This window comes from Esox lucius, chromosome 2 (genome assembly GCF_011004845.1).
Source record: "Esox lucius isolate fEsoLuc1 chromosome 2, fEsoLuc1.pri, whole genome shotgun sequence".
Taxonomy (NCBI): Eukaryota; Metazoa; Chordata; class Actinopteri; order Esociformes; family Esocidae; genus Esox; species Esox lucius.
The window spans coordinates 18,591,346-18,735,524 of NC_047570.1; the positions used below are offsets into that span (position 1 = coordinate 18,591,346).

Consider the following 144,179-nt stretch of genomic DNA (forward strand, 5'->3'; position numbering starts at 1 on the left):
AACTGTAGAGTAACCACTACATCAAGGATGGTTAACTGCATTCAGCAAAATCAAGATTTTTGACTAAGCAGAACATTTACACAAATAATGTGTAAACTGTCAATTGTCCAAAAATATATTGTATTTGTAAAGAACCTTAATGTCATACTTTGAACACATTTTAGACCCGGTCATAATGTCTTGATCTCAGGACCATCTGCACCCTGCTCTACATGGTTGAGCATTCTACACAATATTCTATATACACTGTAGTATTTTCTTTTGTGGGCCACACCACCGGATGTTTTCAATGGCAAAGGCCCCTGTGCAGAGTCAGTTCAACTGTGTTATCAACAGGAACTATCCCAGACTGTGTGACTGATTAGCAGCAGAGGCTCGCTCACATTGGGCACATTTAGTTACTAAGTGGTAGTGGTTGGCAGACACTGAGGGGGAAGAGAGCATTAAAAACCCTTTTTGGAGGGGGTTAGCTTTGGTTTCTGCATCACACTGCTCTGTTCTAGGAGCAAAGTATCCTCAGCAGTTCTAGGTGATTCTACATTTGTTGGCATGTCAACATATCCCTTGGTTCTGTGAAACAAAAGCAGGCCCAGTCATCTAAGTGTACTGTAGCCCCCTCTGTTGCCTCGTCTAAACCAACCTTCTGTCAATGAAGAACACCACTTGAGAATCCCTTAGTGTGATACTGCTACCTGATTCAGCAATCAATACATATCATATGTCTCTAAGGAGGCAAGAGACTGCAGAGGCTTTAGATAGTCTGCATACAAAATATTCCTGATCTAGACTGCAATAGAGATTGCAGCGTTAGTAATAGTAATCAGGGATTCAGCAAGGGTTTGCTTGTTAGTGTAGCGTACATTGTGCAAGCTAGGTGTTCATTGTGTTCCATTCATGTTGTCACTGAGATAACAGTTACAGAACTGTTATAATAACACTATCGTGTATTTAACTATCAGACATATTTTTGAACCGTGGTTCGTATACATAGGGATGAGTGATCTCCAACCTTACAAAATACAATACAATGCCATAAGACTAGGTGCATGCAGAGCATGTTCATTTTTTCAACGTTTTTTCTCTCCTCACTCATCCCTCTGCCATCCTGCCATCTATACTAAAAACCCTGTTTTGTTCCACATTGACCTTAGATTGTTGGTGATTTGAATGAGTTTTAGTCTGTCTACAAGGATACTTGTCATTAACTTATCATTAACTACTTCTAGCCAAAATCAATTACTGCTTAACCCTTATGTTAACCCCAACCTTAACCTTGATTATAAAAAAAAACGATAAAATGTAATATGAGTTTGCTCATCAACCCACTTTTTTCCCTGACTCACTGAGATGCTGTGCCACAGGTGTCTGGCATTCGTCAGCGACGTTTCTCTCCAGGATATATGACGTAACCAAGTGGTGAACTCATGGTGCGTTCGTAACCAAGTGGGAATTTGATATATACAACTACATAATATTCACTTGAATGACCCTCCACTTGTTAATTCCTTATCACCCTATCTAAAGAAATGACCTATATACAAGCATTTTTTGCAAGCGATTTCGAAACGACCGTTTTTTTTCTGTCTCAGGCATAGGGTTGTTCTTATGTAGGTTTAAAACCCAGACTTTTTATATTCTGTTTTTAATTACGCTTAGAATAAAGTATAATATTAAACTATTTGATGCACCTGTTCAGTTTAACAGTCAAATAAATGAAAAAAAAAAATGTCTTCGTATTGTATTGTTTCACTCTGAAGAAAATAATTAAACGTGGGCTATGTTTTACATTTGTATATTTATATTTTATATATTTATCACATGAAGTCACCAAATGACTTGGTGAACATCCATTTTAAATTAAGTGTTTGACATTATATCGCCAACCTTCAAATTAAGTAAATTTGTATTAAGTTTGTATTATTTGTCATTACCACAACGGCTGTTACACTTTCAACCAGATTTTTTAAAAATATGAATCGTCAGAAGTTCCCGTAGTTGACAAATCCGACCATATTCTTATTTTTTCTTACACATTCTTATTTGTTTCTTAACTAGTTAAAAGCACGTCAAAAACATCCTGTTATTCCCGATTTTACAACTGGTAAAGTCATACTTCCTACTTGGTTTTGAATGCAGCAATAGCATCGGTTGGGCTACACAGCAGACCTGCGCGAGATAAAACCTCCTGACTCAGCACACGTCTCCCTTTGCTTCTGTGTGCGACTGGGACCAGCGCTTTCACCCCCTCGCCCTTAATCAGTTTCTCATCCGCAAGAAGACGCACACCGCCCACAGAGGACAGGATGAGAGAAATCGTTCACCTTCAAGCCGGACAGTGTGGCAACCAGATCGGAGCCAAGGTCCTGTATAAACAAAAATAATTTAAACAATTCAACAGTTTAATAGTGTTTATTGATAATGTATCATTTGTTTATCTTGTTATGTTTTAACGTATTGTCATGCCATGTTTTTGTCATGAACACAACCGTCATATTTTATGTCGTCTTATTGAAGTTATGGCGTAGTAGGTTTGTTTGCTTGAGCAATCCCATGGTGTGTCGCAGTCAAAGGCAAAATGTCTGCGTAGTTCGGATACATGGACGTAAACCGCACGTTTATTTGATAAACAAAGTGAAAAACGCTGAGACGCTATTGATACGCACCACGCCCTCGAGCGGACTGCAGGGGGCTAGACAATGGCTCGCACTATAGGAGTGGTCCCGCTGCGCAAACACACCCCAGAATTCCCGATCTAACCGGATCGAGACCATTTTCTAGACCACTGTCACGCCAAATGACTAACTGGCTCTTTCCCATGGCTGCTTGCTAGACTCCATTTGATTTGAGAGTAGATAGCCTTTATGATAATATAGATGTATATATTTAAAACTTTATAACGGTGAATCAGTTTATGAAAGTTGTGTTCATGAATGACTGGACGAAAGTTACCTGACCGTGTTACTGACTACTTGTTTGGTTTGCTGTCACATTGATTTCCATGGACAGTAGGTCTTCAGAAAAAAGATTCCCTAAAAGTTGAAAGCATATTTTTTAGGGTGTTTGAGTGTGACGTTGTTTTCTACTGGTCTAACCCTTTTAATGTTTCATAAAAGGCAAGAGGCACCAACGCCTGAACCCAAGCGCCTTCTGAATGTAAAGGACTGAGGTTTTGGAGTAATATAGAACTTAACCTTCATATTAGATCACAAACGTTGAACCTTTACTGTAAACTGTTTACCTGGCTTAATGACATTCTGTGGGTGGTCTGTTTCTATTAGACCTCGGGACATGCTGGATATCTTTGCATAAAGATATGGTCTTGTGGGAAAACTAACCAAAGATTATTTAATATGAAAATATATAAAAACTAGACAGCAATATTTTTTTTATCCTGTCATATGACTGTTGGCCTCTACCACACAGAAGTCTTACAGTGAGACATCTCACAGAAAAATATGATACAATGTGAAAGATCTGTTACTTCTGTTTTGAAAACCAGACATCAAGTGGCGAGCGTTAACATTTAGATCATATTGTTAATACCCAGTAAAATGTGTTGTCTAGGAATGGGCTAGCTTACCCGACAACTGCGGTTCAAGTATTTTCTTTTGTGATGACAGACAAAAGGGAAAAAATTAGAAATTAGAAAAGAGCATGCACAAGAATCAATTATAAAACAGCACACGCACAATACGCTTTCATTAGGTCAGCGTGGCTGTGGTCTTACCTACGCTTTTTCCTGTTCCTGCCCAATCTATTGGTTTCTGGGACCAATCATACAACAGTCACCATTAGATTGTTGCTGCACCTCCTGCAAATCATCTCGTTGGTACTCAGACCAAGACTCATTGTGCAGAAGAAACTAACGTCAGTGGGTGTGGTGTAGCATTCATCAGGTCAGAGATTGGGTTGCCAGGCAATGCGCTAACACCGGTCCGGACACCTTTGCACTTGGCTGCTACTCTGGTTTGGCTGATCTATATAATCAAATGGGCTAACTGGTCCTCCTTTTGTCTTAATCTGGGCCAAAGGGTTTTAATCATCTGGGGATACTCTAGATCTGAGCCGCCAGCTTTAATCAGTGCAGGAGATTATCATGGTTGTGTTCAGTATGGATCAGTAGTTGCCTATATGTAACTGTTTTCCAGTGAAAACCACCAGGCTGTAATGACGTCGTCCCGTCGGCCTGATGACAGCTTCTATTGTTCGTAAGGTTACAGGCTGTTTCTCCTGAGCCTTAGGAGTCTCTGAGGTGACGGAGGACAGCTATGGAATTGTTTCCTCATTATCATGGTCCTCAATATCCAGACAACAATTAAAACCACAGTGCCAGATTAACCAGGCTTGTTTGACCACAACTGAATCATGTCGGTATATTACCACGGTTGAACCAGGGAACGTGTCAACTATCCACCACCCTGCGCCTCGATTCTCCAGAGAATTACACCTGTGACTCAGCTCGTGTTTTTTCTTTTGTTTGGACCGACATTTATCTAATGGGACAGTTGTTGGGAAGAGGAGTTTTTCATAATACTCAGGTTTCTTCCAGTAAAGAAACTGCCAGAGGTGGGGGAGGAGAATTAGTTGGTAGCTGGGACCTTTGTCCTCTGACGTACTGCAATACTAGTGACAATGTGTTACCAGTGCTAATGCCGTACAGAATGAGGTCTGATGACACGGGAAGAAAACTCACTTTTCTAATGCTGTTTTTTTCATTTACCTCTAGGATGGGGACATCTGTTTCTGACCAAGATAAATAATTAGGAATCTAAGGAGCATCATCTTTAGGGGAGGGTTTCCCAGTGCCTGGGAGGAGGACACCATTGTTCGTAGCTCAGTCCAGTGGCGTCGTTAGGCCTGGGCGTCCGGGACTATAACCCTGGATCTTTTATGAACAGCCACGGATCTCAAATTGACCCCAAAAAGTAATAATAAAAAAAAAGCCCCTGATCTATTCCTCTATAATTCCAATCGCTCATTATGACACTGTAGACTTGTAGGCCGATAGCGTGTACATCGACATTTTCCTCATGTATATTCAAAACCCTGTACTTTCCGGGGGGTGAGCGGGCTAAGCCCTGAATGTATTGTGATCCTAGCAATGCCTCTGGTTCAGACCTATGGTAGTCTTCGGGTCGCTGGGTGTGGTGCCTTGATCACAGCCTGCTTGACAGATGGGTCGAAGAAGGGTTGTTTTCCTCCTCACTCTGACACGTGGGAGTAATGCTACTGTGTCTGGATGTTGGGAGATGCTAATATGGGATTAACACAGTGACATGAGAATGGGTTCAAATACGGTGCTTATGTTTAGACAGTTTGTTTGCTTGAAGGCAGTCTGCTTTGTGCAGATAAGGACACTCTTTAAAGAGAAACATATCTGCAGGGTTGTACAGTAGGATGGATGGTGTGTAATCTGTGACCTGATATGTCCTCTTGGCATCCTTCCTCCAGTGGGTCCCATGGTTGCCCTTAGTGATGACTGGGTAGATGGTGATGACTGTCTATGTATGACATTCCTGCTTCTGTTTTAGTCTTTCAATTCTCTCTCGCTCCTCTCTCTCTGTCTCTTTCTCCTCTCTCTGTCTCTTTCTCCTCTCTCTGTCTCTCGCTCCTCTCTCTGTCTCTCTCTCCTCTCTCTGTCTCTCTCTCCTCTCTCTGTCTCTCTCTCCTCTCTCTGTCTCTCTCTCCTCTCTCTCTGTCTCTCGCTCCTCTCTCTCTGTCTCTCGCTCCTCTCTCTCTGTCTCTCGCTCCTCTCTCTCTGTCTCTCGCTCCTCTCTCTCTGTCTCTCGCTCCTCTCTCTCTGTCTCTCGCTCCTCTCTCTCTGTCTCTCGCTCCTCTCTCTCTGTCTCTCGCTCCTCTGTCTGTCTCCTCTGTCTGTCTCCTCTGTTACACCAGGGATTTTCGAACTGGAGTATGCAGCAAACGGACATGAGGTTATTTTTTATAGATTTTTTTCATTACAGGCCTGTCTGTAGACTTGGGTATATAAACAATATTTGTCTGTCCCATCCACCCACACTTCTGTTATTTAATCGATTATTGTGTTGTGCTGTCCCAGTTCTCAGTTCTTTTATTTTCATGGCGTTGCGCTAGTCTGTCGCATTTGCAGCAGTAAAACACTGCAGTTATTATGAGTGTCGTTATTGAACATTGGCTTCGACTTTAATACACGGCTTTCCAGTACAATAGGATCCTGTTTTCTATAAACATGAGACTGAACAGCCGCCTGAACTGAATGCCAGGTTACAGTTAATACACGGTCCATGGACAAGAGCCTGATTTATAGGCTTGCCTCCGCAACCTATAGCAGTTGGCAAATCACCATGCGTGAAACCGTCTATTTCAGACAATGTCTGCATTAGTCTGACATATTTTAGTAATAAGTGATGCGCTTCATATTAATAAAGACCAAGTGCTTAATGTCATTGGGCAGGCCCTACATTGTTCTTAAAGTGGTAATACACAATTTAGCCTAACATTTCTGTGAAGTTTTTCTTCCCAAAGCTGAAAGTAGACAGTCCTGAGTGTATACTCTCTGAGAGGGCCTCTAACTCAGTATGACTCCAGTATCCCCCAAGGCCCTAAGGATGGGAAAGTGCTAGTGACCATCTGTCTACAGAGTGTGGGTTCATTGATCAATGGAGCAGAACCCAGCACGACCCGACTTGGATTGACCCCGATTCCTGACAGTGTTTACTACAGCCAGCACTCATTTCAACTCCAGTTCCCCAGTGATAGATTGTCCCGATTGTGAATCCGCTGAGAAGTCACATTCACTGTGCTTGTCTAGAACTGGGTTTGTTAATGTGTGTTTCTGTTTGCTTTGCAGTTCTGGGAGGTGATCAGTGATGAACATGGAATCAGCCCGACCGGGAGCTATGAGGGCGACTCCCCACTGCAGCTGGAGAGGATTAGTGTGTACTACAATGAGGCCTCATGTGAGTCTGACTCAATAACTTAGGACAAACCCATCTACACAATGCTGGATGGTTAGACTTGTAATCAGCTGTTCCAATTCATCACTCTTTGACATCTATGTAAACTTCCTCTCCAAAATTTGCCCTTAATATTACAAATACTTGACTTGAATGTGATAAACAATACTATGCGTAGTTTTTATTAAGGAATTGCAGTAAATCACAACCTCTTTCTCTCCAGCCTCTAAGTATGTTCCCAGAGCCATCCTTGTAGACCTGGAGCCTGGAACTATGGACAGTGTTCGCTCTGGGACATACGGACAACTCTTCAGACCTGACAACTTCATCTTCGGTTAGTATTTGCCTATTTCACATGGCTTAAATATGGCCACTGTGATTATGATGGCAGTATGTTACTGCTGCTGAAAATCTACTTCTCTCTAGAAAATTTTGTCTCTAGTTGTTGTCACACTAACATTTTCTTTTCCATTATATACATTTTAGCAATTACTCACAGTAAATTCTCCCAAATGTTATATCATAAATCATGATGGAGATGTGAGGATCATTTAATATGCACTGTTAAGCACTGCTACCTCAATGTGTCGCATGTTCCCCTGCAGGTCAGAGTGGAGCGGGTAACAACTGGGCTAAAGGTCACTACACAGAGGGGGCGGAGCTGGTGGACTCTGTGCTGGACGTAGTCAGGAAGGAGTGTGAGAACTGTGACTGCCTGCAGGGCTTTCAGCTGACCCACTCCCTGGGAGGGGGCACTGGTTCTGGCATGGGCACCCTGCTCATCAGCAAGATCCGCGAGGAGTACCCCGACCGCATCATGAACACGTTCAGCGTGGTGCCCTCGCCCAAGGTGTCCGACACGGTGGTGGAGCCCTACAACGCCACCCTCTCCATTCACCAGCTGCTGGAGAACACCGACGAGACCTACTGCATAGACAACGAGGCCCTCTACGACATCTGCTTCCGCACCCTGAAGCTCCCCACGCCCACCTACGGAGACCTCAACCACCTGGTGTCGGCCACCATGAGTGGGGTGACGACCTCCTTCCGCTTCCCCGGCCAGCTCAACGCCGACCTCCGCAAACTGGCCGTCAACATGGTGCCCTTCCCCCGCCTGCACTTCTTCATGCCCGGCTTCGCGCCCCTCACGGCGCGCGGCAGCGCGTGCTACAACGCTCTGTCCGTGCCTGAGCTCACCCAGCAGTTGTTTGACGCCAAGAACATGATGGCAGCCTGCGACCCACGTCACGGCCGCTACCTGACCGTCGCCATGGTGTTCCGCGGTCAGATGTCCATGAAGGAGGTGGACGAGCAGATGCTGGCCATTCAGAGTAAGAACAGCAGCTACTTCGTCGAGTGGATCCCCAACAACGTCAAAGTGGCCGTTTGTAACATCCCGCCACGTGGCCTCAAGATGTCCGCCACCTTCATCGGGAACAACACGGCCATCCAGGAGCTGTTCAAGCGCATCTCCGAGCAGTTCACCGCCATGTTCCGCCGCAAGGCCTTCCTGCACTGGTACACCGGGGAGGGCATGGACGAGATGGAGTTCACCGAGGCCGAGAGCAACATGAACGACCTGGTGTCTGAGTACCAGCAGTACCAGGACGCCACCACTGAGGAGGAGGGAGAGATGTATGAAGATGATGATGAGGAAGAGTCCGAGAGCCAGGCCAGGTGAACACCCTGGATGAGGAGCCAAGCTTATGTAAACCCAGCTGACAGAGCGCCGTCTGTTTGTCCATAGCAGGCTGAAGCAGGGTGATTATCTGCCTTACACACACTGTACTGTATGGCTCTACCTCCCTTCCTGCAGTATGCCCCCGCCCCCGCTCTGACCATGTCTGTGCTAACTGTTAGCCTGCTGTTGATTTATCCTGCTGGAAGTACCTCAGGTACATCCCAAACAGACCACTATGTCGAATGTGTGAGTGTCTCGGGCATAAACTGACGACGAGTTGTCTTTAATGTCTTAAAATTAAACTTGGTTGTGCCTACTTTGTACTGAGCTTTTTTTCCCCTGGCTTCAGACTTTGTCGGGGCACATTACTCATGAATAAAATGATTGCCTCTATTGAACATGATCATGTTTTGCTACATTGTTTCCTGAGTTTCTGAAGGGTTTTTAGTGGATAGGGGGATTGTGTATTTCATTACTCTGATTAGTGACTAGTGCCTATGTGGCAAGATGACCTAGTCCAAAAGGTCCTTTGTTCTAATCCCCCTAGTGCCAAATTGAAAGCCATGTCATTTTGTCCCTGAGCAAGAATAAGACTCAACTTGGCTTGGTAAAATATTTATTTCATGGAATACCATACTAGAGCTTTAAAAAGGCCTGAGTGAAGTCTGGATTGGAAAGGGCAGGGCAGAGTTAGAGGTGGACTATTGACAAGCTAGCCTTATGGCATCAGGTTACAGACAAGATATGTAAGAGCAGGGCTAATGTGGAGGCTGCAAATAATGAATTTTCAACAATGAATAATAAATTCCAAGAACTCCTGCCAAGAAACAAAAACCAATGACCTATTAAGTAAGGCCTCTTTGTGATTATAATTCTCTTGTCAGAGAGAGAAATGGAGGCTGTTTGTTCTCTTCTTTGCAATGTATAGGGCTAGATGGCTGAGTGGATCACATGCTGCTATAGCCTGTAGCGAGGGGCCCTGAATAAGGCAGCTCTTTATACAGTAGCACAGATCACATTAACCCTGTCATAACTTCTTCCATCTCAAACATGCATCCCCACATGAAAGCACAATTTGCCTGCCACCTTTGGTTTTCTCATACACTAAATCACTAGACAGAACACATTTTGTATTTCGTGGTGTATGCCTTAACTCTAGCGAAGTGTTTCTTGCTATTGGTAACTCACACCCACACTACACAAAGAAACATACATTTCATTCCTATAAACGACTCATTGGCCCTTAGGATTGTCAATATAAATTGCAGCAATACGGAAACAGATACTAAAAACTGTCATTGAGAACCCATGTAATCTATAATGGCCTCACTTCCTGTAATGAAACTACTGTATCATATTGAGCAGGAAGTGCTAATGAAAAAAAGAATGAAAGGCCTGTGGTCTGCAGGGAGCAGACAGTATATGGGGCTTACTGCACCAGTGTCTCACTGGCAGTTAAGACAGGGGAATGATACATCCCAAAGCAGACCTTCAGATTTATTTGTAACGGATCATCACACAAAACGTACGGATGGGGCCATTACAGAAGCAAGAATGGGAGAGAAAAGGTTCTGATGGACTACTACTTTGGACCACTAGTTCTGTTCAGTACACAGTTGAAATAACATGCTCCAAGCAACACTAACAATTGTGACACATTAGGCTTATAATACTTAAAAACACTAATCTCTTCCCATAATTGATTTTGGTTCTTCCATGTCTCAAGAAACAAGGAGGAACGTTTAGGACTGAGGGGCACAGAAGGAATCCCTTCACATCTAGCCTATACCTACTGTGGTTCTCTTAATAGATAGGAGATGAAAAGAGCTACTTCAGAGTTATGTCTTTCAAAATAACATATATGCCAATGTTGATGATACCCTTTTGAATTTATCCACAGCAATATAAACCAAATGCAACATAAAGTAGTGTGGCTCTCTTTGAGGCAATGAGGATCAAGACAGTGCAAGTGATTCTAATAGCAAAATGTAACGTTATCAAAGTTAAAGGGATATTTTACCATAAGTCTTTCATGTTGAATCAGGTCACACCAAAGTTTGATTGCTGACCTGTACGCCTTTTGGTGGTCTAATGAACAAAATACTTAATATAGTTCTGAGTAAAATATGTATTTACTTCTTGGAACGTTGTATCAAGAACCAGTAATGCCTGACCTGGAAAACACTAGTCATGTTTGTTGTTGCAAAAACCGCACACTAGGTGGCGGTAAGGACCGGTTTTCCCTTGGCGCTGACGTCCAGAGAAAAACACTGGAATTATTTTTTGTGATGCTGCTGATCACAGAGAACACTGGAAATACACAGTAATAACAGGCTGGATTTGATAGTAAAACTAAATGCATAGCTTTCAAAGTGTCAAACTAAAATAATCTACAGATGAAATAGGAATACATCTTGTGGTTTGGAGGTCGACAATGGGGTACGTCCGTCTTGCTAGGAATGTTAGCTCGAATAAAGCAGGTACTGTAGTAGTCAAGCAGTAGGCTAAACAGCTAGCCAAGCTAACGTAACGAGTGTTTTGCTAACGTCAGGTAGCTTATTTGCATTTAGTTTGCAAAACAATTAAACATTTTAGTTTACTGTCGCCGACTGACTGTCCCATCCAAATCTGCTAATACTTTATAGTTTGCAAGTCAGAGCACATGCAACCGTTTCGTATAGTTAACGTGGTAGTGTGCCTTAATAGTAAGTTAACTAGCTAAAAGCCTAGGTATGGCTTTGGCTATCAAGCTTGTTAATTGGTTGTCGACCAACGTCTTAGTACTTGCCCGGGTTCTCCGGTAGATTATGTGGTAGCCAACCAACTGTAACCATGAAATGCTGTGCTTTTATTTACTCAAAACAAAGCTCCAGCTGTGATAAACATCATGCGTGTACTAGTTAGATATTTTAATGTAAGTTGTTTTCCAACTGTGGCACATATGATCCTCCAGCGTCGTTTTTCCCAAGTTGTCTACATGGATCGATCTGGATCACGCCTGTCAGATAGGAATGAGGGCTGCAAATATTATTGCTAAATACAACTGTAGTCCACATTCAAGATAAAGATATGTCCATTCTATTATATGTCGATTTCTCGAATCCCAGGCACATGATGACTGCTCAGGTGTCTTTGATGCACACTAATAATGCATATCAATATCTGATTCTAACAAAGATATAATGTCAACCATGACCGGGTACCAAACAGCAAATCCATCTGTTCCCATATCCTAACAGGCATTGTAGTTCAGCTCTCAGTAAAACCATAAACGATCAACATAAAGTTTTAAATACAATAGAATAGCAATTAACAGGGTATTTCGTAGAAAATACCATGTTGTTCTTGAGTTGGTGTCAGGTTAGAGTGGATCTGAGCCACATCCCTCTTTTGTACTTGAGGCTGGCAAAATGTTGATCAATGCCCGTCTCGCGCTACTGTGCTTGAATGGGTTTGTGATTGCCTATGTGTTGTTTGATGGTCCACAGATGTAGCTCGTGAGATGGAGTATCATGAGAGACCTGCTTCTTTTCGCCAAGCTCGCCTCAACCCCTTTGACCGGGGCGAGGAGGAAGGTGGCCCCCTGGGGGATAAAACCCCCCCTCGACATGGTGAGTTTGACAGTTTGCCTGATGAATCTGAATGTAATACAGAATTTAACCTGAAATAGTGCCATATTATTTAATTATTCTTTACAATCCCTTATGTATATTACTTAAGTACCTGGACAAATTTTGATTTAAATACTTGATTGTTTTTCAATGTTACTTTGAGTTAACACTGCAATTGCTAGTGAAGAGGTATGCTTCAAGTTAGTGAGTGGCACCAAGATATTGTCCCACATAAACAACAGCATGGTTATTAAAAGTTTTGTCTTCGTTGTCGGTGCCTACAAACATACAAACACAATTAATATGGGAGAACATATACCTCAAGGGTTTAAGTTTTGCGCTTATTTGGTTTAATGCCAGACACCCCATTCTTGCATTGGTCCTATCCATTACCAGGGTTTTTCCTGGTTCAAAATTGGACAACGGTGGTACCCCAACTAATGCTACCCCATGCTGTGATATACATCATATAATATAACTATTATATTGTTAAATCTGCTGTGTTGTCCAAGTCCACTTGAACAGCTAATGCACACTACAATGACCTCCCCTAATATCAACCAAAATACAAGCAATATATTTTCTCTTTACATATTAACATTTTACATATTTTACCTTTTTATGTTGTTTTTATTTATTTTTAACATATGTAGATTTTTACCCTCATGTGTTTTTTTTGGTTCTCCTCTGCCTGTCCAGGACTAGTAGACATTTTATTGGATTTAAGTGCATCCAGCCTATAGTTTCTGCTTGGCTATTTTCCTAAGCCTGAAACACATCGACTCCACAATGCTTCTAGGGTACAGAGCATGTCTTTATGTCTGGTCCACCCGAAAACATTTAGCCACTGAGCATCAAAACTATGTTCATTAGAAGATTTATGAATCACATATAGAAATATGAAATCAAGCTTTATTAATAATCACAGTGATTATTATTGTTGTCTATTTTCATTGTTATACAATGTTCTTGTTCATTTGACTTGTATTAAAAAAGCATCAGAGCTGTTAGGTCTATATATTCCAGCCTTGTTGCGTTGTTTTTTTTCTGCATCCTTGCCTTGACACCACATCATTGAACTCCCTCTCTCGACTGCCTTCAGCTGTACTTGGCCTTGCTGCTCTTTCTGATCCAGCGTCTTCACGTTCATATATTTATATTGTTAGTGACTTAAATGTATTAATTGTGTATTTCTACACTGTATATTGCATAGCCTATATAGTGTTGTTGGGGACAGTGGCCTACATACCCTAATCTAATCGTCTTTTCACCAGTCATCTTCGTCTGTCTCGCAAACTCTAATGAAAATATCTGTGATTCTGCTAGAAGTTACCTGAAACGTTAACCAATGTTATGCCAATTGGATGTAGTTTAGATATATATGTAGTAGAAATATTTTTAGTTTTTCCAACTTTACTAATCTCTATGATGTCTGGACAAGTGTTCTTAATTTAAGTTGGCCGGTTTGTTTTGTTTTACGCTGTTGTAGTCTACGCGGTATGCAGGTTTGTTTTCCACCTCAACAGGGCGTGGAGATGAAAGCCTGCTCTTGATGACGTATGCAGGAAAATCCCTGATTATGACCTAATCAACAACAACTGACTCTGGATCTGTGGTTAGGGGCCAACAGTTGTCAGGGGAACTGAGACAGCAGCATTAAGCGGTGCTGTAGTTGAGGATGATTCTCTGTCCTCGCTGCTTGGCTCAGTTCACTAGATCTCAACAGACAGTCTGGGCTGCAGCTGCAGCTGAATTCTCTCCATCTCTGGCAGCCAGTGGCTCAGGAAATCCGGCCTTATAACCATGATGTCATCTGAGGTTTACGCAGGTAAAAATAAATGGCCTGTTTACTAGACATAGGCTAGCTTCAGACCTTTTCATTCTGCATGTTAGCTGTAGTTGATGGTAGTTGTCTGTTTTTAGATATTCTAGGGCTTCTGGCTTAAAGTAACCTTCTCTTTTTGATTCAGGCTTACTGCTGTAAAAGCTCCAGTGACAAAGCATTTTTGTATTTTTTGAATCTTGTCACACATGGCCTAATCAACCTGTTTTTTATGCTTTAACTACCGGTTCCTGCCAAAAGTAAAAGCTTTGGCAAGCAGCATTTTATAGGGAGATGTAGAAGCATAGAGCTTCAAAGAAGTTAGCACTTTGGGCTATATCTGACACCAAACCATACACAATGTCTTGAAGCTTCTTTCTGGTTCCTCTAATCCCTTAAATATTTGATCAGTTCACATGCTTTCAGGCCTACCAGCACTCCCTTTGATTTACTGGCTGAAGTGCTGAGTTGTGCTGGAGATAGAAGCTATGCTAAACCAATAATGTTCTGTGACAAATTGATTGTGTGATTAGTCTCATTATACAGGTTTGAGTTAGTATATAGACTCATTACTTATCTTTGTACTGTAATTTTCAAAGTTCCTTGTTGTCGTTTGAGCATTTTATTTTCGACTTTTGTGACACATGGGATGTACGTCATTAAGGATCCAAATGTGTCCACCAAAATGTAAACATTTCCTAAAACAAGTGTCACATTTGTGGCTTGTTTTCAGTACTTAAACACCGTCACCTGCAGGGATAACGGCACAGAGCCTTTTCATGTTTTGATATTTTTAAATTAGAAAACACTTTGGATGAGATCTTGGAATGTTTAAGATCACTGAGGTCCTTCAGTCAGTCCTTGTGGGCTGCTTCAATTCAAAGTACATACTGTGGGGTTCCAGAGACTGATGAAAATTCTAAATGTAACCATTTGTTTGTTTTGTATGTTTGGGGTTATTGACTTGTCCTGGTACTGGGTCAGGTTTATTATGCCGTTGACCTTAACCCAGGGCCAAAGGACCAGTGGAAGCCCCATGACATCAGAGATCCACCCACATAGTTTTCCGCAGTTGCAGTGTTATTTTCTGCTCTAAACAGTACAGTCAGTCACATTGACACCTCAGTACATTGGACCTGCTTGGTTAATCATTTCTGGCTGTATAATCAAGTCTTGAGGCTGTATAGCTTAAACCTATTACCTATCATCCTTTTTTTGATTGCCCCTTAATTGGCCCAGAGGCTAAAATATATTTTGTCCGACTAAGTGAGTTTGTCGAAGCTGTTCAGTGATCAGAGGACTTTGTGTTCCGTTCCTCAGAGATGAGACCTGACCTCTTCTCTGAGAGAAGAAGCCAGACTTCAGACCGAGCCATGGACTTAGGTCTAGCAGAAGACCACTTCTCTCGACCTGTCGTAAGTACCATCTTCAACACTGTCCATTAAGGTGTCCGTGAGCCATTGACAGGAATCTGTGGTTACCTGACAAGTAATTCTCACTGGAAACACAACCATGTTTGAGTATGTGCAGTTTGGTGAAATGTGGTGCCCATGTATTTTCTTAGGTGTGTTTGTGTCTTTCACTGTATATCCCTGTACAGGGCTCGTTTGTAGCGTCAGACATTGAGCAACTGAAGATGGCCATAGAGGAGTGTAAGAGACTGATCCTAGAGCTGCCTGAACACTCAGAGAGACAGAAGGACACTGTAGTCAAACTTATCCACCTACGCCTCAAACTACAAGAGCTCAAGGTGAGACTGGGGGGGATCGGAGCCCTACGGGTTTTATTTACCCACAAGTGATTTAGAGGATGGAAAGTAGATGGTAAGGGGATGTCAAAAGGCTTCTAAAGAGACAGTTTTTTTTAATGCACTTTTTTTTTTTTAACTCTGTCACTTTGGTTTTCATTGTTAACTCAAAAACATTGTGAAACCAGCTCTTACAGCTCTTACCACCTCTTCCTGTCCTCCTGTCTATTTTAGCTCTACGTTGTCTGAATACAGCTGTGGTTTTCAGAAATGTTTTCACCGTATAGTACATGTGTTGTTTTGGGTGATTCACGCAAAGGTAAAAATGTGTGGATTTGAAATGCAACAATGACTTTGTTCCGTTTGAATTTGATTATAACAGAGACTGTTGTGTGGGTCTCTGACCCAATGATGTGCTTTTGTTCTGCATTCTGATTGGCTCGGCTACTTGTCCCTCAACAGGACCCTGAGGAGGATGAGCCAAACCTGAGAGTGCTATTGGAGCACCGTTTTTCCAAGGAGAAGAGCAAGAGTGTGAAACAGAATTGTGACAAGTGCAGCACCATCATCTGGGGCCTCATCCAGACCTGGTACACCTGTACAGGTAACTCCTAACCCTGACTCTAACCCTGACTCTAACCCACCACAAATTACAAAAAAAACAATACTGAAAAAACATCTTACCTGTGTTATTCAGTTGAGCTTAGACTTACTTGTGTGTTATTACCAGTAGTATGAAGATGAACGAGGAATGCCATAGTAATCTATATTCCATAGTAACACCATTTATTCCAATTAGGTAATAAAGTTACAATACAAAACATAGTTACATACCAACATGATCCAATGTCGTCCCAACTATTCTACAAGTCTACTAAGTATACCATAAGTGTTTAAGACACTATAGAATGAAGGTATGCTAAGACCTTCTGTTTACAATAGACCCCAACTAAGTCAAGCTTCTGTATTTATCCCAACCAGACAGGCTGATTCCAAACTCACCCATTGCATCTATAATAGGATCACCTCACCTTGGCCAAAACAATGAAAACAAAGAAACAGGCATTCACACATTTACATATATTCAATTAGCACCATCCAAAGCTAGACACATGGTCTTGCAGGACTCTTCATCTGGTAAATATTTACCTGTAACAAATAATACATAACATGTACAGCATTGAAACCTATTGGAGAGTTCATCCCTTTATGGGACACACATTAAAAGACCAAACATCAGTGCAGTTAATCCAACGGAAGTCATACTTCTACTTTGTTGATTTGTCCATCCTCACACCTGGTTGGTCTGAGCAGATGGGGTTACCTTGGCCCACACCATGTATGTCAGTTCCTTTCAGGATGTAAGTAGGCCCATTGGTGTGAGATTAGGATGTCCCACTGAACTGAGACACCAGACAACACCTTCACAAACCTTCCAAAACACATCTTTCATTACACTACAATGTGACGCACAGCTTCTCTAGTAGTGCAGTATCCATTGAAGCAGCTGTAATTTTGTGTTAGTCTCTAATAATCACTGTGGAGGAATTTTGGACCAATCGTTCATGCTCTCGGTCTGGGTTGTTAAGCATTGAACTTCTAGTTTCAGCTCTGGTTGCATCTCCTCAATAGAGATTAGGTATGTTAAATGGATTCCTCCTCAGCCATTCTGACTTTGTTGTGTGTTTTGCAGTATTCTGTCCCTTCAGCTTATGGAAAGAGGTCTTGATGTTATTCTTCAGAATTCTCTGATAACCGAACCCATTCGGGGCGGCAGATTGCCAAAATCCAAACTTGGATCCAATTGAGAAGTTGTAGCACGACCTGAAACGAGCAGTTCACACTGGGGAAAAAAAACAACTAATGTTGCTAAGTGGAGACAGTAACAGGAGGAGTGTTAAGTTGCAGTCACTAACCTGTGTCCCCTTTACCCTCCGACAGGTTGTTACTACCGTTGTCATAGCAAATGCCTGAACCTCATCAATAAGCCGTGTGTGAGGTCAAAGGTCAGCCACCAGTCTGAGTACGAGCTCAGCATTTGCCCAGAAATCGGGCTGGACCGGCAGGACTACCGCTGTGCAGAGTGCCGCACGCCTGTGTCCCTGAGTGAGTGTTTGGTGACCCGCGGTTACCATGACAAAGGGCCAATAACACAGCATTCACTTACTGTGTTGACAACCTCTAGTGGCCTGTGGAACGCTGTGCTGTCGCAATCCTCATGTGGACTGTGACTCGACATAATGCAGTCGGATGGGATTGAGCTCTTGGTCATCCGTAGCCATTATCTATGCTCACAAAACCAATACGAAGCATACAGTCACATCTAGGTCGTGGAGTTAAATCAGCTTTGCTAGTGTGTGATCATTAAATGTTACAGCAGTCTACTTGCCAGCATTTCCCTCAACGGGAGGTTTATTGAGGATAAATAGCAAAAGGTCAGCTAAATTGTGGTGTCTCATTGAGTTGAATCGTATTGTGGTTCGGTGTTACTATGCAGTGTTTGTTGCATGGTTTGTGTTGTGTGAGTGAGTTGTGTCGGTGAGACTTCCATCAATGGCTTGTGTGGCAGGGAGACTTGGTCATGAAGAGTTGTTGCATGGCGTTACAGTGTCTCACCTGCCCCATGCGGAAACCGCTGTGTTGTCCTGTAGGGGGCGTGCCGAGCGAGGCCCGGCAGTGTGACTACACGGGCCAGTACTACTGCAGCACCTGTCACTGGAATGACACCGCGGTGATCCCGGCACGGGTCATCCACAACTGGGACTTTGAGCCACGCAAGGTACATAACTGAGACACGCTCAGGATTTGAGTTGATTTTTATACAGAATCAAGAAACCTGAACAAACATCAAATTTAATCTTATCTGACTTAGAGCATACATTTTAAAAAGCTAGGCAAAACAACTGTGATACAAGTTATAGTAAGTACATTCTACAAAATTAATTATCAGCAATAGTGCTGGAAAATAGACAAAACTGAGAAAAAACATAGCAAGCATTAAGCTAGTTCATGAAGCAGCCGACGTCTCGCACTGCTGCTGGATGACAAAGTGCTTGACATGCAAGAGCATGGGATATTCTGCCTGGGTGTTGGGCTCCTGAGATGCTTGTTTCTAGAGTGAGTAACATATAATTTGCAGTGGTAGTCACTATAATAATGTCGTGTTAATGTGACAAATCATAATGTTTCGATATTACAAACTATTTCTCCCTCACCCATTGATTTATTTGAAACATTTTAGAGCCTGGCTGAGTGTTATGAGCTAGCATTGGCTGTATCCCATAGCCGTTAAACTGCCCACCACTATGAGAGCGGGGAATCTTGGGAGTTGTAGTTATTTACTCATACGGGTATTTCGGAGCATCAGGATAATCAGAGATAGATATATGGACTTGCAAATGGAAATGGCCTAAAGCAACCAAACAACTGCAAAAAAAACACAGTGAAGTTGTACTTTAAACTCTATAAACCTCTGGTTTGAAAAGGAATACTGCTATGCCCAGTTGCTTCTTGCAATTTTCTAAGGAAGGTAAATTTGATTCTCTGGAAAATATTAAACCTAGTCCTGATTTGTTGATTTGTAAAGTGTGCATTGGTATTGGTGTATAGTAGGATCCTGTTCTATATCTGAACAAGGAAGTGAAAAGCAAACTTGAAACTGGGAAATGTTAACTGGCTGATCAGTAAAAAACTTGGGGGAAGCAGATGTGAAAGGCATTTGACTGTCTGGAACCATAAAGAGGTACTCCGCCTGGTCTCTTTGCAAGTGACAGGTGGAATGTCCCCTCCGTTAAAATAAATATAAGAAAATGCTAACAACTGCAGTTATATTTCCATAACTGGTGACAAATAAGCCAAAAAAACAGGCCGTCTCAATGTATTGACCATTCCTTCCAGTCAGATGATTCTATGATACCAGTTTAGTTTACGTTGATCAGTCTATACAACATATCTTAAGCACTGTGTTTTTGTACCTGTGTTTGACTTTATGTACTCTAGGCTCTGACGGTTTAACCTGCTCTCTGCTCAGGTATGTCGTTCTTCCATGCGTTACCTGGCACTGATGATTCCCCGGCCTGTACTAAAGCTTAGGGAGGTCAACCCACTGCTCTTCAACTTCGTGGAGGAACTAGTGGAGATCAGGGTGGGTGCCAATATACAGTACATCAGCAACATGAATTATGAATTAATTCACTGTTTTTGTCATGTAAAGGAATTCAAATGTGACTAGCCTTTAGTTTTTTTCCTTCTGTACTTCCACACAGTAGACCAGGCTTTTGTTTTTGAGTTTCCCCACGAGTCAGCAGTTCCATGTATATTCTATATATTCAGTGTGTCAGTGTGTTTTGTGGTTTTGTGGGATTTCATACTGACTCAGATAACCAGCTGTTTCTGTCAGTGGGAGATTGGAAGTGTCTGGAAGGAAAACAGTAGTTAGATGAGCTAGTTTAGTCAGCTACAGGAAATATAGACCTTAGAAATAGGGATCCACCTATATATGACTCAAATGGGTGATCAATTCTGACCAATTGTGCCTTTGTTTGCTTTTTTTTGTTGCTGGACTCCTATTTGAATTGTTTTTATTCAATCTTTGTTGCTGTTTTGTACATCCAGGCATTGTATAATATACAATTACAGAAAGAGAATGTATTTATTGTATTATATATAATTGAATTATACTTATGATTTCTCAACGTTTATAATTGGTTTTATTAGAACATACAGAGAGAGAACTTCTGCATGATTTAATTTGCATTTGTTGAAATTAGAAGCATCATCCGAATGTATATATCTTTTAGTGTCCGTAACAACATCCGTCAGTTGTGTTATCTGCAATTGGTATTTGCCACGAGTTTTCTTATCAATGCATTCCTACAGAAAGGTATAATTAGTTGTGTGATTGTCCCATGTTGTGGGGTGAGTGACTAGGTTGTGCGTAACGGTCTTCTACCCTGCAGAAGCTCCGTCAGGACATCCTACTGATGAAGCCTTACTTCATCACCTGTAAGGAGGCCATGGAGGCCCGTCTACTACTGCAGGTCAGGACATGGTTCAGATCTCCTCACAGCATGATCACAACACCCCACAAAGTGCATGGAACTGCAGAAGCTAGTCATTGCCTCAGTTGTTTTAAGAGAAAGGCAGAGTGTTATCCAGGTCATACCAAGCCCCCCCCCGAGCACAAGTAATATGTGCTTTGAATAGATGAGAACAGCTTCCTACATGTAACAGCTGTTGGAATTTGTAGTGACATATGTCATAATACTTGATTCAATTAACACTTTAAAAAAAAGTTTGCTTATTTAGGCAATATTGATATTTACGCATTCACACTTATCAACACTGCAAGGTGGGGTAAGTCTACATGAAACACAGATCTTCTTTAAAGTGGACCTAAAACTCCCCTATGGAGGAAATGAATGGTGTCAGAATGAGAAAAGAGAGAGTCTGCTTTTCCAGTTTTTCCACTAGGTTTTACGGTGGTTGTTTCACACTATTTCAGTCAGTTGGAAAGCATCTGGGAGGAACCTGTTTTTCATGAGGTCACAATGGAAGGTCTGTGCTGTGACAGCGCCACTCTCTGGGGTTTGATGAATAAACCATTCGGATATAACAATAGGCACGGTATTGCAAGGCGTCTGAAAAAAGAGAACAAAGGCCCCGCACTGAAGGCTTATGCAATTTAGCCATGTTTCTGTTTCTGTTTGCTTTTTGCCAGGATTGAGTGTTTTTCAAGGGTATTGTGTGACAGCTATCCACCCTCCGCAAACTATTGTAATCAGTAGGTTTAATATTAAGATAAGTAAAGAGAACATTTATCCTCACAATTTAGCAGAAGGTCAAGTAAACTAATGTGACGTATTTCAGATGTTAATATAAAAATTTAACAAAATAATGAATGTAACGTTTCCATTTGTTAATGTTCAACAAGAACCTTATTTTAGATGATAAATAAGGACCTGTTTTTCAATGTAGCTCACATACAAAATACTTAAATACTAATTTAGGCTGTGACATTAGTGTTCTGACTTTGGTTTCTGGGGTAATATGTTTCTTATTAATGGTATTGTCAAGTAGTTGTTATAGATACTGATTTACGTGATTTGTCCTGTCGATGAGCATCATCCACACATCCATGTCAGGAGGAGGGGTCAGGACTGAAGGCTTGGATACTGCATCCAGACAAAATGGGAGCTGGGAGCTCGCTGGGAGCTGAAAACTTCCCTTAACCGAAGGTTTATAAAGAACCTAAACGCATCTACAATAACTTTGATACTATCTCAGTTGTGTAGGTACAGCAAATAAAACTGTTAAGGAGACATGGGCTTAATAACCTCTAAATGAATAATTAACAAAGACATTCAGTCTTGTGGGTTCTGGGAGCATGTGAACTTGTGGGTTCTGGGAGCATGTGTCTTGTCTGCCTCTGTTAAACGTTTCTTCTTGCCCTTTCGTGTCTGGCATCCTGCAGTGCATGTGACCATGACCACTTGTCCATGTGCATGAGGCCAGTCTCTGTTTGGATAAACACAGCGGGTTTCGAAAGCAGATGGTCAGACTGGGGTAGGGAGAAGTGCCCCTCCCCCTGCGGCGGTCATGAGAAACGTTAACTCTTATGTCAGAATCTCTTCAGAAGTACACCTTGTCCCCTGTCTTGTCTTTTTAATGATTGCAGTTATGCCATTGGTCAGCAGCAGTAACACATTAAAAGGAGTGGCTTAAGATCAAACTCTCTCCATTAAAGGGACAATATGTCAAATGTTTTCATTGTACGTCTACTTCAACTGAACAATGGATGATGTTGGTTTGGATGTGAACGGTTCTTAGTGCCTTCCAGAATACGTTCTACATACTGATTCTTCACATGTCCTCTGACCTTGATGTTCTGGTGCATTGTGACATGCAGTACAGGTGTGAGAGAGGGCTGTTTCTGCATTCATTGGATGTACAATTTGATCTGGGGCCGTATTCACAAAACATTTGGTCTTACCACTAGGAGAACTCCTAAACAGCACTAAAAGATCCTAGCTAAGTTTCCTCCTAAAGCCTATTGACAAAGCTGCTATGACCAACTTTTACTAAAGAATGGGGAGAAATCTTTAGCTAGGAGAAAGGGTGGGACTGACCCTGTTGCTATGGATGATGTCGTGTTCCACGAAGCCTTCTTACTATGCACACAGTGATTGGCTGATAGGGGAGGGGTCTGTCAGTGAATTAATTATAGCAATACTGTCGAAGAATGCATCATGTTACCATATTGAAATAAGAAATTAAAATAAAAATGTAGGCTTATTGTCACTGATTAAACATGAAACCAACAATGATATAGTGACTAGTCAAGATATGTTCAGCTAATTGTCAGCCTCTTACATGTCTGGCAGCTTGAAAAGAAAGGCACATTCATCTTTTGATGGTGCAAGAATTTGTGCAAGAATTTGTCCTTCCTTTTGCACCAAATACACAGGGGGGTCCAGCTATGACCGTGAAGTCGGCTTTGTTTCTTTGTAATCGGCGAACATTATGAGGAGTCTGAATGATTTGTCACACAACATAATTGTTTGATGTAATATTCAAGTGACAGATGACTGTGATATTTATGCAGTTTATCTGTGCTGCATTTTCCCTGTGGCGAGGTAGTGTAGAGTTGTCACAACCTTGATGTCCAATGTTATTGGGTTGTTTCTGTTTGTTGGAGTGACTGCATCAATGACTAGCTCTACTATCATCATAAAACTCTTGTGATTAAGCGATCCCTTTTTAAAAGCACAGTTTCATTAAATCTGAAATGTTGACCTGATTATGAGGCGGTTTTCCGGCAGCAGCCCTTTTAGGATTGTTTGTGATTTGGTCTTAGTGACATAAGAGTCCTCTTGATTTCTAACTTTTCACAGATTTAGGATCTGGTTTTAGCACTAAAACGCTTTGTGAAATACACTTAGACCTCAAATTAGGACATGTCCATTGTTTTTAAGAGTTTCTCCTAAATTAGCAAGTTAAGAGCTACTTTTAGCCTTTGGGTGCTTTGGGAATACGGCTCCAGATCTTCATCTAAACCCTCATAACATAAGTGAAACTAATTCAATAAATAACAGAAAAATAACATTAAAACCTAATTTAATCCCCCCCCAAAAAAGGTATGCCATATTGATCAATCAGCGCAATAAACTGTATTCAAATAGTGAAAAGTTTGTCCTATGTTCTTTGCCTACACTTGGTTTTGTTTGTTTGTGTTCTGTTTTCCCCAATACTAACTGAATGGTTAGTGACATTGACAGCTGTATATTTAGTTAACTCAATCCCTCTGAACTTCCCTTTCCCTCTCAGCTTCATGATCGCCAACACTTTGTGGAGAACGATGACATGTACTCGCTTCAGGATTTGATTGACATCTCCAGTGGTAGACTCAGCTGCTCTCTCACAGAGATCCACACTATGTTTGCCAAGCACATTAAACTGGACTGTGATGTAAGCTTCATATACATTTCTTTACTCATGAACAATAAATATTGGAACATAGGAAGTGTTGCTGGGAAGAAGACTGAGCAGTAGCCTGTGTTACTGATCAGCCCCTTGTCTCCTGATCTATCCCTTTCTGCAGCGGTGCCAGGCCAAAGGCTTTGTATGTGAGCTGTGTAAGGAGGGAGACATCCTCTTTCCCTTCGACAGCCACACGTCCGTGTGCCACGAATGCTCTGCTGTCTTCCACAGGTCAGTCTGCAGCCACATCAGCGCAGCAGTGGCTTTTTGGATTATTTTCTATTTAATTCCATGTAGTGAATGTAAATTGCTTGGTAACAATAGTTATTTAGCCAGCCAACTAGCATAGCTATTCTATACCCACTATAGCATTACTATACTTACCCACTATGCTTAGAAAAACAGTAATGAACACAAAACAGAAGACCTTTGACATTAGAAACATAACAGCTTGACGTCTTTGACCAATCATGTTAGAGTATTTAAGGATTGATAGGGTAAATCCATGTCTGCAGGTACATTATGTTGTGTTAAAGGTGAACCCCAAAGCAGGAAGTTTGAAATTTTGCCTCCTAAAATCCTGGTCATGTCAGGAATGGTGGGGTGGGACTTCAGGTAAGGGGACAAGAATCATCTGGAAATAATTAGTTTAGCCATTAGAACAGTATGCTGTAGGCATAGCCTACTCTAGTTTATTCCCTCCTCTTTTTGGTATGCTAGAGCAGGGACTTCTAGAGCAATTTTCTAAATTGTTGAAGTGGAGTCTGTTGCAGCTTAGCACCTACTAGTCTTCCTTAAGTCCACCAAGTGCTGTTACCGGCAGCGAAGCTAGCAAGCCAGCCTGTCCAAATTAGGTACTGAATATTCCAAATCAACAAGTTTCTTTATGAATGTTTTCTCCACTAATAGTTCAGATAATTCTGTGGAAGTGTCAAAATGTGTTTGTGTGTGTGTATATATTTTAATCCTAGTTTGTATTGCAAAAAAGGGGGATGAAAACGTATTATGTGCAAAATAATAATTGGTTGACACTTGGCACATTTCCTTTGTGCTGTTTCTCTATAGGGACTGTTACTATGACAACTCCACAACTTGTCCAAAATGTACCCGGATGACAGAACGCAAGAACGACGATCCACCAGATCCGAAAGATGCATAGCCCTGGCGGTCCGACCCTGTCACTGTGAATGACACGGAGAAACAGAATGACTGACAACCTAGGAAGTAGCAGAGGCCTTGGGGTTTCAGACCACACCATCAAAGGATCCTTCTGACAGAAACATCACTAGCTTTTCCTCTCCGTCTCTTCTCTGCTCTTTCTGCCTCCGCTGTGTCTTCTGTTTTGTGGGGATGTTTTTAAGTGTCTTTGTTCCAGTTCAGAACACTACAGAAGAGGGTAGCATGAACCTAGTTTTTAATATGATCCGGGGATGAAGTGTTATACTCTGAGGCTGGCTATGTAACCTGCAGAAAGGACTCCCTGATCACAGCCTGTGTGGATACCGGTGTGAGTGACTGTACTGTATGGCTATCATGTTGCATGCAGGAATTGTAATGTGAGTCACATAATTGTCTTCAGCTTAAGATGTCACTACGCCTGAAGTAGAAGGTGTTTAAATTCCAGATTCATTCTTATGAAATAGGGTTGAAAATGTACCGTATGCTTGCTCTACAGTTAGAAGTGTTACGTACTACCAGTCTGTGGTAGTGGAAACAGAAAAAACGTGTTGCAGGACAGAGGACAACTGTTTTGAGTTTGGGGCAGTCAGAAGGGAGGGAGAGGTACTTGCTAAACAACAACATGATGTCCATTTCCCTAACAAATCAATTTAACAAGACTGCCATTCAACCTCAGGCCTCAACTGACCCATAACAAGAGTAAGCTGTTTAAGTTCTGTCGTATTAAATTCTCAATGACATTTGTGTTTTCTGTTTTAGATTGAAAACAAAATGATATGCCTGAAACACTTCAGGGTTGGGAAATGCACTTTATGTGCTGGGAAGATAAATGCAGTGCATTTTTCGAGTTACAATAATTTGGAAATAACAGGAGAGTGAAGTGAATGAGAGAATATTATGCACTGATTTACCAACCCATTGCTAGGTATTTTGTGCTGCATTTACCCAACATTTATCCAGGAATCTATTTACAGTATTTCTGTTTTCAGCCCACCTCAAAAGGATTGCACATATACTCAGTGGACAGTTTATTAGGTGCACAGCCTGAATTCCTCAGTACATGCATTCTACAATGTGTTGGAAACTTTCCACAGGGATGTTGGTCCATGCTGATGCAATAACATCACATAGTAGATGACTGTTAAACAGCCATACATTGATGTTGCGTACAGTCCATTCCATCTCAACAAAGATGCTCTAGTGGATTGTGGTCTGAGACCGTAGAACCAGGATTTATCAGACCAGGTGGTGTTTGTCCACTCGATGCTTCAGTGTTGATCATGTGTCTGCTGAAGCTGCTACTGTTTAGTTGATAGGAGAGGAAACTTGTGGTTGTCTACAGTAATGGGTCACCAGTGAAAAGGGCCGAACAGATTACCAGAGCACTTTTGTAAAATGGCATTATTATGTGGCCTGTCTGTTAGCTTGCAGGATTCTTGCCATTCCCCATTGACATATCTCATGTGCTGTTTTCACCTACAGGACTGCAACTGACTGAATTGTTGTCGCTCCAATCTGTGTGTTCCCTAGACAACCATACTCGTGTGAAACCCCAGGATGACGTTTGTTTCTGAGATACTCCTGCACTAATGACCGCTGCAAAATGTTGCTAATCCTGACACTTAATTGAACAGTACCAGAATGCCTTCGACCAGTATGCTTTACGGTACTTCAAGCCATTGTCCTTTGGCTCACAGCAGTGGAGCGACTCATTTCTGTCAATGGTCTTATGCACTTAAACTGGCCACTGAGTGTATTTATATCATGAGATAAGAAAGCTGATTAATGAGACCTTTGGGCAAATGAGTGTAAATATTGTCTGAAAGATATTTGTTTTTAAATAATGTGTTCGGCTGTTATCCTTCAGCATGTGTCAATTAAATGGTTTATTTGTATATACAAAAAGATAATCTGCATGATTGTCTTAACATGCAAGTGTAGTGTTTCTTGTATTCGTGTATATCCTAATGACATGAATTGTGGGATTATGTAAAGGTAAGCATTAATAAAGTATTAATACATTCTAAAGTGTGCAGTTTTCAGATGACACTGTGGCGGATATGCCAATGTAGGCTTGGCTGTAGGACTGACAGAAGCCATATTTCAAGACTGAATCAGAATGACCTTTATTCAGTAAATACATCTACACATACTCGGTAGTCTTTCTTGTAACTGTAATGGTGAAGCTAATGGGAGACAACATAAGGACCGAATACACAGTACATGCATACTTGACAATTACATAATATGGGTGGTGAGCATACTGTATAAAATCATGTGTTATGGCCCAGGCTATAATCTCAAATATTCCAATTTGGCTGGGTGGGAGTGACCTACAGAGTATGATTTCAGTTATCGTTCAAATTGACAACTTCTTTCCATGAATCTCATAGTAGTAGTACTAAGCAGTAACAACCCCTTCACCCAAATGTCCAAGCTTCACAAATGTTTATTCTAGAGTTAAGTGCATAAACTAAAGCTGTAGGTACGTTACTAGTAGTGCAAGAAGTTTCGCTGTGCCTGTAGCCAAAATGATCCTTAGATGCTGAGTCCAGGTAGTCTGTGCAGTGTGAACTTGTTGACAAGACTAGTAGGCAAATGCATTTAGGTCCCGGTCTCCAAATACCGACAAGTCTGATATGGAAGTCACGGATCTCGTCGTTCGACGCACATTGATCACAGCACTCATCTAAACATCGCTTGTTATGATATTTACCGATCGCAAAGCGGTAGCTGGTCCTTCGAAGGAACCGAGGAGGTCGTTGTTGTGCACGAACATAAAAACAATTAGGTTATAACATTTTCTTTAACTCGAGTTCGTTAAATGTCCTTATTAATCGATATTGCTTATGTATTTTAATAAATAATGATTAAGGTTGTTTGGGTAAATTGGTAATAATTTCACAAATGTTTTACTTCCGGCTTATAGATGGCTTGGATTATATTCCGTAGTAAATAAATGACGGCGCAATCTTCAGCAGGCATAGACTCAACTGTTGAGTCGGCTAAGGTCGGTTGGCTCGGAATCGAGCTACTTCATCAGCGGGGAACTCAACCTGCTGCATCGAAATATGGTTCGCATGATGGGGCTGCTTTTAGTGAGTGTTGGGCCCCTCCGAAACGTTGTCCAGGCAGGGGGCAAAGGCTATGCGACCCATCCTGCAACTTTTCGTCAAAGTAGCGCGTTTTCAAAGGTACGATTACTTTTGTTTTTCATTGTTCAAGTTACAGTCTAAAGTCTTGGTTAAAACACTTTTTACAAGGGAAGTGGACAAAGGATAGTAATATTTTCTAGAAATGTGAAATGTAATGACACCTCTCACTAATTAATTTAATGCAGACTTGTTGCGCTTTAGCCTCTGGAAGGGGGCGCGTGAGCTGCAGCACGTCTGTGGGAAACGTTTAGGCAAATTGATGCCTTATCCTCCATACATTCACCTCTTTATTACCAATTTCAGTAATTCATTGTATAACATGATATGTTGATATTTTATTATCAACATCTAATATATTTTCTATTTACTTTTCTATATTTTTTCTATTCTATATTTTTGGAGTAGGCCTCATAATTTGCAACAATAGCACCTAATACAGATCAATATAAATCTGAATCTTAATAGGCCTATATGACTTAAAAAGTAGACTGAGTTATTCCAATGCTGTGCTCCCTTTAGTGTTCCACATTGAGCAAAATCCAGACACTGGGATTTAATCACTGCACCTTCACACTGGCTCGATTACTAAGTTCCAAACCCCCAAGAGGTAAATCACTACTCCTTCAGGATATGTTGTTATTCAGGGAAATAGCTATTACATTTTCTCCAATGTCTGTGCTTCTTTGATATTTTAATTCCTTTAGGTTTTGAGAAGTTCTTCCCAAAAAGTGAGAACACTCCAGGAGTCAACCAGTCATCTGAAGAGACACAAGGTATGACTGATGAGTCAATATCCTGTCTGTTTCTACTGATCAAACCTGGGAATTCAATAATGGACAGGCAGTTGTCTTTTTGATTTAATTTCCTATGTCCTTTTCCTTGTTTAGATGAGAAGAACAAAGACACAGAATCTCAGTGCTGCAGAAAAGGGGGGCCAAGTGAAGGTGGTGACAGAGAGCAGGAAAGGAAGCGAGGGGGAAGGAAGGGCGAATCAGACTGGTGGACACGGTTCCAGGTCTGCTTCAAACTGTATATTTAGACATGAAAACAAAATATCAGTCATGTTTGATTTTCCTCCCTTGGCTTCCTGATATGGGCCAGATCCAGAGCCATAACATGTGTCAATAATACCGTAATAATGTTTGGCATACTGTTAGTGTTACTCCTATATTAATGTAGTGGCAGCGTACCACCACCTCCAAACAATTAGGATAAAAATATTAACGTAAAATCTGTTTGGACCTTGTATAACTGTCAACAAAAGTAATGTAAATCTTGATGTAGAAAAGATGATCGCACACTATTCAAAAACGATATATATATAGCTCTAACAGCTGCTAACTGTTGAGAACTGCACATGTTTTTTCTGTTGTTGTTGTTGCCATGAACCTTGCTTTGATGCAGCCCAGTGCTGAAGCACCATTGGATTTATCTATATCCAAAATTAGGAACAACAATTGAATTAATTTAAAACACTTGGTCAAAGATGAGAATCACTGTTCTAACCATGAAAGATACCTTTTTCACAAAATGTAAACATATAAAGTCCAAGAAATGATTGAAGTTAAGGCAAAATTACACATTTTAGAAGTAATGTTTTTAAATATTAAGTCCTTCTAGTATGAATCTGAAAAGAGAGGCATGTTTGAATGTATCTGTTGCCCCCTAGGTTTATGTGCCACTTATAAAGCATATTTTCAACTTTTATTATTCAAATATACAGTGGGGAGAACAAGTATTTGATACACTGCTGATTTTGCAGGTTTTCCCACTTACAGAGCATGTAGAAGTCTGTAATTTAAAAAGAAATCCAGAAAATCACATTGTATGATTTTTAAGTAATTAATTTGCATTTTATTGCATGACATAAGTATTTGATACATCAGAAAAGCAGAACTTAATATTTGGTACAGAAACCTTTGTTTGCAATTACAGAGATCATACGTTTCCTGTAGTTCTTGACCAGGTTTGCACACACTGCAGCAGGGATTTTGGCCCACTCCTCCATATACAGACCTTCTCCAGATCCTTCAGGTTTCGTTGCTGTCGCTGGGCAATATGGACTTTCAGCTCCCTACAAAGATTTTCTATTGGGTTCAGGTCTGGAGACTGGCTAGGCCGCTCCAGGACCTTGAGATGCTTCTTACGGAGCCACTCCTTAGTTGCCCTGGCTGTGTGGTTCGGGTCGTTGTCATGCTAGAATACCCAGCCACGACCCATCTTTAATGCTCTTACTGAGGGAAGGAGGTTGTTGGCCAAGATCTCACGATACATGGCCCCATCCATCCTCCCATCAATACGGTGCTGTTGTCCTGTCCCCTTTGCAGAAAAGCATCCCCAAAGAATGATGTTTCCACCTCCATGGGGTTGTACTCATCCTTCTTCTTCCTCCAAACAGACGAGAGGAGTTTAGACCAAAAAGCACTATTTTTGTCTCATAAGACCACATGACCTTCTCCCATTCCTCCTCTGGATCATCCAGATGGTCATTGGCAAACTTCAGATGGGCCTGGACATGCGCTGGCTTGAGGAGGGGGACCTTGCGTGCACTGCAGAATTTTTATGTTACTAATGGTTTTCTTTGAGACTGTGGTCCCAGCTCTCTTCAGGTCATTGACCAGGTCCTGCCGTGTAGTTCTGGGCTGATCCCTCACCTTCCTCATGATCATTGCAGTTAATACAGGTAATGAGTGGAGAACAGGAGGGCTTCTTAAATAAAAACTAACAGATCTGTGAGAGACAGAATTCTTACTGGTTGGTAGGTGATCAAATACTTGTCATGCAATAAAATGCAAATTAATTATAAAAAAATCATACAATTGATTTTCTGGATTTTTGTTTTAGATTCCGTCTCTCACAGTTGAAGTGTACCTATGATAAAAATTACAGACCTCTACATGCTTTGTAAGTCGGAAACACTGCCGATTTTGCAGGTTATTAAATACTTGTTCTCCCCACTGTATACAATGCCATATATTGTGAAAAATATTGTTTACTGGCTGTATCGCCCAATCCTGATAAGAACAAGTGATATATTGCTGTCACAATTATGACATATTAAGTTGACGATTAATGTGGCACACAGATTATTGCGATTCATGTTTTAATTGTCTATATTGTTCATTTTATGCCAGTATTATAGTGTAATATTACTGTAAGAGTACACGTGGTGGTTCTGGAGATGGTTCTTCAGATGTGTGGGGTTTGCGCTTTTGACCGCCATCTTTCTGGAGCAGATCCGACAATTCGGCTCCTCCAAATAATTACGCAACTTGGTTTAAAACTAAAATGCGCCCAGAGTGATCCAGTTGTGTTTGGCTTTGGAACTACCACTAAATCCATGTTGTTAACGATTGCTCTACACAAAATGCAACCGCAAAGCAACGACAATAACATTTTCCTACACCTCTCGCTGTGCTACAAAATATTATTATAGGCTTGTTATTTGAAACAGCTTATTCTAAAACTATTAATGTCGCAAACCATGATTGGATGCTTAGTTGATTAATTCAGTTAAACATGTACAAGGACTAATATATATTTTTTCCAAACATAGGCCTAAATATGCAATGGGACAACAGATATTTCTATATTTGCATTTTAATGTGCATTATCCAATTAAGAAAATAAGGATGGAAATTACAAAATTCAACTTACAATATTAGTACAAATATTTTACACACAGGTGTGTGGTCTTCTTTTGACAGTCCGAGTTTATACGACAAATAGGTGACTGAAACACATTGGATTATTAACTAATACTGTTGGGAAATTACATTACATTGCATTGCAAAACAATTCTGAACTGGGTTTAAACATACTGAAGCAAATTACTTCCTATACATTTTCTGTGTTTATAACTTACCGCAGAGCTGTCAAACGCTGCTGCACCCCTGGGCTAGACATCCTAACTGATCGAAACTGACATAATTCACATGATATTTGTTGAGACGTTTCTAACATTGGTGTAAAACTCCCTTATTAAGATAGGAAACCTCATTTTGGAATCTAAATATTGTGCAAGAAAATCGTTGTCATAAAAATCATTGCGATCTGGCTCAAATAATCGCCATCAGGCCATTATGTAATAATTGCGACAGCCCTAACAAGCAATAGATGTGTAGTGTGGCAGTAATGGTAAAAGGATAAGAAATATGAGGAGAAACTGGATTATGTAATAGATAGAAACACCTTTTAATTGACATTTCTAAAGTCAACAAAGGGTCTCTTTATCATACTGCTAAAAAGGTGTTGAAAGTTCACATGAGGAGAAGCAAGACAGCTGCCGGAGCCCAGCTGTACTACACCTCTTGTGTTGATGAGACAACCTTCATTTTACATTATGTCCAGCATGTCTCCCCTCTCATTGTGCTCTATGTCTGACAGAATGATTTCCCCTGGGATGAGACGACCATTCGCAATGTTGGAGTTGGACTGGCAGGCATGGCCTCCGCTTTTCTCTATTTCCATTTTCGAGAGATAGGGAAGGAAGTCTCCTGGAAGGAATTTGTGCATAGCTACCTGGCTGAAGGACTGGTGAGGGACAGGAGATGAACTATTTTGGGGTTACTGTTCTCAACTAGTTGCTATGTAACAATGTTTTAGAAGACCCATAAATAACTATTGCATGCCTGGAGCTGATGTCACTGTGTGATAAGAGTCTGAGGTCTTCATTCTTAAATGTGTGTTTTTGTGAACAGGTGAGCCGCCTGGAGGTAGTAAACAAGCAGTATGTTCGGGTCATGCCAGTGCATGGAGTCAACAGGTCAGAAGTGGTACGTTCCGAGTCATCTTGTGTTGACCCCATTTAGTCAACTGGTCAGAAGTGGTACATTCCGAGTCATCTTGTGCTGACCCCATTTAGTCAACTGGTCAGAAGTGGTACATTCCGAGTCATCTTGTGTTGACCCCATTTAGTCAACTGGTCAGAAGTGGTACATTCCGAGTCATCTTGTGCTGACCCCATTTAGTCAACTGGTTGTCTAGTCAATAGGTTGTTGGTCCCCAGATTTGTTTCTAGTTGTGGAGTCAATGTGAATAATGAACCCAAAACATTAATACTCTGGCAACAGCTCTAGTGGACATTCCTACAGTAAGCATGCTAATTACAAGCTCCCTTGACATGAAACTAAGACATGTGACATTGGGTTTGTATGACAGCGGTCTTGAACACTGAGAAAACAGAGGAGGAAGGGCAGCATAGGCCAAGATGAACTCAGCCTTGTTGACAGCAGTATAACAGTTTTAAACCCATGGTCAGGGGGTGCTCCATCAGAAGGGCTGTAGCCGCAGGGTGGGTAGCCTCGGTAAAATCTTCAGAGAGGAGCAAACATCGATTGAAAAGTCACACGGTTCACAAAGCTACAGAATATTAAAATCAAACCAGGTTTATTTATTTTTAATCATAATAAGCCAAGTTAAGTTAAGATGCTCAAGTGAGAGCGGCATGTTTTTCCTCTAACTCCACAGCACAACGTGCTGTCTTTGTTTCTGCAAGTGTTTGCTTTCGGCGGCAATACCGTCGCTTGACAAGAATGTGGCTTGCAGCTGTCACAAATGCATGACTGTGTAGCAGAAGCGCACTAATTTCCATTGCAATGACAAATGTGCCCCACAAACTTTTAAATATACTGTAAAAGTAGACAACTTTAATAATCTGCCTACCATAAATGTCTCTGTGCTTGTTCTGTAATAGCCAGGCTTTATTAGTAGTAGGCACATTGCCAAAAGATATTAAACAAAGCTGAATAACCCTTTAATATTCCCTAATGTGACTTTCATGGAGACATTTGCAGAGCACTGCAGAACACACGTTGGAAATCATTGGTACTTAGTAAGACGATGCATTTCAATGGAATGGATGTTTCTGTATTCTTTAGTCCTCGTTGTTATAGCTAGTGTATTGTTCTCTAATCTTTGAACCGAGAGTCATAATTGTTCTATGCTGTTCAATTGTCTTGTCTTTGTTCCAGAGCTACCTGTGGTTTAACATCGGCAGTGTCAACACATTTGAACACCACTTGGAGCAGGCACAGCAGGAGATGGGCCTAGACTCCACCCACAGAGTACCTGTGGTCTACAGCAGCGAGAGCGATGGGTGAGAGACTGTATTGGGTGGAGGCCAGGGGTGTGGTGGCGAGACGAGGGAGTAGGGAGGATGTTAGCTAATGCTAATGGTTCCCTTTGTCTTTTTCTAGTACTTTCCTCATGAGCCTTCTTCCAGGCTTGCTGCTGGTTGGGTTTCTACTCTTCACCATGCGCCAGGGACCCATTGCAGGAGCCCGTGGTGGTGGGCGGGGCAACCCTTTCAGCATGAGTGAATCCAAGGCCAAGATCATGAAAGACAATATTGAGGTGAGGTTTAAGGACGTGGCGGGCTGTGATGAGGCCAAGCTGGAGATCATGGAGTTCGTCAACTTTCTGAAGAACCCTCGGCAGTACCAAGACCTGGGGGCCAAGATCCCTAAGGTACATCTTTATTTATTCTTGTTTTTATCCAAAACTCTATTTGGTCTGTTGTACATGATGTCAAGTCGGTCTGATGTATATGATGCTCACTGAGAAAAGGCAATGTTATCTATTTCAAAATGCTTTATTTTTTCTGTTTGCATAGACATATCTTTGCTTGTCAGTCTCCACTCCACTCTACCTGGTAAATACTCACCAGTGGCCATATGTGTACCACACATATCCATGTTCTGCCCAGGGTGCATTGTTGTCAGGTCCGCCAGGCACAGGCAAGACACTGCTGGCCAAGGCCACAGCCGGAGAGGCCCAAGTCCCCTTCATCACTGTCAACGGCTCAGAGTTCCAAGAGATGTTTGTTGGCGTGGGTCCAGCCAGAGTGAGTACCGCCGTCGGGGGAGGAAGACAACTGACAGTTTGTGTGGATTACCCGGCAGATTGGTTTTCCTCTGTCAAAATATTTACTTTGAGATATGTGTCTCTGAATCACTACAATAAACTCATCTAGACAATAACCACCCAAAACGTTTGCTGAGGTTGTGGATATTTTGCTGTTGTATGACACAGGTCTTAAACCCTTTCATGTCTGTCTTTCAGGTGAGGGACATGTTTGCTATGGCACGTAAGAACGCTCCGTGCATCCTGTTTATTGATGAGATAGACGCTGTGGGCCGGAAAAGAGGCAGGGGGAACTTTGGGGAACAGAGTGAGCAGGAGAACACCCTGAACCAGCTGCTAGTGGAGCTGGATGGTAAGTCTGGCCTGGAACTAGAAATGAAGACTCCAGAGTTCTGTGACCATCCCCCACAGTCTCATCAGATGGTCCTGACTTCTCTTTGTGTTGACTGTAGGGTTCAACCCCAACACTAACGTGGTGGTCTTGGCCGGAACCAACCGGCCAGATATCCTGGACCCAGCGCTGATGAGACCTGGACGCTTCGACAGGCAGATTTACATAGGTACATGACAGTCTGCCTAGAAATACTCACTGAGTTCCTGCAAAATTATCTTAGTGGCATATAGCAATTTGCCTTTGAACTTTAATGTTCCCTTTTTCTAAATTCTATCATACACCTAAATTTTCCCTGACCTAAAGGTATGTATAGTTCATGGGCACTGTATCAAGGCTAATATTCAGAACACCTCAGTCAGAACCACACATATACATTCTATATATAGGTCACCTCAGTCAGAACCACACATATACATTCTATATATAGGTCACCTCAGTCAGAACCACACATATACATTCTATATATAGGTCACCTCAGACAGAACCACACATATACATTCTATATATAGGTCACCTCAGTCAGAACCACACATATACATTCTATATATAGGTCACCTCAGTCAGAACCACACATATACATTCTATATATAGGTCACCTCAGTCAGAACCACACATATACATTCTATATATAGGTCACCTCAGTCAGAACCACACATATACATTCTATATATAGGTCACCTCAGTCAGAACCACACATATACATTCTATATATAGGTCACCTCAGACAGAACCACACATATACATTCTATATATAGGTCACCTCAGGCAGAACCACACATTTACATTCTATATATAGGTCACCTCAGTCAGAACCACACATTTGCATTCTATATATAGGTCACCTCAGTCAGAACCACACATTTACATTCTATATATAGGTCACCTCAGGCAGAACCACACATTTACATTCTATATATAGGCCACCTCTATCAGAACCACACATACAGTGCCTTGCAATAGTTTTCCAGACCTCTGACCAATTTAAATTTTTTCTTGAATATTATTGGTACATTGACACTGTTATTCTGTTTGATATTTCAGTTGAAAAGACAGACACTTACAAAACATTATTGGTGACATTGGAACCATTTTTGAGGGGATGTTAAGGGTTCTTAAAACCTTTAAAATGTGTTCCTCACAGAATTTACAGGAGTTCTCCAAAAGGTTTTCATTTAAATAAACGTGTATCATGCTGACATAGTGCGTATTCATTACTGTTTATTTCGCAAGTATACTATAGGTGACTTCCACTACAACAGTGTTTTCATGTCCTGGATTAGCATGGCTTTAGGCTGACACTGCTTTGGTGTTCTGACCCTGCTCTCCTCCCCCATCCTCTCTCTGGCCAGCACAGCTCACAAAGACAATGATCTGCCCTGTCATTGGATTAGCCATCATCAGAGGGATTACCCAGCCCGGCACGGCAGGCACATCTCATGAAATATCACGCCATGCCTGTTCCGTGCCGTCCCGCCTTCCCTGACCTGACCCCCTTAGCATAGCAACGACCTAGCCTAGCTTTGACCGTGACTTCGGTAGGCCAGACTGTTCTGTTCCAGTTCCCAGTACCAGACATGCCTGGCTAAAATGAATAGGCTTAATACACAGTCTGTACTGGGGTTAAGAAGCTTTCCATGGGTAGTGAAATCACTGTGCACATTCTAATGTTTTTTAAACTAAAAGTAGCCAGCAGTAGCCTAAAATCGATGCTTCTATTTCAGTGCTTCTGCAACAGACAAAAGTAATGTACAGTTGTGGTTTTCTTAGAGGAACTCTCTGATCAACGCGGTAGTGTTGCCATTGTTTATTAATGTTTCTTAATAATGTCAAAACTAACTTGTCTCTAACCCTCATCATATCATTATACCGTATGTATGTACACACAATCAATTGGTAAAGACCTCCGTGAATCATGTACAGATTGAAAATGAATGTGTTGTTTGAGACCTCTGTGAATCATGTACAGAGTCAAAATGAATGTGATGTTTGAGACCTTTACTAATTGATTGTGTGTACTTGAGGTCTCAAACATCACATTCATTTGTACATGATTCACGGCAAACTCGGTTCTTGTTTCAGTCACATCTGTAGTCGCTTTTGCTTGAACCCTAATGAATGGTTGACCTGAGAATAAATAGGGGTTACATGGTGCAGTTGGAGAGGAGCCAAGGTGTGCTACAGTAGTGTCTTCCTGACCTTTGACCAGATGGTTTATTAGTGTAGGTTCATGTATTTTTTTAATCCTCATACTGCAGCAGACTTTGAAAGAAGGCAACCAATGTTAGCCAACGTCTTCACAAAAGTGGTGATTTAAATTTGACCTGACCCCAATTAACTAGTACAATACTTGCATCTTTGTTGTTTTCGTCCTTCTTATTACAGACCTCCAATCAAGGCATTTTTAGGGGAACTTCTAAGTGTAAGAAAAATGAATAGAACATGCGTTTGATCACATTCTTGGTATTTCAAAAGTGAAGGTGCAAAAGCCCTGTTGGTGGCAAATGTTTGTCATCATCACTGCCGTCATTGGGTGCGTGCGAGTGTGTGTGCATGGCTGTGTGTGTGCATGGCCGTGTGTGTGCATGGCCGTGTGTGTGCATGGCCGTGTGTGTGCATGGCCGTGTGTGTGCATGGCCGTGTGTGTGCATGGCCGTGTGTGTGCATGGTTGTGTGTGTGCATGGCTGTGTGTGTGTGTTCATGTGTGGCGCCTCACTAGCCAAAATTCCTCTCTCATGGAAAATGCAGTGAACTGTTGAAGCTTCTATAAACAGAAAGGTTATGTAACTGGGGACAGTTTGGGATAGGAGGCTGGTTGTTCCCTTGGGTACTGGTGGTCCTCCACTAAATGTAATTTGTTTGCTCCCTTACAGACCGGATCTCCTACCCCCCCCCCCCTTCTTTCCTTAGTTGTTGTTACATAATTACATTTAGATTCATATAGGGTGAGTTGCTAAATCATTTTCTCTCTTTCTCAGGTCCACCAGACATTAGGGGGAGAGCGTCCATCTTTAAAGTCCACCTGAAGCCTCTTAAGCTGGAATCTAACATGGACTCTGAAGCTTTGGCCAGGAAACTAGCTGCCCTCACACCTGGCTTCACTGGTGAGTGCAGTATGTTTGCATACACTTTGACAGCTAGCTGCTTGTCTAGTGTTTTAAAGTATTTGCAGGATGACATAAAAGGCATATGACATGTCGCCTGAAAGACTCAGAGGGAAAATAATCTCTTGTCTAATGAGACCGAAATCAAAACTATTAGACCTGAATGCCAAGTGCTACGTTAGATGAACACACAGTACTGCTCATGCCTATATCATCCCTACAGTGAAGCATGGTGGTGGAAACATCATGCAATGGGGTTGCTTCTAAGTGACTGGTCAGGATTTACCAGTGATCTACAGGATTTACAGTGATCTTCATAGAGCTCACAGAGTCATTTTGCAGCATGACAACAAATTGAAGTACAAAGCCAAGACAATGTGGAACTGGCTGTGAATGTCCTTGAGTGGCCCTGCCATAGCTTAGGCTTGAACCCCATTGAACATATTTGGGAGACCTGAAGATCGCAGTTCACCAATGCTCCCAATCTGACTGAGAGGATCTGATAGAGAGAATGGGAGAAACCTCTCAAATCCAGATGTGCAAAGCTGGCAGAAATGCTATCAGTACTGAGTAAAGGGTCTGAATACTAACGCACATGAAAGATTTCCGATTTCTTATTTAAATATATTGGCATAAATATCTGAATCTGTTTTTTGCTTTGTCATTATTGGGTATTGTGTGTACTGTAGATTGACAGGGAAAAAATGTAATGAATTATAAATTAAATCAACAACACGCGCAGAGGTCTGAATATTGTCCGAAGACACTGTTCCAAATCCTAGTGCCTCAAGGCAGTGACGGGGACGTTGCCAGGCACAGGGCCAAGTCTTCTGGATGGTACGTTACAGAAGGGGGGTTACCCCTGGAGTCATGATCAAAGGCCCCTTTACCTTCACCATCTTCCAGTTGACCTATAACTATTCCCAAGGTGTTTTCTTCAAACCGACCTGGATAAATAGTCAACTCAAAACTGTTTAGCTGTGTGGTAAATGTAATCTGTTCTCACCATGTTGTTACAGGAGCTGATATTGCCAATGTGTGTAATGAGGCAGCCCTAGTAGCAGCACGCTACCTCAACAGGTCGGTCAGTGCCATGCACTTTGACCAGGCCATCGAGAGGATCATCGGAGGTGAGCTACTGACACCCGCAGGGGATGGTGGGGAGAGCGGAGGGCAGGGGTTAGGAAGAGCTGGTGAAATGGGTCATTCTTGTTCAGAACCCAAGTCAGACAGGTGTTGACCTGTATTGAGCCCCGTCTGTCTCAGTCTAAGACACACAAGTGTAGCCTTAAGATGAAGGCACTAACTGAACTCTGGAATAAAGTTTCTGCTCTGGATTTCAGTTTCTGCTAAATCTCGAACTATGTAGCCTTCATCTTTTTAACATGCCCCCCTTTCCCGGCAGGTCTGGAGAAGAAGACCCAGTTGCTCCAGCCGTTAGAGAAGACCACTGTAGCATACCATGAGGCTGGTCATGCCGTGGTGGGCTGGTACCTGGAGCATGCTGACCCTCTGCTCAAGGTCTGGCTTCTCCCCTTCTGTCCCCAGTCTCCAAGCCTTCTCTTGCCTCAGTGTCTCTTCTTTTTTGCCGTTACTTCTCTGAACTGTAGACATACTGGTTGGTCTCCTCTCCTGCCCCAGGTGTCCATCATCCCCCGTGTAAAGGGTTTGGGCTACACTCAGTACCTCCCTAAGGAGCAGTACCTGTTCACCCAAGAACAGCTGTTTGACAGGATGTGTATGATGCTGGGAGGACGCGTGGCAGAGCAGATCTTCTTTGGGAAGATAACCACAGGGGCACATGATGACCTCCGAAAGGTCACGCAGTCTGCCTACGCACAGGTAAACAAAGAAACAAAAACGTACCCACAGTCCGTTAACTAACGTCCCTGCATCTCACCCAGCGTCCCTTCATCTCACCCAGCGTCCCTCCATCTCACCCAGCGTCCCTCCATCTCACCCAACGTCCCTCCATCTCACCCAGCGTCCCTCCATCTCACCCAACGTCCCTCCATCTCACCCAGCGTCCCTCCATCTCACCCAGCGTCCCTGCATCTCACCCAGCGTCCCTCCATCTCACCCAGCGTCCCTCCATCTCACCCAGCGTCCCTCCATCTCACCCAGCGTCCCTCCATCTCACCCAGCGTCCCTCCATCTCACCCAGTGTCCCTTCATCTCACCCAGCGTCCCTCCATCTCACCCAACGTCCCTCCATCTCACCCAGCGTCCCTGCATCTCACCCAGCGTCCCTGCATCTCACCCAGTGTCCCTCCATCTCACCCAACGTCCCTCCATCTCACCCAACGTCCCTCCATCTCACCCAGCGTCCCTCCATCTCACCCAGCGTCCCTGCATCTCACCCAGCGTCCCTCCATCTCACCCAGCGTCCCTGCATCTCACCCAGCGTCCCTCCATCTCACCCAGCGTCCCTGCATCTCACCCAGCGTCCCTCCATCTCACCCAGCGTCCCTCCATCTCACCCAGTGTCCCTCCATCTCACCCAGTGTCCCTTCATCTCACCCAGCGTCCCTTCATCTCACCCAGCGTCCCTCCATCTCACCCAGCGTCCCTCCATCTCACCCAGCGTCCCTCCATCTCACCCAACGTCCCTCCATCTCACCCAGCGTCCCTGCATCTCACCCAGCGTCCCTCCATCTCACCCAGCGTCCCTCCATCTCACCCAGCGTCCCTGCATCTCACCCAGCGTCCCTGCATCTCACCCAGCGTCCCTCCATCTCACCCAGCGTCCCTCCATCTCACCCAGCGTCCCTCCATCTCACCCAGCGTCCCTCCATCTCACCCAGCGTCCCTCCATCTCACCCAACGTCCCTCCATCTCACCCAGCGTCCCTCCATCTCACCCAGCGTCCCTCCATCTCACCCAGCGTCCCTGCATCTCACCCAGCGTCCCTGCATCTCACCCAGCGTCCCTCCATCTCACCCAGCGTCCCTGCATCTCACCCAGCGTCCCTGCATCTCACCCAGCGTCCCTCCATCTCACCCAGCGTCCCTCCATCTCACCAAACATCTCTCCATCTCCATCCATGTTTCAGGTGGTTGAGTTTGGGATGAGTGAGGCGTTGGGTCAGATGTCTTTTGACCTCCCCCGGCAGGGAGACATGGTCATGGAGAAGCCTTACAGTGAACCCACTGCCGAGCTTATAGACCAGGAGGTCCGCTCACTTATAGACGCTGCCGTCAAACGTACCCATCAGCTCATCAGTGACAACAGAGATATGGTGGAGAAGGTGAGGAGAACAGAGACGTGATGGGGAGATCCTAACCTCTTCAACTCTAGATGAGTAGATGGGATGATGGCAGTAGCATTGACAGTGTGTCAGTAGATGGGATGATGGCAGTAGCATTGCCAGTGTGTCAGTAGATGGGATGATGGCAGTAGCATTGACAGTGTGTCAGTAGATGGGATGATGGCAGTAGCATTGACAGTGTGTCAGTAGATGGGATGATGGCAGTAGCATTGACAGTGTGTCAGTAGATGGGATGATGGCAGTAACATTGACAGTGTGTCAGTAGATGGGATGATGGCAGTAGCATTGACAGTGTGTCAGTAGATGGGATGATGGCAGTAGCATTGACAGTGTGTCAGTAGATGGGATGATGGCAGTAACATTGACAGTGTGTCAGTAGATGGGATGATGGCAGTAGCATTGACAGTGTGTCAGTAGATGGGATGATGGCAGTAGCATTGACAGTGTGTCAGTAAATGGGATGATGGCAGTAGCATTGACAGTGTGTCAGTAAATGGGATGATGGCAGTAGCATTGACAGTGTGTCAGTAAATGGGATGATGGCAGTAGCATTGACGGTGTGTCAGTAGATAACTTACTCTGTGCTGAACTATATGCGTTTTCCTCCAGGTAGGGAAACGTCTCCTGGAGAAGGAGGTTTTGGACAAGGCTGATATGCTGGAACTGCTGGGGCCCCGGCCCTATAAGGAGAAATCCACTTATGAGGACTTTGTGGAGGAGACTGGGACCATAAAGGACACCTTCTTGCCCCATGGCCTCAAGAACTGGAACAAGGACCTGGGGACATAGCAACACCCAACCCAGGCCCCTGGACGGACATGTTGAGACGGCCTATAAAAAGACAGACCGATATCAGGGAAAGTTGTCAGGTGCAGATGCCAGAGCTTTTGTCATGTAGATCTATTTTAAATTCCTATGGGAACGGGCAAATGTGGTTCTGTAATTTTGTTTTGCTCTGCATAACATGAGACGAGGATACCCAGTCCACCGTGACCTTTTTACCTAGAAATACAACACTGTGCTCTGCTGACCCCTGACCACATCATGACTGCGCAGGGCCAGGAATGACCTTAGGCCTTAGAGACTGGTCTGTGGTCGTTACTTCCTGGTGCTCTTGAATGTCTTTGCCACGGCGCAAGGTAGCATTTTTATAATTGTATAGTATTCATAAAGCTGTTATTTAACATTTTCATTGTGTGTGGATGAATGTACAGGAGAGACATTTTTTATGAACATATGATAGTAGGTTACTTAAGTAGGTTACTGAAAGTAAATGAGAGATACAAAGTATATTGAAAGTGGGTGTGGTTCCTGAGTTAATTAACCAGTTAACATTCCATTGTGCTTAGGGTCATGTATTAAAATGTTGGGCAGGCAACCTGTGGTGAATCCCTGGCAGGATGCCCCAAATCCACAGGGGTACCTAAACGGGTTGAAGAGCATGAAAACCAAAGAAATCACATGCTGTAGACCAGGGCTATTCAAATCTGGCCCTTGAAGCCAGTTCCACTCCATTTTTTCCATTGAAACCCTATAATCAGGGACTTATTCAGACTTCAGACACCAGGTGGGTCCAATTAACGATGAGGTAGAACAGAAAACCAGCAGGCTCCGGCCCTCGTAGGGATTTGAATACCCCTACTGTAGACTGATGGGGAGATTTCATGTTTTTGCCACCTTATGACCTTATTGGATTTCAGTAAAAAGGTGTTTCATTTTCTAATTTGCTTGTGCAGGCATTGAAATCTGCCACCTTAAGCAGTCATTCATTCCAGTCAGTGTGTCATTCCAGTCAGTGTGTCTCAGACTAACATAGACAAACAATCCTTTCTGATTGTGAACCGTTACTAATTTTAGAAAACCACATGTACTCTCCTGAAAGAAGTCTTTGGAGGCTCTTTCGCAAAACAACAGCCACACCTCTACCTACCATCTTTATCCACAAGGATAGTGTCCAACAAGCAGCATTTCTTACTATGACAGGTTTGTCTCATGCTGTGTTAATGTCACTGCAGCTCAATGAGCAACAGATGATAATTTGGGCTCATCGACAAATTCTCATAATTCACCTAGTTTCATTAACAAATATTTTCACTCTCAGATTCTAGCAGTTTTCCCATTAAACTGTTTCATTTGTTTGATTTTAGTGGGATATTTTCTCTGGTAGAAAAAAATGCTTTCATCTGTGCAAGCAAATTGAAAATTCCATCCTTAGATTTTCACCACGCAGCTTAACTAACTTACCCAATAGAAGGGATCATTAGGGTCCTCTGTTTGATCTGATTTGTGCCAGCCCTGCCCAGAATAAATTAGTTTAACTTTGGCATGTCATGTTAGAGTAAAATTCTTGAAGGCCTTAAAATGTGATCTGACCCCTTTCTCATTAAGATTTGTCACATCTACTAAATAAAATGTGATCTGACCCCTTTCTCATTAAGATTTGTCACATCTACTAAATAAAATGTGATCTGACCCCTTTCTCATTAAGATTTGTTACATCTACTGAATAAAATGTCTCTTGTCACAATGCATTTGCATTATGACCAGAATGTCAGGTCTATCCCTTTATGCAAATGAAGCCAACCTTATTACAAATGCTGTGTTAATGTAATTTTTTAATTTTGTTTTTATCATTGCCAGATTTATACTCCGTTACTGCCAATGATTAAGACTTAAGTGTAATACTATTCCAATGCCTTACCTGTGGTAGAATTTCATCCATCCTTAAAGTCACTCCGCAAACAAGCTTGTCTGGATTTGGTTACATAATTCATGGAATGACCTGTATGAATACAAATGACATTAGTAGACCATAATGCTTAAGCCCAAAAAACAGAAACCGGTTGAATTTACATGTACAGCTGTTTTTAAAGACATGAGAATATCTTGGACAACCTGTAGTAGGAAACTTGACAACAAGCTACTAGCATGTATTCCCCACTACACATTTGTGCTCTCTCACATTTAGAAAGCAATAACTTACAGAGTTGATAGTGCCCATTGATTTTGGGCAAGTCTGACAAGACAGAATCAAAAATATTTATTGGAGCATTTAAACCTTATAGCTATTCAATCCTTCTCTATCCACTGTGAAATTAAATTTGTACTCTGAAGTATTTCTTTGTGGTTTCAGTTCAGTTGTGTTTTCATGCTGCATGTGCTGGTTGTCTTTCATGGTGTTCCTGGCAGAAATCCTAGAGTTCATTTATTTGGTCTGTTGAGCATAAATAATGGAAAGGCTGTGCTGTTCATGCTACCTTGTCAGACAAACTGTTGATTGGTGCTCTAATGCAAAATAAAACACAAAAAAATCTCTTTGTTTGCTTGAAATTCTTTATTTTTGTCAGCACCCATCCCCACTTCCCCTGGTTTGGCATAGGAGTAGATCCCGTTTTTTAAATGTGATGTTGGTAAGAAGGGGTGTTCGGCACTGCTCATCTGCAAATACATTTAGTATACTGGGGCCACACTGGTTTCCTCTTAGGCAGAGAGAAAGGGAAAGATGAGAGACAAGATGAAAAGAAACAATTATGACCGACCAAGAACTCAAACGTCAATCAGTGGAAAAGCAGATGGCCCTTGCCACTTTAAGGCAGAAAAATATGCAATAAATTCAGCTCAGACTCTTATTCTAATTACAAAAGACATTAACAAATTGCCTTATTTTCCCATATTGACCAACATGTTTCAGTCATCTGTTAGCATACTTAGTGGGTATTTTCCATAACCTGACCTCGCTATGTCATTATTTGTCGGCAAGGGTTCCATAGTTGTCAGGGTGTGTCCCACCCCTCCAAGCCCACTGTCCTACTCGAAGATGCTGCAGGCCTGGCCACTGGGTCAGCCTCATACCCTGCTGGTCCGACCAAACAAACACCCCAAGCACACTGGCCCTCCAGTTTGTGCCACAGGAACCCCTTGTGTGGAAAACACAATCAGTACGCGTGTGTGTGTGTGTGTGATTCTACAGATATGTGTCTGTAATTTGGTGTGTGTCTGCGAGTGTGTGTGTACTTCACTCACAGCCATCGTTTATGTTTCCTTTATAATACAGTGCACAGCGTTGACAGCTCAGTTCAGATTTCCTCCATGACCATGGATGTCTGAGTGCCAGGGCAGTTAGTGTGATCTCTGCACCCGCTCTCGGTGTGTTCATTCTGGGCTCCTCTTTCTCCAGACCCTGGGCCTCCCCTGAGACCTCCAGGCCCTCAGGGCTGCTTAGGCCTCTCCAGCTTCATTAAGGGCTCTGCGGTGGTGTCAGAGTCGCTGTGGTGCTTCCTCTCCCTTGGGGGCTCGGCCTTGCTGCAACGGGTCCATGAGGGCGAGCGCATGTATCCTCCCCTGGGCAGTGGTGGCTGGTGGTGGCCTGGGGGGGGGGGGTGATAAATGGAGAGTTAGTTAATGTGAGTTATTGATTACAGACATGAATAGAGCGGAGAAGCGGTTAGCTTTACACACAAAAGGTTGAGGTTTACACCACTCACGTATTCTAATACGTTATGTAACACCAATCTAGTGTGCATGTTTTAAAACAATAAACACAGCCGTTGTTTCTGGGTGTTTTATTATCTCTCTGCTTTTCCTCTACCATCATTGTTATTGCACTAAAACGGTCACGTGGTTAGCTCTCCTCCAATCGTCAGCTCCATTTAGCCTGCAGGCTGTTCTCCCTAGGCCGTTATAAAGAAAAAGGGTGCTGGCTTGGTTGTCAGAGATATTTCTTACACACATTTTTCAGTGCCCCGAGGCAACTCAACTTCCTGCTTGAGTTTTCAGAATCATTCCACTCTCTAACGTCTTTTAAACGTGACATCCGACAAATGTGTTTGGGAAAACCCTCTCTCCCCTCTCTCCCTCTCTCCCCTTGTCCCCCTACCACACCTCTTATTTCTCTTTGTGTCTGTCTTGGTCCCCTCTACCATCTTTTTTTGTGTCTGTCTACCCTCCACCTCTTCCTCTCTCTCTCCTCTTGCTGCATCAGCCCCCTCTACCCTCCCTTTTGTGTTTCTGGGCCTGGATGACCTTGAGTGGACAGCAGGAACCCAGTGTCAAGTAGGTTGGCCATTATCTCGGCTGCACAAAGGGGGCATGTGAAATAACCAGGCATTGCGTCCTCACACCTCTAGGTGGTGGTGTTCACTGTTCACAGTAACACAGAGATCACCAGATAAATGGGTGTAGCCTACTACTTTTTGAGCCTTTCCTGCACATATCAGTGTAATTACAGTCTGATAAGAATAATGCTCGTGCCATTCCAGCTCCCTGTAAGTGACACGCCCTTAATACAGATCATCCGCCAGTGGTGTAGGTTCTCAACCAACCCCCCTTCTTAGGTTCATAGCCACGTGCTAGTACACACACACACACACGCGCGCTCACACCCTTGCACATATGAGCACATTCATGCACACAAAGCATTGACGCCATTGATCCTTGAAGATTGATGCTGACTAGGTTGGATTTGAATGGGAGAGACTAGAGCATCCTCAGCATCTTAAAAGGCTATATGTGAGTGCTTGTTCAACGTGTGTATCAGCCTCCACTGGCCAACATGTATGTGCTCTTACTTTCATCATGTTTAAGTGTACTGTGTGTGTGTGTGTGTGTGTTGGACTAGAATGCTGCAGTAGCTGTGTTAGTTAGCCCCTCCCTAGTCTGTGTATTGTGATTGACAGCTCTATGAATATGGATGCAACAGGGAAGCCTCCTCATCTCTTACCGTCCGTGCTCCGTGTCAAGAGCACATTCACCCCCCTGCTCCAGATTTACTCATAACAAACTCCCACTTCAACATCCTCAAATATCAGGTACAATCTCAACACGATCCCCCATCCATCGACATGCTGACACAACCCCCAAATTACTCCCACACATTTTAAATCTCTGTCCCTCAGTCCCTCCCACCCATCACGAGTGCAATGTTCTCCATACTAAACCTCTCTGAGACGCCATTCTGTGATGTTGGCCCCTGTTCATCAGATTCCACAACCAGCGTGTTGCTGTGAAACCGTCCACAGCAATCTTTGGCTCCTGCTCTACAAAGGCTCTTTAACCACAGGGAAGCATAATGCTAGCATGGTGCCAACATGCTGTGTGTTATGTCTGGATACGGTCTGAGTGTGTGTGTCTAGATACGGCCTGTGTGTGTGTCCACGCCTTGCCCATCCGTCATGGAAAATTTCAACATGCTAAAAAGTTGTAAGCTACTATATAAGGCAGTACAGCCTGCTAACCTGTGACTGTCAATGAAATGCTACACAATCCTCCACCTACATTAAGCCACAGCTTGTCTCTTCATATATACAGTATACATGCTACACCGCCATCATCTTTTTCTGTGGTTGACCTTTTGTGCCACTTTCAAAAGAAGCTTGGTGCCCTGATACTCAGCTGGTGACACATTTCTGTATGCCTGGCATATATCTCTACTTGCAAGTCATCACGCAACCTCGAAGGTCAACCTTGACAAGACAGATCTCCTCTTTCCCGGGAGGGAAAGCTTGTCCACTTCAAAACCTCTACATCACAGCTGACAACGCCACGTTATCCCACATCATCCAGAACGCCACAGCCCGCCCGGTGTTCAGCCTTGCTCATTTCACCAACGTCACCCCGCTCCTTTGCATTCTCTACTGGCTTCATGTTGTTGCTTGAATCTGCTACAAGACAATGAGCTGGCGCAGGAAGAGAGGACAGCTACTACCTTTTTTAAAGAGACCTAAAGAAACTCCAGAGCTGTGAACTAATGCTTGCCACAAAAACGATAGTCCTTGTAGCGCAGACTGGTGGCTACTTAATTGAGTAAGGTGAACTGACTAATACTGGGTTGTATGGTTGTCCAACCAACTATCTTAAAATAAATGTAAGTCCCTCTGGTTAGGAAGATAGATGACAAAAAAATTATGCAAATGGGGAGGGAGACGTCATCTGTAAATGTGTATACAATCTATGTTAGCCCTAATGATGATAACAGCATTACGCTTAGGAGAGACCAGCTGAGAACATGCCTTGTACCCAGCTGAGAACAGTGAATAATTCAGGACCCTACATTTAGAGTGAACTCCCTCTCCCTGAGCTCTCCTAATGTCTTCCTCTCCTTTTCCCTCTCCAACACACGGCTCTCAATATCTCTCTTTCTCTCTCCGGGCATTCCCCTCCCACTCACTATCTTGCTACTCTTTTATCCTTAACTCCTCCATTCATTCTCTTTCCCTTAACCTTCCCTCTTCTCCCTTCATTTCCCCCCAGCCAATCTGCTCTTACCAACCAACGACCTCTCACTTTGTCTACCACATACATTTAGGTCCAGAATTATTTGGACACTGACACAATTCTCATGATTTTGTCTCGGTACGCCACCACAACGGATTCCGAAATGAAACAACCGAGTTGCAATTGAAGTGCAGACTTTCAGCTGGGGATTGAACAGAAATATTGTATGAAATGTTTAGGAATTGCAACCATTTTCATACGCATTTCCCTTGTAACGTCTGCTCCGTTTGGCACCGCAGCTCCCCTTCCTCTCCGGCGCTACATGTCACCGGTGTTCTAACCACTGGCAGCAGAGTGGTGGCAGCAGCGAGCCCCGAGGACGCACCGGTTTCCAATCCCTGTTTAGTTGTTTATATTCTGTTGCTCACCCATCGCACCTCACAGATTACTGTTTGTCTGTCTTGTCCGTGTCGGTGCGTTTTGTTAAACCTTTTTCGAGAAAGACTATGAAGGAAGACTATTTGATTGCTAATGTCCGTTTTGTTTCTTTTCCTTTTTAGCCTCACTTTACACACTCGTTACACTCGCACACCCTTTATTTCAGGGGCTCAAATGTAATAGGATAAATGAAATGTTAATTTTTAATACTTTGTCGAGACTCTTTTGTAGGCAATGACTGCTTGAAGTCTGGAACGCATCACCAAACGCTGGTTTTCCTCCTTTGTGATGCTTTGCCAGGCCTTTATTATAGCTGTGTTCAGTTGTTGTTTGTTCATGGATCTGTCTGCCTTAAGTTTTGTCTTCAGAAAGTAAAATGCAGGCTCGATCGGGTTGAGATCAGGTGATTGACTCGGTCATTGCCGAATATTCCAATTCTTTGCCTTAAAAACCTCCTGGGTTGCTTTCACAGGATATTTTGGCTCATTGTGTCCATTTGTAAAGTGAAGCGCAGTCCAATCAAGTCCAAGACAATATATCCCTATACACTTCAGAATTAATCCGTCTGCTTCTGTCTTCTGTCACATCATTAATAAACACTAGTGACCCAGTGCCTTTGGAAGCCATGCATGCCCATGCACATCACACTGCCTCCACTGTGTTTTACAGATGATGTGGTATGCTTCGGATCATGAGCCGTTCCAAGCCTTCTCCATGCTTTTTTCTTCCCATCATTCTGGTACAGGTTGGTCTTAGTTTCATCTATCCAAAGAATGCTGTTCCAGAACTGGGCTAGCTTTTTCAGATGTTTTATGGCACAGTCTTATCTAGCCTTTCTATTTTTGAGGCTTATGAATGGTTTGCACCTTGTGGTGAACCCTCTGTATTTGCTCTTGTGAAGTCTTCTCTTTATGGTAGACTTGAATAATGAAATGCCTACCTCCTGTAGAGTGTTCTTCACTTGGCTGGGCGATGTGAAGGGGTTTTTCTTTATCATGGAAAGTATCCTACGATCATCCACCACTGTTGTCTTCCGTGGAAGTCCAGGCCTTTTTGTGTTGCAGAGCTCACCAGTGTGTACTTTTTTTCTCAGAATGTACCAAACTGTTGATTTGGCCACTCCTAATGTTCCTGCTATCTCTCTGATGGATTTTTTTTGCAGCCTAAGGATGGCCGTTTCACTTGTATTGAGTGATCCTTTGACCGTATGTTGTGGGTTCATAGCAACAGCTTGAACCCACAAAATATGCAAATGCCACACCTGGAATCAACTCCAGACCTTTAACCAGCTTAATTGTTGAAGAAATAATGAAGGGATAGCCCACACCTGTCCAAGAAACAGCTTTTGACTCTATTGTCCAATTACTTTTGTCCTTTGAAAAAGATGGGCTACATACTGTATTAAAGTAATCCCAAACCCAAAATGGATGTGAATACCCTCAAATTAAAGCTGAGAGACTGCACTTTCAGCCCATATTCATTATTTAACTGTAAATTGAATATATTTTGGTAACCAGCCAAAATAACAAAACTTGTGTCAGTGTCCAAATATTTCCGGACCTAATTGTATGGTTTGAAAATGTAATAATAAAAAACACACACCATAGATACTATATTTTCATGTTTGTTTCCAGCTTAATAATCCCTTAAATGATGCGTAGGGGAATATTTTGGGAAAATGGCAACAGCAAGGAAATAATATCCCGTTGTCAGTGTGGCCCTCTTACCTTATTCAAGCCCGTATGATCCCCCGAGGCCAACATTAACATTTTTTAAAGTACAACTGATGAGATGTCCAGTCTACAGTATAGAGTCCCAGCTAAGCAGATTACTTGGTTGTGAGGTTTTGTTTACTTTCAGACAATATCATCTCACCAGCCAGATCTGATTACAATCTGGATTTATTATCTCACTCTGACTATACCCTTTACAGCCAGAGAGAGATATAGGGGCAAATAGAGATGCTGCCAGAGAAACATGTGGAGAGACAGTGGTCTGTTCTTTACTCTAGCTGTTCGAGCATCTGTGCAGGTCTGAACACAAGTGGTGCTTTGTCAGTGACTCTTCTACTATAAGTCATTAATTCATTGTCTGGCTGTATAACAATGAATGGCCTGATGAGTTTAGAGGCTTTTGCTTGTACTTTAGCAGGCAATATGTTTCTGTGCATTTTAGAATCCATTCTACTGCTGCCATCAGCCGTAAGTGAGCCAGTTCCAAGGGGCAGCCATACATGCCCAGGCCACCTCCTGTCCACCAGGGGATATGCTGTGGATCTTGGGCCTTTTTGTCTTCATACTTTCCTCATCACATCACTTTGGTTAATCGTTGTTTCATTTGTCAATAACCTTGCCAGTGTAGCCTCTGTAGTCCTGCTGGAGAGATCTTTTGCAGTTGGTAGTGGCTAACACATCCGCACCTACTTCCTGGAGAGTGATCCTGAACTGCCAGACAGTTGAATGCTTGTCAGACAGGTGAGCATTCTTCATTCTTCGGTCATCCACTATAGAAGTCTACCAGACTGTTGATTGCTGAGCTCACCACCATTTGTCTTCTTATTTTTTATTTTTTTCTCCTTAAACTTGTTTTTGGTAAGTAAAGGTTTTGGATGTTTCTGATATATATATATATATATATATATATATATATTTTTTTTTTTTTTTTTTTTTTTTTTTTTTGATTATAATCAAACATATGTATCAAATGTTTTGAATGTAAAATAGGGCCCCTGGTGGAAAAGGCTTGAAACCCCTGAGAGGCCCATTTTGAAAATGTTGTCTAGAGACCTGTTGGGTTCTTAGGCAAACTGCAGGACTAGACATTCAAATGTGTTAATGATGACCGAGGTCAGTGCCTTAAGGCCTGTAACTCTTTAGACACTTTTGATTGTTTGGGAACTGGAACAGTGTTGCAGGATCTGAAACATGGATTGTTCCAGTGACAAGCTGAATGTAATGCAAAAAGAGAACGAGGGGGTTGCAAATGATGAGAGGAGGATGAATCAAAGGCTGGCTGGCTGGGTGGGTGTGACGGCATGGACCGGTACACGTGTGTTTGCATGGGTAACTCTCTCCTCGCTACATCTCTTTAGGAGTACAAAGCCAACACCCCACTCTTATCTGAGGACAAGGTGCCGCTGCAGAAAACCCTGCTGTCGTTCTGCACTATGATGATTTACTAAGTCATAGGACATAGGATCTGAGCTCAATGGGAGTGTGATGTAGATGAGATATTTCAGTTTTTTGTCTTCAATATATTGGCTAAAATAGTTTTTTTTAATACATGAATACATTTTAAGTTAAGACCATAACACAACAAGAGAAAGTGAAGGTCTGAATATTTTCCAAAGGCAGAGTATATGATTTTGATTGTAGAGGGAGAACAGAAAGGCAGTGTGACTACTCTGACATACACCAAAGCATATATTAAGTTCAAGGAACCAAAGGAAATTGCATTAGATTATGGTTCCCTCAAAGTGAACAAACAGCATATTTTAGTCTGTCACAGTAGACATGTCTGGTTGAACATTGCCTTACCTGCTGGTGATTCGTTGTGGTTCTCCTCATCGGAGTCAGCGAACACCTCAGCCAGCTCCTGGTCAGACATATCAGTCAGCTCCGTAAGGTCCAGGAGGTCAAAGTGAACCTCCAGGGAGGAAACGCTGCTCAGAGGCTCTGCAATACCAAGGGGTCAGGGTACAGAGAGAAAGTGAATGTGTGAGGTCATACTTATGCACTAATAAGGAGAAGGTTTTATGGTAAGCCCAGGGACAACTCACTAGCCAGGTGTAATGTATCACTGGGGCTTAATGCTGCCCACATAACTCACTGAGAACAAGCCCTGTGCCACAGACCATCCTGACTTCACATGGTCAATCCACCCCATGGCAACTGTTCTTCATTTAAAAAAGTAACTGATACCATGCTTCAAAATCCGTCAGGCACGACTGTGCTGTTAACATGTTCTGTTTCTGTTCACATAGAAAAACAAGTGGAACAAAGCATGACAGTCCAAACATTCCACACGGACAGCATTAACACGGTATGGCAGTGAAATGTATATTTTGGTCACAGGCACTGTGGATCATGCGTATATCTTTTCACCACACCAGGCTGGTCTAACACGCCGCCTGCTGCTTGGCATTCCATAGCGATCGTTGGCATGGAATGCTGACTATGTATTCTGTACGGTGGTAGTAGTAAGGGAGTCTTTGCACGTTGCGTATGTGTGTAGGTGTCTGGGTCTTAACGTATGTGTCTATGTGAAAGCTTGTCCCAGTGAAAGCGAGGCCAGTTAGATTTTTTTTTACTTGCGGGTGAGTGTGTTAGGTTTGGGGGGAGACAGAGAGAGACAAAGAGAGAGACCGAGACACAAAAAGAGAGAGACAGAGACACAGAGAAACAAAGAGATGGAGACAGACAGAACATTTCTCTCTACCAGTCAGGCAGCAAAAAGCCCCAGGGTGGATCACAACCCTCTCCCCACACTGTTCTCCTGCTTTCACAGCTCCAAGCTGATTCTGTTCTCCTGCTTTCACAGCTCCAAGCTGATTCTGTTCTCCTGCTTTCACAGCTCCAAGCTGATTCTGTTCTCCTGCTGCACAGCTCCAAGCTGATTCTGTTCTCCTGCTGCACAGCTCCATTTTGATTCTGTTCTCTCACTAACCTGATACATTTTATTTATTTATTAATAAATTCATGTTTTTAGTTTTTTTGGTTTACAAGTCAAGAACCACCGCATCAAACTGAGCGTCAATAATCATGTCATAGAACTCAGCCTGACACTACTGTATTTACATCTCTGAAGGGATGAGTTGGACATTTTAATTGGCGCCATACGTTTTTAGACAACTGTTCTACAATCTAAATTGAAATACAGCCTAACAACATAACCAAATACTTGGCGGCAACGTAGATACATTTCAATGGGTGCCAAAAGTTTTCAGACAAGTGAATTCTACAGTTTAATCTGAAAACAACATTTCAACATATCTGAGCACTTAGTTCCAACCTGGATGACGGATTGTCTATAGTGTCTTGCGCAAATGTACCAACCAGACATGTTCATAGACATTAGAAGACTGATCCCATCTGCCTCGGGCTTCAGACACGAGCCCTCCCGGGAGAAGATGAGCGGAACAACAGAGAGGTTGAGTGGGAGACAGTAAAGATAAAAAGAACGCCAGTGACGAGACAGATTAGAGGTGATGAAGGTAAAGATATTCTGGATTGACAAGCTGCAGTTTTCTGAAGTCCGCTAATGAGTTGTCTGCAGCCGTAGGGGATCAGAGGCAAAAGGACTTAATGAGTCATTAAATGACGTGAGAGGCTCACGCTGGTCCACTGCACTTTCCTTTCTGCTTTCTTCCTCACTCAATTGAAGTTTCCACTATGCTGATCGTCATTGGTCTGCTGGCATTCTCTAACCTCATGATGAAGTTCAACTGCCTCATTGATCAGCATTGCATAGAAAATATCCTACATTGTACCTGTGAATGGAATTTAGAATAGTTGTACAAACTGAAAAGGGTGAGATTTATCAAATGAACTTACGACCGTTTTATGCACCGTTAGGAGATCACCGTTGATAAATGCCACTTGTTCTTAGTCTGAAGTCTCATGCATGACCATGGCTCTTTACAGGTGCTGGTCATATAATTAGGATATCATCAAAAAGTTGATTTATTTCAGTAATTCCATTCAAAAAGTGAAACGGGTATATTATATTCATTCATTGCACACAGACTGATATATTTCAAATGTTTATGATTAAAACTGACAACTAATGAACATCCCAAATTCAGTATCTCAGAAAATTAGAATATTACTTAAGACCAATACAGAAAAATTATTTTTAGAAATGTTGGCCAACTGAAAAGTATGAACATGAAAAGTATGAGCATGTACAGCACTCAATACTTAGTTGGGGCTCCTTTTGCCTGAATTACTACAGCAATGTGGCGTGGCATGGAGTCGATCAGTCTGTGGCACAGTTGTTATGAGAGCCCAGGTTGCTCTGATAGTGGCCTTCAGCTCTTCTGCATTGTTGGGTCTGGCGTATCGCATCTTCCTCTTTACAATACCCCATAGATTTTCTATAGGGTTAAGGTCAGGCGAGTTTGCTGGCCAATTAAGAACAGGGATACCATGGTCCTTAAACCAGGTACTGGTAGCTTTGGCACTGTGAGCAGGTGCCAAGTGGGTGCCAAGTGCTGTTGGAAAATGAAATCTGCATCGCCATAAAGTTGGTCAGCAGCAGGAAGCATGAAGTGCTCTAAAACTTCCTGGTAGACGACTGCGTTGACCTTGGACCTCAGAAAACACAGTGGACCAACACCAGCAGATGACATGGCACCCCAAACCATCACTGACTGTGGAAACTTTACACTGGACTTTAAGCAACCTGGATTCTGTGGCTCTCCTCTCTTCCTCCAGACTCAGGGACCTTGATTTCCAGAGGAAATGCAAAAAGCAGTCCAGTCCTTTTTGTCTTTAGCCCAGGCGAGACGCTTCTGAAGCTGTGTCTTGTTCAAGAATGGCTTGACACAAGGAATGCGACAGCTGCAGTCCACTCTTTGTGAATCTCCCCCACATTTTTGAATGGGATTTGTTTCACAATCCTCTCCAGGGTGCGGTTATCCCTATTGCTTGTACACTTTTTTCTACCACATCTTTTCCTTCCCTTCACCTCTCTATTAATGTGCTTGGACACAGAGCTCTGTGAACAGCCAGCCTCTTTAGCAATGACCTTTTGTGTCTTGCCCTCCTTGTGCAAGGTGTCAATGGTTGTCTTTTGGACAGCTGTCAAGTCAGCAGTCTTCCCCATAACTGTGTTGCCTACAGAACTAGACTGAGAGTCCATTTAAAGGCCTTTGCAGGTGTTTTGGGTTAATTAGCTGATTAGAGTGTTGCACCAGGTGTCTTCAATATTGAACCTTTTCACAATATTCAAATTTTCTGAGGTACTGAATTTGGGGTTTTCATTAGTTGTCAGTTATAATCATCAAAATTAAAAGAAATAAACACTTGAAATATATCAGTGTGAAATGAACGTATACATTATACAAGTTTCACTTTTTGAATGGAATTACTGAAATAAATCAACTTTTTGATGATATTCTATTTATATGACCAGCACCTGTACATTTCAACACGCCCCTATTTACCCATATACTGTACGGTCAAAATGCTCCATTTAGCTTTGAGGGAAACAACCTCAAAATCTAAAACTATCTTTCTGAGATTGACCCAACTATTGGTCACACAGTGTAACATGTCGAGTCTATGCCAAATTATCGCTCCATTGTTGCTTGCTTATTAAACAGGTTAACTTTGCAAAATGGAAGACATTTATTAGTTTTTTTATTTAGCATAGACACACTGCTTTTCTAAATAACCAAATAAATTCATCCCAACAAACCTGTTGAGGGGTAGCATATGGAAAATGGTTTGTTTTGCAGGCATTTATTGACTAGCTCATCCTGATAATGGTCCTATTGAAAAGTGCCAATTCCACTAGCCTGAGAGGGAGTACCACTTGGAATTACACCAAAATTAAATTTATTATCTTTGTTTGCCTCTCTAAAACACCTTCGTTTTCTTAAAGCCAAAACCGTATCTGCTGAGCCACTCATTTCTGCAAAAAGGTCCTATCTTTCTTGCACTCTCTGGAAAGCAGCCCATGGGTATCTGCTGAGCCACTCATTTCTGAAAAAGGTCCTATCTTTCTTGCACTCCCTGGAAAGCAGCCCATGGAAAATCTACCACTGGAGGACAAACCTCTCGTCTCTTATAATAACTCAACAATTGTTTTACACATCTACAATTTAACGTGACCGCATTTGGCATTATTATCATTCCAAAAATACTGACGTGGTCACGAGAGAAGCAGCACCCCAAGTCAGTTACCATGGCTATGAGGAATGGAAAGACCAAGGAAGAGTCTTGCAAAGGGGAGGATCCCCCAGTACGAGAACAAGGGGCCAAGACACCTGTCTTCCCACACCCAAGCAGTTATTGTCCTCATTCATGTGTTGATTAGCTTTTGTGTTATCGATTAATAATTAGCAGATCTTGGATGGACACACTGTCTCTTCAAGCACCTGGGCTTTGATGTCGTATGCTTCCCTAACCCTCTTGTTTCAGTCACAGATTTTCAGCTATTACAGTGGTCTATTCTGTTAGTCTTTGAAATTTTTGCACTTTGGATCAAGTTAGCCCTTTTATTGATTTTCCTTTGGTGATTGTGATTGTACTTTTCATTTTTGGGAGTCCTTATTCCAGTCATAAAGGCTATTGTGTTCACTGTACACCTTTGAAATGTTTCATGAATAAAAATGTCTTAGATGTTTTTGTCTTGTTGCCCCTACAGGCCTTTTTTTGGGTAATTAAATAGAATTTTCTCATTCAAAAAAGAATGTGGAAGGTTTTTTGAAGTGCAAGGAGCATTTGCCAAAGCAGACTCACTCCTCTGCTGTACACGGTGAAGCATCCCACCTTCCTCTCCTCTCTGTCATGGGTGGGCTTCTCAGGCTCTCCACCCCAGAGCCTTGGCATAACCCTGGACAACACCCTGTTGTTCTCTGCAAACATGCAGTGACTCGCTCCATTAGGGACCCAAGCTCTTTGTTCTGCCACCTCTGTTGTCTTGGCCGTCTCATCCCCACAGGCAGGCAGTTCCAACATAGCCCAATAGGGCAGCAGAGTCCTGGGCCATTTTCTATAATACTGTGTGGGTGTCTGTGTGTGTGTGTGTGTGTAAAGGTCAAAGGGCAGTTCTAAGATCAGGGTATGGAGAATAACTTTTTTAGATGAGTTCTCCACAGACAAAAAAAAAAGGACTTTCTGTTTGTTTCTAGAGTATCCAAGCAAAAGGAGAACTGCGAGAGAGTATGAGATGATCCCAAAAGGTTTAAGAAAAATGAAATGCCACACCTCCCTTTTTCTCTCTCTCTCTCTCTCTCTCTCTCTCTCTCTCTCAACTGGCTTCAGTCACTCCCCTTTGTTTATTTTGTGCCCCCACCCCATTCCACTCTCATCCCTCTCTCATCACCATTTTATCATGAATAATTGATAAGTAACACATTTTCCCTTTCTACTAGGTTGGTTAGAGAAAGAGGATGAAATGGGTGCTGCCTACTCTCAACTCATGACTGTTCCTCTGGGAGAGCCCATTGGAGAGACCAAAGCCATTGTGGATTCTCATTATTAAGAAGATACAGTGGTCTAATGAGGAAAAAAGCACACCCAGAAATAAATATTGTCCTTGTTCTGTACATTCACTGTCTGTCTGTTGGTTTGTCTGCCTGCTTCTTTCTTTCTGACTGTCTCCCTCTTTTCACGAATGCTGCCAGATGGAGAAAAATGGACAAACTCAAGTGTAGAGAGAAAATGAAAGACAACGACCGAGATTAAGATAGGAAATAGTGAAACCAAATGCAGGGGATGGATGATTACAAAAGGCGTATTTCCCCATAAAGACTAAGTATTGGTTAGTAAGTTGGTCTGTCAGTGGCAGTAGTCTGGTTGATGGGAGTCAAGGAACTCAGACAGAATACCTCTATTGTATACCTGACTCCCCTCCTAAGCCCTCCAGCCATCCACAGTTCATTGATCATCATTCTGGCCAGAGCACCCTATAATGAGGACCAAGTGAAGATGGGGGATATGGTCTCCGCTTTGCAAAATGAGCACGGTAGCACAGCTACAGTTAGGTCCGGAAATATTTGGACACTGACACAATTTTCATCATGTTGGCTCTGTACTCAACCACAATGGATTTGAAATGAAACAACCGAGATACAATTGAAGTGCAGACTTTCAGCTTTAATTCAAGAACAAAATATTGTATGAAACGTTTAGGAATTGCAACCATTTTCATACACAGTCCCCATTTTTCAGGGGCTCAAATGCAATTGGACAAATTAACACAATCATAAATAATATGTTCACTTAACACTTTGTCAAGAATCCTTTGCAGGCAATGACTGGTTGAAGTCTGCAACGCATGGACATCACCAAACACTGGGTTTCCTCCTTTGTGATGCTTTTTTTAGGTCTTTACTGCAGCTGTTTGTTTGTGGGTCTTTCTGCCTTAAGTTTTGTCTTCAGCAAGTGAAATGCATGCTGGATTGGGTTGAGATCAGGTGATTGACTCGGTCATTCCAGAATATTCCACTTCTTTGCCTTAAAAAGTTCTTAGGTTGCTTTCACAGTATGTTTTGGGTCATTGTCAATCTTGAAAGTGAACCGCAGTCCAATCAACTTTGTGTCTTGCCCAATCTGAGCAGACAATATATCCCTATATACTTCAGAATTAATCCGTCTGCTTCTGTCTTCTGTCACATCATCAATAAACACTAGTGAACCAGTGCCATTGGAAGCCATACTTGCCCATGCCATCACACTGCCTACACTGTGTTTTACAGATGATGTGGTATGCTTCGGATCATGAGCCGTTCCAAGCCTCCTCCATACTTTTTTCTTCCCATCATTCTGGTACAGGTTGATCTTAGTTTCATCTGTCCAAAGAATGCTGTTCCAAAACTGGGTTGGCTTTTTAGATGTTTTATGGCAAAGTCTAATCTGGTCTTTCTATTCTTGACACTTATGAATGGTCCAGGTCATAAAACATTTACAAAAATTACATCCAGGCCTTTTTGTGCTGCAGAGCTCACCAGTTTGTTCTTTTTTTCTCAGAATGTACCAAACTGTGTATTTGGCCACTCCTAATGTTCCTGCTATCTCTCTGGTGGATTTGTTATCTTTTGCAGCCTAAGGATGGCCTGTTCCACTTCCATTAAGAACTCATTTTATTGCATGTTGTGGGTTCACAGCAACAGCTTCCAAATGCAAATGCCACACCTGGAATCAACTCCAGAACTTTTACCTGCTTAACTGATGAATAAATAACAAAGGTATAGCCCACACCTGTCCATGAAACAGCTTTTTAGTCAATTGTCCAATTACTTTTGGTCCCTTGAAAAAGAGGGGGCTGCATATTAAAGAGCTGTAATTCCTAAACCCTTCCTCCAATTTGGATGTGAATACCCTCAAATAAAAGCTGAGAGACTGCACTTTAAGCCGATATTCATTATTTAACAGCCAAAATAACAAAACGTGTTTCAGTGTCCAATTATTTCCGGACCTGATACTATTACACACTCAGACTTTTACAGGGGCTTCCTGTTTCCGTTGAGTAGGATAGTTTAAAGAAATAATCAACTGGCATTCAGAAGCAACATAAGGTCATTGGTTCCTGTCAAATTCATCATGAGGGCAATACACAACGTTATCCAATGGTTATTCATTCCTCACAATACATAAACAGATACAGGAAATAAAAGTAAACATTTTTAATAATAAAAGGGTTGCTGGAAAAGAACACATGAGATTAGACAACGCCACCTTTCTCCCTCCCTCTCTCCCTCCCTCCCACTATCCCCTCTCTCTCTCCCTATTTTCTCTCTCTCCCTCTCTCTCCCCTTCTACCCCCTCTTTCCCCCTCTCTCCTTCCCTCTTTCTATTTCTCACTCTCCAGATCCCCTTCCCCCTCTCTCCAGCTGGTGCATCAAGGCTGGTTGCCACAAATGTTGGACTGTAGTAGCTGTTTCTCCCTGTCTCTGTCTCTCTGTCTAACTGTCTCTGTCTCACTGTCTCTGTCTCTCTGTCTAACTGTCTCTGTCTCACTGTCTCACTGTCTCTGTCTCACTGTCTCTGTCTCACTGTCTCTATCTCTCTGTCTAACTGTCTCTGTCTCACTGACTCTGTCTCACTGTCTCTGTCTCACTGTCTCTATCTCACTGTCTCACTGTCTCTGTCTCACTGTCTCTATCTCTCTGTCTAACTGTCTCACTGTCTCTTTCTCTCTGTCTCTGTCTCACTGTCTCTATCTCTCTGTCTAACTGTCTCACTGTCTCTTTCTCTCTGTCTAACTGTCTCTGTCTCTCTCTGTCTCTATCTCTCTGTCTAACTGTGTCTGTCTCACTCTCTCTGTCTCATTGTCATTCTGTATCTGACGGTCTATGTGTCTCTTTCACTGTTTCTCTGTCTCTCCCTGATAAAGACCTCCTTGTGAGGCATCTGTCCGTCTTTCTCTGTTTCACTGAGTGTTTCTCTATTTGTGTGTGTCTGTGTGTGTGGCCACTGCCTCAGCCTGGTGCAAAGAGCCACAGAGACACAGAGGGCTCCCTCTCTGGGGAAACAGACACATAATGATGCCTTTTAGTGTGAGGAGGGATGGGAGGGTGAGGTGCCCCATGGGAACAAGGCAGGGCCTATAAAGGAAGAGATGGACCATGGGTACAGGGCAGGGCCTATAAAGGAAAAGATGGGCTATGGGTACAGGGCAGGGCCTATAAAAGGAAAAGATGGACCATGGGTACAGGGCAGGGCCTATAAAAGGAAAAGATGGACCATGGGTACAGGGCAGGGCCTATAAAAGGAAAAGATGGACCATGGGTACAGGGCAGGGCCTATAAAAGAGAAAGATGAACTAAGGGTACAGGGAGGGGCCTAGAAAAGGGAGAATTGGACTACGGGTACAGGGCAGGGGCTATAAAAGGAAGAGATGGTTTGAGTTACATTCCTGGTCTCTTTGCTAATCTAGGAAAGAATCTGATACAAATATTTCCATTCTGTGGTCACTGATTTCATTTTGAGGTTTTTGCTCCACAGAGCCCAGCATCCACACAGTACATGAAAATGAAGTCCCCCTGACCAGGTCTGGGATGGCTGTCAGATGAATACAACTAACCTGAACCATGAAGAGCTATGTCCACCTTACTACCTAAAATGATCCCCTCATCCACCCCTTCATTCATACTCTCCTCATCCTCCCCAAATCCTTTCTTCACTCATCCACCCCACTCCCCTCCTCTGGGTACTCACGCCTCCTCTCTGTGACGTGCAGCAGGCCAGCAGTGTGTCCTGGGAGCCCCCCCTCCTCCTCCCCCAACTGGTGGTGGTACAACTCCTTGGACAGGTCCCCTGAGCTGGAAGGCTTCAGCAACTTTTGGATGTCTTTATTGGTTTCTGTTTTGACAAACACACACACACACAATTTAGTGAAATCCACCAATAACATCACATCAGTAAAAAGGTTCTCAACATCAAGACTTAGTTTCGGCCAGTGTTTCTAGATATATATTTTTTTAAATATATTTAGCATGTATTTGCTTTACTAGATAGAGACAGTGTGTAAAAACAGAGAGTTTTTATTGACAAAGCAGTGGGTTAAATTCGAACCACCTAGCCCACAATTTCTACAAGATTTCCCCTGTTATAACTTAAAATGTACAATATAGTTGTACTCCTATTTTCCAATTTTAAATAAGTTCAGCAGCTTTTCTGTGTATGAATGGGATGTGCGTACCCTGAAAACAAGATGATGTGTGTTCATTTGGTGAGTAGACCGCTGACAGGCAAACATATCCATCTGTAGACTACTGACTAACCAGCTCATCTGTTTGTAGACTGCTGATTGGCCAGCTCATCTGTTTGTAGACTGCTGATTGGCTAGTTTAAAAGCCTTTAAACATGTCATCTATTTGAAATAGTAGTTCAAGGTAGAATTTGGCCACAAATCGTGGTACAGGACAAGTCAGCAACATTAATTGGTCCTAGGCACCTCTGGAGAACACTCACTTAGGGGGGTCAAAACATAGGGGGGATGCTTGCCTTTCTATCCTTAATGTTCATTATGTCCTTTCATTCATGTTCGGCAGGTGCACTTCGACATGCATTAACTCTGTGTGCTACTAATCAGGTTTAGTCGCTGTATGTCTCGCTTCGGATAGCAGTGACTAGTGTGCTATTCTGGGTAGCCTATTAAACCAGGCCTAGAATGTTGCTAGGAGGCCAGATGAGATTGGAGGTGTGGCCTTAAGAGACTATATTCTGGGTGACCGTAACTCTCAATCTTCTCCTGAGGAAGTTTGGTGACATTTGTTTTGCACAATGCTTTTTGAGTCATGTATGCATACACACGCATATCTGGAAAAAGGCTAAATAAAAAACAAAAAGCATGCAAGCACACTCATCCATACAGTAAATGAAAACTCTGTGAAATACCAGGGCTGTTGGATTGAGATTTAGAAAGCTTACAAATCCAATCGTGTATGTCACATGCTTCATTAGCAACAGGTGTTGACTGACATTGAAATGTTTTATTCCGGGTTTGTTCCCAAAAATAAGAATAAATGTGAGCAAATAGAATAAAAATAGATGAATAGGAAATGAAGACAGAAGCTATTTCTGGGAGGTTCTATGTACGTGGGGGAGCAGCTGGTAATAAATAGTAACAGTTGCAGCTCATTCAAAGTCTGCAACGTTTATATACATGGTATGTTTTATATGAACATCATGTGTGTGCACACATTCAATTCTGGAGTGACTGTACAAAGACTGACAGTCGACGATGATAAATTCCTCCTGACATCCTATCATTTGTAAGTCTTGTTTAGCCATCTTATGGCCTTAAATGCTATGCAAAGTCCAGAGGCTCCAGACATACGGCACTTGTTCCACAGGTCAAATGAGGAGGTGTATGTAAAGGACTTTTGAAAAATGGTATATGGACATTTAAATGTTAAATATATTTGCCTACTCAAGAAAGACTAAGATCTAAGGATTGTGTGTGCCGGAAGGAAGGACACACCTGCGTGAATTTGGCCCCCCACCCAACGCAAAACTTCAGCAAAATAGGCTCAGCCGTTTGTGCTTTGAGAATTGGAACTAAACTTGTCATTCTAAGAACCTACACACCTTCACAATACAATTGGGATGAAAACTAAATTTTCTGTAACATTGTTTCTGTCCAACATAATGGTAAAAGGTGTCTTGCTTAAAGTATGAATAAAAATTCATATTTAAATATAAGTAAACATTAACATAATAATGTTGAGTAAGGCCTCTAAACAGTCTTTGAGCAAGACGGTTAACCCTAATTTCTCCTTTAAGTTGTGTTAAGACTGTCTGTTTAATGAGAGAAAGAAACATTTCTACAATATAACCCCTCAGTGCAATGTACGAAGTAAAAGCATTTTAATATGGCTTTCTATTTGTCAGATGTGAGCGTTTTCAGATTGTATGGGGCTCCCAGGCCCAGAGTCAGTTTGCCTGTCCTGTGCTACTGTCCTGTTCCCAGATAGAACTGTGTTGTTATGTAAAGGTTTTCTTGTTACTTACTGTTTCAGATTCACTGCATCCATCTCAATCAACCCTAACCACAGAGCCTCCCGACATTCACTTGCTTATGTTTTATTAAAAGCAACTCTGAAACTCCCATTTCATCCATCTAATCTCACTGTGTTTCTCTTACTCCTTTATTTCCCCTCTCACTTAACAGAGTTTAGATGTGTATGGCTTTGGACAAAATCACTACAGGGTCCTCTCACCGTGGCTTTTCAAACAAGATAAGAGAGATGAAATGGCACTAAAGATTTCTAATTACTTAGAGCCTGGTCTCTTTGTTCAAATTACACTTGCTGTACTCCAAGTCATGAGCCAAATGACGTACAATACTGGTCTTAGGCACATCCAGTACTAGTCATAGGCATATATAGTACTGGACTTAGGCACATACAGTACTGGTCTTAGGCACATACAGAACTGGTCTTAGGCACATACAGTACCAGTCTTAGGCATATACAATACTGGTCTTAGGCACAGACAGTATTGGTCTTAGGCATATACAGTACTGGTCTTAACCACATAGAGTACTGGTCTTAGGCACATACAATAGTGGACTTAGGCACATACAGTAATAGTCTTAGGCACATACAGTACTGGTCTTAGGCACATACAGAACTGGTCTTAGGCACATACAGTACCAGTCTTAGGCATATACAATACTGGTCTTAGGCACAGACAGTATTGGTCTTAGGCATATACAGTACTGGTCTTAACCACATAGAGTACTGGTCTTAACCACATAGAGTACTGGTCTTAAGCACATACAGTACTGGTCTTAGGCACATACAGTAATAGTCTTAGGCACAGACAGTACTGGTCTTAGGCACATACAATACTAGTCTTAGGCACATACAGTACTTGTTTTAGGCACATACAATACTAGTCTTAGGCACATACAGTACTTGTTTTAGGCACATACAATACTAGTCTTAGGCACATACAGTACTGGTCTTAGGCACATACAGTACTGGTCTTAGGCACATACAGTACTGGTCTTAGGCACATACAGTACTGGTCTTAGGCACATACAGTACTGGTCTTAGGCACATACAATACTAGTCTTAGGCACCATTTATTTGGGAAGTGTCAGTAGATCAAACAAGCATGGAGACACAGGAAACAAGTGCAGTTCTTGAACAAAACATTACTGGGCAAATAAAAGGGTGCGATACAAGCACTAAACAAGATACTATGTGCTAAACCAGAAACACAGACACAGCTCTGGCATCAAGCGATACAGGGTCAATAGGTACCAGGGGTGTGTGAAACAGAGGGCTAAATATACAGTGGGGAGAAGAAGTATTTGATACACTGACGAATTTTTGCAGGTTTTTCCACTTACAAAGCATGTAGAGGTCTGTAGTTTTTATCATAGGTAAACTTCAACTGTGAGAGACAGAATCTAAAACAAAAATCCAGAAAATCACATTGTATTATTTTCTTTATAATTAATTTGCATTTTATTGCATGACAAGTATTTGATCACCTACTAACTAGTAAGAAGTCCGTCTCTCACAGACCTGTTAGATTTTCTTTAAGAAGCCCTCCTGTTCTCCACTCATTACCTGTATTAACTGCACCTGTTTGAACTCGTTACCTGTATAAAAGACACCTGTCCACACACTCAATCAAACAGACTCCAACCACTCCACAATGGCCAATACCAGAGAGCTGTATAAGGACATCAGGGATAAAATTGTAGACATGCACAAGGCTGGGATGGGCTACAGGACAATAGGTAAGCAGCTTGGTGAGAAGGCAACAACTGTTGGCGCAATTATTAGAAAATGGAAGAAGTTCAAGATGATGGTCAATCTCCCTCGGTCTGGGGCTCCATGCAAGATCTCAATTCGTGGGGCATCAATGATCATGAGGAAGGTGAGGGATCAGCCCAGAACTACATGGCAGGACTTGGTTAATGACCTGAAGAGAGCTGGGACCACAGTCTCAAAGAAAACCATTAGTAACACACTACACCATCATGGATTAAAATGGTCCCCCTGCTCAAGCCAGCGCATGTCCAGGCCCATCTGAAGTTTGCCAATGACCATCTGGATGATCCAGAGGAGGAATGGGAGAAGGTCATTTGGTCTGATGAGACAAAAATAGAGCTTTTTGGTCTAAACTCCACTCGTCTGTAGGAAAAAGGAGGAGGAGGAAGGAGGAAGAAGAAGGATGAGTACAACCCCATCCAAACCATGAAGCATGGAGGTGGAAACATCATTCTTTGGGGATGCTTTTCTGCAAAGGGGACAGGACGACTGCACCGTATTGAGGGGAGGATGGATGGGGCCATGTATCGCAAGATCTTGGCCAACAACCTCCTTCCCTCAGTAAGAGCATTGAAGATGGATCGTGGCTGGGTCTTCCAGCATGACAATGACCAGAAACACACATCCAGGCCAACTAAGGACTGGCTCCGTAAGAAGCATCTCAAGGTCCCAGAGTGGCCTAGCCAGTCTCCAGACCTTAACCCAATAGACAACCCCGAAACCTGAAAGATCTGGAGAAGGTCTGTATGGAGGAGTGGGCCAAAATCCCTGCTGCAATGTGTGCAAACCTGGTCAAGAACTACAGGAAACGTTTGATCTCTGTAATTGCAAACAAAGGTTTCTGTAACAAATATTAAGTTCTGTTTTTCTGATGTATCAAATACTTATGTCATGCAATAAAATGCAAATTAATTATTTAAAAATCATACAATGTGATTTTCTGGATTTTTTTCCCAATTCCGTCACTTACAGTTGAAGTGTACATATGATAAAAATTACAGACCTCTACATGCTTTGTAAGTAGGAAAACCTGCAAAATCGGCAGTGTATCATATACTTGTTCTCCCCACTGTAGGTGGATGATGAGGGTTGATGAGGACCAGGTTTGTGCAGGTGAAGGGAGCTGATTCGTTACTGCGCTGAGGGCAAGTAAGGGCCAGTGTTCTAGAACATTGGCGAATCAGAGCGCGGCAGAGGGAGAGGAGATGGTGAAAGCGTGATAGGTAGTAAGTGTTTTAATAATATATATATACAGTATCTCACAAAAGTGAGTACACCCCTCACATTTTTGTAAATAATTGATTATATATCTTCATGTGACAACACTGAAGAAATGACACTTTGCAACAATGTAAAGTAGTGTGGGTACAGCTTATATAAAAGTGTACATTTGCTGTCCCCTCGAAATAACTCAACACACAGCCATTAATGTCTAAACCGCTGGCAACAAAAGGGAGTACACCCCTAAGTGAAATTAGCCAATTAGCTATTTTCCCTCCCCAGTGTCATGTGACTCATTAGTGTTACAAGGTCCCATGTTGAAATTCCCTCATACTGGTCACTGGAAGTTCAACATGGCACCTCATGGCAAAGAACTCTCTGAGGATCTGAATTTTTTTTATTGTTGCTCTACATAAAGATAGCCTAGACTAGGCTATAAGAAGTTTGCCAAGACCCTGAAACTGAGCTGCAGCACGGTGGCCAAGACCATACAGCGGTTTAACAGGACCGGTTCCACTCAGAACAGGCCTCGCCATGGTCGACCAAAGAAGTTGAGTGCACATGCTCAGCGTCATATCCAGAGGTTGTCTTTGGGAAATAGACGTATGAGTGCTGCCAGCATTGCTGCAGAGGTTGAAGGGGTGGGGGGTCAGCCAGTCAGGCTGCATCAAATGTGTCTGCATGGCTGTCGTCTCAGAAGGAAGCCTCTTCTAAAGATGATGCACAAGAAAGCCTGCAAACAGTTTGTTGAAGACAAGCAGACTAACGACATGGATTACTGGAACCATTTCATGTGTTCTGATGAGACCAAGATAAACATATTTTGTTCAGATGGTGTCAAGCGTGTGTGGCGGCAACCAGGTGAGGAATACAAAGATAAGTGTGTCTTTCCTAAAGTCAAGCATGGTGGTGGGAGTGTCATGGTCTGGGGCTGCATGAGTGCTGCCGGCACTGGGGAGCTACAGTTCATTGAGGGAATCATGAATGCCAAAATGTACTGTGACATACTGAAGCAGAGCATGATCCCCTCCCTTTGGAGACTGGGCCGCAGGGCAGTATTCCAACATGATAACGACCCCAAACACACCTCCAAGACAACCACTGCCTTGCTAAAGAAGCTAAAGGTGGGTAAAGGTGATGGACTGGCCAAGCATGTCTCCAGACCCAAACCTTATTGAGCATCTGTGGGGCATCCTCAAATGGAAGGTTATATATATACACTCACCTAAAGGATTATTAGGAGCACCATACTAATACTGTGTTTTACCCCCTTTCGCCTTCAGAACTTGAGATCTGGTGACTGTGGGGGCCATTTCAGTACAGTGAACTCATTGTCAGGTTCAAGAAACCAATTTGAAATGATTCGAGCTTTGTGACATGGTGCATTATCCTGCTGGAAGTAGCCATCAGAGGATGGGTACATGGTGGTCATAAAGGGATGGACATGGTCAGAAACAATGGTAGGCCGTGGCATTTAAACGATGCCCAATTGGCACTAAGGGGCCTAAAGTGTGCCAAGAAAACATCCCCCACACCATTACACCACCACCACCAGCCTGCACAGTGGTAACAAGGCATGATGGATCCATGTTCTCATTCTGTTTATGCCAAATTCTGACTCTACCATCTGAATGTCTCAACAGAAATCGAGACTCATCAGACCAGGCAACATTCTTCCAGTCTTCAACTGTCCAATTTTGGTAAGCTCGTTACTTAAGATCAATACAAAAAAATGATTTTTAGAAATGTTGGCCAACTGAAAAGTATGAACATGAAAAGTATGAGCATGTACAGCACTCAATACTTAGTTGGGGCTCCTTTTGCCTGAATTACTGCAGCAATGCAGCGTGGCATGGAGTCGATCAGTCTGTGGCACAGTTGTTATGAGAGCCCAGGTTGCTCTGATAGTGGCCTTCAGCTCTTCTGCATTGTTGGGTCTGGCGTATCGCATCTTCCTCTTCACAATACCCCATAAATTTTCTATAGGGTTAAGGTCATGCGAGTTTGCTGGCCAATTAAGAACAGGGATACCATGGTCCTTAAACCAGGTACTGGTAGCTTTGGCACTGGGAGCAGGTGCCAAGTGCTGTTGGAAAATGAAATCTGCATCTCCATAAAGTTGGTCAGCAGCAGGAAGCATGAAGTGCTCTAAAACTTCCTGGTAGACGACTGCGTTGACCTTGGACCTCAGAAAACACAGTGGACCAACACCAGCAGATGACATGGCACCCCAAACCATCACTGACTGTGGAAACTTTACACTGGACTTCAAGCAACCTGGATTCTGTGGCTCTCCTCTCTTCCTCCAGACTCAGGGACCTTGATTTCCAGAGGAAATGCAAAAAGCAGTCCAGTCCTTTTTGTCTTTAGCCCAGGCGAGACGCTTCTGAAGCTGTGTCTTGTTCAAGAATGGCTTGACACAAGGAATGCGACAGCTGAAACCCATGTCTGTGCGTGGTGGTTCTTGAAGCACTGACTCCAGCTGCAGTCCACTCTTTGTGAATCTCCCCCACATTTTTGAATGGGTTTTGTTTCACAATCCTCTCATGGGTGCGGTTATCCTTATTGTTTGTACACTTTTTTCTACCACATCTTTTCCTTCCCTTCGCCTCTCTATTAATGTGCTTGGACACAGAGCTCTGTGAACAGCCAGCCTCTTTAGCAATGACCTTTTGTGTCTTGCCCTCCTTGTGCAAGGTGTCAATGGTCGTCTTTTGGACAGCTGTCAAGTCAGCAGTCTTCCCCATGACTGTGTTGCCTACAGAACTAGATTGAGAGACCATTTAAAGGCCTTTGCAGGTGTTTTGGGTTAATTAGCTGATTAGAGTGTTGCACCAGGTGTCTTCAATATTGAACCTTTACAAAATATTCAAATTTTCTGAGATACTGAATTTGGGGTATTCATTAGTTGTCAGTTATAATCATCAAAATTAAAAGAAATAAACACTTGAAATATATCAGTCTGTGTATTATATATTACATTATACAAGTTTCACTTTTTGAATGGAATTACTGAAATAAATCAACTTTTTGATGATATTCTAATTTTATGACCAGCACCTGTATATACACACATTAATATAATATACATTACTATGTTGTTTTGTTTTACAGATGAACACTAAATATCCCAAAAATTAATTTAGCTCGACTTTCATGTGCCTAAGACTTTTGCACAGTACTGTTTTTGCCACTGACAAAGATTGGAAAGTTACACAAATGAGCCCACAAGGGTGTTTTTTGTATGTTAAGAAACTCACTCAGCTCATGGTAGAATTAACAGGTCTCTATGCCACTCTGTCCATTCCTTTATATTACAGGTCTAGCGATGAGCATACATTAGTGACTGCAGTCATGTTCTTTGTTTGAGGTGACCAGACAGGCGTTCTTCAAGTGACAGTTCCTGTGTTTGATGGCCTGTCCATCCCTGTCCTCTAAAGTGATGCCAAAACAGCCATGCCAATTACCAGAAACTATCACATTACATAACATTACCAACACAGCCATCACACTGTCTCCCAAGTGTAGGTTAATCAGAAATTAGGAAAGAAAAGGAACCAGGCAAGCCTAGTTCGGCCGGCCTGCGTTTAGAAAGAATGAATGATGATGCCCTTGCTGAATTCAAATCAGGGTCTCCTATGTGACAGACTGTGTCTTTAACCACTACGCCACTAAGCTATACATGTCCAGAGTGTTTTGCATTGTTAGACCAATTAGTTGAAACTCCACGGTTCTCGAAACTAGTTCCTTTCATTAACGAAAATCCAAACCAACAACATGTATAACAGGGTTGATACACTATATTCAATGTGTTAAATTAGAAAGAGATTACTGTAGGGACCAATTGGGACATATTACCTCGTAAAAAGATTGCGTCTTGACATTCAGTAATTTTGTCACTCCAAGTTTTAATATTTAGCTAGACACCATTAAGCGTTGTGTTAAACTGACAAACATTTCTTATTAAGTTGACTTCAACCACAAATAGCATCTGTGAACTGTATGGCTTTTGCCACTGGCCGTTTTAACAGCTTATTAGCCAATAACAGGCTTACTAGTATCTACTTATTATTAAAAGCGATTTCATTTCATGGCACAACAGCGTTCTTCTTTCATTCGTGAATAACATTGATACAATAACTATCCATATAGGTGATGATAACTGACATTGTCATCAAATGTAAAGATGTAAATCGTGATCGTGGACCAAACCTATTTTACTGTGCAAGGGGTTGTGATCTATATCATCCCGAAATGCATGCATGGATGTGCACCTTGAAACTCCAGCAGAAATAGTCACAATATACAGTCATGGCCAAGTGTTTTTCCAGAAAATCAAGTATTTCTCACAGAAAAGTATTGCATTAACACGTTTTGCTATACACATGTTTATTCCCTTTGTGTGTATTGGAACAAAACAAAAGAAAGAAGGAAAAAAAGCAAATTGGACATTGCACACAAAACCCCAAAAATGGGCTGGACAAAATTATTGGCACCCTTTCGAAATTGTGGATAAATAAGATTGTTTCAAGCATGTGATGCTCCTTTAAACTCACCTGGGGCAAGTAACAGGTGTGGGCAATATAAAAATCACACCTGAAAGCAGATAAAAAGGAGAGAAGTTGACTTAGACATAAAAAAGCAATACTACATTTTGCCAAATATACTTGAGTAAGCCAAAATCCTTCTGGGAAAACGTCTTGTGGACAGATGAGACCAAGATAGAGCTTTTTGGTAAAGCACATCATTCTACTGTTTACCGAAAATGGAATGAGGCCTACAAAGATAAGAACACAGTACCTACAGCCAAATATGGTGGAGGTTCAAAGATGTTTTGGGGTTGTTTTGCTGCCTCTGGCACTGGGTGCCTTGACTGTGTGCAAGGCATCATGAAATCTGAGGATTACCAAAGGATTTTGGGTCGCAATGTAGGGCCCAGTGTCAAAATGCTGGGTTTGCGTCCGAGATCGTGGGTCTTCCAGCAGGACAATGACCCCAAACATACTTCAAAAAGCACACAGAAATGGATGGCAACAAAGTGCTGGAGAGTTCTGAAGTGGCCAGCAATGAGTCCAGATCTAAATCCCATTGAACACCTGTGGAGAGTTCTTAAAATTGCTGTTGGGAAAAGGCGCCCTTCCAATATGAGAGACCTGGAGCAGTTTGCAAAGGAAGAGTGGTCCAGAATTCCGGGTGAGAGGTGTAAGAAGCTTATTGATGGTTATAGGAAGCGATTGATTTCAGTTACTTTTTCCAAAGGGTGTGCAACCAAATATTAAGTTAAGGGTGCCAATAATTTTGTCCAGCCCAGTTTTTTCCTTCTTTCTTTTGTTTTGTTCCAATACACACAAAGGGAATAAACCTGTGTATAGCAAAACATGTGTTAATGCAATACTTTTCTGTGAGAAATACTTGATTTTCTGGAAACATTTCTGGGGTGCCAACACTTTTGACCATGACTGTAATCATTAACAGTTTTATTTTAGGCTTACTATATAATGTTTCTACTGAAGCTTGAAGCCAGTGAGATTTCATGGCACAATAACGTTCGTTTTTCTTTCATTCGTGAATGACATTGATACAATAACTATCAATATAGGTGACAATAACTGACTTTTGCGTCTAGTGAAAAGACGAAAGAATCATGGAAACCCTTGCCCTTTTACTGTGCAAGAGGGTTGAGGTCTATAAAACCGTAAACAGTTTTATTTTAGGCTTACTATAACATAGCTACTGAAGCTTGTAGCCAGTGAAGTTTTAGTCTATCCTGAACTAACCCTAAGGCATACTTAGTTCTGTTCGAGGTCGAACACCGGTCGCCCATGTGGCAGTCTGAGTCTCTAACCGCTACACTATTTAACAACAGTCAGTAAGTCAGAGACATTCACTCTTCTTGGCCGGCTCAACTTAAGCAGTCCGGCAAAAAGCAAAAAATTACATCAGAGATGTGGTCACATTTATTATCTCTAAGTACCCTTATTCACACTGTGGTAGAAAGCACTATCTCGAAAGGTAGTGACTTGAGAGTGAGATTTCCGAAAGGTTTTACTACAAAACAATCTATCAGTTAGATTATTCTTCAGTACATTACAGGGAAATACTACATCATACTGAAAAAATACCCAATGTTCCTGGCTGTCACCCCCCCCAGTGAAGAACTAATGATAATCTAGGGGCAAACTGACTCCAGGGCCACATCAGACTTAGAAATTCAACAGAGGGCCGCCCATTTTCATTTCCCTCTGATATATTTGTAAAAATGTATTTGCGGGCCAGAAAACATCAGTAATTAAAAAGTTAATGCACTCACACACATCCTCTCGCATACAACACTCTCTTTCACTCATATACAGTGGGGAGAACAAGTATTTGATACACTGACGATTTTGCAGGTTTTCCCACTTACAATGCATGCAGTCTGTAATTTTATCATAGGTACTCTTCAACTGTGAGTGACGGAATCTAAAACAAAAATCCAGAAAATCCCATTGTATGATTTTTAAGTAATTCATTTGCATTTTATTGCATGACATAAGTATTTCATACATCAGAAAAGCAGAACTTAATATTTGGTACAGAAACCTTTGTTTGCAGTTACAGAGATCATACGTTTCTTTGAGACTGTGGTCCCAGCTCTCTTCAGGTCATTGACCAGGTCCTGCCGTGTAGTTCTGGGCTGATCCCTCACCTTCCTCATGATCATTGATGCCCCACAAGGTGAGATCTTGCATGGAGCTCCAGACCGAGGGAGATTGACCGTCATCTTGAACTTCTTCCATTTTCTAATAATTGCACCAACAGTTGTTGCCTTCTCACCAAGCTGCGTGCCTATTGTCCAAGGCTGGCCCATCCCAGCCTTGTGCAGGTCTACAATTTTATCTCTGATGTCCTTACACAGCTCTCTGGTCTTGGCCATTGTGGAGAGGTTGGAGTCTGTTTGATTGAGTGTGTGGACAGGTGTCTTTTATACAAGTAACTAGTTCAAACAGGTGGAGTTAATACAGGTAATGAGTGGAGAACAGGAGGGCTTCTTAAAGAAAAACTAACAGGTCTGTGAGAGCCGGAATTCTTACTGGTTGGTAGGTGATCAAATACTTATGTCATGCAATAAAATGCAAATTAATAATTTCAAAATCATACAATGTGATTTTTGTTTTAGATTCCGTCTCTCACAGTTGAAGAGTACCTATGATAAAAATTACAGACCTCTACATGTAGGAAGTAGGAAAACCTGATAAATCGGCAGTGTATCAAATACTTGTTCAGTCCAGGTTGACACACCACTCTCTCTCTATCACTCTCCAAAACATATTTTCTTTAGCTTTACACAATTCACCTTGGTGAACTATTTTGTGATAAAACTTTTGTTCAATTTGCAAAAACAGCTTGGACTGTGGATTAAACCTCTGGAAAGACAGCGATGGAAAGAGACGGACATGTGATTACAAATCCACGGTGGACCTTCTTTGCATAGATGGAATTGTTCTAATATACTGTAAGACATTCCTTTCAGGAAGACTACATTGCACAAGTCACCTAAATCATTGATAGATATTCTCCAGGGTGCGGGGGTGCCCCTTTGAAGATAAACCAACATCCACAGAAACCCTCTGTTTTCTCCCAGTAGTACACACCAGAACATTCTATAGACACATACATTCTTTCCCAGTCATCTACATTGCATACTTCCTTACTCTAATAGAAATACATCATCAAACATACACAAATGTACACTTAATCAAACAAGCAGAAACACACGCACACACACTGGTCTTAGGGAGGAGTCCTATACAAACTTCTAACTCCACCCAATCTCCAGGTGGCCCATGAGTAACATCCTCCCATGTCATTGACTCTGCAGTAAGAGCAGAACACAGCAGAAAGGAAGGAAAGGAGAAAGGGATGGAGATAAGTGAAAAAGAAGAGCGTGAGATCAGGATGAGAGTGGGAAAAGAGAAAGAGAGCGAGAGAGAGAGATGAGAGCATAGCAGGATCCCCACAGGGTCACTACAGGGCTTCCCTCCCTGGCCATCTGACATCGTCGTGGTGTCTCTTCTCATAATGCACAGTCATGGTGGAAACATCACCGTCTCTGTGGGCCCAGCAGGATTGGCCAAGCATGTGCGCGTGTGTGCGTATGTGCGTCTTTGTGTGTGTGACATTACAAAAAGCTGGAGAAAGACATGGCACAGTCCGTGTGGATCTGGGACGTGTGTTTGTTTGTCTGTGGATGTGTCTTTGTGTGCCTGGGTCTGTGTGCATGTGTCATATATGTGTCTCTCAGCGTGTTTTATGCGAGTGTGTTTTGTATGTTCTTATGGCCTGTAAGTGCGTTCTAATTTGTCTCTGTGTGTCTCGCCGTTTCATACTGGGAGAAGGATGTGGCATTTCAGAGGGCTGGGAGGAGAATCACAGATTAAACATAATGGATGCCTATTTCACCCTGGAGTCACGCTTGCTGTTGGCTATCGATTTATTTCAGCTTTGAGATTCCAAACAAGCCGAAAGAGGGCTCCACTTTCCCTTCTCGATATTATTGTGTTGACACTATCTATTGTCTGCTCCTTGATCTTGTCTGTTAACTCCACTGTCTGTCTGCCCCTCCGCCGCGCAGTTACGCACAATTCATGTTTACGCCATATCAGTAGCCTGATGTAGTGGAAATGTTTTTAGGCACATCAAAATATCACTTATTTTAGTGTAATTAATGGCATGTAACAAACTGCCTTGCTTATTTTAATTGGTACGCCAGCCAGTACCGTTCATAATAATGTGTACTGTAAAGAGTGCTCTAGCACTATGGGTCCATTGCACTGAAGGAACAAAACTATAGCAGTTGTGCAAGTATGAACTCGCTTTCATGGTGCTTGTTTGTTTTTCCATGGAGTTGGAAACAGGGCTTGGTTTAATTCACAATAAAAACCACTACACATAATTTAATGACAGAGACCAATGGCGCGATAAGACATGGAAACTGTTGCTGTGGGACAGGATGGAGGTTTGCTGGTGTAGTTTGCAGAGCAATTGTTTGCCCATCCTTTTGAATTTGGTTTGTGGGCAGCATCAGAGACCACACAGAAAACAGGAGACAGCTTAGAAGGATGGCAATGCTTATGGAAGCACTTTCCATACAACAAGAGGATCGAAAAAAGAAACGCTCACGAGTACTAACTTAATGGGTATCTGTTCTCAACATTCTCTTTAAATCAGCACAAAATGGTGTGCAGTATGGTCAGCTATTCAGCAAATGCTTACACTTGACCCTCCTGACGTCCAAAACTACGGCCCGATCCATTCTGCCTTGCCTTTCCAAAAGACTTGAGCGTTGTGCCACTCACCAACCCTTCTGTAACCAGTCAGGCCTCAAGATAGATCACACAACTGGGAACGCTGTCCTCTGTGTCACAGAGGCTTTTCGTACGGCCCAAGCGTCCTCTCTCATGTTCCCAGCCGCTGCCTATGACAATGTGAGTCATATCTGCTTGGCAGATATCTTTCTTGACCCACCACCTCAAGCTCACCCTTGACAAGATGGAGCTGGCCTTCATCCAAGAGAAAGCATGTCCACTCCAAGATCTCTCCATACAGGTTAGCAACACCAAGGTGTTCATCACCGAGAGTGAAAAGACCCTTGGCATGACCCTAGACAACAGTGACTCGCTACTGCAGGTTCAAACTCTACAACATTCGTAGAGTACAACTTTACTTCACCAAGGAAGCAGCACAGGTTCTAATCCAGACACTTGTCATCTGGTCTACTCACTGTTGGTAGGTCTTCAGACATGTGCCACCTAACCCCTGCAGCTGATCCAAAATCTTTTGGTGTTCAGCCTTCCCAAGGTCTCCCATGTTACCCTGCCCCTTCACTCACTCCACTGGCTTCTTGTTAAAGCTTGCATTTACTATGGAGCAGCAATGGAATGAGTTCCTTCCTAACTTCAGGTAATGCTCAAACCCTACATCGGCATCCAAGCTCTTCATTCTGACCTGTCAAAACACTTCTCAGTCCGTGCAACCCAATGGTAGAACCAGCTATCTTTTGAGACCAGAACCACAGAGTCCTTGCTCATTTAGAAAACATCATATACCCTACATTTTTAAAGAGTATCACCGCACCGTTGCCTTTGTAAACTAATGCTTGCTATATTATTTATATTGTCTTCCATCATTCACAGATGTTCCTGATAGTTACTTCACTGAATAGGGCGTACTGAGTTCCACAAAGCTTTCATAAGATTTCTGCTATGAAAATTGTGTTATTGCCTACAGTCTGGTTCCAGGACCAAGTGGGCCATGGAGATGAAATAGTAACTGTGATAGACAGCCTAGCACAGCACAGCCCTACAGGGGCAAAACACTTAAAGATGCTGCATAGTGTCAGGAGACTTACTGAAATGCTTGATTGAACCAGGTATTGTAGTTAATGTATGTGGTAGAGCACTGTGTATAGATGTGTTATACTGTAAAGGCCTAGTGGTAGAGCACTTTGTGTAGATGTGTCATACTGTAAAGGCCTAGTGGTAGAGCACTGTGTATAGATGTGTCATACTGTAAAGGCCTAGTGGTAGAGCACTTTGTGTAGATGTGTCATACTGTAAAGGCCTAGTGGTAGAGCACTGTGTATAGATGTGTCATACTGTAAAGGCCTAGTGGTACAGCACTGTGTATAGATGTGTCATACTGTAAAGGCCTAGTGGTAGAGCACTTTGTGTAGATGTGTCATACTGTAAAGGCCTAGTGGTAGAGCACTGTGTATAGATGTGTCATACTGTAAAGGCCTAGTGGTAGAGCACTGTGTATAGATGTGACATATGCTGACCACCAGTCTGTTAAATGGCACATGTCAACACCAACAGTGAAAGACGTGTGTTGTTTGAAAGCAAGCTCTTTTAGGTTTGGGCATTCACTACTCCTAGCAATCACGTGAATCAGCTCCCCCTAGAGTGGTTTAAACGCACATACTCACACACAAAAACCTACTGAGATTGAATCCACCATCGTAGTTTAATCAAACTGTTGAAAGGCAGAATACATTTAAGTGGCAACTATCTTCCACCAGACTTAAAATATCCCTGTAATACGGAACAATCCACCCAAAAGACAATACTAAGATATGTTACACCAGTATCATTAATGGTATAATGATGAAGTCTAATTGACTGCATATTATCTGATTTACTAACTGGTCAACTAGATGGAGGTATGACTTACCTCAACATAGGTACAGGTCATTAAAACAGTTTTGTACATAACAACATCATCTAAAACCGAAGCTCAAATGTGTTTATATTATTTTCCTAACCATGTCTTTAACATTCACTATATATATCTAGTATACATTTCCTGCACAAAAAAATAGCAAGGTTCATTAATCTTATCTACCCTCCAATTCCGACCTGTAAAAACACTATTTAATGAATGTTGGGTACTGTACAACACACTGCAATATAATTTGCAGTCAATTCTGCTGGTAGGTATCAAAGGAACATAACCCTCTGATATGAGAATAAACTAGGCTATGGTAATGTATTAACCTGGTAGACAAAGGTGTTAATGGCTGAGCTAACGAAACAATCTCGGGTACAGGCGTCTGGGGTAAAACAGAGTACCTATGCTCAATAACCAATTCAGGGCTAGCAAAATTATAAACGTGACAATTCTAAAAGCTGGTATGAAAAACTAACATGGAGTAGACATAACACAATTGCCAACCGCGAACAAAACTCCATAGAAGACAACACAAAGTCAGTGTGGAAAGGCAGGGCTAAGGGTAGTCTGGGCTAATAGACTAACAGCCTGGACAGCTGCAGTAACAGCTGCAGGTCTATGATGGATGGATTCTATGCCAACATTGAATAACTGCGTTATTAAAGAACGCAAAGCTGCACCTACCTGGGCTACCTGCCCCTCCTTGTGCCTCCATGCAGCTGAGCCGAGAGTGCTGTGCTATCTACCACGGGAGCATGGAAGTGGTGAGAGTGACAGCGAGAGAGATGGAAGGAAGGAGAGAGAGATTTGTGTCGACTCTTGCTCTCCACAGCATCCGTATAGGTATTTGGTCCTTTATACCTCTACCGTTCTTTTCCTTACTGCCGGGTACTCATCCCTGCTCAAACCAATCTCAAGACCCCAGCCTGCTCAATACACTGCGTGCCGCTCTGGTGCGCTGCCTGCCTCACAGAGAGAGGGAGGGACTGAAATGAGGACAGAGCGAGATCACAGCAAAACGCAGAACCACTTTGTTCTGTTCTGTAACCACATTGTGAACAAACTCGGCAAATGCAGAATACAGAGAGATCCAGAGAGAGGGCGGGAGAATAAGGGGGAATAGAAAGTGAGAGAGCCGGGAACGCTGGCAGACTGCCAAAATTGAACTGCGGAGTGGTATTAGTGAAGCATTGGATAAAGTGAAAGAGGAGGGTACACCAAATTAGATGGTTGAGATCAAGGGATCACAGATTTGCAGTGTGTATGCGTACAAACCGCTTAATCCTCAATGTTTCAACTATTTCCAAGAGCAGTTTAACAATAATATGATAAGCATAAGATGAGTTTACTGTCGATATGTTTCCTGAACAGTTGCTATTTTCTCTAAAAAATGTTTTAAACAAAGCCATTTCCAGTGTCTAGCAACAATAATCGACAGGTTCAATAAGTCCCTTGTTATAAAAATCACCTTTTTATCCAGGGTCTCCAATTTTCTGCATGTAGATATTGGGATAATATTAGGTTTACTAATAGTCTCGTGTGACTGCTAGACTTCAGAGCGAGGGACACCTGCCGGTTGACACGTATTTTCCGGAGACATATGCTTCTGTCAATAGCAAACCTTTTATACTGAAACTTTATCGTATTATGGATTTCATGAACCAATCAGAACAAGCCACTGGCGTAAACAGGATAAGTCAAAGTCCAAATTAGTAACATAATATAGTATACGTTATAATACACTGAAAAAATATATAAACGTAACATTAAGTGTTAGTCTCATGTTTGAACTGAAATTAAATAGCCCAGAAATGTTCAAAAGACATGAAAACTTGATTTCTCTAATTGTGTGCACAAATGTGTTAACATAGTTTTCGTAAGCATCTCCTTTGCCAAAATTTTTAATCCACCTGAAAGGTGAGGCATATCAAGAACCTGATTATTGAGCAGCATGATCATTACACAGGTGCAACTTGTGTTTGGAAAGCATTGTGTACTCTTAAATGTGGCTGTGAAGTTATGGTATGGGCAGGCATAAGCTACTAACGAACAACAAACACAATTCCACATTTTAACAATTCCTGGGATCTGATAATATCCCAGTTCTTCCAAGGCTTGATACTCATCACTACTTGACTTTCTTTGTGCTGCTCTGGATCCACATGTACAGCATCACCCTTTAGTTCTCACCAATATCAAGCAACTTTGCAGAGTAATTTAAAGAGGAATAGGACAATATTCCACAATTAACAGCCTAATCAACTCTGTGGAGGAAGTGTTTTGGGCTGCCTGAGGCAAATGGTGGTCAAACCAGATATTGACTGGATTTTGAATCCACATCCATGCCTTTTTAAGGTATATGTGAACATCAGCTGCATTTCATTATTCAGAGGCATGTGAAATCCATAGGTAAGGGATTAATGAATTTATGTAAATTTAATGGTTTCCTTATATGAACTGCAACTCCGTAAAATCTTCAAAATTATTGAATGATGCAATTATATTTTTCTTCAGTGTAAATGGCAAAGATGCAGGATTAAGCTTGGCCAGGGTTAGGGAGCATAGAGGCTAAAATACTTCTAGTTGTTTCCTAAAGGAGTTGGAGCACTCTGATAAAAGGCACAGATTTAGTAATCTTTGTTCACATTAATACATTGTTCAGGATAAGAACAGGTGACTGACATTTTGATGCAAACTCTGAAGACGTCAATATGACATTGAGGTGTCAATCACCCATAATTCAACCTGTGTTTCCCTGGACTGGAGTGACCAGACAATATAGATGCATGTGATGTACTGTATGTTTGCCAATAAGTAAGATAATCAGCTACAGTAGATCCTAATTTTACAGCACTGAAGAAAAGGAATAGTGAAAGGTAAGGAGTAAGAGAGATTTGTTGTAGATTGTGACATGTTTTAGCTGAGATGGCCCTCTAGTGGGAAATACTGAAATCTCAGAGTTCAATACGAAAACATAAAAACATTCCAGCATGTATGGATTCCAGTCTGAACAGTTTGAGTGAGCAGCATAATAAAAACCAGAATGGCACCAATATGGTTTAGCACACACTTACACCAATCAGCCATAACAATATGACCACTGACAGGTGACGCGAATAACACTGATACACCGATCAGCCATAACAATATGACCACTGACAGGTGAAGTGAATAACACTGATAACCTTGTTATCATGGCACCTGTCAGTGGGTGGGATATATTAGGCAGCAAGTGAACATTCTGTCCTCAAAGTTGATGTGTAAGAAGCAGGAAAAATAGCCAAGCATAAGGATCTCAGCGACTTTGACAAAGGCCAAATTGTGATGGCTAGATGACTGGGTCAGAGCATCTCCAAAACTGCAGCCCTTGTGGGGTGTTCCTGGTCTGCAGTGGTCAGTACCTACTGTATCAAAAGTGGTCCAAGAAAGGAAAAGCGGTGAACCGGCAACAGGGTCATGGGCGGCCAAGGCACATTGATGCACGTGAGGAGTGAAGGCTGGCCTGTGTGGTCCGATCCAACAGACAAGCTACTGTAGCTCAAATTGCTGAAAATGTTCATGCTGGTACTGATAGAAAGGTGTCAGAACACACAGTGCATTGCAGTTGCATATGGGGCTGTGTAGCCGCAGACCAGTTAGGGTGAACATGCTGACCCCTGTCCACTGTGGAAAGTGCCTACAATGGGCACCTGAACATCAGAACTGGACCACTGAGCAAAGGAAGAAGATGGCCTGGTCTGATGGTCTGATCACGTTTTCTTTTACATCACGCGAATGGCCAGGTGCATGTGCGTCGCTTACCTGGAGAACACACTGCACCAGGATGCACTATGGGAAGGAGGCAAGCTGGCGAAGGCACTGTGATGCTTTGGGCAATGTTCTGCTGGGAAACCTTAGGTGCTGACATTCATGTGGATGTTACTTTGACATGTACCACCTACCTAAGCAATGTTTCAGACAATGTGCACCCTTTCATGGCAACGGAATTCCCTGATGGCATTGGCCAATTTCAGCAGGATAATGCACCCTGTCACAAAGCAAAAGTGGTTCAGGAATGGTCTGAGGAACACAACAACGAGTTCAAGGCATTGACTTGGCCTCCAAATTCCACAGATCTCAATCCAATCGAGCATCTATGGGATGTGTTGGACAAACAGGTCCAAACCATGGAGGCCCCACCTTGCAAGTTACAGGACTTAAAGGATCTGCTGTTAACGTCTTGGTGCCAGATACCACAGCACACCTTCAGAGGTCTAGTGGAGTCCATGTCTCGACAGGTCAGGGCTGTTTTGGCAGCAGAAGGGGGATCAACTCAATATTAGGCAGGTTGTCATGATGTTAAGACTCATCGGTTTATATAGTCAACTGCCCCGCATCTACTGCTGTGGAGAAAACGTTATTAAAATATATAACATCAACAATTGAAAATGTAATTCTTTTTGTTTTGTTAGGTGCATTCTGAAAGTATTCATAACCCTTCACTTTTACATTTTTTTTAATGTTTCAGCCTTATTCTAAAAGGGATTAAATAGATTTTTTACTCATCAATCTACACACTATACTCTCTACTGACCAAACAAAAACAGCCAAACCTTTTGCCTCCCTGTAGTGCAGGGCCTGGTTCTCGCATCCCCACACAGGAACTGTGATGCTCTGTCAGTGAGACCACCGGGTTCTTGGTCACCTCCCTGACCATGTCCCTTCTCTCCTGATTACTCGGTTTAGCCAGGCAGCCAGCTGTAGGAAGAGCGTTGGTGATCCCAAACGTCTTCCATGTATGAATAATGGCGGCCAATGTATTCATGGGGACCTTTGTGGAAGAATAATGTGGTATAGATGTATTAATATTAGTGAATAAATGTATAATGATTAAAAAAAACAGCATTGAATGCATGTATTATTTTGAGTAAAGAGAAACTGAGAAAGTATGTGCGAAATGTTTTGGAGAGTTGAAGTTAGACGAGGCTCAGTTGTTAGAGCAGCAAGGAAAGACCTGATAGATGGGCCTTTCCAAGGACAGACTGGAAACACACACTGCATTTATGTGCATGAGTCAAAGGTTAATAGAACAGAGCGCGGAGGAGTAGCAAGCTAGGTCGGCCCATGATAGTGAATGGAGAAATACAGACAGTGTTGGAGTTAGGTAAGCTTTACTTTTACGAGTTTCCCAGATGCAGAAGTCCAGCTGCCTAGGAATGACGAAGCCCCTAAGGTCATGGGATAACGTCATAGCCTAGTAGAATCTCACAGAATATGTTGGAGGCATGAAAGAGAGGAACAGTAGGAGGGGATGGGTTGTTTTAGGTTTTTACTTCATATAAGATACATGTTTTTTTCTTTGCAATCCTTCTATATTTGCTTACCTTCTGTATTTCAGTATGAACTATTGCCTGCAAGCTTGTTTTAAATAATAATTAATACTAGGTTCTGTTAAGTTATTGTGTGTTCCAGTGTTCTGACCTGACGCTTGAAATCTAGCCAAAAACAAACTTCACACCTTCACATCTACAGAAAGTTAATGGCACCCTTCCTCAGATATATGCCTCCACACAACTGAATTAACCACAGGTGGACTCCAGTCAAGTTGGAGAAACATCTCAACCACGATCAATGGAAACAGGATGCACTTGAGCTCAGTTTTGAATGTCATAGCAAAGGGTCAGAATACTAATGTTAATGTGATTTCAAAAGACAGTTGTTGCTTTTTCATTTTGTGGTAGATGGTCAGGGGAAAATTAGATTAAGGCTGGAACAAAAATTTGAAAAAGTGATGGAATTTAAATACTGTCCGAATTCACTGTCTGAATCAAGTCTACAAATCAGACATAAACAAATGCAGTTTAGTATGATTTGGGACGAATATCCATTATTTTGTGAGAAATTGCCCAAACTAAAATGTGGCGCCTTTATATTCCACTTCGCTCGTGTAGGCTGCATTGTTGCACACTTACACCCTGGATTATAGTGAGGTGCACGTGAACGCCCAAATGTAGGGCCGAGGGTGGATGAAAAGGAATGAGGATTCAAAAAAGGTTTCACCACCGTTTCACTGCCACTGTTCCCATAAAAAACTTTACTGAATATACAACTATTATTCTCGCGAGATTGAATGCAACGTTACCATGACGATGCCTTGTTGCTGTTGATAATATTACAGTTGGATCTGTTTAGCTAGCCAGCTTGCTACATAGGGATTGCTAAATCTTAAGTTCTTGTTCGTCCTTTTTCAAAATACAGCGATATCTGTGACGGGTGGCAATACTTCAGAATGGTAACGTTAATGTTGCGTGTTGTATTTTCAATATTATATATCTAATAGATTTTTAACGTCAGACTCGTACTGTTGTCTGATTCGTGGAAACCGTATGAGGTGGTACAACAATAGTAGTGTAGATAGCTACATGCAATGTCTCTCTTGTCGCTAGTTAGCTACATGTTTTATTTTGTTGTATTTCAGCCACCCAAAAAGAAGGCTGCAGCTAAGTCGGCCAAAGGGAAGACGCCCACAGTAGTTGATGGACTTTCCACAGAGGAGATGTCAAAGGAACAGGTAACTTGTTAGTTCACGATACTGGGTGTTCTTTCGTAAAACTAACGTTAACTTCAGCTAACTTAATAGAGGGGCACTGTGGAGAATGCTGCCTGTAAACAATTACACTAAACAAATACACTGCTTCTCGTCTTTCCTTACTGAACGAGACCGGTATAGTACTAGCACTGAATCCAGGGTGGTTTAGGGTTGGAAGGGTAGTGCTGCTAGTGTCTAAATCAAGTAGATTGCGATTACAAATCATTGTAAACGGATAGAGCGGCGAGAAAATTTAAACGGGGAAAAAACATTATTTGAAACATTAACTTGAAACCAGGACCGTAGTACAGTACTGCTCCAGAAATATAGCCGATCGTTACAGCAATCTAGCTAATGTTACATGACAATGTTGTCTGTCAGCTGGAAGAGCACATTGTGCGGCTGCGGGAGGAGCTGGACAGGGAGAGGGAGGAAAGGAACTACTTCCAGCTGGAGCGGGACAAGATCCACACTTTCTGGGAGATCACCAAGAGACAACTGGAGGAGAAAAAGGCTGATCTGAGGAATAGAGAACGAGAAATGGAGGAGGCAGAAGAGCGCCACCAAGTGGAGATCAAGGTATAACACACACAGTTATTAGAATGCACAAAAAATGGGCCCTATGGACACAACATCTTAAGGCTAAAAGTAGCTCTTAACTTGCTGATTTAGGAGTAACTCTTTTTAAATAATGGGCGTGTCAGGCCTAACTTTAGGACACATAAATGTTTGGTCTAAGAGTGTTTCACAAAGCGTTTAGTGCTAAAACCAGCTCCTAAATCTGTGAAAATTTTGAAATCAAGAAGACTCCTAAGTAAGACCAAGTCACAAACAATCCTAAAACCTCGTAATCAGGTCAACGTTTTAGAAAAATGTATTGGTACTGAGGTTTTAACAAGGTGAGTCCTCCTAGTGGTAAGATCAAATGTTTTGTTAATACAGCCCCAGGATCCTTACAGTTATTGTTCTGCCCCTCAGGTGTACAAGCAGAAGGTGAAGCATCTGCTGTACGAGCATCAGAACAGCATTTCAGAGCTGAAGGCAGAAGGTGTGGTCTCCAACAAACTGATGCAGAACGAGCACAATGAGTTGGAGAAAGAGCTGTGCAAGGGCATGCGTACCCTCAAAGTTGACCTTAAGGAGCAGGAGCTTGCCAATGAGAACCTTATTAAGGGACTCAAACTGGTGTGTGGTCTGGCCTTCCTTTTTCAGTATCTTTTCAGCACCCAGATCAGTATTCTACCATGTTATCATATTGGCTAACTACTCAACTATTGTGATTTTGCATTGACTGTAAATTATTTCAATTTTTATTGCAACAGAAGCATGATGAGGAAATAACCAAAATGAGAAATGACTTTGAGAGACAAGTGAGAGGTGATCATTACTGTTCCTTTCGCCTTTAAGCTGCACATATATACCCAAAACTTGCAACATATTGCCTCTTACTATCTTCATTGGACTGACCTGTAGAATTTGAGGCCAAGTTTGAGAAGAAAATGCAGGTGCTTCGTCAAGAGCAAGACCTGAGGAGGAAGACAGAGATCCATGAGATTGAGGAGAGGAAAAACAGCCACATCAACATACTGATGAAGAACCATGAGAAGGCCTTCAGTGACATCAAAAACTACTACAATGACATCACTCTCAACAGCCTTACCCTCATCAACACTCTTAAGGTTAGCAATACCAAATAATTTGATCCAACCAACCAATGTATTTAGGTCCCATCAACCGTGGTATCATAGCATGGTGAGGCCAAACCTCCAAATCTCATCACGCCTTTAACATAGTTTGGCCTGGTAAAAGCATAAATCACTGAGGTTTATTACAAACCCCTCTTAATCTGTGTGGATTGGGCCTTCCTGGCATCTTCGGAGGCTGGGGTTACACAACACAACTTTCACACAATGTCAGCTGCAGTTGCAGGTCGCTAGTGACATCTTTCATGCAACTTTGATGATATGAACTGAACTGAAATTGCTTTCAACTGCCAGTCATATTGTTGCCATTTTGTATGTTGAGAAAGAAAAAAAGAAAAGAAAATAACCCTTGTTTTACCAGACAAGTAGCCGAGAACACATTCTTATAGCAATTACCTGGGTGCAATTAGGGTTAATAGCTCAGGGACAATAACGAGCTAACCAGGCTAGCAACAATCAAATGATGTTAAACATTTTCATATAAAATATAAGTAATTCACAGCCAAACCAAAAATTATAATAATACTAGCCCTGGTGCCAATATTTAATTATTCAGCACGTTTTGACAACAGTCTTTCTCCATGATCATGGCTCCCTCAGTTCTGACAGCTGTGTTGACTTGACAACTGGGCTAGTGTTTGAGGCAAATCATGTGACAAAACATTTTGTTTTGAATGGCTGTTACTTGCAGGTAGTTTCAAAATTGGTGCAAAAGGTGCAATTGATCAGTTATTTATAAGTTGCACGATGATACATGAAACAATCAAAATGTCATGAAAGTTGCATAGTGTAAGTCGCGTTGATTATCACCAGCCTAAGAATTAGGTATGTTTACACTTATAAGCCCATACTGAGATAGCTCCTGTTTTTATCTGTTTACTGTACCTATTTTGTCCAGCAGACAAATGACAACTATTGCCAACAATCAGCACTATATTTTTTTGAATGCCTAAAACACCTAAAGAGTGTTACATTTCGGGAACCACTCTCTCTTTAGGATAGAATAAACAATGTGTTTTATGTTTAAAATACCTTTTTAATATTTTAATCATGTTTTAATGTTTTGAAGCTGCTATTTGTGTCAGGTTTTTCTTGGAAAATCGATTTTAAAAGTTGTTTGTATCAGGAACAAGTGGAGGATTTTAAGAAGAAAGAAGAACGTCAGGAGAAAGAGATGGCTAAGGTACTGCTGCAGAACAAGCGCCTTACGGAGCCCCTGCAGAAGGCCAAGGAGGAGCTTGCTGAGCTGCAGAAACAACTGGCTAACTATGGGAAGGACAAAGTGTCATTGGCGGTTGGTGAACACACTTGACATACTATGTACTGTACTATGGCTGTTAATGTCATTTTCAATATTCTTATGATATTATAAGCTAAAAAACCCAATTTGGGTTAAGCAGAATTCAGTGTTTGATTAGGATTTGCGTCTGTGACATTTTGTGTGTAACTGTTCTAAACAGGTTAGCCTGTGCTAAATTTGTAAATGTTATTTATACTGCCATCAACTGGCTGAGTTTTTTGTTCAGCGTTTTGTGAGCTGATATTAACACAGCTGATTAATGTCAATTAAACGTGCATATGAAGAGCCAACCGGTGCTTCGTTTTAACAGCATAAACTGTTTTGAGAAGTGCAAAGAGCAGCAGAGCATCATCTACATCTGAAAGTCAGATGACATCCATGGAACATAGAAATTATTTGGTTTCCAGGCAGTGGATGTGGTCATAGAAAATAAAGCCACATCAGTTTGTATGCTATGTAATCTGATCATCCAACAGTAGCCTACAGAGCTCAGTTCATCAATGTGTCAAAAGAGTTTGAGTCTGCATCTGACGGAACACTACATTCCATAGCCAGGGCCTAGCCCCAAACCCTGAAACACAGCCCCAGACCATTATCCCTCCTCCCCCAAACTTTACAGTAGGGACTGTGCATTCTGGTAAGAAGCATTCTCCTGGCATTTCGCCCCACCCAGATTCACCCATTAGACTGCTAGATAATGAAGTGTGATTCATCACTCCAGAGAACACGTAGCCACTGTTCCAGAGTCCAGTGACGGCGTGCTTTACACCAATGCAGCCAATATTTGGCATTGCACATGTTGATGTGAAGCTTGTGTACAGCTGCTCGGGCTTGGAAACACATTTTGTGAAGCTCCTCATGCACAGTTATTGCGCTGATGTTGCTTCCGGAGGCAGTTTGGAACCCTGGTCAGTGATGCAACAGATGATATGTGCTTCAGCACTCGGCCACCCCGCTCTGTGAGTTTGTGTGGTTTACCACTTTGTGGCTAGGCTGTTGTTGCTCATAAACGCTTCCACTTCACAATTATAGCACTTACAGTTGACCGGGGCAGATCAAGTAGGGTAGAAATGTCATGAGCTGACTTGTCGCAAAAGTGGCATCCTATGACACGTTTAAAATCACTGACCTCTTCAGTATGACCCATTGTACTGCCAATGTTTGTCTATGGAGATTTCATGGCTATGTGCTAGATTGTATGCACCTGTGAGCAATGGGTGTAACTGAAACACCTAAACTCAATAATAAGTGGGGGTGTCCACATACTTTTGGCCGTATAGTGTATGTGTGTCTGAGAGTACAAATGCATTGGGGTACATTGCCAAACTGGAGTTATGATTACTGGCTGTTTTGACAGGGGACCAAAGCACGTTTGAAGGTTGCAGATAAGGAAATGAAAGACCTGAAGTGGGAACACGAAGTGCTGGAACAGAGGTTTAGTAAGGTGAGAAGCTGCAATTACCTATACATGCTGGCACACAATTTCACACACAACTGACACAATAGAATTTGGCACACAATTTCAATCACATCAACAGCTTTTGTCCTCACGTGATCAGTAATATGCTGTCATTAAAGAAATGCAGAGAAAATCTAATGAACATAGTGCAGACTAGCTTGAAATCTGTGTTCCTTTTTTATTACAATAACTAAACATTGTGTGGCCTGGGATGTGATTTAAAGGGGAGTTCAAAGCTGGGTGATTTGGAACTTTTTCTGGTTAACACAACCATATCAAACTACAGTGAGTTTATTAGGTTATTAACTAAAGGCTTCATAGTCACAAGGCACTTTACACCGATATAATGACTACTCTTAAAAGATCTTCTCATGCATTCTCTCACCAAACATTTTTATTTAATAGAATCAAACTTAATCAGTTGTAAACTGGTCCATATTTTTTAACAGAGCTGCACAAAACCATGTGTTTGTGTGGTGTAGGTCCAAGTGGAGCGTGATGACCTGTATAAGAAGTTTACTCAGGCCATCTTGGAGGTTCAGCAGAAGAGTGGCTTTAAGAACCTTCTGCTGGAAAGGAAACTGGGGGCTTTGACTGACACCTTGGAGAAGAAGGAGGCCCAGCTCAACGAGATTCTGTCTGCCTCCAACCTGGACCAAACAGCCCTCAGCATGGTTACAGGCAAACTGGAGGTACGCTGCTCTCTCTGCTGACTTTCCTCATAAACCCTTTAGTGACTCCTTATGGTAGGTTGCACACCTGAAAGCTCAATTGCTGGCTAAGAAATGTGCTCTCCTACCTGCATGTATGTGCTGTCAAACACTACCTGGGTGAGCAAGAAGTGTGATGAGAGGCAGAACAGCTTGGGAAGATCAGACGACATGTCTCAACACGTTGAATGGCAAACTGTGGATGATGTTCAGAATCTTCTCTTTATTTCTTGAAAGATGAATCTGTTAGAAATGTCCTTGCTTATCAATCAGCCTTTACTTCGGTGATTTAGAATTCACTTCTTTTTGTCTCTATCAATCTGCATTTACTCATCTTTTATCTGAACTAACATAACAAGGGCAGTAATGTTCATAAATCAGTAACAGCCTTAGCTAGCGGATCTATTTTTAGCCAGCTAATAAAACAGATTCTAGATAGCAAGTGGGACAATGTTATGTGGATGGGCAAATAATAATAATAATAATTTATTATTATTGTTTTTTGTGGCTATTGATAGATTTATCTAACAAGATATGTCAGCAAGTGCCTGGTAGTTATTACCAGACACTGACAGGTAGTATTTTGAGCCACAATCTCATCCCCATACCAGTCTCATTTTGCTCAAGCAGAATTTGATAGAAGAGAGCTGCTTGCTTAATGAGTGTACATAATATAGAGGTATCCAACATTTCCAGGCATGAGAGCTCAATTAAAACGTTGCCAACTACTCTTTCAATTAGGCATCATTTTCTCTCCCGTCCTTCTTTCCCTGGGTCCTTAGTGTATAAAGGAAAGTACTGCACATGTTTTCTGTGAATATACCTGCTCAAATAGGGGTTGATAAACTACTCTAAATGCGGTGTGGTTCTATTTTTTCTCAGTTGTTTTTACTCCATTTAAATGATTCTACATTTATACAATACACATCTGCAATTACACTGAACAAAATTATAAACACTTGTTTTTGCCCCCATTTATCATGAATTGAATGTTCTACCATAAGCCGTCTCCAAAGGCGTTTCAGAGAATTTGTCAGTACATCCAACTGGCCTCACAACCACAGACCACGTGTAACCACACCAGCCCAGGACCTCCACATCCAGCATCTTCACCTCCATGATCGTCTGAAACCAGCCACCTGGACAGCTGCTGCAACAATCGGTTTGCATAACCAAAGAATTTCTTTCAGAAACCGTCTCAGGGAAGCTCATCTGCATGCTTGTCATCCTCATCGGGGTCTCGACCTGACTGCAGTTTGTCTTCGTAAACGACTTAAACCAGGCAAATGCTCACATTCGATGGCGTCTGGCACTTTGGAGAGGTGTTCTCTTCACGGAGGAATCCCGGTTTTCACTGTACAGGGCAGATGGCAGACAGCGTGTATGGCGTGGGTGAGCGGTTTGCTGATGTCAACGTTGTGGATCGAGTGGCCCATGGTGGCGGTGGGGTTATGGTGTGGGCAGGCGTGTGTTATGGACAACGAACACAGGTGCATTTTATGGATGGCATTTTGAATACAGAGATACCGTGACGAGATCCTGTGGCCCATAGTTGTACCATTCATCCATGACCATCACCTCATGTTGCAGCATGAAAATGCACGGCCCCATGTTGCAAGGATCTGTACACAATTCCTGGAAGCTGAAAACACCCCAGTTCTTGCATGGCCAGCATACTCACCGGACATCTCACCCATTGAGCATCGGCGTATACGACAGCGTGTTCCAGGTCCTGCCAATATCCAGCAGCTTCACACAGCCATTGAAGAGGAGTGGACCAACATTCCACAGGCCACAATCAACAACCTGATCAACTCTATGCGAAGGAGATGTGTTGCACTCGAGTGGCCTTTTTTTGTGTCTAAGGCACACCTGTGCAATAATCATGCTGTCTAATCAGCATCTTGATATGCCACACCTGTGAGGTGGATGGATTATCTCGGCAAAGGAGAAGTTCTCACTAACACAGATTTAGACAGATTTGTGAACAATATTTAGGAGGAATAGGCCTTTTGTGTACATAGAGAAAGTCTTAGATCTTTGAGTTCAGCTCATGATAAATGGGGGCAAAAACAAAAGTGTTGCGTTTATAATTTTGTTCAGTGTAAGACCAGTTAGGAAGAACAGCTGGAACCACACAGTCACCTGTACTTCTTTGTGAAGAAAACTGCATAAAGTTGTTTACCATTTTCAGAAAATGTCTTAACAGAAGGATCTAACACCTTCATTATGTTTGCTGATCTACTCTAGTGACCTAGAGAACCTGATAATTAAGTTTCTTCAAATACATGAAGTTGTGCACTTTGCTTATGAACTTTACTAAAGGAAGGTTACATTAGACTCCAGTTGAAAAATGTCTCAACACTTTTTATTTTATATCCTACAGGAAGTTTTGGACTCCAAAAACATTGCAATCAAAGACTTGCAGTATGACTTGGCACGGGTTTGTAAGGTGAGGGAATTAGATGAAAATGTTGCCTTTTGGGTCAGAACCCTTTTTATATTTATACATTAAAAGAATAGCAAGTATTTCAACTAATGTGTAATGGAATAACTGTTTCATATATAGGAACAAAGTGATTTGTAGCTGTCTGTCTACATAATGTAGCGCTAACTCTATAAAGTAAGGGTTAATGTCTGTCTGATTGGCAGGCCCATAATGATCTTCTGAGGACCTATGAGGCCAAGCTGCAGGCATTTGGGATCCCTGTGGAGGAGCTGGGCTTCAAGCCCCTGGAGTGCAGCGTGGCGGGACACTCCCTGGGCCAAGGCCCTGCAGGCTTGGTCTCTGCACCCACATGAGGCCCCAAGTCTGGACTCAGAGACACAGACACTTCCCTGAACCAGATTCTGATCTCAGCTCTGAGCCAAACTATTACCTTATGCGCTGCTAATTTTACTCTTCTCCCTACCTCTTTTCTTTTTCTTCTTCTAGTGTTTAATAGAAATCTAGCTGAAGATGAACAGCATCTCTTTATTTACAAAGATAAACTTGATACATCATGCTGTTTTTTTCTCTACACAGTAAGCATTTCCAGATTAAAGTATTTCAGTCTCTGCCGCTGTATTTGTGTATAGACTCAGAGTTGTGAAAAAAAAAAAAAACATATATTTCAGAAAACATGAAGGCCAACCCAGCAGCGGATGATCAAGACCATTTAACACTAATTTGTCATCAACAGTATATCACAAACCTCTGTTGTTATTTTGACCAAAAACAATACATATCTCTGTGATTGCAGCACTACATTGTAATACCCATTACAGTATCTCCAAAAGGAGTGACTGAACATTCCCTGGTTAGAAGAAATCCCAGTTCTTTTTTTGTGATGCTGCAGGCAGAGTCAGTACTTGGGGTAAGCAGCATGAGTAAACAGATCCTTCCTGTCTGGTGACTACAGTACACGCTGCTGACGTCAGTGTAATAGAGTTGGGAATGATTTCCTGGCACACGCTGGGTCCCTTGATACAACGGAGTAATGTTCAAGTGCTACAGCACATCAGAACATTGCTGCAAACCCCAGGTGCATCTCTTCATATCTACAGTTGATATTTTGTCACGTAGATACTTCCAGTAGGATAATGCACCACGTCTCAAAGCATGTCATTTTTCAGTGGTTCCAGGAATATGACAGCAGGTTCAGTTTAGCATCCCCAGGCCGCAAACCAATACAACATATTTGGGATGAAACGTAGTGGGCATGATGTTGACTCTGCAGTAACTATGTGAAGCCATAGTTTCAGCGTGGATCAATGTCCCTGTGAAAAATTTCTGCCACCTTATGCATTCCCTGCCCACCAAACTTTGTGGAGGCCAAGGGGTTCTGACCTGGTATATGTGTACGTAACAAACTGGGAATTGGAATGTGGAAGTGGAGTGGAATTAATAAACTGATTTGCCCAAGCCAGGAATATTTGGTTTATGATCATGAGAATGTACTAATACAGGAATTCCTGACCTTTGTTGGCCTGTCACTTGATTTTGATATATAATAAAGTGACCCCACAATGTAAGAAAATGATTTCAACAAGAAATATTTACTTTCTTTATTGGAGCAAGAACCATGTGCCAGAAATATTTCTGAACTGATTTGCAATAATATTTCAATCAGAAGGATGTAAGGTTGAAAATGTATCATTGAAGATCAGGCAACAATTTAGTATGTTCTTCTCTGGTCTCTTTCAACAACTATGACCTAAATGTATATTTGTCTTACAACCCCATTTCTAAAACAGTTGGGATGCTGTGTAAAATGCAATGATGAAATGTTGCAGCTGTTTTACAGTCTTTTTCGGGAGTCCAGTTAAGAGGCCATTACAGTAGTCAACCCTACTAGAGATAAAAGCATGGATGAACTTCTCTTGGTCTTTTTGGGACACAAAGCCTTTGATTCTGGCTATATTTTTTAGATGATATAATGGTGTTTTGGTGACCTCTTTGATATGACTGTTAAATGTGAGGTCTGAGTCTATCAGAACACCAAGATTACACACTTGATCCCTGGTTTTAAGTGCCAGAGAGTCCAGCTCTTTACTAATACTTGTTCTTTTATTTTGGTTGCCAAACACAATCTCAGTTTTATCTTGGTTTAATTGTAGACAATTTTGGTTCATCCAGGTATTTATGTGCTCTATAAGGTGACACAGAGAGTTCATTGAGCTGTTGTCATACGGTTTGAGAGCCATTGAAGCTTTAAGATGTCAAACTTTTTCTTCTAGGGGTTTTTGATCAATTGTATTAAAATGCGACATTATAACCAAGTTATGTCTTGGTGGTCGTGGTGACGGTACAGTGTCCTTGTTAGACTGTGTAGTTCTGATGGTCCGTCTAATACTTATAATTTTTTCACTAAAGAAACAAATTCATTACATTTCACAGTGGACATGAGTTCTGATGCTATCTGCTTTATTGAGTTTGTAAGCTTGTCAACCATGACAAATAAACTGCTGACCGTGAGATTTTGACAGTAGCAGGGGCACAAAGGCCATGGTGCCCTTAGGGCGTACATAGATTTGCTCCCATTGAGCATTTGACTGCAAAGGATTAAATAAATACGAAAAACAACTAAGCTACAACAAATTCCCATAACCCTAAACTGATTTTTCTAACTCAAAGACAATCAAGTTTTGGCACTTCTAAACATTTCAGTGCACTTATCAGCAGTATAGTGACTTTCAATTTGGAAGCCAAGATCTTGATTTTTCTTCTTTTTCTTTGCAAAAGATTCTAAGCATAAGCCTCTGGTGATTGTTGAACATTTCTGTCCAGGCTATCTCATGGTATATAGTCCATTCTTGTCTTGTATTTAATTTACTTAATTTACATAGTTAATTTCCAGACACAATATCGTTATTGATGTTCTGCACACTGAACTAAAAGTGTAAACCAAGACAGTGGAGTAGAATTGGTAGCATGACAACATGGAATCATAGTGTAGGCCCATGCTGCCATAGCATATTAAAACATATTAAAATGTTCTTTCAGAGCCCTCCGCTTTCAAACTGCTCTTTGACATTTGAAGGGGAGCCAAACTGAATCAAGTCGACTGGCTTCTTAGAAAATCCATAACAGGTTGAATAGGAGTTCAGATGCACTCATGTTGCCAGCCTGCTAAAGAAAGAGCAGCATAGTCTTCTGGCTCCCACAGATCAACTGAAGGCATTTAACTGAATTGGGGCATCATGCGTTCATATTCCTTTAGCTGGAAGGCATGCTTTTCTCTCAGATTTATTGATATTTGGTTACCCACTACATATGGCTACAATTGCATCAATGTATAGAGATTATGGAAATGGGTGACTGCTGAAATGGATATTCGTGTGGTTTGATATTTAACAGATGTTTATTGATAATCTCTCTATGCTTGCTCAGGATGGAAGAGTCCTGCTCACATGGAAAGGTTTGAGCCTTTTGTGTAAGTTTACATTCAGTACAATGACAGGTACCAAATGTACATGCATGTTTATAGTGTGACAACTACACAGTGTAGTTAATAGATTTACAGCCATAATATCTGTAGTCGTTTTGTCAACTTACGAATGTGTGTGTGTGTGTGTACAAGATTGCTTCTTTCCTAATGAAGGGATTCTTTGACAGACTACATTGCCCTTTTCATTCTGTTTTCAAGGGGACAGAAAGAGCTACCTCAGGCTCTATCCAGGTTATGGCCAGCTGGCAGGCAAGCTTGTCACAGTGATAGAGAGCCAGAGGCTGGTGGCTGGCTACCTTGGGAGCCTTTCACTGAGCCCACTGTTAGGCCTCTGAGGTACTTGGTCCGTTAGGCTCCCCAAGCATAGCAGGGACTGACAGACCCCGAGACATACCCAGCTCTGTTCTAAGCCTTCAGACAGGAGCCCGTTAGTGGCAGGCAGGCCCGGGAACAAAAAACAGCCTATTGTCCTATTGGGAACTCTGAATAATTCACATCCAGATTATCTAAATTAAACTATTCATGTTTTTAGAAGATGATGTCACCTCTCTTGTCCCCCTGAAAAGGGTTCTGTGTGGCGGTTGATTCCATCTCCTAACTGACTCAGAGAATGGCATTTGCCAGAACATCTACACACCAGTCAAACCTCAAGGACTGTGGGAAACCATTGATGAGAGGGTTGAGCTCAGTGCAAACAGGGAAACATATGTGGACAATGCAAGTCTTGGTCCGAAATAAAGTGTGAATGTGGATACTTGGGAACGGGTGTGGGCCCTGAGCTGCGCTACACCATCAGAAGCATGGATGGAGACTCGGGATGAGTCTGCTGGTGCTGTCAGCATCTTTTTCAGTGCGTGTAATATCTGTTGTGTAATTGTATTGTATTGTTCCCTGATTCTTTGTTCAGTCCAGATGTTCAGTCCAATCCCATTCGTTATCAGAGCTGTTCCATGAGGCCATCAGTCAGTGGAGCATGTCTCTTCCAGAGTGACTTACAAGAGGAATCAGGCTCAAGGGCTTTGCTCAAGTGCACAATTCTATGCCAGCATGTTTGTGGTTAACGTTTTAACACAGTAATCACTAGGTTATCCAAGGGAGAAATCGTTCTGTCGCTGCATAGTGCTAGCACAGTCATCCCTGCCAACCGGAAGTCATACAGACCAAGATCTTTCTGTACTTCCCCATGTGGATCATTAACTATGAGTATGAATGCATGCTCCCAACTGTATATAGTCCAGTATGTACCTGCAAAAAGATATGAAAACAGTGTCACAATTTGCCATTAAATGTACTTTTATTATTATTTCTCATAATACCACCTTATATTGTGTCAATGTTATAAGACCCCTTTGTGTGTTTTTCTTTGTGTAACCTTTTATGTTATTATGATCAATATTTGATTTCCACAATACATTATATTTCCACAATCTAGTTCGACACAACAGTTAAAGAGCCCAGTGATGGACCAATGACTGTTGCTCTGGGTTGGTGACTGGTCTCCCAACCATCCTTAGATCAAATCTGGTCTATGTATGTTCATATCTTCAAAGTTGGTTCCAAGCCCACACAATCAAAACAAGTTTATAAAAAAAGAGATAATTTAACACTTTTTAAAATTATTGAGATATGTTGAGGACAGTCGGGCTGAGTTAGTATACAAACATGTCTCTGTGTCTTAGCAAGATTCTCCATAGTTGCTTTGTTTTACTACAGAGATCAAGCTGCACCCCTCAGTGTTTTCACCCAGCAGGCTTGGCTTTGTGAAAGCAAACTATTTTGATGAGGATGGCTTTGTGTTTGGAGCCCCCTTCTGGACAGATAATATAGTGACATCAGGTAGAAATATCTGTATTATACTGTAGAAATGTGGGCAGGAATTTTCACATTTTTATATCAAATTTAGGGTGAACTTACTACTACAATAATAGTAAACAGTTATTGAGAAATAAAACATATATTGAGAAATAAAAATACATGTTGAAAAAGATCTGGTACTTCTCATTCTGCCAAGCCTGTACTTCATCTCTGGAGCTTGTCTTAGAAATAGATAATGTGACAGTGGAGAAACGACAGGTTAGCAGGGCAATGATGAAATACTGGACTAGATTTGCCAGAACAGAGTGTGAGATCCTTTTCTTATCTTCTTTCTTTCTCTTTCTCCCTCTCCTTTAGGAGGCGTTTAATTGGAGAATCTTTAACACAGACAAGACTAACAAGAACCAGATTTCTGTCATGATGTAATCAAGTGTTCATAAACCCAGAATTCTCTAAATATGTTCTATAAATAAGCGTCTTAACTTCATTTTGACAAAAGACAGTGCTCCTGACTCCCTGCTCTATGCAATATAATTGACTACTGTGTACCAACAATGTTTATTACAGTGGATATAAAAGGTCTACACACCCCCGTTAAAATACCAGGTTCTTGTGATGTAAAATAATGAGACAAAGATAAATCAACTTTTTCCACCTTTAATGTGACCTATAATGTGAACAATTAAATTAAAAAACAAACTGAAATCTTTGAGAAAAAAAGAAGAAAAACTCACAATAAACTGGTTGCATAAGTATGCACACCCTTAAACTAATACGTAGTTGAAGCACATTTAGATTTTATTACAGCACTCAGTGTTTTGGGGTAGGAGTCTATTAGCATGGCACATCTAGACATGGCAATATTTCCCACTTTTCTTTGCAAAAGTGCTCCAAATCTGTCAGATTGTGAAGACATCTACTGTGCACAGCCCTCTTCAGATCACCCCACATATGTTCAATTGGATTCAGGTCTGGGCTCTGGCTGGGCCATTCCAAAAAGTGAATCTTCTTCTGGTGAAGCCATGCTTTTGTGGATTTGGTTGTGTGCTTTGGGTCATTGTTGTGCTGAAAGGTGAACTTCCTTTACCTCTTCAGCTTTTTAATGGACGCCTGAAGGTTTTGTGCCAAAATTGGCTGGTATTTGGAACTGTTCATAATTGCCTCCACCCTGACATAGGCCCCGGTTCCAGCTGAAGAAAAACAGCCCCAAAGCATGATGCTGCCACCACCATGTTTCAATGTGGGTATGGTGTTCTTTGGGTGCAGTGTTATTTTGCGCCAAAACATACCTTTTGGAATTATGTCCAAAAATTTCAACCTAGGTTTCATCAGACCATAACACATTTTCCCACGCGTTTTTGGGGGACTTGATGTTTGTTTTTGCAAACTTCAGCTGGGCTTGGATGTCTTTTTTCTTTGTAAGAAAAGGCTTCCGTCTTGCCACCCTACCCCATAGCCCATTCATATGAAGAATACGGAATATTGTTGTCACATGTAGCACACAGCCAGTACTGGCCAGAAATTCCTGCAGTTCCTTTAATGTTGCTGTAAGCCTCTTGGAACACTCCCTGACCAGTTTTCTTCTAGTCTTTTCCTACATTTTGGAGGGACGTCCAGTTCTTTGTAAATGTCTCTGTTGTGCCATATTTTCTCCACTTGATGATGACTGTCTTCACTGTGTTCCATGGTATACAGTGGGGAGAACACTGTTACACTGCCGATTTTGCAGGTTTTCCCACTTACAAAGCATGTAGAAGTCTGATTTTTAAGTAATTAATGATTACATGATCACATGATTTTTAAGTAATTAATTTGCATTTTATTGCATGACATATGTATTTGATACATCAGAAAAACAGAACTTAATATTTGGTACAGAAACCTTTGTTTGCTATTAAAGAGATCATACGTTACCTGTAGTTCTTGACCAGGTTTGCACACACTGCAGCAGGGATTTTGGCCCACTCCTCCATACAGACCTTCTCCAGGTCCTTCAGGTTTCGGGGCTGTTGCTGGGCAATACAGACTTTCAGCTCCCTCCAAAGATTTTCTATTGGGTTCAGGTCTGGAGACTGGCTAGGCCACTCCAGGACCTTGAGATGCTTCTTACGGAGCCACTCCTTAGTTGCCCTGGCTGTATGTTTCAGGTTGTTGTCATTCTGGAAGACCCAGCCACGACCCATCTTCAATGCTCTTACTGAGGGAAGGAGGTTGTTGGCCAAGATCTTGCGATACATGGCCCCATCCATCCTCCGCTCAATACGGTGCAGTCGTCCTGTCCCCTTTGCAGAAAAGCATCCCCAAAGAATGATGTTTCCATCTCCATGCTTCACGGTTGGGATGGTATTCTTGGAGTTTGAATCCAGACCTCAATCGGTTGGTGATTTTGGTTTCCATTGAACGTTGTTACATTATTTTGTTTTCAACAAATTACGCAATGTACAGTAAGGATTTTGATCTTTAATATATTTCCTTCATCGAGACCTGATGTATGATTTAAGTGTTCCCTTATTTTTTTTGAGCAGTTTATATATTGTAGATAACCATCAATTGCATTGGGTCAGCCCAAGGATGGATCTACATTCTATGAGGCCCAGGGGCACAAGTGTCTTTTGAGACCTCCCACCCCCATGAAACACCAAACAGCTCTTAATCTTCTTCCATCTTCATGTTGAAAGGGTTTTCTAATAACCAATAAGCCTTTTAAAATGATAAACTTGGATTAGCCATCACAACGTGCCATTGGAACACAGGAGTGGTGGTTGCTAATAGTTGGCCTCTGTAAGCCTATGTCGATATTCAATAGACAATTCCAGCTAAAATAATCATCTACAACATTAACAACGTCTATGCTATATTTCTGATCAATTTTATGTTATTTTAAGTGGCCAAAAATGTTGCTTTTCTTTCAAAAACATGACATTTCTAAGTGATCCCAAATTTTTGAATGGTACTTTATATAAAATATAATATTGAAATTGTAATAGTTAATATATCAAATATCTGGTAGTTAGAGGCCCGGGTAAGAGATGAGGTGGAGCTGGGGGGTCCTGGTTGAGATGGAGCCGAGGGACCCTGTTCTGGTATGGGTTGAGATGCAGCTGGGGGGCCCTGGTCTGGTTTGGGTGGAGATGGAGCCAGGGGGCCCTGGTCTGGTATGGGTTGAGATGGAGCTGAGGGGGCCTTGTATAGGTTGTGGAAGGGTCCTGGTATGGGTTGAGTTGGAGCCTTGGTAGTCGGGGGCACTTGATGGGCTGAAGTGTCCACATTGGCCAGTGTGGTGCCTTGTAAGCTGGCCCAGGCTCATTTGCCTGGTCCAATATAAAGCCCTTGGTCAGCCTACATTACTTATAAATGCATCAGCTCAAATTATGCTAATGTGTTGTTTTATGGTCAGTCTTCTCTCCTACGATCTTCCTGTTGTTACCATAATGGAAAGGTTTGTTTGCCACAGAGGAAGAGTGTCTGCACTGCAAAGTCAACCTCTGTCTTGGCCGTGCTTAAGAGAACAAGAAATTCCAGACTACAGACAGCAGGACATAAAGACACACAAAGACCTGTGGGCTAGACCTAAACTGACTGTGTCCATTCCTCTTCTAGGACTGTTTAGTGATGCTAAACAGCTATGATGTTATATGGCTGTGTTTACACAGACAACAACATTCTGATAATATATTAAATAATAATATATCAAAAGACTGTATTGGCTAAACAGAAGAGATTACATTCAGTACATTTCTTGGGTTCTGCAATCTTCAGATAGAATCTTGTCTTCTCAAAGTTGTGCCATTGAATGTGGCCCAGAGTTGTGCTAAATGTTTACACACAACCAGCATTCTTTGTAAAATGCTGGCACACTTCTTTGTTGCCTTTAAAAAATATAATTTATAGTAATAGTTTGCTCTTCTACTTTCTTTTATATATGATGTATTTCTTTTATATGTTATTTTTATTATGTATGGTGTAAAAAAGAGATCTTGTGAGATCCAGATCACTGCTGGTTTTCTATTATTTTTCTTTATAAGTAATTGCTCACAAATTGTATCTCAGGTCTGAAACTGTCTCTGATGAAAGGGAAATACTTTTTTAAACAGTAGAATTGACTGTCGATGTCCAAAATCTAATTTGAAACAAAATGTGCATACGTGTATAAAAGCCATACATTAATAAAATAATTTTGTGTGTAGTTAGTTTGACAATGTTGTACTGTTTTGTAATAAAACATTTTATTAGACACCTGCTTCAATATAGCCTGGTAATGTACAGTGGGCGATTTGTTACGATATTGAACATTCGCTTTTTACCGTGTGAGGTTTGTTGTCTGCGAGGCACCATACAGCAAAAAAACAACCCTACAAGCAGCTGTTGCTACAATGTTACAGAACTCCCACGTGCGCAAATCAATCTGTGCTTTTTTGTGTGATAGTTTGACTAATCTCCAGTGATTTGTGAAAATATTCTACATCTTCGACGAGAGGAAAATGGAGGCCGTTATTACGATTAATCCCGGTAAATGATTACTGCGTGTTTAGCATTAAGTCTCTAATGCTAACGCATGCCAATGGATGGTAGCCTGGTAGCAGTTTACGAAATTAAGTTCCATTTACATAACCTATTCTTTCAAAGTTGTGTTTTTTAAAGCATGTGATTTGTTTTATGTGTAGGGGCCACGAAATGGGACATCCGAGAGAAAGTTTGGGATTACATCGAAGCTAAAAATCTTGCAAACTATCCAAGGCCTGTGCACAACAGAATCCCCAATTTTAAGGTAGGAATGTTAAGTGTAATGCAATTTTCTTTCCTATAACGAGCGCTCTAAGTAATTCACTATGTAATATGAAGTTGCACCCTTTTTTGTTTAAATTGTCTTCGGTCTGGTAAGGACCCATTAATTACAACTAGTAATTTTTATTAAGTCCTGTCTTAAATTGAATTTGTATTTTAAACTGCCCACAGCCATTTAACTGTACTAGAAAATACATTTAGCTAGCCTTACTGTTTTAAAAAAAACCCCACTACAATACGATTGATCATATATATGGGCTAGCCATACTTGCAATTAAGCTTATTTGTTAGGTCGTATTGAAAGCTAGTGTATTTTTCTATTTGACCTGTGGTGTAAAATATCTATTTTAGGAAAACCTATTTGCGACCAGTAGGCTAACAGCGACACCCATACATTTGAACCCTGTGTTTTTGGGCTGTGTTGCTAAGCTGTTTGTCATGACTGTCGGTGCATACCTGTTTAGCTATATGTGGTTGTCTTTGTGGTCAGGGTGCAGTCCCAGCCTGTGACCGTATCTCAACCCTGCAGGAGTTCAAATCCAGCAGCACAGTCAAAGTGAACCCGGATCGTCCTGCGCAGCGCGCACGTTACATTACCATGGATGTAAGTGTCCCCTCACAGCCAATCTCCTTACGCTCTCTGTCCCCAGGGTGCCCACACAGCCTGCGCCAAGGTGTCCGAGCTCCAGGTGTTCAGTGAGACTGACCAGGTGAAGGTGGACCCTGACAAGCCTCTGGAGGGGGCGCGGCTCGCTGTGCTGCAGGTAGCCTGCGGTTACAAGTCACAATTCACCGTCACTGCATCGTAACCATGGAGGGGCTAGAGTCCCATTGTGTGCAATTAAAAACCCTTTGCTCGTTGACATTCTAGTTAAAATGATATTTGCTTACTGAACTTGTCTCTTGCTTCAAGGCTAGGAAAACCCTGCTGGTGCCCACCCCTCGCCTTCGCACGGGACTCTTCAATAAGATTGTCCCGCCTGAGGGAGCAAGCAAAGAAGAACTGCGAGTGTGTTCTACCTCCCAGGTGAGTTGACTGGAATAGATCCCAGCATTATCCTTTATTCACCCATTTGCCTATTAATGTGCTGATCCATTTATTCCCACTAATTCAATTTGCCTTCATTGCACATCTAGAATTGCCATCGTACTGGCATTTTTCAGTTGTTATATATACACACACGTCTACCTCTGGGACTTCGTTGCTGATTCTCGGCATTCCGGTTGCGCCTGCTACTTTACTCCTTCAATTTGCCGGGATTGAACATTAGAATGCCATTTAGAATTGGTATTTTTACTCTTGTAACACACTATGCTTGTACATTTTAGAGCCCTCCTCTGTTTGCCTTAATTCCACATTTAGTATTACCATTTGTACTGCATTTGCCTCCATTGAACATCTATACATTCCACTTGTAATATACTTGTACATTTCTGCCCTATTCTATTTGCACTTCTGGTTAGATGCTAACTGCATTTCGTTGTACTGCACTTGTACTTGTTCAATGACAATAATGTTTAATCTAATGTGCTGGTCCTCTTATTATACAACTTGATTAAGACAACATGAACAACGTCATACTTTGTTCACAGATTTGGTTTGAGTGTGGGATTTCAAAAATAGTGACTTTCTTCACATCCATACCAACTGGATTTATCCTCTCTTCATGCAGGGAGTGAAGGAGTTCAGTGTCCCTGTAGGTCTGGATACCAAGGTTCAGGTGGATCTACTGGTGGTTGGCTCTGTGGCAGTGTCTGAGAAAGGTAATCTATCTAGTCAGGGTCTGAGGGAATCTCACTTGCTGACTGTAAACATTGCTCTTAGGCGTCAAATCAGAGGTTTTGTGGGGCAAAATATCACCTAAAGTGTCATACTGTAAATATGATTCTCATTTGTCCTCTCTGCCCAGGTTACCGGATAGGTAAAGGCGAGGGCTTTGCGGACATGGAGTACGCCATGATGCTCTCCATGGGGGCTGTGAAAGAGACCACGGTTGTGGTCACCATCGTCCATGACTGCCAGGTTAGTCACACATTGTTGGGTCTTTATGACGTGCTGCGTCGTGCACTAGATATATTATGCCATGTTTTCTCATGCCTATGTGTCTCAACAGGTTTTGGACATCCCGGAAGAGCTGATTGAGAGCCATGACCTCACTGTAGACTACATCCTCACCCCGACCAGAGTCATCAAGACAGACTGCCAACACCCCAAGCCTCTGGGCATCATCTGGACGAAGGTACAACACTTCACCTTCGCTGCGTAGGAAGATGTTGTTTTTCTTTTAACAGTTTTTTAGTTCCAGCTGCTGATATTACTATTAGTGGCTGTATGTTGCTGAATGGCTGAAATGTCCATGACAACCTAGAAATAAGTGCTCAGGATGAACCAACGTTGGGACTTGCTTCCATGTTTTGTAGTGACTTGGCAGCACGTTTTGTCTCGTAATACACTGCCCTCCAGACATATTGGGACTGTAAAGTCAACATTGCTGTTTTGTTGGGCACTCATAGCATATAGCAAAATATGAGTAAAAGATTAACATTAGGAGGAAGTACACACTATCACCTTTTACTTGTGTCAGTTTTTCACGTATGTTTTACCAACTAAGAATATCAGCACTGTCAGAGCGTTTGTATGCAAGAAGAAAAGAGGAGCTCTATTAGAACCACAGCACGAAAGTTGGGCATAGCTAAATCAACAGTTTGGATTGTCCTGAAAAAGAAAGAAACCACTGGTGTCTTCAGCAAGTGGCAACGGCCCAGGTCAGCCAAGGAAAACAAGAGCATTTGATGACAGAAAAATGACCAGAGCTGTAAACAACAACCCTAAAATAAGTGTCGGTGCAATCACCAACAACCTCCGGAATGCTGGGGTGATAGGGTCACAATCGCAGAAGGCTTTGGCAGCAGAGTTACGAGGCCGCTCTGTAAAATAGTAACCTCTGATCAGCACCAAAGGTGGAGAAAACGTTTCGAATCTATTCTCCGGATTTAAAGCTGATTGAAAATGCAAATAATAGCTTTTATACTTTTGACGTTTGCTTTAAGTTGAATTGTCCCAATACTTATGTTCATATTAAATGGGAGTATGGAACTCAGGAAGTGCCGTTATTATTAGTTGGTAAGGGAGCCAGACGCAAAAGGTGTTAGTGTGGATGTTCGCTTCATATTCATATTTTAATTGTATTTTCATTTTCCTTGAGTATACCGCAATAATAGCCATTTAGTCCTAGTTGTTCCAGTACTTATGGAGGGCACTGTATGTCTGTTCACCTTCCTGTGGCTCTATGCCCATTACCTCGAGTGTACACACACACACACACACACACACACACACACACACACAGCCTTTAGGGTGCCTTAAGACAACCGTAGCGTCCAGAGGGTCCAGGGCGATCCTGTAGACAGGAAAGCTGTGTGTGATCATCAAAGGCCTCCCCACTGGGCCAGTCAGGCTGTGTTGTCCATAGAGAATGACAGGGCACCGGGGCCAAGGTAAAAACAATAGCCCAGTATTTCCTGTACACCAGCAACTGCCATCAAAGCCTTCTGCAGACACTCTGCCCTGGGAAATCAGAGGGCTGTCTTTATATAACTTACATGGGAAGTGAAATATCCCTCCACAATAAAGATGAGTCAGATGACGCGTTTCCTTTGTGTTCATGTACTTACAGTATTGCAAGCCGGGATGTGTTTTGCACTGTTACATTGGTGTTTGTGCAAACCTCTGTGATTCCTATGAGACTCATGTATGAGTGTTGCATTTGCTGAGGTTTATGCCATTCTAGCATGCACAAAACCTTTCCATGTCCAGCTACCACTGCGTGATATTTGAGTGTTCAGTAACAAACATCCACCGTGTTGGCATTTACCGATTTGCCTTACTAGTTAACAAACCTGGTTCTTCTTTGCTTTACCCAGATCTGGGCTGTCCTTAAACCTGGTCCCTGCTAACTTATGTGGTGATACTAGCAGTCCTAAGCCTTTCCTGTTGTGTACCTGCAGCTGAATGTTGAGATGCTGGAGAAGATTCCTGTGCTGAAGAAACTCTGGACCCTGGAGGAGGAGGCAGGGAAGGACGTGACCCTGGGTACCCACCCTCCCCCAGAGCCCAGGGAGAGGATGAGGCGAGAGCCCCGGAGGGACCGGGAGCCCCGGTCAGAGGGTGACAGGCCCAAACGTGAGCCCAGGCGCCGGCCTAGAAGGAACACTCAAGATGACTCTGAGAGGGATCCCAACGGGGAGTCCAGAGAGGATACTGAGCAGAAACCCAGAAGACGCCCGCCAAGGGTGAGGCGGGAGGGGGACCGAGATGGGGGGAGGGACGGTGAAAGGGAGGGTGGCCGGGAGCAGGGCCAGGAAGGAGGCAGAGAGGGGGGTAGGAGGGTGAGGGGCTACCGTGATGGGGGCTTCCGTGAGGGAGGAAGGGGGGAAGGCCGAGACGGAGGTAGGGGACGAGGTGGAGGAGGAGGCCGTGAGGGGGGCAGGGCCAGGGACGGGGTCAGGGAGGATGGTGGTGAGCCCCGTGAGAGCAGGCCCCCCCTGGCTGTGACCACAGTGTATCTGGGGGGCATCCCTACCGGTCTGCGTGTCAGTGAGCTGAAGACTGCTCTCCGGGAGAGGGAAGCTGCCCCCCTTCGACTCACCTGGCAAGGTGCTCAGCATCGGGCCTTCCTGGACTACATGGACCCCCAGGCTGCAGACCGGGCCCTGGCTGCCCTGGAAGGGCTCTCTTTGAATGGCCACGACCTTCAGGCCGAGCTGGCTAAGAGCCAGAGGGGTGGCAGGAGACCGGGTCCAAGCAACCGGAGGCCCAGACCAAATACCGGCCCCAAAAATACAGCTAGAGAGAGTAGAGAGAGTACTAGTGAAGCCGAGGCAGACTCCCCCAAGCAGGAGCTTAACCAAAACAAGTAACTGCCTTGTCTCCCTGTCCATTGTGGTAACAAGCGAACCTAGCAAAAAGAAAAGGCTGGCTTTTATGGAAGGGAATGATGCTACCTTCACTGTACCAATGTGAAGTGAAATGTGAAAGTGTAATGCCTTAAGCAGTGTTTGGTTTATGAATTATTATTTTTTTGTGTTGGTATTGTTAATACGTAACCCCATTTGCTTTGGAAGCTGTCTTACACACAAGTTGGATTTATACTGGCAGGCCTGTCTGCCAGTCCCAATAGACAGCTTGATATTTTCCCTGTTAGTCTCCTCTTTGTAGAGGTAATGTTTAAGGCCCTACATGTAATGGCGGCAGAATTCACAGGATATTTTGTGTACTAAATAAACCATACTTATTGAATTTTACCCCTTTTGTCCTTTTTATTACTCTAATCTCAGTTGCTGCCAGATTATTTCTGAAAATTAGCATGTGTCCTTAGTCACCCATCATAAAAAAAAACAAGATCAAGCCTTCTCATCCATTTGTCTGTCCAATGATTTACTTACACAAACAAGATCAAGCCTTCTCATCCATTTGTCTGTCCAATGATTTACTTTATCTGAGGAAGATACATCCCTGAAGTGGATGAGGACAATATACCATGAGGGACTGTGCACAGCTGTGTTAGGACACTGCTGTCGTAAGACGCTGGTATTATGGCACAAATATTGGAAACATTTGCAGACTAGGAGATCTACTGCAAGTGTTTTTCAGCCTGGCCACTGTTTCAGAGGCTGTTGTATATGCAGCCCCATAACCCTGGGATGACCTGCGTGCATCTGGTGGGCCGAGCTAAGTCACAAAGATTTTTTTTGTTAGACTCTGCGCTGAAAAGGGAAATGTTATTTTGTAAATGTTTTATGACATTTCCAAAATAACAAATTGAAAGACTGCATCGACAAGTTTAATGGAGCCTAGTATTTATGTTGAAGCCTGTTTTTAAGTCATTCCATGCCTCATCTGCTGTTCAGGAGTCCATTTATATTCTTACAATTGATGGAAAACCATGGTGTCCTATAAAGTACCAGAAATGATATACTATTTTAATTTCTAACTTCATATTTTCATGTTAATATTGAAGAAATATGCACAATAACAATATGCAAATTTCTCCACAAGTAACTAACTTTCAACAGAGTTTTTATGCAAATGTAGCTGTTGTGTTAGGCCTGTGTTTGATGGTGTGCTGTAATGTTTTCTAGTGCTTAGAAGAGCTGTGCTGAAGGTCACATTTATATTCTGTAATCTCGTACACTGGGCCAAAAGAAAAATATGAGATGCTCCTTGATCAATTGGAAAAGAGAACACACTGAACAATACTATAAATGCAACATCAAATAATATGAAAGATTTTAGTAAATCACAGTTCAAATGAGGAAATAAATTGGAAGTGGCAATTAAGATTAATAGCTAATAAACAACTGAAAAACACCAATGTGCAGTAGAATAAAATGTAGAGGTGAAAGAGGAATGAATAGTCATAATAGAATATGAAAGTGCAAATGGTTACTTACAAAAAACAAAGCATATCACTATAGATTAAATGGCCCACAATAATTACAAATATATGAAATTGCAGATACAAATATAAATCATGTTCTTAATATAATGCATACAACATAACATATACATACTGTATCTTAAAAAGCATGTTCATTGAAAATCTTCAACTAGGCTCAGTAAATAGCCGACTAGCCAAATGGCTGTTGAATCTGACACCAGAGACCACCTACACTCATATTTCATATAGAATATTCAAACCTGGTTTCAATAAAAAAAAACATCAGGGCTGTGCACCACCTGAGTTGCAGTGGACCTTATGGGTATTACTGATATTCCCTGCACAAATACAACTGACTGTTAAAGACACTAGGATTTTTTAATCCTCCAATTTTCGATGGGAGGCTGGACATGTTATATACTGTTTAACTTTGCATGTTATATTAGTACAATCACTAAATTACAAGTTTCTGGTTTTGATGACATGTGCAAATATGGGCACATATGTCATGGTACACAGTTCATCCTTAACAGCACCACTTTTACCACCAGTGGCCAAAACCCCTGCAATGGATATTTAACTAGCTTCAAATAAAATGTTTTATAAAGCCCTTTTCACGTCGACAGTTGTTGGAAACATATAACGTAGGTTGGTCACTGAGCAACTGTAATATTTATTGCTGGTAAGCAAAATCATAAAATTTTAAAATATATCTACTTTTTTGTTGTTGATATTTCTGGCTTTCTCAAAACCCATTGGAGAGTTTCAGATGGGAGGTGCCTGCCGCTTTCTCCTAAAATGGGGTTTCTGAAGGAAACATGTAGAGATGAAGGAATATCTTTTGGTATTTCCAGGCAATGCATATTTTAGATTGCAAAGTCACGTAATGGTCGGTTCTGTTGATACTTCATGAGAAAATAAGTCAAAAACACTGCCCTCTAACGCTCAAGTACTGAGGTAGTGCCTCCCCATTCAGCAGATAAAAACGGTAGAAACTGCGTCGAACATTGCTATGGGGGCGATACTCTACCGTTTAGCCTACTGTTAGCTAGCTTCCTCTGTTACCTCTGGAAAATAAACATAGAAATTGAAACTACGTTTTCTGAGGTTAAAAACTAAATTTAGTAACTTTTTTATACATTTTATAAGCCTACTTTGCAAACCTTTCAGACACTAGATTAGATTGTAGAAACTCAGAAATAACTTATGTTTAGGCCTGGCATTAGGCTACAGCCCAAATAAATGCAAGGAAATTCAACCCAGAACAAAATAGAATTGGGTTATTTTGAGAATATTCATTACAGTTAACTAACCCGTGATGCTTTATAAAACAAGATGCGATGAAAAGTGTAGCTAAAATGTTCTCTGAAAATGTGTTCCTTCCAAATGGCGGGATCTGTTTCTGTCTTCAGAATAAATGCGAGAATTAGTCTTGGAAATGCAATAGCAGGCACATTCTTAAAGAATAAAAAATTCTAAGTAGCCTACGCTTGGAATACGTGATTGTTATACAGATTAAATACATTATGAACATGAGAGGTGAAAATTGGCTGGTATTTCCAATAAGTGTTACTTTTAGGATATTATTATGTTGTAATGATTTATGCGTGTCTGTCGACCAAAAAGAATATCGTTTACCTTCATAGCCTAAAGATTCATTCCTATGGTACCCTGTAGGCCTACCTACACTGTTGACCTATTTCAAATATATTCGCCAGAACGTTCATGTCAAGACCAGAGTGAGCACAATATATATATATAATTTATTTTTACTATAAACGATTAGTAGACATGGAAATGCAATAAAATACCTGCCATTTTATCGTTTTTTCCTCTTTTTTAGTACTTTGCTGATACAGTCTATGTACTAGGCCTACAACTGGGTTATGAAGTTGTCCAACCTAGCCAGTTAAGATGAATGAACCAAGTACTGTACGAGTCTGCCAAATTACTGATTGTTTTGTCACATAATGGTTGTTTAAAAAGGCATTCGGTCTTGGCATGTGTGAACTTGCCAGCAGCTCGCATAATGATTGCCTGCAGGTACATTATCTGATTATTAAGAATGATATTATTTGAATTTCTCAATCATATATATCGTGATGTCGTCAGAATGTAGCATCACACTCATCACTGTGCGCTTTCATCGCGTTTTCTTTAACGTTTACTGACTCATTTAATTTAATCAGGATTGTAGTGGATTTTTTTCCTTCAAAATCTGTTTAACCAATAACCTGTGTTAAAAGCTAATTGTTAAGAGTTAATCAATGAAGTCCATTAATTCATCCACCACTTTAATTTTCTAGTATAAGGGTATATGCTCATTTAAAACTTCCAATCATTTGTTTATATTTTTATAAAATAATAAAATAAAATTGAACATTAGACAGTGCCTAAATGTGTATTGTATTCCTGATCGTCAGTTAATATTGTACAACTTTTGTCCCCCCCTCCCGCCTGCTCTGTACGATAACTAACCCCAGACTAACACCCAAGATAGTCCTAGTCATGCCTTGTAGTCTAAATATGGTAGCCTTCAGGCATCTGCTGCATCATCTAGCCAAAGCTATTTAGATAAGGCAATTTGTATAATTTGCAAACCAGACGGTAACAAGCATATCTAAATATGCCGATAACCTACTCTTCAGCTAGAAGAAATTGCCCACAAAACTCACACTTCCAAATAATCCAAACTCCACTTTAAATATAAGGACTACCTATTTAGCAACATATATCTTTTGACTGACAAGTAAACCGACTGCCAGTCACAAAATATTGCCATATTCAAGTCAACTCCATAATGCCATATTGAAGAAAATGCTGTCTCTTTCACCGTGTGCCTTTACAAGAAAATGAAAAAATGGTTGTCGGCGGTGGCCACGCGTTTAGCCTCCTCCCTCTCTGAAAAAGAATCCGAAGCGAATTTGCCCGTCCCGCATCACGACTGGTTTTGATTTGTTACGGATTAATTGCAACATACACCCGATTACACAGTTACACATTGGATAACATTTTTAATTTTCGACCTCCAACACAATAGTCTATATTTTTGCATAAAACGATTTTACCCTGCAGTGTAAAACTAAATCCGTTCATAAGTATGTATGGGCTATTATCACCGTAAAATATGTTCATTTGATAACCAGAACGTCTAATTATTATGTGTTATGAAGAAGAGTTTTGAGATGGAAAAACTAAATAGATCCCAAAATGTCCAAGACCCTGCGCCACTGAATTGTATCAGCAAAATGCTTAGGATATAGGTCTAATAATCCAACGATTTACAACAAAGTCAGAAAAAAAAAATGTAAAAAAGCGGAAACATAAATAATTGTATAGGTGTTTAAGCCAGTTAAACAAACTGCATGCCAATACCTTTATTTTTTTTTAATACAAATCGTGTGTAGTAATACAGACTAATCTAAAGACACTCAAGTATGCCAATACTCAGCATAACATCATGTACAGTTTATACAGTGCTGAAAAATAACTGGTGTCTACATGGATATATGTACACCTAAATAGACACGGACAATGTAGCCTAACTAACAGTGCTTACATCTTTATCTTCAATTTCCTTTTTAAAACAAGTAAGAAAGCGTCATGGCAAATATTGCCAATAAAGCATACTTCAATATGGTGGCTATAATTGTACAATTAAAATATACACAGAATAAATAAGAAGTTGCGTTTTGTTATTAAAAAAAAGTGCCTTCATCTTTCCTTAATTAAGATCATGTCTTATTGTTAATTAAAAAAAATCAACGCATGGTGATAGTTCACTTCTCAGAAAATATAATAAAAATCGAAATAATTTGATAGTGCCGAGTAGCCTAACCCGGATATAGGAGCACTGAAAATTTCCCCAGTAGCCTATCTCAATGCATAACAATAATAATACACATTGTACATTTTAGAAAGTTAAATGTTCTCAAGTGGTAGTCATCCGCCCGCAGAACTAGTACCAAGCGGCAGCTGGGGTTGAGATGCTCGAGGTGATTTTCAACCAGGTCTCGGCTTTACCTCTTGTATTACACGCAGATATTTCTTGAACGGTGCCCACAGTTTCGGGCTTAATCACATGATTGTTTTGTGATATCTCCATTTATTTATACGTATTTCTGTCTCTGTACCAAATCCCTTTTTTTACGTTTATGGGTTCTCTGGCGTTACTGATGCTTCTCTTACAGCGCGTTCCAGGGCCTGCCTTCTCCTATACCTCCAAGGGTTGGGTTACTCCCTCATCTCAGCCCTGTAGCTGATTTTGGTTTTAGTGGCTCAAGTCAGTGATGTCCGTTATTCACCGTAAGTGCTGTCACATGACACAGGGCTTGATGTCCTGGTAGGCGACCTGTTGGTGATGATAGTAGGAGCTGCTGCTGGGCGAATGCATCGTTGAAGACGTCATCGCATTGAAGGAGAAGACGAACTCCTTCCTGTCACACATACTGGGAGACTGGGAATGGTACCGTGGAATACCTAAAAAGGTGCAGAATGTGTTATTTAACCTTTTGCCATGTAGCAAGAACACCCAAATAAGTATTTGCTAGTCAATTTGCAAAAACGTAAGTGTTTTTGAACTACAACCCCAGAAGGATAATGCTTTAAAGAAATTGTACTAGCAAGTTAGACCTTTTAATTTGTGTAAGCATACTATGGGTTTTCTTAGGTAGTCTATAATAGGCCTGCCAAATATAATAACTTTGTCTATATTTTTTGTCATACACATATTGCATTTAATATATTTAGCACACCAGCATATCCAGATGGATTTAAAGGTGGGAGTGCATGGATTTTTATTTTTTTGTTTTGACACCTCCGTGCAAATCAGACTCACTAACCTGGCGTTGTAAGAACCATGCTCTACCAACTGTCCTACTTCATAGAGGTTATGTGCTATTATTTAAAAAAGAGAGACTTATGAGCTTTTTAATGTTACCTTAATGAATTCATTAAATCATAAACAGTAATTTTGGGCATTTTATTATTTTGCCTTAACCATTTCTATTTTAGGATGATGTTATCGTATGCGTTTCAAATAATATTTACAATGGTTAGTGTCGACTGAATATTTTAATAACCTTTTAGATTATTGTTGAAAATGCTATATTTTTGTCTATTTTGTCTTTCACTTAACTGGGGAAAACCCCGGTTTGATTTCCCTTCTGATTGGAACAGTTGAGGGGAATGGTTAGGGCTGAGAACGGTCTGGGACGCTCGAGGGCGGGATAGTTTTAATTGACAGTGGCCTACTCTCACGCAAATCCCGGAGGACATGGTGCCTCCGGGCGCGAGCTGGCTGGCTCCGGCTGGGGCTTGTTCTTGACTTGGCAACATTCTAAACACGTGTCCCAGTAGACGTGCCCTCCGCGTGCCTCCAGAAACCACCTCTAGGAATTTACTAGGAAAAGAGAGTGAGGCTTAAACCCGCTGTTTGTTGGCTGGCCCGATCTTTAGCCAGTTAAAAGAAGACTAGAAAAATAAATCCTTGCTAAAAGGATGTTAGACCATAGTTTATTAGGCCCATTACCTAATTTCAAATAGGCCATAACAGAATCGTACCAATATCACCCGTGAATAGTGGTTGGTTGTGAAAATAAATGCACTGACCATGCCAAAAGCCCAGGTCTTATCATTCCCTACAGCAGTAGACTATGGTTGTCTAAAGGACTTTAACTATACACTGTAGACATGTATTGAAATCTCAAATGGGTTAAGTTAGCATCTGCCTTTTTCTAAGTATAGTGTTTATTTTGCCCATATTTTAAACGATTGCTATAATTTTAATTCTTACGCATGCAAAAATGCTAATTTACCTTGTAAATCCGTGTTACTGTGTGCGTTCTGGTGCAGGTTATACTGGTCAAGAGAGTGCGTGGGTAAACTGGGCTGCAGCGGGTTCGCTCCGGGATTGCAGGGAGACAGTGGCTGCTGTTTGATGTAGGAACCTCCGTTATTCAGGGAGGATGAAGGTGCTTGAGCCCAGGCCGAGGCTGAGCTTGAGTAAACTGGATGCGGCTCCATCACCCCGCCGCTGGTGAGCAGGGGCGATCCCGAATTGTCGTGGTGGGGGTACTCGCTCCCCGTGGATCCTGTGCAACTCCCCATGTAGGAATGTCCGCTGTTGGCCGATAAGTGGGACATGGAGTGTCCAGACAGACCCATTCCCTCCATGTTGCCTGCCAAGTGTCCATTCATCATCCCAATCCCGCTGTCCAGAGACAAGCCGTTGGGTGGACAGGACAGCCCCCCTCCGCTCCCCTGGAAGTTGTAAGACTCGGGGAGGTGGTTGAATCCCAGGCCATTCATCATGCTGTACATGGGCTTCAACGCCTGGCATTTACGCCTAAAGCCCCGGGGCCTCCTGCGAAAGGATCCCTCTTCGAACATGAACTCGCTGGCCGGGTCGATAGTCCAGTAGTGGCCCTTTCCGGGCCGACCAAGCCCCTTGGGAAGCTTTATGAAGCACTCGTTTAGGGACAAGTTATGACGAACGGAGTTCTTCCATCCTTGGTAGGAGCCTCTGAAGAACGGGAAACGGCTTTGGAGGAACTGGTAAATCTCACTGAGCGTCAAACGTTTGGTAGGAGAGCTCTGGATAGCCATCACTATCAGCGCTATGTAGGAGTAGGGGGGTTTCTCTGGGCGGCGGATCCCTGCGTTGGTCTTCTTGGTTTTGGTGGTGGAAGAGGCGGTCTCCATCACCGTGGTCTGTCCGTGGGGCTTCTCCGGAGCAGACATGGGGCTGCTCTGAGCAGGAGTCTGCGCTGGAGGCTGCTGAACCTCTGCCGTCATTAGTTAGCCTATCTGCGCAATGGCAAAGGTTTGACAGAAATATCCACGTCCTCGTTTTGAAGTAGGCGAGTAAACCTCCTATAAATAATCAAAGAAAAGTTTGATAAAGATGATTGTCAATAATGTCGATGCTGTGGAACTAAGCACGGTAAAAAAAACAAATCTCACTTTCTTTTAAACAGGCGTTTTTGCGCTTTCCCTTTTGATGCCTAAATTCCTTTGCCAGTGTAAACCCTAAAATCTGTAGCTAGTGTCCAAAGTTAAACGGAGCAGAAACGGGAGCTGCTTTCAACTTGAGTCCGTGTGTTCTCGTGCCTCTGGAGGAGCTCGCCTTTTACTTATCTGTTGCCATCAGCGTCTCGCTAGCTCGAGCTCTTGACCATCAGGACGTCATTGGCGCGCGGGGTCCGCCCAGTCCCCTCCCACTACATCGTAGTGGGCTGCGGTGCGCTCACATCTGCCTGCCTTTGGTTTCTCTAGGATCAGCAGGCCTAGATCTCTGTAAAATTCAAAATATAATTTTATGTAACAAATATTTTTTAATAATGACATGGTTTCCAACATAAATTATTTTACAAAATTAATTGATTAGGCTGCTTTATTTTTTTAAATTGTTTTTTTTGGAATAGCGGTAGCCTAAGCAATAGGCCAATAATCTATAGGACTTTTTAAAGATTAATATTATTTATTTTTGCATCACCAATATTTCTTCAGAAACCGACTTGAATAAGCATGCTTTAGTTAATTGAACATTATATACAGAACACGTTTTCCAATTAGCTGATAAGCAGACAGCAAATTGCACTACAATGAGTTATTAAAATGTGGAATATGTTTAAAATTCTTAAAATTTACGTATTTGAAGCAAAATTGCTCTTTATTCAAAACCAAGCTGCTGATTTCTTTAAAAAGATAGACAGGAACATGGGCAGGATGTTTATACAGCAAAACGTAAACATTTTCCCTGGCCTTCTTTAAATAAAAAAAATCAAGCAAAAAGCCCCGCTAGATCAGCTAATACTCAATCTGATGCATTATGTCCGTTTTAGACAGCGCCTTGTGTGTGAATATGACTTTACAACAGAAAGCAAGTAAGCTTTTTCAATTATGTATAGTGATTATATTATATTCACACAGAAGAACTGGAGGAAGAGTGCCCTGTGCCTATTCCAGAACTCCAAGCACTGAAATTCAGATGAGGACTTCAGATCGTCTTCCACCAAACTATTTCAGAATGCTGCTCAAATCAAGGTAAGTCACTTTCAACATAAGTCAGTTAAAACAAAGACATGCTACGTAGCGATTTGGCTGCGGGCCGTATTCTCGGTTTAGTCCTATCGAGGTTTGCCAGACCTGTTGAAAATGGGAATTAGATAGCAACATAAGCGGTTATACGCTGGCATCATAGGAAATTGTTACCCGGAATTTGGTTGTAATGTGGTGTGTAACTTATAGCCAGACTACAGTGTCACAAAAAAAGAGAACATGTAATCAGATTAAAAAAGTTAGCTCAATGATGTAACAATTGAATTTTTTGTTTGAACATTTCTAATGGCATTCCTTGTTAACAAAGAACTTTGGTAATATAATAAACATACTTACATTCACAAGACAACGCCTAACAGTTAGTAAGCTGGAATATACAAAATATGTAACCTATATAGGCTTTACATTTGAAAATATATTTGTTTAATAATTTAGCCTTTTTAACTAGGTCTCTTTTCGACTCATTGCACCTGATTCACCATTCTAAATGTAACCAGTTTTAGTCTATTCGTTTGAACTGTACTTATGTGTATGTGGCTGAGAGCCGCCGGTCCATAGCCAAACTATGTTGAAAGCAGACTGCTCATTGTTCCCGGGAGAGTGCATACAGCTCCCAGCCTCTCAACCCTCTCACTCAGGCGCTCATGGGGCGCGGGTTGACTCAGGGATGGCGGTGGTTGCTGTTTTGGATATACATACATTTTTTTATGTATTGCCCCATTACAAACATGCAATTAATTGATGCGAGGTATAAAATAACAACACATTGTCACTTTCTTTTGCTAATTGAAAATATTAAACTTCTTATTGCATGGATGTTTCTGTGAATTAAGGTGTAGCCTATAGGGGCCTACTGTACTTTTACATGAAGGATATATTTATGCTTTATAAGTAATTTTGAATAAAAATAGTCTTGAAATACATGTTTGTCTAGCAAATATGCATTTGATGTTTCTGGTCTTTTAACCTGCTCATCTAATCAAAATCCACTAACTGTTTATGTAGGCCCTATCTATTTGAAAAAATACATTATTGTGAAGCTTGTATAGACCTGCAAATTTTGAATAGGGGACAGCCTGTGTGTTCCAACAAACCCATTACATTTCGTTGTTGGCTCATTCGTGACGTTTTTTGCCGCAGGGGAAACAAATACTAAAATATACAAATCTCCGTTGTCAGCTACATGGAGTATACGAGGGTAGAAGTTTGGGATTTGCTGTTGGAGGAGTTTGAAACCCAAGTAATGTATATAGGTAGTAGTATTGTTTTAACCGGTCCCTTCACCGGGCGCTTGCTTGGAATGTGGCCCATGCATTTATCAGGAGAGTGGACCACCCAGTGCGCATGAGGGGGCAGGCGCGCTCGCGTCCTCTCTTTCCCCTGCATTTAATTACTGTTGATGACTTCATTCCGAGAAGTACGCATTGGTTTCAACACGCTGTGCCCGTCCACATGCCGAATTGCCCTCTAACACGTTTTAACCCTGCCACTCGTCTTTTTGACATGCCCTCTGAAAAACTAATGTCCACGGCTAATTGATCCCTAAATGTTTACCCAAACCAGTGGGACGCGAGTTGCTCCATTGATCGGCAGAGGGGGACGCGTCGATGACTGGCATGTTGTTAAACTCCTCCGCAAAAAATGTGTTGACAGGCAGGCGTAACTATAAATGGTCCCTCTGGACATTCAGTGGATATTTTAGAGTTATTTTCGCTTGTCAAATTATTGTTACAGTGGGATTTTAAAGTAGTTATGGTGTCTCAAATTATTTTATTTCTTTATACGATTTAATATTGCCAAAGTAAGTTATTCTGTAACTTCGGATGAAGTCACCTTTGTGTCATTTGACTTAAATTGATTTAAAATATTGATTTAGTAGATGCTATTATCCAGAGCAACTCATTTTTAGAGAACATTTTATAACATAGATTTTTTAGGCAGCCTTGCTACATTTTGAAATGTGAGATAAGGGTTCACTCGAAAGTGTTAGTTATAGCTTTATGCTCGTAATGCTATCTCGAATTATCGTAGGCTATTTGTCGTCATTTACGCAGTCATGTTAGGTGGTTCCAATGTCACCACTCAATAGCTGCCCCTCATAGTTATTTTCATGTACTTTTTCCATGACGTCCTTTAATTAAATAGGAAAGCGTCACATCCTAAAGAATGTTCAACCACTTAGGTATAGAGGTCCCACATTCGGATAGTTTAGTAGATTGTCTCAGAATTTCTGGACATTTTCTTGTCATCCAATCCATGACCTAAATAGGCCCACTCAAACAGCAACGTTTTATATGGATGTGGTGATGCGCTACATTGCTGAGGTTGAAAGTAAACATAGACCTTATTAGTACAGAAGACACCAGGATATAATATCGTAATGTTCTATTTTTCTGTCTTATTAGGCATGCACGCACCAAAAATGAGTGTTCATTTCAGTAACTTTCTTTTGCCACTCCAGCACAGTGCTGCGCCTGGCTCTTTCAATCCTCTGTTATTATAGGGTACTACGGAAGCTCTGCGAGCAACAGGGATCCATAATCGAAGTCCATACTTTATCTTTATTTTTGTGTATTCACTGCGCAGAAGATACAACTGTTTAATTTAAATGCAATTCAGCCTTTACCTTGAATTTGCTTACATAATCTGATATATGGTCCAAGACTCCCCCCAATTAACTCTAATGGTCATTAATTAGTTTGTGGTGTCTCAGCAAAAAGACAAACACCTCAGCATGTCACACATATGGTTTTACACAGCACACACGTTTTATACCAAACCTGATACCATTTATTTTGCCATTACTATACAGAAATCTTGGTTTAAAAAAAACAAGGAACGGCCTTTGATGAAGAAGATTTTTTTTTATTTCAAAAAACGCAGTTGCAATGAATCCTATTGGCCATTTGGGAACATATTATAAACACAATTTGAACTGGGTTTGTTTAGGAAATGAAATGACGGTCTTGACACTGAGAAATCAGCGTTACCCACTTCTATTGTGGAGTGTAGCCGGGGAAGGTCACCAAAAGGCTGCAGCAGACTTGTTTGGAGAGCCATGTGACAGATTGATTGATCAAATGGATAACTGTACCTTTGGGCCGCAAGGGCATTAGACAAAGATTGCACTTGAAGTCGCGTCTTTGCATGCCTTCCGTATTTAAAAATTTAACCTTCAGTGCACGATTTGGAATGTGCTTTGTTTAAAGCATGCATAGCTAAAAGGCAAGAGATGTATCTTACACAGTTTTTTTTCTCTAACTAGGCCTATAGGATCATCTTCGTTATGTCTGGTTATTCCATGCCATAATATAATTACATTTTGTATTTACTTCAGAAAATAATTAGCAATTTTGGGGGCTTTGCTCTGGATGGCTATGTGACCTATTATCAATATAATATCAATATTCATAACTTGATAGGCAAAATAAAGCTCCCATTGGTCGAAACACACAGACTGTATTGCCACCAGGGTAATGTAACCTACTATGTAAACATACACGAGACCTATCACTATCACAATTTTTCTTACTTACCTGGCTAAATAAAGGATGAACAAACAAATAATAATCTGAAACATTTCAATTCGATTTGGAATCTAAATAATAGACTCAGTAAATTACATTTAAAATCCTTAAAACAATGTTAAAATACGTCACACAAATATTTATGTATGTGTAGGATATAATGCTAATAATCCAATACAATATAATAGTAGGTTTACACAGATTGTGCAAGTTATGTAACTGATAACTGGTATAAATATGTTGTTATGCTTGGCTTTCTGCATTGTCTAAATTACCTCCGCTGTAGATACATTTAAGCTATTTTTGTGCTATTATGCTATTTTCATTAAGAGGGGGATACTTAATTGGAAACACTGTAACAACGAGAAGGAACAAACAGTTGAAAATTTGAAGGGCTAAAAAACATCCACATTATCATATTGTAATGCACTGTATTTAAAACAGTTCAACCTTGTAAAATATTGATTTGCTTTAAAATGCATGTGCTGTGAACAACAAATGTATGTATCGTTTCTATTTCGTAGACAGCCACCCAATGAAGCCCTATCGAATATTGTTATATTTCGGAAAATCAATTGGATCGTTCTGTAATGTTCTTATTTGCGTTCACTGTGTAAAACATACATATATAGCAGTTTTGGCGCATTTTCACCTGTCGTTTTCCCAAGAATACACAAATGTGTTTACTTTGTACACTGTCTTGGCTACATTCCTAAATATCGCTGGATCAATAGTAAATACAGTATTTCAATTCAAATGGACTGAAACTAAATATCTCTGTTTGTCTCATGCGTCGCTTAGTCCATCTAGCGTTGTCGTTTTAATTGAAAACAGTATAATGTCAAAGTGGGAACCCCCTCATCCTGCATCACTTTCTCTGGCGCAGTAGGTGGCCGTGTATATTTTTGTTCAAAGTGGTGTTTATGTGAATGAGAAAGCACGGGATTGCTAGCAGACCGCTGATTGCGCTCATTGGGCCGCTACATTGATCTGAACTGTATAGTTTAGGGGCCCCACCCTTTCATGCAATCAACAGCACCAGAGTCGCGTTTTACGACTTTTAAATGTTCTTGGCGAGATGTCGCCACTAGACCTCCAAGACGCATCGGTGTGCGTAAAAGCGCAGCAGAGGGGATTCAATTTGTTAGTGTAATTCTACTGTCCAACAATGCAGAGTACACCACCCAGGGAAAAGAGTATACAGCAGCACGCCCACTCGTCTACAATCAGTACCAATGTGTTTCACCCTATTTCAAATTTCTGCAGTCAGTGAAGTTGTTGGCGACACCTTTCTGTTTAAAAGGATTCAGATAATGTTGCTGGTATGGCTACTTTAATTGGTAGTGTATGCAAGAGTAAGATGTTCTGGCAGATAGGATTGATTGATAAGGCCCTTCACGTTTTTGTTGATAGATGTTAGGGAGACAATGAGCACATGGCACACAATTAACCGTTCTGTTCAATGATCAATTTCTGGTCTGGGGCACATACTAATCGCGTATCTGACACAAACACTTCAATAACGGCCTTATCGCCCGGTCTTACTCTCTGTCTCTTTGTTTACGTACAAAAAGAGTCCAAGACGTGGATTCTCCAGGGTGGCCTTCAGCGCTTGACACGTCCATTGATCATTCATTTCTCATATGAAAACATAGGAATTTAATGTTGCACTGTATTTTGTGTTTGTGTGTGTGTGTGTGTATATATATGTGTGTGTGTGTTTGTATAAATAATGTATGTCTATTTAAAGTTTTTGCGTGGTTGCGCGTGGGCAAATCCTCCATACATTTAGGCTAGACCTTTGAATGCTCTATATTTTTTTTATGAAGTTGGACTGTTGAGTGGTTTTATTTGGATTCCTGGGGATATTTCAGTGGTTTATATATTATTTTATTGGTACTGTAACCATCGTTTTGCTCACGCTGCATAGGCTTCTGTCATGGAGTTCATTTCATCTTTGAATATGGAATATGGGATTTCTTTATTCCCATAGAAAACTGTTGACAGCAGAGTTGCGTGTGTGTGTGTGTGGGCGGGAGGGGGGGGGTCTCACAGAGTGACGGGGGGGGTTGAAAACAACTGCACTTCAGATATGCATTGCACTTCAGTGCTTCCTCAATGACACAGCGCAGCACAGCTAGCTGAGCGAAATAAACTAAATAGTGCAATGCATTTTCTTAGGAACTTTTCATATTTGGATAGATGTTTAGCCACTTGGGGACAGAAATCATAGTTATACTATAATTTTTTTTTTGTCTAATGATTTACCTACCTCACAATTCTAATTATATTCTCATCATGTTTCTAAATGTATCCTTAGTATTTTCACATTTAATTGTTAACAAACACAGCAAAAAATATAGCAAAAGTGAAATTCACATGAATTCAAGGCACAAGTCGACGTAATGTTTAGATCATATATTTTCAGTAGAATTGTTGTGTCCTCACATTTAGTCAAATATTTTTTCCCATCATCTCTGACTGTTCTTTTTTAATTGGTTGCGAATTTGCTTTTATTTTTTGTATTTAAGAAATACGGCTAAACATTTCAGTTTAGCCGTATTCTTTTGATGCTAATTCACATGAAAGACCCGAGTTAATTAACTGATTAGTAAATTAAATTGGTTGTTTTAATATTTTTATCTGCTATGAAATTCAACATGTATGACCCATTTTCAAAAGTCAAAATATATGCAATAAGTATTTGACCTATTAGTCCGGGTTTAAACACAGGCAGACCAATTAGGATATTTCTACTTAATTACTGCGTAGATGTCGCGTGCCATGTCACAAGAATTTCATTGTTCAGAATGACGCATGTTATTCTGTGCACTTGACAAATAAAATACATTTGTCTTGGTATTGGTAACAATCGCATTTGATATTTTTACATCATCTCTTTATCAGAGCTGATCTGATTGTATTAGTTTTTTTGGGGGGAATTGGGATATTTAAAAATGTAATGTATTTTTTGACCCTCAGCGGAAAACAACATATTCCTTATATAGTAATTTCATTTAGCGAATTTTAATTTGTATCCGGGAGCAATGAGACACCTGTCTAATGACAACTGAATCAGTGATTTTTTATCAGATAGACAGATCATCTGAAGAGATTATTACTCCCCATGTACTCAACAAAGATTGTCCTATTGTATACAATATATCGTATGACTGTGTACATAACCAAACTTATTTTTTCGGCATTTAAGGATCGTTTTCTCTAGAGACATATTAAGTCATTATCCTCAAAAGATGGAGGGGCGCCTTTTAGAGTGATCAGCGTATCACCTGCACATGGAGCTCCTCATATACTCACTTAGTTTTACTCAAGTATGACTGTGTACAAAATCCAAATTATCTTAGATATTTGCTTAGTTGCAATCAAAACAGCTCATAAAGATATGTCAATGGTAAAAAATACTTAATAGAAATGTCATGCAGAAACCATGCACCCTGAATGTACACAGAATATTGATATTCTGAGGAAGTTTGGAATGTTCCACAGAAAAAGAGTTATACTAAGGAAAATGTATATAAATACCTAAATTCCTGTAATACATTTCAGTGTTCTATATGCACAACCTTTTATGGTATTTAGGTTGTTATAACATTTGGTTTGAAGTAACTTAAAGGATTTGCGCATGCTTTTTTTGGCGTTCTGCCACCGGACCCACCTCTCACTCTTTCACCTGCAGCGATGCTAATGCTGTGGACGAAGTTAATAAACACAACCAAGCCATGTTTTTGATGATTGTGTCACAGTACCAGACAATTCATCTTTTAATGAAACAAAGTCAATTTCATTTTTTGGTGTACTGCCTTTTTGCAGTCATGTTAACCACATAAAGGTAAAAAAAAGAATAATATGTATTAACTTTACAATTAAGAAAAACGAAATTAATGCATGATGGAGGCCCAGAGATCTCTGGATCATCTACGGTCTCACAGAGTTAAAGACTTCCAGTGAGGTGTGTGTGCGTGTGTGTATATATTCTGTATATATATGTATATATATACGCACGCACACACACACACAACTTTTACAAGCCAAAATGTATTACCATTTAAAATCCAATTTTGCCTAACACATAACACTTGCTCTGACCCTAAACCCAATGCCTAAAATAGATTTTTTTGTAAAGCCCAGCAAAACGTCATCATATAATTTCTGTTGGTTTATTAAACATGCAAGGACTTCTGTCATTCTACTTCGCCGGAGAGATGCTGTAATATATTTTACAGAAATAAATGTAATACTGTAAAATATTTAAGCAGTTCTGCTGCAAAGAAAAAATACAAAATTAAAGATGTAGTTTGGGACTTCTGCGATAAACAAAAATAATTATTGAAACATCCCATTTTGGATGCGTAAAGTGTTGTTATTATGTGCATAATCTATAAGTAGAATTTCTATCATTGCCCAGTTAGCTATGAAATCCGAAGTTTCTAAGCAAGTGGCTTTGATAAGGTTGAGCACCGATAAGCACATTCGTGACAGTTTTTGGCTAGACAGCGCCATTTTTACAACCAGTGGTCAAAAATCGCGGACTGCTTCTTCAAGCTGGCATAACTGCACATCTACAGGAAAGCGTTTTACAGTTTACAATAAAATTGTTAATCTATTTTTGAACACATTGGAATTACACTATTGACATTTAATTGCACGTTATTTAAACCATGTATTTATATTTTCGAAGAATAAGCAAATCATTCTACTTAAAAAACATTATTAAAATGGCAAATTATGTTTGTATTAATTGATTATATATGTTTATATTTTGATATGATTGTTGCATGAATGCCTATTTACAATACACGACTTCTAAGTAACAATGACACCTATTACAAAATGTAAATGCCTACTGTAATAGGCTCTATCTATGCGTTCTTAAAATAGCCCCTTAAACTCCCAGTCATGCAGTTTGTTTTTATCCGTAATGTTTTGGTTAATTTGATATGGCAGTGTATTTCCCTTTTATGCTTGTTAAACATAGACTCTCTGTTGTTCAGCTTAAATAAAGAGAACCCACAAACCCCAAATACGAGATGAGTCATTTTGTGCGCGCAGCGATTATTCTGTGTGAGAACCCCGTGCTTCCCATGAAAACTTGGCGCACCAACCAAACAACCATCACCCAGCCGTCCCTGAGGTATTGTTGAAACGAAAGACACTCAAAACAATCTCTCACTTATTTTTGTGTGCAGACTGCAACTGTGTTTTTTATTGGTAAAATGTTTACTGAAATAAAATATATTAAATTTTTTATGAACTTGGAATCCTTTTTCCAAAACGTATTTTAAGAGAGAAACATCCAGGAAATGAAAATCTGAATGAAATACTTTTGAAAAATGCATACATTCTGACTTTAATTGTGGGGTAGTGAAGTAAATACAGTTCACCTATCTTCATTTGGCGGTAGGTGGTACTCATTTAAAATATATTTTTTTCAGTAGTAAATACATTTTTAGTGCAATGTTGTGTTGTCCCTATCTGCAAGTACATAGTAGGGCCTAATGTTGTTGCAAATATACAATAATTACATTTTTGCATCAGACCAGATTCATTCCTACTCACAAATTCTTCTGTTGGATTTCTGCATATTATATTTTTCAGTAATGATTTTATTGAACTAGCCTACTTTTTCAAAGTAACCTTTGTTAAGTAAACTATATTTTTAAGGGTAACTTTACTTTAGCTTAACTTCGTCGAGTGTGAAGTAAATTGCTAGCTTGGTAAACTATGTTTTCAGAGTAGTTTCCCCAACACTGCTGGCTTATTTTGTGATCACACAAGCTCGGCTTACACTACCGCAACATGATTTGACATGACTGAAGGACACCAGTGGTGAAGAGTTGGCAGCACCAGAAGTTGTACAAACTTAAAACTGTCTAAATGTGGTCAGTGCAAGCAAGAAGGAAAATGTTCCATTATTTGAAATGCCTGTGATTGACGTTTAAGCCGCAGACTGACAGCTGGTTTACAGGACAAAACAAGAGAAACAACGAATATCAACATCATAAAGAGGAGGCTCACGAAAACAACAACATAGTCCTGTCTACGTAATCCTTTTTTCATTTGAGATTTTTTAAGGCTTCTACTAATAAACAAAAAGATAACTCAAGAAACGTTTCATTTTTGTGACTGTGCTGGGGTCTTGTGATAGGACTACATATATTTTCAAATCCGTATGTCAACCATTAACTCCGGTTTCATTCATCTATAAAATACACCTGCACGCTTGTACAATATACCCTTAATATTTTATAAATGTTTAAATAGGACCCAGTAATGACATCAGCTGGTTTAAATTAGATTGGTTAACAGTGAGATATCCGATATGGTATTTATTTTTATTATTTGCGCACAATTAATAACTTGTGCCATTCCTGGCACTACATGAGGCAGAAACAAATAACAATACTGCCTAATGACTATTCTTCCCTGACATAATCATCTGCTATTGATGCCTAAGTATTTTCAGTCAAAGCTGCATCTGTTGAGTGATCCACCAAAAGTCATATTTTCTGAACCTTTTGAATCAGTCTAAACTAAATACCATAATAACTCTCAGTGAATCAGATGTACCATAAACATTTGTTTTCTTGACCAGAGGACATCTCTTGAACTTTATCAAACTACACCGGGGGTTATCCCATTTATTGATGAATGTTAATAGAGCTGTAAGTGAAATCTTACTCTGAAACATATCATAAAAGCTTGAAGTGTAAAAGCAGAAAGTTCATGTCATGCTCAGCTGTTCTTTTTAGTTTGCTTGTATAATCAGTATGACTTGTCGTTTTCTAATCCAGACCTGTTGGATGAAGCAGAGGAGACCCAATTCCTTTGACCTGTAAATCTCTAAAAGGATTCCATCTCTTAGTCAGTGCTAATGAAAATGAAAAGGTATGGATAAAAAATACTGAGTATCACTGCAATCTTGCATCCAGCTGTGGGCCACAGAAACTGCTATGAGATTACTATTTACTCCTCTCACACTCCACCCTGCCCTTCTTAGCTATGCCGTGACCTGCTTTGCCCAGCCCTGCCATGCTATGGTTTGCCCTGCCCTGCCATACTTAGCCCTGCCATGCTAATCCCTGTCCTGCTGTGCCTATACCCACCCTATTTATTCCTGTCCTGCCATGCTTAGCGCCGCACAACCTAACAATGCATGCTTCTTCTCCGCTCGATGCAGCTTCCTCTGCTGGAAGCGACCCAGCCTGCCCCACACCGAGCAGTCAAGAGAGAAGTCAGTGGTCGCGTGCAACCTCCTTTGGTGACACCCACACACACACCCACACACACACATGCACAAACACACACTCCCACCCACACACAAATACAGACACTAAACACAGGATCGGTCCATGGCAGCTTGTCACAGATGGAAATACATCAACAGGGAGAAGCCAACCAGAAAATGCCAAGTAGGAAACGAGAGAGAGAAAGAGGAAGGGGAGTCATGCCAGAGTCAGCGCCGCACCAGTTTAGTGACTGGGGCTTTGGTGGTGGCCGATGACAGGAATTTGTTGGCAACAGGATTATGTGATGCAGGTTTACGTGTGTTTACACAGCCCACTATCTCTCTCGGTTTCTCTCCCCCCGTCTGAAGGGGGATTTTCCTGTGGTGAGCCAGTTTGGAAAAAGTCATTAAGAATTCCCAAACAGAGCACAACAATGGGAGACATCATTATGCAACGCTAGTTCCAAGTCTGATTCGGTCCCTTACAGTTTTCCTCTAAAATGGTCCCCAGCTATTTTTAATCTACCCAGAGAGCAGAACTCACCTACATACAGACCACAAATGTAAACTTGGCTTGGGGGGTGGGAGGTAAGTGGGGATGGTAATTGCCTATTGTGGAGCTTAGGCCTCTCTGTTCTGCCATAAACATGCTCGGAAGCCCACAACATGATACTCCGTCCTCCACTCTGCCTGGGTTGGAGAGCACATCCTCATTGTCTGTGGGAACCCATGGCCGAGCAGTGGTCGAAATCAGTCAGGAATGCTTTGTAATGGTAACTGGATTCAGTGGTAATGCCCTGCCTCTCCACAGCGGAAGGCTAGGGTGGGAAAAAGGCAGAGAGCATTTCCTGAACACAGGGGGTCCCAGCGAAGCATCAAACTCTACTGGCATCATACTGCCAGGCCTGATCCGATGATCCCGATTGGAGGAGAGAGTAATGGGATGTGGTGGGAGTGGGGAGGGTAAAGCTGGAACAGGGAAGGGGATGAGGTAGAGAAGAGAGGGGGAGACGCTGGAGAGACCGGTGGGTTAGGTGCTAGGGATGAGTTGGAAGGAGAAGGAGTGAGTCAGTGGCAGAGACCTTCTGCTCAAACATCTAGCTTTAATTTCCTCCGAGCGAAGGTAATCCATCCCGGCCTGGCTGGCTGGATGGTTGGCTGGCTGGTCGGCTTGCTGTTTGGCTGGTTGGCTGGTTGGCTGGCGGGGTCTCGATGAATGAATGTCTGAGTGTGTTATACCACAGCATAAAGAGAGCATCTTAGTCTCTCATTTCTGCCCACAACAAAGTGCCTTCCACTATGTCTGTGAGGAATAAACAGTATGTACTGTGATGGTCTCCAGAAAGGTCACTGACATCACATGAAATGCTGTGAGTTCTTATTCACCTACTACTGAAAAGACCTGCAGCAGTCTGTGGAGTTGGGTGGGGATTCCAAATGCATTACAGGGACATATGGTCTCACCACAGCAAAGACCATGGAAAGGATATTTTGGCACAGGACAAGCACGTCAGAATGATTCCGAGTATTGCCAGTTACAGAAAGAATGAAGTAAAACTTTGCTTAGTAACACGTGATGCTAAGTAATACCCCACAGTAGTAACAGTTATGAATACATTGGTTGAGAGCAGCAGGCCAGACCTTGTTGAAAAGTGTGAAGCAGACAGGTTTTGCAGCTGAAGTTGGACAGAGTACAGTATATCTGTTAGTGTGTGTGTGCGTGCGTGTACAGACCTTTGAATTGGTGTGTACATGTGTGTATCCAGACGGATGTGGACAGCCAGTCCATTCCCTGGGCCTTGTATAAATGCCGTGAGGATCTTAGGAGGAATCTTCCTCTCCAGTTGTCAAAGGGCTTTTCTTTCCACCTGCTCCCGGCCTCTTTCCGTTGGTCTGCTCTATAACAATGGCCCTGGAAAGGCAGCAGAGTGTAGGTGACAGCTTGAGATTGATGCTGGATTGTGTTTGGCCCTTCTTCAGATGGGGGCCTGAAGGGAAGTCGCTAGCAGAAGCATATCTTTGCCTCCACCGACACCAGCTCCCCCTCCACCACTCTCTCCACCATCTCTCCCTCTAGTGTCGGGCTTAGTCCAGGGCAAAGCGCTGATCATGCCTTCCTCCCAAATCCCCTTTTTTTTTTTTTTTTTTTTATAAAAGTGCCTATCGCCCGAAAAGGCAACTTGGCAGGCGCTGGTAAACACGCTTTTCACTACTCGTAAATCAATTCACCAGTACATGAAACAGGATGAAGCTCATTTACCATGCAGTCAGTTAAACCTGAGGCCAGAGACGCGCTACTCTGCCTCCGGCCCGCTCTCTCTCTGTCTCTCTGTCCCTCTCTGTCTCTCCAGTCCCTGTACTTTACTGGGGCTCCAAGCAGAAAAGAGACACACGATCATCAGGCCAGCATTCTTTCCATTTCGCTGAACACTGAAGAGTGTGATCCATCACTCCAAATGTCTATTCTTTTTTTATTCTCTATTTCTAACATTCTGTTTTCTCTCCCTGTCTCTGACTCTCCCTCTCTCTGTAGGCTGAAATGTGCAAGCTTGATGGTTTGACCACAGGAAGCTGTGAACTCCGCTGAGAATTGAGGTTTCAGGGCCCTGAAGGCGACTAGGGGCATCTACTGTACCTTGTTAAATCCCATAATCCTGCTGGATGACCCTTGACCCCGGCGTGTTTATATCAGGCCATCGATGTGAGAAATCATGATGAGTCACTCTGGTGGTGTGTTTACGTTCTGGAGTCACGCAAGGAAGGAAATAAGGCACGGTCTGCTAAAAGTGGCGAGGTGAGAGAGAATAGCAGAAGTCCGGGAGCAGAGGCGTGATTCATCTCACCGTGACTGGCCTCTTATACCGTTACATACTGTTACACTTGGTTTATTTAACCTGTTCACTTCTGTAGGTACACTCTAGCTACATATCAGCCACAACAAGGACCCAATAGCCTACTTTGTTAAAATATCACATGTAGAAATTTAGAAGTGTAATTCTGTAAATTAGGTCTGAGTTGAGGAGTGAAATGATCCTTGTAATATATATGTCATACGTGGATTCGTCTTGTTTTGGAATACACATAATATGTTGGTAGATTATAGACACAGCAGCATGTATTATTTTTATGTAAAACATTTACGATTAGTGTGTTTAAATCATTCAGTTTTTTTTGTGCAATGTCCAATACAATTAAATCAGCAGAGATATTGAAAAGCATGTCTTTGTATTGTGCAATCATTTCAAATGATATGTTCATGCCGTTTTTCGGTTTATGAATGGGAAATAATTTCTCACCCTGTCAAACACAGATTAATACATTCATCTCCTTCATCACCTTCCAGTGTGACAGTAGACAGCACTCCTTAATAGATATTTTTTGGAGGGGTACTTACATTGGGCTTAAGAAGAATATACTGTATGTTGAAACTGTAATGAGTATGCAACCTAGCCAGCTCCTGTGATTGAAATACAATGTCCTGGCCTGTCATGATGCTTTAGCCTTCCACACTGTGGGCTTGTGTGATTGCACAATTGTTGTTTTTGAGCCTGTGCCCACTATACTTTTACTCTGTAAATAAATATGGGCACTGAGTTGACAATTCATCCCCTTTTACTTTCTTTTTTCTTTCATTTCTTCTTTTTCTTTTTTTCTTGGTTTCTTTCTTTAAATCATTAACATGTTGAGAACAACCTCATCAATCTCACTAATGTATATATATATATATATATAAATATATGTAAGTGTAAGTGTATGTGTATGTGTATATATACAGTGGGGAGAACAAGTATTTGATACACTGCCGATTTTGCAGGTTTTTCCACTTACAAAGCATGTAGAAGTCTGTCATTTTTATCATAGGTACTCTTCAACTGTGAGTGACAGAATTTAAAACAAAAATCCAGAAAATCACATTGTATGATTTTTAAGTAAGTAATTTGCATTTTATTGCATGACATAAGTATTTGATACATCAGAAAAGCAGAACTTAATATTTTGTACAGAAACCTTTGTTTGCAATTACAGAGATCATACGTTTCCTGTAGTTCTTGACCAGGTTTGCACACACTGCAGGAGGGATTTTGGCCCACTCCTCCATACAGACCTTCTCCAGATCCTTCAGGTTTCGGGGCTGTCGCTGGGCAACACAGACTTTCCACTCCCTTCAAAGATTTTCTATTGGGTTCAGGTCTGGAGACTGGCTAGGCCACTCCAGGACCTTGAGATGCTTCTTACGGAGCCACTCCTTAGTTGCCCTGGCTGTGTGTTTCGGGTCGTTGTCATGCTGGAAGACCCAGCCACGATCAATCTTCAATGCTCTTACTGAGGGAAGGAGGTTGTTGGCCAAGATCTCACGATACATGGCCCCATCCATCCTCCCCTGAATACGGTGCAGTTGTCCTGTCCCCTTTGCAGAAAAGTTCTTGTGGTTGTACTCATCCTTCTTTGAGACTGTGGTCCCAGCTCTCTTCAGGTCATTGACCAGGTCCTGCCTTCTAATAATTGCGCCAACAGTTGTTGCTTTCTCAACAAGCTACTTGCCTATTGTCCTGTAGCCCATCCCAGCCTTGTGCAGGTCTACAATTTTATCCCTGGTCCTTACACAGCTCTCTGGTCTTGGCCATTTTGGAGAGGTTGGAGTCTGTTTGATTGAGTGTATGGACAGGTGTCTTTTATACAGGTAACGAGTTCAAACAGGTGCAGTTTATACAGGTAATGAGTGGAGAACATGAGGGCTTCTTAAAGAAAAACTAACATGTCCGTGAGAGCCGGAATTCTTACTGGTTGTTAGGTGATCAAATACTTATGTCATGCAATAAAATGCAAATTAATTATTTAAAATTCATACAATGTGATTTTCTGGATTTTTGAGATTCAGTCTCTCACAGTTGAAGTGCACCTATGATAAAAATTACAGACTTCTACATGCTTTGTAAGTAGGAAAACCTGCAAAATCGGTAGTGTATCAAATACTTGTTCTCCCCACTGTATATATATGTATATATATATATATGTATGTGTATATATATATATATGTATGTGTATATATATACATATATATATATATATATATATATATATATATATATATATATATATACATACATGTACATATATATATAGTGGGGAGAACAAGTATTTGTACCAGTCCAAAGTCCCACAATTGGGTAAGTTTGTCCGGACTATTGACGGGTAGGTACTGTATATATACATACACACACGCGCACACACACACGTGGTATGTGGCCACAATGAGAGAGTCAGCGTCTCTTATTTTGGACGTTCTCCCCTGAATTGTAATAATGGCTGTCAGGTTATTTGATTGATAGTTGTGTTTATCACCATATTATTAAGTAATCAGGTTGACCACAGCTGGGGCTGAAGATCCTTAATTCCAGCTAAAGCACTCAGACTTCATTCTAATTAAAGACTTGGGAAAAGTGTTTATTTTTTTGAGTACTGTAAAAGATATATGTTTTTTTTTTGTTGTTGAGTGTTTGTATTTGTATTCTTTTCCACAGTGGATCTTAGTGAGCCAAGGATGAGATATGTGTGTCTGTCCACCACTAAGGTTATGGCTACACTTAGGTTACTGTGGAAGAAGACAAATGCAACCACAATGACACATTATATCCATACAGTAACAACATAGGCTACTCCCCAGTTGTAGTTCTTTATTTCATTTGATCAAGCCTTTTTTACTATTCTTCACAGCTTTATTGTACAGCCTTACATCATATCATAGAACACATCTATGAAAACACCACCTTCTTTTTCTGTCCTCCTGCTCTCAGCTTGGTTGAGCCAAGGTCTTTCTCTGTCTGTCTCTCAGTCAGTCAGTGTCTGTGAGCCTTCTGTCTGACTGTCTGTCTGTCAGGACTGTGTCTGTCTGTCTGTCTGTCTGTCTGTCTGTCTCTCAGTCAGTCAGTGTCTGTGAGCCTTCTGTCTGACTGTCTGTCTGTCAGGACTGTGTCTGTCTGTCTGTCTGTCATGCCAGTTTCTGTCTGTCTATCTATATGTCTGGCCTTTGTCTATCTGTCTGTCTGTCTGGTAAACACTGTAGTACCCCAGCAGGCATGCTGAGTGTGTCCTGGAAACAGTGGAAGATCGCTGTGGCACTATGCAGAGGACCTGCCGGGTTTGTCTTCTGAAGGTTATGGTGATGAATGGTCATTTGGTAATGGGCCATGTCTTAAGTCCAAATGACTCTTTTAAAAGCCTCAGCCTGTTCAGGAATCAATCAGGCTGCAGCTGTTTCTTGTATAGAATGATCAGACCACTGCTTATTCACTGTAACACACAGGTCTTAACGAGACAATGATAGAGAAAGGTGTTGAGGATGAACATCTGGGATAAGAGAGAACAAATATTCATACTAATTCCAAAACACTAATGAGTGACGTACTGAAATATAGTACAAGTGGAACAATCTTGGGGGACACACAGGCTTTTACTTGAAGTTTTTCATATGTTCTTTAATTGCTGATACAGAATGAGCGATCACAACATTAATACATTACCTCTTGAAGAAAGTACTAGGTTTTTGTACCGATTTTTGTGCCGATCGAAGTTAATCCTTTACAACTTTTCATTTGAACACAAATTATTGTTAATAAACTTTTAGGCCTGAAAAGATTAATAATAAAAAAACACAACCGTAGGCTTGTGTGTGAAGGTATAGAATTTATTTTTATTTGCACGTGTCATTTAATGGAATGACACATCGATGTGCCTTGGTCTCCCTTCTCAGTCTCCAGTATTTGTATCTAACTGGGAGAAAGACCCACTTAAGGATCTGACGATAAATTCCTTCTCTTCCATGCAGGTGTTTGAGCTTTAAGATAAATATGGGCTGGAATAAAGTCAACCCTAATGAAACGTTCTGGTGGTCGTCTGCTTATGTTAACACTATTACCACTAAGACCTGTCTGAGGTTTTGACCTCCCGCCCTTTTTCACCGGCAGACACAGGCCATATGTACAGTATCTCATTGAATGAAGCAGACCTTCAAACCCTCTGGTCCATTTTAGAGGTGCGACGAGTTGGCTGGGCATCCTGTTCCCACATTAATGCAGTGTGATGTATTATGGTCTTGAACCAGACACTTACCTGTGGCTGCAAACATCTCAGGGCTTGTGGTTACTAAGGGTTGGATTCCAGTACTTTGGTCAAACTCTTTTTTTTTTTTTTGTCCAAGAAGGTCACAAGAGGACTGGAATTTAAACACACTCAGGAGTGCAGAGAGGAGAACGCAGAGCAGTTCACAGTTTACATTGCAATTATTTATTGTGTCATTTTATTGGTTTTGTAGCACACAGAGGGAACATAAAATCTGAATATGGTCTGTAGTGCGGACCTGAACTGTTTTCTCTTCATGGTTAAGTGGATATGCTTCATTAGAAAACGTTTTAGCATCAGGATAAATAATTAGAGTTGGGATAAACACAGGAGCCCCTTTAGGCTACTATCTCAAATCAGATATGAGTGGAGTTCCCTTTTTGCTTAATTTATCGTTCCAGCCTATAATACTGAATAAATAGCAGCCTACTAACGCTCAAGGTTGTAGAAATACTGAAAGCTCCATTTGCCTCGAATTGTCTGTGTTATAACATAGAGTTAATGACAGATTAGCTGAAGTATTAGAACTATGTAACCACAGCATAGCCATAGCCATAAAGCGTGAGCTTTAAGAGGGGTCTGATCTGAGTAGTGTAGTCTTGTGAGAATGCATGTTAAAAGCAGAATGATGTGAGTATAAGTTGCTCGTAGTTAGCCTTAGATGTCTGAAAGCAGGCTGTGTTGGAGAGTTGTCTCTGTAGAGACATCAGGTTGAAGCTGAAACATGCCCCAGCTACATAATCAACGGCATTTTCATTATGTTTCTGGCACCAATGTCATTCCCTGTACGGTGACTTCAAGCTATGTAACAGGAGAAGTTTCGCTCAAATCCAATGCGACCGTTTACGTCCGGTTCTCAGTTCTGTGTGCTGGTGTTGCGAAGGACAGACGGAGACAACAACACAGTCAGCCATTCAGACGGACGGCCAGACATAGGCCCTTTGATGTGTCTGGTGAAACATAGGGATCCATCGTCAATCACACCTCTGGGACTGACTGAAGAGGTCAGCCTGGTGAGGCAGATTGGAAGTGGCTTGCAGATGAAAGTTAGAAAAATAAATAAAGCCATGGCAAGCGCTCAGGGTTTCTTTCTCCTCAGAGTACATCCATAATCAGAGACATGGTGACGCGCGCACGCGCCCCCCCCCCACACACACACATTACGTCCCTCTCATGTTTTGTCTTCAGTGTTATTCATCCGTATCCTAGGAAACGCCGATGAACTTCTGCTGAGAGTCTAAACCAGAGGAGGTCTGTGTTCATCGCTTTGTTGTGAGAGAGACGGTTTATGTAGGATTTTATTCTGCGTCAGTTATCCTGCATCCCTATGCTTCTTCCTTGTGTCAGTTTAAACTAAAGCCATTATGACAAGAAACTGCTCCTAATCACTGCAGTCCTTTTTTAAGTGCAGCCGATATTTGTTTCACTGTTAAAACAGGTCATTAAATCAGGCTCAGAAGGATCAGATGACTTTTTAACCTCCTCCTATTAATCTTTTCATCAACCAGTATGTAGCGGTGGTGTGTGGAGTGAGAATGTTAATGGTAAGATAATACACGCTTGCCTCATCCTGGCTCACCGACCTAAACGTACTACATGCTAAACCTGCTCCCTTCTCTCTCATGCGTTCACACAAGTTCTGCTGTTCATATTTTCTTTGTTCACCAGTCCGAATTAGGCCCAGCTCTGCTTATACAGTGGGGAGAACAAGTATTTGATACACTGTCGATTTTGCAGGTTTTCCTACTTACAAGGCATGTAGAGGTCTGTAATTTTTATCATAGGTGCACTTCAACTGTGAGAGACGGAATCTAAAACAAATCACATTGTATGATTTTTAAATCATTAATTTGCATTTTACTGCATGACATAAGTATTTGATCACCTAACAACCAGTAAGAATTCCGGCTCTCACAGACCTGTTCGTTTTTCTATAAGAAGCCCTCCTGTTCTCCACTCATTACCTGTATTAACTGCACCTGTTTGAACTCGTTACCTGTATAAAAGACACACACTCAATCAAACAGACTCCAACCTCTCCATAATGGCCAAGACCAGAGAGCTGTGTAAGGACATCAGGGATAAAATTGTAGACCTGCACAAGGCTGGGATGGGCTACAGCACAATGGGCAAGCAGCTTGGTGAGAAGGCAACAACTGTTGGCACAATTATTATAAATTGGAAAATGATGGTGAATCTCCCTCAGTCTGGGGCTCCATGCAAGATCTCACCTCGTGGGGCATCAATGATCATGAGGAAGGTGAGGGATCAGCCCAGAACTACACGGCAGGACATTAGTAACACACAACGCCTTCATGGATTAAAATCCTGCAGCACACAAAAGGTCCCCCTGCTCAAGCCAGCGCATGTCCAGGCTCGTCTGAATTTTGCCAGTGACCATCTGGATGATCCAGAGGAGGAATGGGAGAAGGTAATGTGGTCTGATGAGACAAAAATAGAGCTTTTTGGTCTAAACTCCACTTGCCGTGTTTGGCGGAAGAAGAAGGATGAGTACAACCCCAAGAACACCATCCCAACCGTGAAGCATGGAGGTGGAAACATCATTCTTTGGGGATGCTTTTCTGCAAAGGGGCAGGACGACTGCACCGTATTGAGGGGAGGATGGATGGGGCCATGTATCACAAGATCTTGGCCAAAAACCTCCTTCCCTCAGTAAGAGCATTGAAGATGGGTCGTGGCTGGGTCTTCCAGCATGACAACGACCCGAAACACAAGCCAGGGCAACTAAGGAGTGGAGTAAGAAGTATCTCAAGGTCCTGGAGTGGCCTAGCAAGTCTCCAGACCTGAACCCAATAGAAAATCTTTGGAGATAGCTGAAAGTCTGTATTGCCCAGCGACAGCCCCGAAACCTGAAGGATCTGGAGAAGGTCTGTATGGAGCAGTGGGCCAAAATCCTTGCTGCAGTGTGTGCAAACCTGGTCAAGAACTACAGGAAACATATGATCGCTGTAATTGCAAACAAAGGTTTCTGTACAAAATATTAAGTTCTGATTTTCTGATGTATCAAATATTTATGTCATGCAATAAAATGCAAATTCATTACTTAAAAATCATACAATGTGATTTTCAGGATTTTATTTTAGATTCCCTCACTCACAGTTGAATTAAAAAAATTAAAGACTTCTACATGCTTTGTAATTGGGAAAACCTGCAAAATCGGCAGTGTATCAAACACTTGTTCTCCCCACTGTATGTCTCCTGGTAGAGGAGTCTGGCTTGACATGAAGGATGAGAACCAGAACACTTATCTCCAGATTTTCTCTTCTCTCTCTGAATAACGCACAAAGAGATGCTGCAGGCCCTGTGGATCATAGACTAATGGTTGAGAGTGGGGTTGGCTTCATTTAGCTCTGTATATGTGTGTGTGTGAGCATGTGTGTGCAGGTTTTTACTGTCCTGATGGGAACCAAAAATATGTCCAAGGGTAGTAAAACAACAAACATTGGTTGACATCTGACCCCATGAGGAAAAACGCAATTTTAAATATAGGGTAAAAATTTAATTTGGGGTTAGGAGTTAGTATTAAGTTTTTAGAGTTAGGGTTAATGTTAGGAGTTAGGATTTTGTGCCTAAGGTAAGTATTACAGGTTAGAAAAATAGGATATTGAAGGGGAATAATATTTGGTGTCCCCACAACAATAACAAAACTGAAATACTGTACTCTCGGACAGTGGAGATCTTTAGCGTAGTTAATGTACACAGGAAACCTAAGTGTTCATTGGTCCGCAACGTATCAGCTGACACCTTGGATCGTTCCAATCACAGGGTATCCGCGGGTCCTTAAAAAGTATTGGGTAACGGGCGTTACAGGGCATGGGGCTGAGTGACGGGGCGTTACAGGGCATGGGGCTGGGTGAGGGTGCGTTACATGTCATGGGGCAGGGTGCGGGGGCTTTACAGGGCATGAGGCTGGGTGACAGGGCGTTACAGGGCATAGGGCTGGGTGACGGGGTGTTACCGGCATGGGGCTGTGTGACGGGGCGTTACAGAGCATGGGGCTGGGTGACGGGGTGTTACCGGCATGGGGCTGTGTGACGGGGCGTTACAGTGCATGGGGCTGGGTGAGGGGGCGTTGATCATTCTAATCCCCCATTTATTTCCAATTTCAATACACCAATAGTATTGGGACAATAAGCATGACAGGTGATACAGGTTAGTCAGTTGTGTATTTTGTCAAATCCTTTTTGCATGTATCATAGAGCCGTCAATGTATAGTCTTGATAGACATTGAGTCTGCTATTGGGGTCTGTCAAAATTAAGACCAAAGAGCTATCAGCAAATGTCAATGAATGTCAGCAAATGTCAGTGAATGTCAATGAATGACAGTGAATGTCAATGAAAGTCAGTGAATGTCAATGAATGTCAGCAAATGTCAATGAATGTCAGTGAAGGTCAGTGAATGTCAATTAATGTCAATGAATGTCAGTGAATGTCAGCAAATGTCAATGAATGTCAATGAATGTCAGCAAATGTCAGTGAAGGTCAATGAATGTCAATGAATATCACTGAATGTCAATGAAGGAATGAGGTAGAACAGTAAGAAAAAAGATCATAAAAAAATCTAAAGACTGAGCAACAGGAACTGCCTGGTAGACCAAAAAGGACCTCTAGAGTGGATGACTGAAGGATCCTCAGCCTAATGTTGAAAAAAATAAAACTCAAAATCATATTTTGAACACTATTCAGGAAGTAGGTGTGGGTGTGCCAGCCACTGTCATTGACATAAGAATTCACCATCAGATGTTACAATGCTAGGTGCAAAAACACAACTTACTATCAAAAACAGGATAGCCTAAAACTTACCTAAAGAACCTGCAGAGAATGGGAAAATGGTCTTGTGGACATATGAGAAAGAGATGAACAGTAACCAGAGTGATGGCAAGAGGAAAATGTACCAACTCAATGGTAAAATGTGGTGAAGTGAGTGTTATAGCCAGGACATCTAAGCCTGCATCTGGAAATGGCTCATAAGTTTTCACTGATAATTAACTGCGGATGACAGAAGCAGAATGAATTCTAAGTGGTACAGGAAATCTTGTCTGTTGAAGTAAAAGCAAGTGCATCCAAACTCATTGGACAAAGCTTTATCATAGAGGAAGACAAAGTAACTGCCATAGCCGTCTCCACGTTTAAATTCAACTGAACATCATTTTAATTTGGTTAAGTTGATACAGTCCAGGCTGCAGTAGAGGCCTGGCAGAGCATCACCAGGCAATCATTCCATGTAAAGGATACGCAATTCAATACAAGTGGCTGAGGATCTATAATGTATTCCCTTAGTAACAGTTTGATTTGTAATCGAATAAAAGTACAAATGTAATTCTCACTTATTTTGGCTTTATTCTCCAAAAAATAACGGAAAGCATTGTCTGTGTGTCTGCGAATCTGTGGATATGTGTGTGTTTGTGTGTGCATATCTGTGGGTATGTGTGTGTCTGTGTGTGCATATCTGTGGGTATGTGTCTGTAACAACTGAAAGAAGGAAGAGAGGTGAAGAAGGGGAGTGAGGAAGGGATTGGGGGCTAAGAGCCTAACTTTAATCACTGGTGCCATGGGAGTGATTTACTCTCAGTCTGGTCAGTCTGTTGTCTGAGCATGTTAACAAATCACAGCCTCAGGTCTGACCACAGCCACCACACCAGGTTAAACCTCCATAACTCCCTGACCACCACCCACCCATTAACCCAGCCTGCCAGCCTGCCTGCCTGCCCTCAGAATGTGAGCTAGTTTGTACAGCTACAGCCAGTGGTCCTCCTGATCTAAAGGCAGCCTATGATCTACTGACCAGTAATGGAGCCCCTCTGTCTGAACCAGCCACCACCAGTCACCCAGGGGTCCCTAGCAGTGTCGTCCAGGGGTCTTGTGGCCCCAGGCACATCAGGGCCTAGCAGAGTCACACAGGGGTTATAGGTCCCTAGATGAGACACCAAAGTGTCTGTCTAGGCCCCAGCAGAGTCAACTGCCTGTCAGGTGTCAGTCTGACCATTTGACTCCCACAGCTGGGTATAGGCCACAGGTCTAACAATGTGGGGTTTGATTGAAGTAATAAAAGGTTAAAGTTGTAAAAAGTTTAAAGTCGTCACCCAAAGGAAGATAACATAGAATAATGATGAATTGAACAGTGTCATCGTGAATTATAAAACCAAGAAACCAACTGCTTAGGTCAGTGGTGATGTGTCCTGACCACCAGCAGAGCAGTGGGAGCCCGGGGGGCTCAGGGTGATAAGACTGTCCCTGATCCCTTCTGTCATTATCAGCCCAGGCCCTGATCTGCCCCTCGGCCCCTGGCCACAGCTACCCCGGCCAGCCCCTGCCCTCAATAACTACGAGATTATTTTGGCTTAGCGTAATTTCCCACCCAGGTTTTCAAAGAGGCGATGTCTATGTTTCAGTGTGCATGTGCATGCCAAAGGTTTTGATTAGAGAAAAGTCAAACACGAGTGGACAGGTTGGATAATAAATGCAACAGTAGGTTTTTCTGGTTGATGCCCTATTTGCTTGAGGATGTCTCACTCAATGTCCTGTCATGGTTGTGCCATTAAAACTCAGTGTGATGGCCTGGCTGTGTCAGAGGGAATTAGGGCAGGCTGAGAGATGTGGGCCACGGTGTGTGACTAGATCAATACAGCCCTACTTCACTACAGTCATGCCTGACAAGCCTGTCACTCTGTGAGCCCCCCCCCCCACCACACACTCACACACACATATTTCTACCCAATTGATTCTTAACCCTTAACCCAAAATGTACACCTACCTTTAACCGTACTCCTTTTCTTGCCCCCCATTGTATCCCCCTAACCCTATCCTTACCCCTATAGCTTTCTAGTTAAGATGTCTGTCACTGGGGCCAAGCTCCTGCCCATTCAAGACATCTACAATAGGCGTGTTCACACTGCACCTTAGCATTGGGCTAAGAGCTTCCTAAGCCCTGGGCTAAGGGCCTCTTAAGCCCCGGGCTAAGCACCCTTAACCATTTTACATTATTTTATTCTTGACCATGTTTCACACTGGTTATTTTGGCACTGTGTTTCTGGGGCTAGCCCCCAAAAGTCAGTGCTAACCCTGCTCCAGAAACACGGTGCCAAAATAACTACTGTGAAACGAGGTCAAGAATAAAATAATGTAAAATGGTATTGTATTTGTCCGTCAGCCCAGGGCTTAGGAATACAAGTGTGAATCCTTAGCCTAAGGTTAAACCTTTGCCCAAGGTTAACAAACTCTTGTGTCAACATAGGCTAAGATAGCCCAGGGCTTAGAACAATGCAGTGTGAAACAGCCTTATGTGGTGCATGAAAAAGGCCTGCAGCATTATCCAGGACCCCTACAAACACCGGGCCCACTGTTCATCTGATTACGTCAGACACAAGGACTCTATCATATGGGGTGCCGAATGTAAAATAGTTTTTTAGCTGATAATTTTTTTTTAAACATTTAGCTCACTAACCTCACATTTAGCGCATTTTCCTTGAGACAGAAATTATATATATATATATATATATATATTATATCTAAATGTTAAATATATATCTAAATGTTAAATGTTAAATCTAAATGTTATATCTAAATCTAAATCTTAAATATATATCTAAATGTTAAATGTTAAATCTAAATGTTATATCTAAATCTAAATGTTAAATGTTAAATCTAAATATTATATCTAAATCTAAATCTTAAATATATATCTAAATCCATCCATCTTCTTCCGCTTATCCGGGGCCGGTTTGCAGGGGCAGCAGTCTAAGCGGAGATGCCCAGACTTCCCTCTCCCTAGACACTTCCTCCAGCTCTTCCGGGGGGACACCGAGGCGTTCCCAGGCCAGCCGAGAGACATAGTCCCTCCAGCGTGTCCTAGGTCTTCCCCGGGGTCTCCTCCCGGTGGGACGGGCCCGGAACACCTTCCCGGGAAGGCGTTCAGGAGGCATCTGGAACAGATGCCCAAGCCACCTTAGCTGACCCCTCTCGATGTGGAGAAGCAGCGGCTCTACTCTGAGCTCCTCCCGGGTGACCGAACTTCTCACCCTATCTATCATTCTCACCCTATCCATCCTTCCCTTACTCGTGAACAAGACCCCTAGATCCTTAAACTCCTCCACTTGAGGCAAGAACTCTCCACCAACCTGAAGTGGGCAAGCCACCCTTTTCCGACTGAGGACCATGGCCTCGGATTTGGAGGTACTGATTTTCATCCCAACCGCTTCACACTCGGCTGCAAACCGT

The 144,179-nt window shown here is 41.8% G+C and overlaps 7 protein-coding genes and 1 long non-coding RNA gene across 12 annotated transcripts; 6 read left to right on the top strand and 2 right to left on the bottom strand.

The window, feature by feature from the left end:
• Window positions 1-2,173: 2,173 nt before the first annotated feature.
• Window positions 2,174-9,014, top strand: LOC105015941 (tubulin beta-3 chain). The gene is made up of 4 exons (XM_020056613.3): window positions 2,174-2,360; window positions 6,830-6,938; window positions 7,159-7,269; window positions 7,541-9,014. The coding sequence occupies exons 1-4, from the start codon at window positions 2,304-2,306 to the stop codon at window positions 8,614-8,616; spliced, it is 1,353 nt and encodes a 450-aa protein (XP_019912172.1). The 5' UTR covers window positions 2,174-2,303; the 3' UTR covers window positions 8,617-9,014.
• A 1,848-nt stretch (window positions 9,015-10,862) lies between these two features.
• Window positions 10,863-27,481, top strand: def8 (differentially expressed in FDCP 8 homolog). 2 transcript variants are annotated; one of them, XM_010879406.3, is made up of 12 exons: window positions 10,863-11,055; window positions 12,105-12,227; window positions 15,370-15,464; window positions 15,650-15,799; window positions 16,259-16,400; window positions 17,738-17,902; window positions 18,448-18,575; window positions 19,827-19,940; window positions 20,755-20,835; window positions 24,122-24,262; window positions 24,396-24,505; window positions 25,340-27,481. In XM_010879406.3, the coding sequence occupies exons 2-12, from the start codon at window positions 12,119-12,121 to the stop codon at window positions 25,431-25,433; spliced, it is 1,329 nt and encodes a 442-aa protein (XP_010877708.2). In that variant the 5' UTR covers window positions 10,863-11,055; window positions 12,105-12,118; the 3' UTR covers window positions 25,434-27,481. The 2 variants fall into 2 exon arrangements, with proteins under 2 accessions (XP_010877708.2, XP_019895936.2); XM_020040377.3 differs by lacking the exon at window positions 10,863-11,055 and adding an exon at window positions 13,754-14,055 and having other exon boundaries at window positions 12,118-12,227.
• A 944-nt stretch (window positions 27,482-28,425) lies between these two features.
• LOC105015905 (AFG3-like protein 1) lies at window positions 28,426-45,549 on the top strand. 2 transcript variants are annotated; one of them, XM_010879387.5, is made up of 17 exons: window positions 28,426-28,647; window positions 29,128-29,215; window positions 29,313-29,381; window positions 29,496-29,623; window positions 32,995-33,144; window positions 33,309-33,383; window positions 34,581-34,705; window positions 34,806-35,076; window positions 35,315-35,452; window positions 35,671-35,824; window positions 35,925-36,032; window positions 38,843-38,968; window positions 39,988-40,098; window positions 40,374-40,489; window positions 40,610-40,810; window positions 42,021-42,215; window positions 42,846-45,549. In XM_010879387.5, the coding sequence occupies exons 1-17, from the start codon at window positions 28,525-28,527 to the stop codon at window positions 43,023-43,025; spliced, it is 2,358 nt and encodes a 785-aa protein (XP_010877689.2). In that variant the 5' UTR covers window positions 28,426-28,524; the 3' UTR covers window positions 43,026-45,549. The 2 variants fall into 2 exon arrangements, with proteins under 2 accessions (XP_010877689.2, XP_034153214.1); XM_034297323.1 differs by lacking the exon at window positions 42,021-42,215.
• Window positions 45,550-45,569: 20 nt separating this feature from the next.
• dbndd1 (dysbindin domain containing 1) lies at window positions 45,570-80,861 on the bottom strand. 2 transcript variants are annotated; one of them, XM_010879373.4, is made up of 5 exons: window positions 80,747-80,861; window positions 79,963-80,240; window positions 62,774-62,917; window positions 53,423-53,560; window positions 45,570-46,602 (listed from the first exon to the last, which is right to left on the bottom strand). In XM_010879373.4, exons 2-5 carry the CDS (start codon window positions 79,991-79,993, stop codon window positions 46,445-46,447), a joined length of 471 nt encoding a protein of 156 aa, XP_010877675.2. In that variant the 5' UTR covers window positions 79,994-80,240; window positions 80,747-80,861; the 3' UTR covers window positions 45,570-46,444. The 2 variants fall into 2 exon arrangements, with proteins under 2 accessions (XP_010877675.2, XP_010877667.2); XM_010879365.4 differs by lacking the exon at window positions 80,747-80,861 and having other exon boundaries at window positions 79,963-80,341.
• Window positions 80,862-85,417: 4,556 nt separating this feature from the next.
• Window positions 85,418-95,020, top strand: gas8 (growth arrest-specific 8). Its single transcript, XM_010879352.4, has 11 exons — window positions 85,418-85,549; window positions 85,736-85,828; window positions 86,228-86,425; window positions 86,825-87,031; window positions 87,169-87,223; window positions 87,320-87,525; window positions 88,676-88,843; window positions 90,207-90,293; window positions 90,791-91,000; window positions 93,405-93,470; window positions 93,671-95,020. The coding sequence occupies exons 1-11, from the start codon at window positions 85,547-85,549 to the stop codon at window positions 93,818-93,820; spliced, it is 1,443 nt and encodes a 480-aa protein (XP_010877654.2). The 5' UTR covers window positions 85,418-85,546; the 3' UTR covers window positions 93,821-95,020.
• Window positions 95,021-103,049: 8,029 nt separating this feature from the next.
• mthfsd (methenyltetrahydrofolate synthetase domain containing) lies at window positions 103,050-108,852 on the top strand. 2 transcript variants are annotated; one of them, XM_010879341.2, is made up of 8 exons: window positions 103,050-103,272; window positions 103,428-103,531; window positions 104,039-104,152; window positions 104,462-104,575; window positions 105,222-105,312; window positions 105,459-105,571; window positions 105,663-105,788; window positions 107,557-108,852. In XM_010879341.2, the coding sequence occupies exons 1-8, from the start codon at window positions 103,245-103,247 to the stop codon at window positions 108,466-108,468; spliced, it is 1,602 nt and encodes a 533-aa protein (XP_010877643.1). In that variant the 5' UTR covers window positions 103,050-103,244; the 3' UTR covers window positions 108,469-108,852. The 2 variants fall into 2 exon arrangements, with proteins under 2 accessions (XP_010877643.1, XP_010877634.1); XM_010879332.2 differs by lacking the exon at window positions 104,039-104,152 and adding an exon at window positions 104,199-104,312.
• A 4,366-nt stretch (window positions 108,853-113,218) lies between these two features.
• foxf1 (forkhead box F1) lies at window positions 113,219-117,095 on the bottom strand. Its single transcript, XM_010879320.4, has 2 exons — window positions 115,805-117,095; window positions 113,219-114,467 (listed from the first exon to the last, which is right to left on the bottom strand). Exons 1-2 carry the CDS (start codon window positions 116,781-116,783, stop codon window positions 114,304-114,306), a joined length of 1,143 nt encoding a protein of 380 aa, XP_010877622.1. The 5' UTR covers window positions 116,784-117,095; the 3' UTR covers window positions 113,219-114,303.
• A 70-nt stretch (window positions 117,096-117,165) lies between these two features.
• LOC105015858 lies at window positions 117,166-132,373 on the top strand. The gene is made up of 3 exons (XR_828406.3): window positions 117,166-118,034; window positions 128,389-128,482; window positions 131,356-132,373. It is a non-coding gene; the product is annotated as an uncharacterized LOC105015858 (long non-coding RNA).
• Window positions 132,374-144,179: the final 11,806 nt, after the last annotated feature.

Coding starts and splice junctions, on each gene's coding strand:
- LOC105015941 (XM_020056613.3), top strand. CDS start 2,304: ATGAGAGAAATCGTTCACCTTCAAGCCGGACAGTGTGGCAACCAGATC. Junction 6,939..7,158: donor GTACTACAATGAGGCCTCAT/GTGAGTCTGACT, acceptor CTTTCTCTCCAG/CCTCTAAGTATGTTCCCAGA. Junction 7,270..7,540: donor ACCTGACAACTTCATCTTCG/GTTAGTATTTGC, acceptor GTTCCCCTGCAG/GTCAGAGTGGAGCGGGTAAC.
- def8 (XM_010879406.3), top strand. CDS start 12,119: ATGGAGTATCATGAGAGACCTGCTTCTTTTCGCCAAGCTCGCCTCAAC. Junction 19,941..20,754: donor AGGAACTAGTGGAGATCAGG/GTGGGTGCCAAT, acceptor TCTACCCTGCAG/AAGCTCCGTCAGGACATCCT. Junction 20,836..24,121: donor AGGCCCGTCTACTACTGCAG/GTCAGGACATGG, acceptor TTTCCCTCTCAG/CTTCATGATCGCCAACACTT.
- LOC105015905 (XM_010879387.5), top strand. CDS start 28,525: ATGGTTCGCATGATGGGGCTGCTTTTAGTGAGTGTTGGGCCCCTCCGA. Junction 29,216..29,312: donor AAGTTCCAAACCCCCAAGAG/GTAAATCACTAC, acceptor TAATTCCTTTAG/GTTTTGAGAAGTTCTTCCCA. Junction 40,490..40,609: donor ATGCTGACCCTCTGCTCAAG/GTCTGGCTTCTC, acceptor CTCCTGCCCCAG/GTGTCCATCATCCCCCGTGT.
- dbndd1 (XM_010879373.4), bottom strand. CDS start 79,993: ATGGAGGCACAAGGAGGGGCAGGTAGCCCAG. Junction 62,918..79,962: donor AGGAGGGGCAGGTAGCCCAG/GTAGGTGCAGCT, acceptor TTGTCAAAACAG/AAACCAATAAAGACATCCAA. Junction 53,561..62,773: donor GCACGTCACAGAGAGGAGGC/GTGAGTACCCAG, acceptor TTGGTATTGCAG/AGCCTCTGAGCAGCGTTTCC.
- gas8 (XM_010879352.4), top strand. Junction 87,032..87,168: donor TTATTAAGGGACTCAAACTG/GTGTGTGGTCTG, acceptor TTATTGCAACAG/AAGCATGATGAGGAAATAAC. Junction 87,526..88,675: donor CCCTCATCAACACTCTTAAG/GTTAGCAATACC, acceptor TGTTTGTATCAG/GAACAAGTGGAGGATTTTAA.
- mthfsd (XM_010879341.2), top strand. CDS start 103,245: ATGGAGGCCGTTATTACGATTAATCCCG. Junction 104,576..105,221: donor GAGTGTGTTCTACCTCCCAG/GTGAGTTGACTG, acceptor CTCTTCATGCAG/GGAGTGAAGGAGTTCAGTGT. Junction 105,313..105,458: donor TGTGGCAGTGTCTGAGAAAG/GTAATCTATCTA, acceptor CTCTCTGCCCAG/GTTACCGGATAGGTAAAGGC.
- foxf1 (XM_010879320.4), bottom strand. CDS start 116,783: ATGACGGCAGAGGTTCAGCAGCCTCCAGCGCAGACTCCTGCTCAGAGC. Junction 114,468..115,804: donor CAGTAACACGGATTTACAAG/GTAAATTAGCAT, acceptor GCACCTTTTTAG/GTATTCCACGGTACCATTCC.